This window comes from Mytilus trossulus, chromosome 14, assembly GCF_036588685.1.
Source record: "Mytilus trossulus isolate FHL-02 chromosome 14, PNRI_Mtr1.1.1.hap1, whole genome shotgun sequence".
Lineage (NCBI taxonomy): Eukaryota > Metazoa > Mollusca > Bivalvia > Mytilida > Mytilidae > Mytilus > Mytilus trossulus.
This window is the reverse complement of record NC_086386.1, coordinates 21866052-22010230: the sequence shown is the minus strand read 5'-3', so window position 1 is coordinate 22010230 and position 144179 is coordinate 21866052. Positions and strand designations below refer to the sequence as shown.

Sequence of the window (144179 nt, the reverse complement as noted above, 5' to 3'; positions counted from 1 at the left end):
GCCTGATCTCGCAATTTTATTTCTTCATAAAACTCGGAAGCAGTTAACAACTGGCCATTTGCAATCGTTTGGCCGTTTCCGGATTGCTGATTGTCCAACAGAAATCCGTGAATGAAAGGCACTAATATAAAATATATAAACAGCATTCTTGCTTAGCCCTAGATTTATTGCATGTTAAGTTAAATCAATCGAATAAAAACATCACATGTTAATCATATGTAATCATATCATGGTGTTATCTGCATTATTCATATATGTGTAGATAAATGATATAACTTGTATGGCAAAATAGGATTACTCAAAATAAGAGATTATTGTTTATCGTCCTACGCCTATAGTATCACCCTGCTCTGTCGCTCCGTAATTCTAGTATCAATGCTTCTAAACGAGACCAGGCCTTAAAGACATAAAACTTTGCTCAGTGCTCGGAGCACAAAAATCATGCATGAAACATGAAATCCAGCAATTTGATTGGTTGATTTTCGAGTCTGAGTACAAAAAACATGCTCCAAAATTTTATGACCGTGAGGCCAGGCATTATCACCGACGTCACAATGTGAGAGGAGAAGTTATCATATACTTAGACTAAATAACATATGAATTTTACTGTTCGATAATAGCATTAAATTAACGTAAATTACATATTTTTCGAATTGGTGCTTAGCGGGCTGATATGAAAAGTTTATCACCTGCTTCGATTGTTATCACATGCCTTTTCGTAACGTTATCGCATGGCATTCCGGTAATACTCGACAAAATCCGGAAAATACACCTCAATGCTACGTTTACAGTGAAAATCATTACGAAGTATTATACAAAACATTGTTTTGGATACCGAAAAGTATGGTTGTGTCAAATAATAGAAAACAAAAACAAATATTAATTATTAAAATGCATTTTTAAAAGTTTCAAACATAATTTACTTTACAAACAGTTGACTTTTCTTAACAGTGTTCAATATGTATATTGATGAATTGTTTACTTTGTTGATTCGTCCATATTGATTTTTTTTCTTGTCTGTTGAGGCATATGCTACAAAGATATCATATCGAATGTACTAAATCCGGGTTCCGACGTCCATAAACTTTTCATTATTTGAACTTCTATTTTGGAACCACGTAAAAGGATCAATACTAGTATATGAATCTGTTATTCATCTCCATTGTTGAAGCATATGATAAAAAGATCATAACATGTCATTTTGCATATCGCATGTATTATCAGCCCTCGGTCAATATCAGCCCTCGAGCCATGCTGCTCTTGGGGTGATATTGAATCTAGGGCTGATAATACATTCGATATGAAAAATGCCATGTCATAATCTGATATTATTATCGACGTCAAAATGCGAGAGGAGACGTTATCAAGCTTGCTTTTGTCAAGCGTAAAACTGTCTTAGGAAGAGGAGAAAAACGGTAATTCTAATAGTACGATACACAGATAATCAGATTTTCTTCGTATAGATATCGTAAAACATTAGCCGCTCGAGACAGTGTTAAACTTTTAAGCTCGCTCACTTGCAAGTGAATAATTCGACCTCATTGAATCCGAATTAAGATGAACTTCAGTTAACGCCTTAGCTAAAGATGTTCAGTTGTTTAAAGGACAAGAATGTCAACATTGAAAGTGAAACAAAGGCTAATCGTTTTAGATTGACTGGTTCGATCCACAAAAAAATCACACTTTTACAGGTTAAAACGATGATAAACGTTTATATTTTTTTTAAATCTATGATATGAAATTAAACTGACCCAGAAAAATTTGATTGCACGAGTTTGCTTTCTATCCATAGTTTATATGACCATCGGAGTTATTCTGAGGTCAACTCGATAGTTACTTAGATGATGTCAAGACTGAAATAATCGAAGCGACATATTATCGGGCCCATGCATTGTATTTTAAGCTCACCTGGCCCATAGGGCCAAGTGAGCTTTTCTCATCACTTTGCGTCCGGCGACCGTCGTCATCGTCCGTCGTCGTTAACTTTTACAAAAAAATCTTCTCCTCTGAAACTACTGGTCCAAATTAAACCAAACTTGGCCACAATCATGTTTGTGGTATCTAGTTTAAAAATGTGTCCGGTGATCTTGCCAACCAACCAAGATGGCCACCATGGCAAAAATAGAACATAGGGGTAAAATGCAGTTTTTGGCTTATAACTAAAAAACCAAAGCATTTAGAGCAAAATTGTCTCAGGTAAAATTGTTTATCAGGTCAGCCCGGAAATTTCAGATGAATCTGACAACCCGTTGTTGTGTTGCTACACCTACATTAGTAATTTTAATGAAATTTTGCTGTTCTTGGTTATTATCTTGAATATTATTATAGATAGAGATAAACTGTAAACAGCAATTATGTTCAGCAAAGTAAGATTTAAACATAAGTTAAACATAATCGAAATAGTCAGTTGACCCCTTAAGAAGCTATTGCCCTTTATAGTAATTTTTTAACCATTTTTCGTAAATCTTTTCTTTTCCAAAAATCTTCTCCTCTGAATCTACTAGGCCAAATTATTCCAAACTTGGCCACAATCATCTTTGGGGTATCTAGTTTAAAAAATGTGTCCGGTGAATTGGCCAACCAACCAAGAGGCTGCCATGGCTAAAAATAGAACATAAGGGTAAAATGCAGTTTTTGGCTTATAACTCAAAAAACCTAGGCATTAAGAGCAAATCTGACAGGAGGTAAAAGTGTTTATCAGGTCAAGATCTATCAGCCCGGAAAATTTCAGATGAATCGGACAACCCGTTGTTGGGTTGCTGTCCCTAGTGTGGTAATTTGAAGGAAATTTTGCTGTTTTTGATTATTATCTTGAATATTATTATAGATAGAGATAAACTGTAAACAGCAATAATGTTCAGCAAAGTAAGATTTACAAATAAGTCAACATGACCGAAATAGTCAGTTGACCCTTTTAAGAGTTATTGACCTTTATAGTAAATTTTAAACCATTTTTCGTAAATCTTAGTTATCTTTTACAAACATCTTCTTCTCTAAATCTACTGGGTCAAATTATTCCAAACTTGGCCACAATCATCTTTGGAGTATCTTGTTTAAAAAATGTGTCCGGTGACCTGGCAACCAACCAAGATGGCCACCATGGCTAAAAATAGAACATAGGGGTAAAATGCAGTTTTTGGCTTACAACTCAAAACCCACTGAATTGGTAATTTTATGGAAATTTTGATGTTCTTGGTTATTATCTTGAATATTATTATAGGGGAGGGTTCGTTCGTTGGACTCACAAACTCGACTTTAACAGTCACAATTCGAACACAACATTGACTTTAACAGTGCTTATTTGGTTTTTTTCAAGGGTTTCAGTGCTTAATTGTTTTCAAGGGTTTAATGTTTTCAACCCACGCCACCCCCCCCCCCATCCCCCACCCCCCTTGGCTACTAGTATGCTATATCAAGTGCTCAATAACAATGTTGACGGTCTTGTGCTATTTTAAAATATTAAAATGGTCACATGTGGAATGGTGATAAATAAGGTTGTAATCTGGTTAATCTGGAAAAATAAATATATTGCGTCTCTTTCAAATTATATATATGTATTCATATAATTATATTCTCTTTTTCAGTCAGTACGCAATATTTCTGGATTTCAACCAAGAGACCCTTTTCATCACTGCTCAGTATCAATCGAATTATATGTTTCAAAATTTAACACTATAAGGTATGGGGACTTCTGGATTCTGAAATTATTTGCTTGACCACAAGATTTGTTTTTTCAAATTAGGGATCATAATGTTTTTAGGGGGTAAAAATCATACTTTTTGAAGTTAAATGTTCGTTCCCTAATAATGGAAAAAATAAGGTATTGGACCTCTTTATTATAATAATTTGAAACTTTGGTACCAACCTGGTGATGATCATGCAAATGGAAGCTAATAATTTGGCAACTGCAAGGAGAAATGAAAACGTAGCTGATGTCAGTGCAATGCCGAATCATCTCAGTTGTAAATGTAGCACAGGATCATCATTTATCATGTACATGTATACCAGTCAGATTCAGATGTTGATGTTCCATCAAGCCAGGTCAATTTCATGTTAACCGATGACATGTCATCAGAGGAATCTCTAAACACATACTTTAATATGTCAACTGTTTCTAATACGGTCTATTGGTCATGACAAGATAGATGTTATATAGGTAGGTTCACGCCGTAAAATATCCAGTATGCCTTTGGAATATGCACATATTAATTGTCAGGCTTGTCAATAACTGCCGGGTATCAGTCTATATGTTCTACAAGCAGGCCATGTTCCACTGATAATTCAACTCCCGTTCTACACAAAATCAAAAGGAGTCAATTCGTTAACTAATTGTCAAATCAAACATTTATGAATATTATAAATAAACATATGTTTCTTTGTATTAGAATTTATAGAAAAAAATGAAAATAGGGTTTTTTTCTAAAGTGAACATTGATTGGCTAAATATTTCTCAGTGTGTTTGAATTTATTTGATAGCCTTTTGGTCATGACTGTTTGTCTCTAATATTTAATTAACTGTGCATTTGTATTCAGATATCGCAGATCAAATTTATTCGTTCTTTGTGTAATCATACGTTTTTTGATTGAGTTAAGTCTGCTAATTGATATTTTATCGTATGTTTTTATATGTTGTGATGTTATGCTATTGTTTCAGAAAAAGGGAGAAGGTTTGGGCCCATTAAAACGTTTAATCCCGCTGCAAATGTTTGCACCTGTCCTAAGTCAGGAATCTGATGTACAGTAGTTGTCGTTTGTTTATGTAATATATACGTGTTTCTCGTTTCTCGTTTTGTTTATATAGATTAGACCGTTGGTTTTCCCGTTTGAATGGTTTTACACTAGTAATTTTGGGGCCCTTTATAGCTTGTTGTTCGGTGTGAGCCAAGGCTCCGTGTTGAAGGCCGTACTTTAACCTATAATGGTTTAATTTTTAAATTGTTATTTGGATGGAGAGTTGTCTCATTGGCACTCACACCACATCTTCCTATATCTATTTTAGTAAAATTGAGAATGGAAATGGGGAATGTGTCAAAGAGACAACAACCCGGCCATAGAAAACAAGAGTGCACATGCTGAAATGTCTCGCCTTCTTTACCAATCATAGATATTATGTTGATAGACCAAATATAAAGCTTTATTACAACTGTCACATAAACTCAACATTAACCAAGAAAACAAAACATTGATCAATGAACCATGAAAATGAGGTCAAGGTCAGATAAACAATGCCAGACTGACATGTACAGCTAACAATTCTTCAAAACAACAAATATAGTTGACTTATTGCTTACAAATTCAGAAAAAACAGACCAAAACACAAGAACTTAACACTGAGCAATAAGCCGTGAAAATGAGGTCAAAGTCAAATAAAACCTGCGTAACAGACATATAGATCATAAAATATTTCCATACACCAAACATAGTTGACCTAATGCATAAGTATTAGAAAAATAGACCAAAACTCAAAAACTTAACTTTGACCACTGAACCATGAAAATGAGGTCAAGGTCAGATGACTGCTAGGAATCTGATGTACAGTAGTTGTCGTTTGTTTATGTAATCTATACGTGTTTCTCGTTTTGTTTATATAGATAAGACCGTTGGTTTTCCCGTTTGAATGGTTTTACACTAGTTATTTTGGGGCCCTTTATAGCTTGTTGTTCGATGTGAGCCAAGGCTCCGTGTTGAAGGCCATACTTTAACCTATAATGGTTTACTTTTTAAATTGTTATTTGGATTTTGGTTAGTTGTCTCATTGGCACTCACACCACATCTTCCTATATCTATGTACACCTTACAGTCCTTCCATACACCGAATATACTAGACCTATTGCTTATAGTATCTGAGATATGGACTTGACCAACAAAACTTAACCTTGTTCACTGATCCATGATTTGAGGTCGAGGTCAATTGAAAACTGTCTGACAGGCATGAGGACCTTGCAAGGTACGCACATACCAAATATAGTTATTCAATTTACTTATAATAAGAGAGAATTTAACATTACAAAAAAATCTTAACTTTTTTTTCAAGTAGTCACTGAACCATGAAAATGAGGTCAAGGACTTTGGACATGTGACTGACTGAAAGTTCGTAACATGAGGCATCTATATACAAAGTATGATGCATCCAGGTCTCCTACCTTCTAAAATATAAAGCTTTTAAGAAGTTAACTAACAGTTACACCGCCGCGGGAACACTATCCCTATGTCGAGATTTCTGCAACAAAAGTTGCAGGCTCGACAAAAAAACAGCAGAAGGTCACCAACAGGTCTTCAATGTAGCGTATATTCCCGCACCCGGAGGTGTCCTTCAGCTGGCCCCTAAACAAACATATACGACTAGTCAGTCAGTGATAATGAACGCCATACTAATTTCCAAATTTTACACAAGAAACTAAAATTAAAATAATACAAGACTAATAGCGAAGGCCAATGGCTCCTGACTTGGAACAGGCGCAAAAATGCGGCGGGGTTAAACATGTTTATGATATCTCAACCCTCCCCCTATACCTCTAGCCAATGTAGAAAAGTAAACGCATAACAATACGCACATTTAAAATTGAGTTCAAGAGAAGTCCGAGTCTGATGTCAGAAGATGTAACCAAAGAAAATTAACAAAATGACAATAATACATAAATAACAACAGACTACTAGCAGTTTATATTTATAATATTAACATATACTAACACTATTTATAACATTTGTTTTTATTAGTTTTGCATTCAATCTACGTACAACATATAGAGGGATATGTCAAACAGCAACAGTTGTAGTATACAAGTTTGATCTGTTTTGTTTCATTTCTTTGTCAAGAATTAATTTGAAATTCTAAAAGATTGACCAAATGACTTATTTCACCTTTTTTTAATATTTTTAATAATAGAACAAAATTATTGGAGCTGTCTTCCGGAACTTATTTCACGTTTTGTTTAAAAAAATAAGTTCTGGAATAAACAAAATACTGCTTTTTATACATGTAGGTACCAAAATTGTAAAGGAGTATGTTCAGTAAGACCCCTTTTTGGACCCAAAAAATAGCAGTTTTACGAAATTGTTAAAATGCAAACTTTTAATTATTTATTGGAAAGTAGAAGTAAAGACGGTTTCCGTATTAAATGAATGCAATAGTTCTTCTATATTTGGTTGTATGGAACGATTTAAATGTCTAAATATCCACTTGCCAGGTGTCATCTGACACTGACATCTTTTTCAGGGTTAAGGGGTCTGGCAAAGTAAAATGTTTGTGTTTTGGTGTATGTCTCTCTCGGATACTATAAGAATTTAGTTAGCTATATATTTGGGGTATGACATGTTTGTATGGTGAAATTGTCTATCTTGCAATTATATTAATTCGACTTTGATTTTATATTCATGGTTCATTGGTCCATGTTATTTGATTCTTGTTTGGTCTGTTTTAAAATACAATAAGGACTAAATTATATATATTTGTTTTATGGAATGATTGGAATGTATATATATTTGGCTGGTCGGTATCATCTCACCTTGACTTTGTTTTCATGATTTATTGGTTTATGTTGAATATCTCAGTATTGGTCTATTTTTCAGATACGATGATAAAGGTATAATTTAACTGTATCTAATGTACAAAATAATTATAAAGCGCGCATTACCGCCCGCCGAATGGGACTTGCACTTTTCGTAATCAAAATCAATTTTGTATATACAAAATTCAATTCTGTCATAACAAAATCATTTTTGTCTTACAAAACTATCTGCTACAGACTTGTTTTATAAGAACTTCGATTTGGTAATGACAAAATTATTTTTTGTAGACAAAATTCATTTTTGATAACAAAATTCATTTTTGTAGACAAGATGCATACCTGATATGGAAATTAAAACACAAAAGTTCATTGTGTGAGACAAGATTCAATTTTGTGACGACAAAATTCGCATGTCATATAAGGTTTGTTTCTCAGATACATTTGGTTCTTCAATGCAGCAAGAAAATCCCGCACCCAAAGCGTGCTTCAGCTGGCCTATTATACACAAAAATATTTACTAGTTCAGTGCTAATGAACGTCATACTAAAGTTAGGTCAGCAACCTATAAAAAAGTGTGGATGTACGTAGCTATAGTTTTGGGGGATTTACGAAGATAATGTTCATAATGCAAAAAAAAATGTGTTTTAAGGACCGTTTCGTGTTTTTGCACACTGATATTGTCACAAAGCCGGAAATGTAAAATTTTAGCGCAAATGGGATAAATAGGACACAATTGTATACGGTCTGTCAAACAGCACAGTTACAATATAAACTTTTGATCTTTTATGATTTGTTTCAATTTTTTGTCTCGTCTTATGCGAAACTAAAATGAGGGTTGGTCCAAAATAAAACATCAACACAGATAGAGCCGACTGAAATGTATCATTTAGTAAGTGAACAAAGCCAAATTATGTCACCATAGCAGAACAAGGTCTCGAGAATAGCATTTGCAAAACCGAAAATCCATGACATACCAGTGTAGATCTCTGTTATCTGGTCTTTGGTCGGGTTGTTATCTCTATATTCTCCATTTCCATTCTTAATTTTAGATAAATATATGTTCATATGACACTGCATGCATGTAAAAGTTAATCGAATCTGAAAAGACGACTTTACCGTCACTAGGTGTCTACCAAGAACGTCATAATACGTCTCTAAACGTTACCATGTTCGGAGGATAGATAATAAGTGTGCGTATGTGAAAATTAAATGTGAAATGTGGTAGAACGTCTACAATCAGTCAAAAACAAAATGTGAAGAGAAGACTATTATTAGCTGAAATGTTGGACTTCGGACTTTCAAAAAATGTCTAAAAGAAGAGGATCTATCAGTCTTAAGTATGCACGATTACACACAAAGGCCGCATTAATTTTCTCGATTTTTTTTACATTAATTTAGTAATTTTGGGCTTTTTAAAAGTTGACCACGCGTATATATGCGGTATGGGTTTTACTCATTGTTAAAGACCTAAAGTTGCAAGTTAAACTCTATGTCGTTTACTCTCTATAGGATCTTATTATCATTTTACTTAATTTTCATTTTTATCGGAAACCACGCGGTTTTCTCTTGATAAGTTATATGAAGAGGTGGAATTTTATGTATATAGAACTCATGCATTGATGACATGAGTTCTTCTAACTTGCTTTGATGTACGTATGACAAGTTTAAGGAGAACTCCTCGTAAGTAAATAGAAAAATGTAGATTTTATTAAGCGGGAAAATACCATTTTCGCAATGCTCATGAATGTGACTTGTCGGAAATAATAAAATTTCTTTTTCAATGCATTATGGCTTTTTTTAATTAAATGTTTATAGTCATAGTTAATATAGCCTGCTCATTGATCATAAACTGATCCAGCCACTAGCTCTAACTTTATAATAATGGGTCCAATTGTAGGCCAGTGAGCTATACATTTTTACAGGCGCGGATCCAGAAAAGAGGGGGGGTCCGGGGGTTGAAACCCCCCTTTTTTGGACGATCAATGGATATGTATTTGAATGGTAACATGTGATTGAACCCCTCTCCCCCTGGTCCTGGATTAGGAATTCCCCTTATTAAAATGGCTGGATCCGCCCCTATTTTCACCTCTTGTTATGCTGTCAAACATGTATATAAAAATTGTACATTAAGATAGATTCCCCCCCCCCCCCCCCGGCCAAAAAAAAAATGGTGTGTGGCTTCTGTGTCTTTATAACTTCGAATGATATAATTGTGCACGTCAGGTTTTCTAATAAATTAAAATGCTTTTAGTATTTTAGTACAATGAAATCATACTAAAGAAGATTTAAATTAAATTAGTTCATATTAAATCCCGACTCTCTTGATCGTGATAATTAAATACAGACACCCACCAAGCTACATTTTTAATTTAATGAATTTTTATATGTATCAGCGGCACAGTATGTTGATAATTAATCATTTCTTTGAAGGTAAATATGTCCATATTATAAGCTATTGCTCAATCAACATTATCGTTAAATCTTTTAAATTCGATCAAGCACTAAAGATCTTTTAAAATATATTTTGTTTACGTTGGGACAGGAACGAGGCCACCGTTACTGACCTTCACAGGAAGTTAGCAGGGCACAGAAGTCCGTGGTCGTCAGGTTTGTTGAAACGGAGTGATTTCTTTACACCTTTTGAGGAAATATTGTTGGAGGCTGTTGCCGGCCAGCCCCCGGGTGTCAATATGCCGACGACGAGACCACAAACCGCGACAATGAGAAAGAAAATACGTCCCAGTTCGGCTGGACCAAATCTGCAGTCTCATCCATGTTACTCAACAAGTTTATTCGATAGTAATAGACCGTCGACAGCTTCATCTTCGTCTTTACGGACACAAGAGAAAGGTGCGTTACCCGTCAGACCAGTGACACAGGCTGGCCCAAGGAGACAATATCGAGCCCCTCAAGCAGATGTACGTCTTCAAGAAATTCAAAAACAGCCTCGCCGACTCACGCTCGGCACTGTTGATGGGCTTCAGCCTGACTTGATTAAAAATAGACCAAGGTCTGGTAATGGACAGATATCAGATCAACTGAAAAATAAAGTAAGAAAATCTCTTTAAGTGTTTGAAACTTTGATATTTCATTTGTTATTGTTTGTTTACAAATTACAGGTAAGAAAAACACGTGCGTGTTGAAAACCTATAAAACATCCTATTATTTGGTCTCTTTTATCTTTATTGTTCTTAGATTAACTTGTAAGAGTAATAAATTTACAGAATCAAGATTTTTTTCATTTGGAAATCATTTATTTATGGTAGATTTAATCATTATCGACGTTTTATTTAGCATCGCTCGATATCAAAATGGAGTTTTGTTGTAGCAACATGTTTACTTCCGGTATAAAAGGGGGCGTGTCTCATCAGCTGTTTATTCATAAAAGTGTGAAATTTATCAAACTATTTGACAATGATGCATTCATAGCGATTAAATTGCATGTTATTTATAATTTTAACCATTTTTGTCCTGACAATAAAGTTGCATAAAACGGTGCTTATATTTGTCATGTTGGTATTTTGCATTATTTCAATACACCATGGTTTTTATTTAATTTTGAAGAAGATTCATTTTACTTTTATTTTAGAATTTAATTTTTACTCAAATAACATGTTTGGTACAATTAGATGTGATTCAAATAGAAAATGGGAAAAATTAACCCTTGCATGAAACAAAGTATGTCTCTTGATTTTCAACTTTTAACCGGATTTTTGTGACAAAAATGTCGGTTATTGATTTGGGGATGTACAGCGGGCGGTTGGTCGGGCGGCCGGTCGGGCGGGTGGCAATCAAATGTTGTCCTTGCATTTACTCATGAACCGTTCAACCAAAGCTTTTAAAATTTTAATATGTTGTTATGATAATTAAATGAAGGTCAAGTTCAATAATGGCGATTTTGACTTTTACCGTTCAGGAGTTATGGTTCTTGAAAGATTGAAAAATGGAGTTTCCAGTCGTGTCCGTGCATTTACTCATGAACTGTTCTACCAAAGCTTCCCAAATTTTAATATGATGTTACTGATAACAAAATGGAGGTCAAGTTCAATAATGACGATTTTGACTTTTACTGTTCAGGAGTTATGGTTCTTGAAAGATTGAAAAATGGTGTTTCCAGTCGTGTCCGTGCATTTTCTCATGAACCATTCAACCAAAGCTTTTGAAATTTTTATATGTTGTTACTGATGACAAAATAGAGGTCAAGTTCAATAATGACGATTTTGACTTTTACTGTTCAGGGCCCAGTTTCACGAAGCTGTCTTAGGACTAAGACATGTCTTAGGATGGTCTTACGACATATCTTAGTCCTAAGTGGGTTTCACAAAGTGGTCCTAAATAAGAACATATCTTTAAGTTGGTCATATTTTTTAAGATAGGACAACGCGAGAGGTGTCTTATGATGGTCTTAGGACAGTTATACGTTTATTTATATAAATTACACTCATTTTTTATATTAATTTTGAAAAAAAATATATTGTTATAACCTAATTATCTATTTTCCTGTTCCTGCTTATAAAGTTTTCTTTCTAGATTGACAGATTATCATGATTTGTCAACAATGAAAATTTGATGTCATGATATCAAGATTGCACGATTTTATCCCTTAACCTTTTATAACAAATAGTGTCGAAATTGAATTCAACTCACTTGTACCAGCAAAATAATGTCATCATTTTACTAGTATTCTTTTTTTCTTACTTTTGCATTTAAAATTCCATTTTAATATTGATTTATATTGTTTAAAGATAATTTATAAATTACTTTTATTTTTCTATTTTTAATTTGCAAATTATGTCATTATATTAATCAATACGTTTAGAATAATTTATGGTAAGACATATTACATTTGCATGATTTTTTCCCGTAAATCATATTCATATTTGAAAATTTAAAGAACTTGCGACAGGTTTATGATGTCTTAGCTAAGATTATCCTAAGATAGCTTCGAGACGAGGTCTGAGATATGTCCTAGGATAGTCATAAGAGGATCATAAGACATGTCCTAAGATATATCTTATGACATGTCTTAGGATAGCTTCGTGAAACCGGCCCCAGGAGTTTAATATGGTTCTTGAAAGATAGTAAAATGGCGTTTCCATTCAGGTTGTTAAATTTTCTCATGAACCATTCAATCTAAGCTTTTCAAATTTTAATATGTTGATACTGATGACAAAAAAGAGGTCAAATTTGATATTGACGATTTTCACTTTCACCATTCATCAGTAATGGTTCTTGTGATATTGCCAGAATACAAATAAATGTTAATAAATCCGGTTTGCTGTCGTGACAACTTGTGACAGCCTCTTGTTACATTATTTTATTGAAATTTATTCATAAGAGTAAACCAAAGTGAATTTTAAAATAAGTTAAAATTAAGAGACTTTTGAAATCAACAAACATGCCATATTTTTTAACAGGAAGATCGACTCACAGGTGTATGATTCCCTCAATTTAACTAGAATTGGCATAATAATCAATGAGAACAAAATGAAATCAAAAACAGACCATGCAAGGAATTAAAATTTACAACAAATTTGAAGAGAATTTAGATTCAAGAGTATTTTGATTTGTTTTTTTTTTTTAGATATTGTCCCTAAATATGTAGGTAATCAAATAAACAATACCTTAACATGATACATCTAGCATGTCTAGGATATGATTGTCTCTCCAGAAATTTTTATAATAACAAGTAAAACAACATACATGTAGTCAAATTTAACCTGCAATAAAGTAAGTCATCTCTATAACCTGTCTCCTTCCATGCCACTGTTTGGAATACAGATACATTTTGAGTCTCAATTTAAGAGCAAACTGGTCCTAAGGGTACAGTGTTCTCCTTTTTTCACTAAGGTAAGGTGGGTGTTTTGAAAAAAAAACACTTGCAACCGGTTGATGTTTTTAACGTTTTCAGCGGGGTTTATTTTTTTCAGTTTTACTGTGGGTTGGGGTCACAAATGGAAGGATAAGTATTGTATTCACATTTAATGGAATTGAACCATTCTTCTGCTATCACTACCAGCCTTTCATTAAATGAATTGACAAATTAGTTTTGTGCATATCGGATAGCAGTTCATAATTGCTGTTGCAGGACTCCCTCTTCCTACGAAGTCTGCTAATGCATGGCCTATCGAACAAAGTGTCTGTTCTGTTCCTCGCTATAGTGCTGTATTTTTGGCACACAGAACAGTAATATCCTTCTGTGACGATTATCCATTAAAAGTCCTGTTCATATTTATCACCCCCTCAAATGAGGGGGTAACCTCTCAATGTAATGACTATCCCTTTTATGAGGGGTGCATTTAAAAAGAAACAGATGAGGGGAAACCTTTTAATGAAATGACTATCCCTTTTATGCGGGGTACATTTAAAGAGAAACAAATTAGCACATATTTGTTTTTGGCCTTTTTATCATTATGGACACTCTTGTAGAAAAGTTGTACCAAATAAAACGATTTCCCCCCTTTTAAGATAATAAATCTAAGTTTTTCTTTTCTTCAACAGTAATATGACCCATTGCCTGATGGACAGTCCCTCATTTTGGGATTGTTCCCAACCTGTTTATCTTCGCGATCACCTGTGTGCCGTTTCTGTTGTTTTGATACTTTATTTTCAATTTCAACAATTTCAATTCAACTATCCGTTTAAGTTGACTTATATGGCTTAGAATTTTCCTTATCACCATCGTCATCTGCCTTTCCATTCACCCCATTAATATAAGAAAACATTGAAATTTGACGATCCGCCATTTTTTTTAATGAAAACAAACTGCGAGGCGCGATAAGTATTTAAACTTTTACGGTGCGGAACCGAAAAAAATCCGGAATTTTGAAAAAAAGCCGACCACCTCCTAAAATGGAAAGGTGGTCGGCTTTGAAAAGAAGGTGGTCGGCAAACCCGGCTTAAATGCCGAATGGAAAACACTGGGGTAACTGTACATGTATTCCTGGATAAATTTTATCGAGGGTTAATCTTATATCATGTATATTGGTAATTGCAAGTTTTGGTATAAACATAAACATGATAAGAATTCTGAATAATACTCTTGGGAAATTAATGCCTTCTGTCCCAAGGAACATTTCAATCAAATATTAAAGACAATTGCTCTTTTTTGGCCCTTAACACAGTAATTAGATTTAGAACAATTTTGATTTTCTTGTGGATATTTTGGTTTAAGTATGGCTGATAAGAAATTTAACAAACATCTAGATGAATTATTACAAACAAACCCATTTTCTGTGGAAATATTAAACTTGAGTGTTGGATTTAAGGAAATTACACAGCCCTTAAATTTTTCAACAAGAAATAAAAATGATGGTAAAAATCAAAATCAAAATGTAATGGTAAGTCTCTTTATTCTGCATTTTTAATTTTTTTGTGAACATGGTAAAGAAAATAATTACCAATGAATCCTGAGAAAAAATACAATGATGTTCAAAATCTAACATCTAATATTAGTATTAATTACTGACTATTGTCCTTTAGTTTTCTTCATGCACATGCAATGATAAAGTTAACATTAAGATGTCTTTAAGTATGAGTGAGTCTATTTAAGTTGAGGCTGGACGTTCAACGTTTATCATAATATAGGTAGTGAATTTAGAATTAACAGTTGAAAGTTCAGGTTCAGATTAACATTTAGACAAAAGGGCAATAACTCCCAAATTCTATGTTCAAGAATATTTGTGAAAATCATAACTGATATATATCAGACAAAGCTAAAATAACATTGAAATGTCTTATTTTCTTGTTCTAGTTGTATTGATTTTTATTAGATAATTATCAAGTTGAAGTATTTCATGAAGAGTATTTAATTCATCCTGACTATTTGAACCAAAGGTTCATAAACCTGTCTGGTTTGCTTCTTTATTTACATTGGGGACAGAAATCCTTCTGCATTTAAAGCATGATTGATTGACTGACAGTTGTTTATTTAGCTTCATTTGTCTTTAAAAAATATTTTGCATATTCAAGATAAGAACAAATTAACAAATTGTTAATATGTATACCAGGGATCAAGATCTTAAAATTTGGAACGCCTCTGAAAAAAGTGTATATTAAGGTCAAGTAACAGTAAATGGGCTATGTCACAGATTTCAGTAAAATTTGGCATACAACTCTGGCTCGATGAACTTCAACTGAAAATCGAAAAAATAATGTATTTATCTCAATTATCATTTGAAATATTACTGTTTGAATTCTTATAAAATGGGTGAACATTTGTAAAGAAAGCACATAAAATCGGCAAAAAAACTTTTAAAATTAGTCTTAAAATCGCCAAATCTCTAATTCTACTCCATAGATTTTTCTTAAAAAACTATATGTTGTTGATACATGAATTTCCGTTATAATGATGCAGAATAAAGATAGGGTCACCGACTTCGTTTTTACGGTATACAGCATTCAAAGTTGCATTCTTTGTGAAAAAATCCAACAAAACGTTGAAATAATCGTATCGTTATCGCGTTGCAGGCCGTAAAACGTTGATTTTTGACGTTTTTCACTACCAACAAGGTATCAAATTGAATTTTAGACAAAAAACAAAGTCGGTGACCCTATGATTATTTTATATCATTAAAACAGAAATTTTTGTGTCAACAATATATAGTTTTTTAAGGAAAATCTATGGAGCAGAATTAGAGATTTGGCGATTTTAAGACAAATTTTAGAAGGTTTTTCGCCGATTTTATGTGCTTTCCATACAAATGTTCACCCATATTAAAAGAAATCAATCTGCAATTTTTCAGATAATAAAAGAGATAAATGTATTATTTTTTCGATTTTCAGTTGTTGTTCAACGAGCCAAGGTTGTATGCAAATTTTTAGCTAAATCTGCGACATAGTCCATTTACTGTTCCTTGACCTTAAGTAAGGACAGAAATGCAGCCTTGTAATACTTTTAGACCCCTTGAAGAGTTGTTGCACTCTCCTTAAACTCTAGTCATCTGATTTAATGTCCCCATTTTGACTAGACAGGGCTTATGATTTATACCCTTTGTACAACAAAACAGAAGTCTATCTCTTGATTGCCTAACCTTTGATAGGTTTATTTCTATACTCAGTCAACCTTTGGGGTGCCATGCTTATGAGAAAGGTTAAGTTAAAAAAAAAACAACAATGCTTTGGCCTAATTGACTCTGACTATCAATCCATATTTGAATTATCTATAAATCTAAATTATAATGTTCTAATCTGAAGTAAATGAAAAGCTTAAGTTTAAGTATACATAATTTTGTTTCTGTAAAGAAAATTGAAAAGCAATTGAAAATAAGAAAACAATAAGTTATTGATTGGGTAGAACTTGAAGAAATTAATTATTCATCCATTTCTCCCGTATCATCAAAAGCATGTAGCACTTTCATGAGAATAAATCATCACTTTAAAATGAAGTGAAATTCAGAGAAAATCTTTTTAAATTTGCATGTTAACTTCACATCAAATTAAACAATAGTCATTTTATTTCATAGCTACATTATGATCGTTAAATTGTTGATGGCTTCCGCGATTACGGAACTTAACTTGCATGACTTTGTCACATAAAGTGGTCGATAATAGCAGTATCTACCGAAATGAGACATCATTTTCATTTTATAACTAGTCATTATACTTGTCAATTTATTAATAGTTATAATTTCATGGAGAAATGGACATCAGCCAGGAAATGTTTATTTTGAAGAGCGCTTAACAAATTGTTTTAGAGATTTCCACGATTATTTAATTATTTAAAGTTACGTAATGCTATCATTAATAACTTTTTGTTTTTCTTGCCGTGAAATTGTGAATGGAATTATTTTTAATTTCAGAAGTAATGTGGGCTATGATAATTTTATAATAAAATAAACATTTATTTGGAATTAATGTAATTGACTTTCCTGCTAGTTATTATCATTTGTACTTTGAATAAAGGAGAATAACTGACGCATGAAATTGATAACTCGACTATGAAAAATATATCATATTTTAATTATCATCTGGAATTGACAATTATAACAAATGCTGGAATTAAAACAAAATGTTTAAAATATTACTGAACATTTTTCAAATATAAAAACTATAGAATATGGAGCTTGAAGTTAATAAACTTTGAGTGGTGGACTATATTTTGGATTAAAAATGGACCGTGTTTCAATGACATTGTCTGAAGCGTTTTATATTATGATTAACGATGAAAGAGTGCCTGATGAGAGTCCAAGAGAATCTTTATTTTATGACTCTCTCAAGGTAGGTTTTGCCTTATATATTTGATCACCAGAATTGTCAGACCATTTCATTTTTGTTTTAGGTTCATCAAGGTTACAGTTTTGGAAAATTAAATTTCCGTTTTTTGTTATTCAAGTTAAATTTCTGTTTGCTTGTTGATTTTGTGTTTATATAACTTAAGATTGTGCTTCAAATTTAAGTATTTTATTTAATTTGATTTGAAAAGTTTTCCAACATCAACCCCATTACTGACCCTAATGAAGATCTGGAATTTATATTTTCTTTATAATTTTTCTCAATAAGGTTACTCAATATATCTGATTCGAATGATTCTGAGGCCTCATTTATTTACTATCTAATGAAAAACTGACATCTTTTAGCATAAGAGAAAACTCTTTCAAATTAAAGGAATGGGAGACAACTTTTTAAATTGCAAAAATAGAGATAATTCATGTTCCATTAAGTTGAACCCATTTATGACAGGTTTAGCAGTCATCAGTGTTAAAGAAAAAAAAAGAATATGTGTTTTCGCAAAAACATGATTTTTTCAGGTAGTTACATGGAATCAACCCATGTTAAAGACAAATAAGTCAGATTTTCTTGTTTCTTCAGGGGAGACAACACGTAATTACAGTAAATTATAAAAAGTGTTGAAAATTGCTGATCAGAACTCTGTAATTATTAAGTTTGCTTAGTTTTAATTTTATGATTATTGCTTATTGTTCATAATTGTTTATTACCATGCAGTGTTTTAGTCTGTAGGTCCTAATTTAAAACCAACAAAAAAATATTTATGTATATTTTAATTTGATTATTATTTTTCTACGTATACCTTATTAGAAAAGAGTAAGTAAACATTGCTTGTCTTTAGCTGTGTGTCTATTCTGTTTTGTCAATGTTATTGTTTAATGAACCATTTTGCTAGACGATTTATGCACCCTCTATTTTATTTTTTATTTTAAACTTTATAAAAATAAGAATGATGTATACCAAATCTTTATCAAAAGTGGATTTTATTTCACAACCTCCTCCAAGATTTGCCATTTTTGCTCCTCTGGCTGTCTTTAGATGGCAGCACCCTAGCCAGATATAAATTTTTAAAAATCCCCTTTCATCTGTGTTCCTTTTCAAATAGTTTTCTGATTAACCTTGCTTATATCGATCAGAATCAATACTGAGTCCAACAATTAGAAACCAAGTGTGGTGAACTGATAATTTCCTAAGATTGAAAATTAACTGAAATTCACTAGAATGAGACATTTTGATTTGCTTTTCATCTTTAATTATAAAGGCTTGTTAATTCTGAAATGCAATATGCTCTTTGGTATGATAAGGCCAGATTCTGCTTTCATCTTTAATTGTAATTGCCTGTTACTTCTGAAATGAACTGATGTTTGCAATGATAAGTTTTAAGCCAGATTATATTGAAGATGCAAAGGAGAAACTTTGATCTTATCGATATAATTTGTAACTATTCCAAACTAAAACAGAGAATATATCCTCAGATTTGGTATACAACTTTCTTATATATCACATTTTAAGTCATTTTACATTTTTTTTTTTTTTTAACACAATGATAATGAATTTTATATCAATCACTAAACTTTTTTTTTTTAAGAATTTAATTTAAGCACACTTTCATTTAGTTTAGATATCAAGTTTTAGTGTTGACAGATTTGAAGAGTTCCCATAGAACCTCATAATTCCTGAAGAGTGAAGAGCACATTTGTTTAGATTATAGCAAATTTTCTACACTCATTTGTCATATACACTGCAACTTAAAATACCATTGAAAGTGCAGTTTGGCATAGTTTCAATTTGATCCATTGTTATTGAATATTTTAAGATGTTTTACATTTCAATTGTCTGAAATAGAATCAACTTAGTTAATGTCATTATATACACACATTCTTTCAGTCCTAAAATCTTTCCAATATTAATAAATTATGTTAAAACTACACTGTGGTCAAGTGCACTATGGGTAATCTAGTTTAGGAGACTTTTAAATGATAATAAAATGTCAATGGTATTTTAAAACAAGGTAAACATAATAATTTCCTTTTACGACCAAACAAACATAATAAAACTTGTCTCAGCTTTTTGATATTATAACTATAAGAATGAAAATGTTAAATGACTTTTTTTTTAATTTGTTGAATAGCTTTGGTTAATAAATTACATGATAAATTGGGATAAGCATTTCTCAGATCACAATAAGTCATCTTCTATTTTTGTTGCTTAATCAACACTTAAATTTAAGATTTTACTTACAGCTGTTAACTGCCATCTCCTACATGTGCATGTAGTGTTGATAATGTTTCTGTCAATTGGAGGTTAAACCAAAGACATTTAATTTATCTTAACCTATTAACCATAAGCATGTACTACATTTGTATTTATGGTCATAACATACAAATTCTTTTCAAATACTGATGTTCTAGACTCGCATGCAGCTCTCAGTTTAGAAAATGTATATGCTGACTGGGGTTCATCAACTAGACCCAATTACTTCAGTTCTAACATCCTGGTCCTTAAAGTGGTCACATGGTTTATAAAAGTACTGAAGACCTCAGTTCTAACATCCTCAGGTCCTTAAAGTAGTCACATGGTTTATAAAAGTACAGATGACTACAGTTCTAACATCCTGGTCCTAAGCAGTCACATGGTTTATAAAAGTACAGATGACTTCAGTTCTAACATCCTGGTCCCTAAAGTAGTCACATGGTTTATAAAAGTACAGATGACTTCAGTTCTAACATCCTGGTCCTAAGCAGTCACATGGTTTATAAAAGTACTGAAGACCTCAGTTCTAACATCCTGGTCCTTAAAGTAGTCACATGGTTTATAAAAGTACAGATGACTTCAGTTCTAACATCCTGGTCCTAAGCAGTCACATGGTTGATAAAAGTACTGAAGACCTCAGTTCTAACATCCTGGTCCTTAAAGTAGTCACATGGTTTATAACAGTACAGATGACTTCAGTTCTAACATCCTGGTCCTTAAAGTAGTCACATATGGTTTATAAAAGTACAGATGACTTCATTTCTAACATCCTGGTCCTTAAAGTGGCCACATGGTTTATAAAAGTACAGATGACTTCAGTTCTAACATCCTGGTCCATAAAGCAGTCACATGGCTTATAAAAGTACAGATGACTTCAATTCTAACATCCTGGTCCTTAAAGTAGTCATAATGGTTTATAAAAGTACAGATGACTTCAATTCTAACATCCTAGTCCTTAAAGTAGTCTCATGGTTTACAAAAGTACAGATGACTTCAGTTCTAACATCCTGGTCCTTAAAGTAGTCACATGGTTTAAAAAAGTACAGATGACTTCAGTTCTAACATCCTGGTCCTAAGCAGTCACATGGTTTATAAAAGTACAGATGACTTCAGATCTAACATCCTGGTCCTTAAAGTAGTCACATGGTTTATAACAGTACAGATGACCTCAGTTCTAACATCCTGGTCCATAAAGTAGTCACATGGTTTAAAAAAGTACAGATGAATTCAGATCTAACATCCTGGTCCTTAAAGCAGTCACATGGTTTATAAAAGTACAGATGACTTCAAATCAAGTTTCAAGAATGAACTTCAGATATTTGTCCTAAAAGATTGTTAGAAATCCCCATTATACCATCCCAAACATAGTTTGTCTTTTGTTGACTCTTTGGTACAATGATAAATGACTACAATCTGTTTTCACTGAAATAACAATAAGGCATTTCTTTCAAACTGTTTCTCAATATTTATTTTGAATAGATTTTAGATTAACACTGATGCAAATAACAATAAAATGACATTTTATCCTGAAAAACAAACATTTAAATTGTTTTTCTCATACAAACTTTTGCTGTGAAAAATTGTTTGTTTCCGATTATTTGTTGTAATCCCCACCTTAAATCTGCATAAATCCATCAATTGTACCTTTTCAATGTATAGAACCTCATATGATGAAATTATCATTCACAAAAGATTAAGGGAGCAGTAGGCAGGTATACAGTCTGAACATGATATATTATTCCATATATTAAATTATGATGCAAATAAATCTAAATAAATCCACAAAGAAAATTGATTTGGTGACTTTATTAGACTTGTAACTTCTTATGGAATATTTACTCGGACACACCATTAAGATATTTATGATTAGTTTTATTGTATTAAGATATAATATATTCAAATGAGACTGAAATTTATTGACGGTATCCGATTTGACGCAAAGAAAATCCTTTATAACCATGATAAGAAAGATGGATTTTATAAAAAGTCTTTGAGATATTATTCTGTTTTGCCTTATTGCATAGGAATTATTGAATTTCTGTTTTCTATCTTGGATAGTTTTAATTAATTGCTGAAAAAGAGTACACAAATTAATTATTGGGATGTTTTTAAAGTGAATAAGAAAAAAAACATTGGAATAAGTGTCATGGCTCTTACTCACAGAGATTTGAAAAATATTGTTTCAAGCCAGAAAATTCGACCGCATTCTCACAAGAATAAAAAACAGATCAATAAACCTGATGAAGATTTCCGTCAAATTAGAAGTAGTACATTTGTAACACAAGACGGAGTAGGTCCAGTCACACCACTTAGTGGACGAAGTCTTATTTCACTTGGACGTAGCTTCAGTACTTCACCCCGGGACTGGACCTCTGAATTTTCAAATGCACATCTGTTATTTAGAACAAGTAGGTCCAGTTGTAGGGTTGACCATTCCATAGATTTGGCTCAATCATTTAGGCATCAAGTTTACGGTGATACTTCTGAGGTAGGAAAATTCATCAATTGTTATCAATTTCATAAAGTTATGTCTTTTTTTTTTTATGTTTAGATAAAAAAAAAAGTGTTCCTGCTTTTTAAAATCATTTATGTAATAATAAAAAGGGCCAATAACGAGTCACAACTGGAGATACATACTTTTTCAAACTTTTAAATGTGAGCTTAATTTGATATAAAAGCATATCATTGTTCATTTTGTTAGAAAACTTTTCATTAAGACTTTTTTTTATCAGGATGTAAGCAGCTTATATATCAAACCTTGCACATTGGTTGTAATTGTGATGCTCATACCTATTTAAAGAGCTTATTAAGTTGCTTTCCAAATTCCAGATCTCTGCCATTTTTGCACTGCAGCCTCAAATTGTGCAGCTGAGACACAGAAAGTAATTGTTTGTGCATACACTCACTGCATTATACTTTGATGAAGAGTACATTATAGGGCTTTGTCTAGATATCACTGCACTTTTCATTGGAAACATAAACTGGATTCATTTGTTTTGTTGGTACCAATTTTCATGGATTTGGGATTAATCTTAACATTTTCGTTTTTATTTGAATTTGTTGATCTGCCAATTTTAGTCTGCATACATTCTAATCGAAAAATTTTGATTCATTGTACAATAAGATTTGTGGTGCCCCGAATTACCACGAAATCCACGAAAATTGGTATCCAACAAATAATAATGATTACACAGTGCTTAATACTACTTGAATATTATGTCTATAAAAGAAAAAATATTATATCACTACAAAAAAGCTTTACAGCAAAGATAATTGGTGAGTTTAAAGTGAAACTTGACTCTTCAAATGGATATTTGCTTTAGAAAGATTTTTTAAAACAGTTTCAAAGTTGAATTGATTAATATTAAGGTCATGATATAGACTTTTTTTCCCGACAATTGAGTTATGCAATAAATCCCCTTGCAAGCTTATTCAAGAATCAGACATCTGGTCATTATATGGAACTTGGAAGGTCTGTTCCTGCATGAAAGGTTAGAAAGTAAGCACAATTTGGAACAACAACACTAATTAATGTTCTGTAAACTGCTATAAAATATTTAAAAAAAATCAATGTCACATAATCAATCATTTATAGATTAGGATGCAGACGTAACTGTGGTCAAACTTTTTTTTCCTTCAATCTATTTATTTTGTTCCCAAATTGTGCAATGTTGTGGTCATCAAAATGTGTCTGCAGCAAATAGACTTTGTCGCCATAATTCCTCTGTGAATTAGAGTGTAAATTTGAATTTAATTGTCCTCGTCATTATAGCCCACGAATTAATGTAAAATCTTGAAAATTGCAGATAACCCGATGTAACTATGTTTATGTCCTTTAATTGGTGGGTTGATGTCTCCTTGCCATGTCCAGTTTTTTAATATTCTCTTATTTTTCTGAACATATTGTCAACTTCAACAACCTAATTTTTTCCTCTAGTTTAAATCTTTTATGACCAGAAACAAACTGAAGTTGACTCAGACTTTAGAACAAACATGTTTTTTCACTTTTCAGAATGATAAATGTTTACTTTTTAGTATGATCTAGACATTTTGTATGGTTAAAAAACTTGAATATTTTAAAGTGTTTGCGGAAATCTATGGTTGCTATGAATTTAATAATAATCAAGAGTACAATTTATTGTTCAAGATAAGTGAAACTTAAAATATGAACAGTGGGTGTTTTAATGCTTCTATAATTTTTATGAACAGTTTTATTGTTGTAAAACAAACAATTTTATCCGTAAATCAAATTATGTTCAAGTGTTGAATAAACTCTTGTTTAATATTACTGTTTGATAAAATGTATGAATAGCTTTTTATGATTTGGTGTTTACCTAAAATGGTTACGTCCGATGCATACATCTACAAATGGAATATTGAAATGTAATGAAGCTGAATATGCTGCCCATAATTAAATTAACTATTTGCATGTATTAGTGAAAAAAATGCAATCATGTTATTTTAATAAGCCTTAATTCATCATCGGGAATATTGAAGGTGACTATGTTGTATTTGTTCAAAAGTTGGTGTCAACTCAGATTGTTGACTGGTCTTTTAAGATAAGAATTAGGTTGATCATGGTTTGGTCATGGCAATCATATTTCAGCAAACTACGAAATAAATTGATCAGGTCATAGGTCATTGTCTAAATGGACACAAATCTGACTAAATGTTTTCTTTTGATAATTTTTTAACCTGATTTCAATAAGAAAACTTGAAAGTTTTAAGATTTTTAGTTTAAAAAAAAATATTATATCAATGTATGGAAACATAACTCGATCTGCTACAAATCTGACTTAAACTTGATTGTTGCTAAATTTTTTAACCTAATCAAATCAGAAAACTGAAAACTCAATTTCAAGTAGATTTTTTTTTGCTTCTAATATTACTAAAAAACAAGTATATATAAATATAAATGAACCTTTAAAAATTAACAAAGAAACAAACATTCATAACTTGTTGCAACAAAATTATACAAAAGATTATCCTTAGGTCAAATTCTCGGTCCATGAATTGATGATCGAGAGTATACAGGCAATGACAGGTAGATTATCAAATGAAAATATTCAAAAAAAGTCATTGTGAATGTGAATTGTAAGAACTAAGGAATAGATTTTTTAAAATTCAAGGAGATAAAACAAATATTTCATTTGGTAAAAGAGGGTTTTTGTGGAAATATGAAGAAAAACATGTATATGCAAATTGTTTTTTGGAAAACATATTATAAACTTTTATATCTTCAAAATTGTTCTAAAAAGAACGCCAAAATAGTAACTGTAAATTGCAATAAAAGTCCATCTTATATAAATGTATATAGAAGAGTGATTATAGATCTAATTTCACTGGTGAGTAAACAATAATATAACTTGTATTTGATATATTTTAATTTTTTTTTGAGTGATGGGTTCTTTAATATTTTGCTGTGAATAATTTAACATTGAAAGTTATGATGAATTGATGGATTAACATATATTATATGTATGATAATTATTGCAGATTGAAGAACAGATTGATTTGAATACATTAGAAGAATTGAAGAAGGCTTTCTTGAGAGCAGACAGGGATGAGTCTGGACAGTTAGATCTAGAAGAATTTAAAGCTTTGCTGAAGGCAAGATTGAACCTTAGGGTCACTAAAGTAAGTACTATTTAGACTGTTCATTATAATGCTCTTTTTCATCAACTGTGCCGTGTTGCTGATTCCAAACATGGTTGTTTATAATTTAGTAATTGATCTTAATAGTTTGGCCAATTATCTGCATCTTGAAAAGGGAGCTTTCTTTGTCATCTCTAAATGTTAACCATTTTTTTTGACAAATTTATATGAATCTTTTCAAAATTTTAACTGTCACTGAATTGTAATACAAACATGAATACTTTTATTGAGAGATGTACAGCCAAATATTCCAACTGTTAACCACTTGAATGTCAATGAAAGTCAATATTTACTTTAAAATGATAGGGAGTGAAAATGGCCAATGTGTCAAATAGACAACTAACAACCTGAACAAAGAGCAGGAAACAGCATAAGGCAACCAATGGGTCTTCAACCCTGTTAAAAAAATGTTACACCCAAAGAGAGGCATCAACTGGCCTTATAACAATATTTATTGTCCTTCTCTACACCTATATCACCCTGCTCTGTTGCTCATTTATTCTTGTATCAAGACTTCAAATCGAGACCAGGCATTATCAGCAACGTCACAATGCGAGAGAAGGTATCAGCGACGTCACAATGCGAGAGGAGATGTTGTCAAGCTTGCTTTTGTCAAGCGTAAAACTGTCTTAGGGAGAGGAAAAAAGACCATTAATAAAACGATAAACAGATACGTATCAATATCGTAAAATATCAGCCACTGGACACAATGTGAAATTTTTTAGCTTGTTTGCTACGCTCACTCGCCAAAAAGGTTCACATTGTATTTCTCGGCTTATATTTTACGATATCAATTTGTAGAAAACCCTATAATCTATACGTATACTAGTTCATTGAAATGGACACTGCACTTATATATAAAACTCTGAAACATACAAATGAACCTAAATTAGAAGAAAGACACAATTAGTCACAACTATGATCGACTTGGGACAGGTGCAAAAAGTGGTGATTCTGGTTTGTGAAAATTAACTCCTAAGTCACCTTATATTTATTTAATCCTTATAGCTAATATGATTATGAAGATTAAATAGTGATAAGCTGTTGAATATGAACTTACACAAATAAGAATGATCTATGGGTTAAAATATTGATCTAAATTTTTGGTTATAATGAATGCCTACATTTAAAATAGTATGTACCAATACCAAATTGTTTATTTATATAGAGACATGTGTTTTATGACAATATACCATATTTCAATAAGCAGTTGTATTATACATGATCAACACCAAGCCCTTTGGACCTATAAGTCACTTTACACATTTATACATAAAAAATAATAATCATTTAACAGCGGACAAGTTATAATTCATGTTTGATTGTTCCTATACAAATAGTTTTTTCTCTATTGTTAAAAAAATAGCAGTTTTTCTAGTATATTTGCATATAAGCAGTTTAAATTGTTAATTTTTAGAAATGTCTTATATAATGGCTCATCATGCTCATTTAAGTTTCATAAAATTTTGACAATATTTACTATCCCTTGACAAAAATATAAAAGTTTCAAAAAAATTGAACCACATGTACACACTTTATGGGAAACATTTTATTAGATATATAGCAGTTTGACAAACACTTGTCTTGATCATTGAGAAGCTTGATATTTCCTTAACAGTAGATTGTGATTAAAAATGTTCAGCTGAATTTTACAGAGTTATCTCCCTAGCTGTAGTGTGATATAACACCTTAATCACTGCAGTGGTTTCATCATTGTAAAGTATCTTGAGCTGAGTAGCTTATATCTAAAGATCAAATGATTACTCTTTAATAATGGGAACCTGTTGCACACAATTAAGATAATGAATCCACAGATTTTATTTAACCGACATGATTCATGGAACAATGCACTACATAAAATTTGTATTTCTTTTGCAGGAAGCACAAATTGAAGCTCTATTTAAGAAGATTGACTGGTCCTACAATGGTGGTATTACCTGGGATGAGTTCTGTACTTACATGCAGTTGGAGTATGCCGAGAAAGAGGACTCTTACCTCAGATCAAAGGAGGTGGAGTTTCTGTTACCAGCCAAGATAGCGAGTCCTCCTCATAGAGATCCTATACTGAGGATGACAAGTAACACTGATGGATCATTCTTAGCCTGCAGTCAGGTAAATGTTATAATTAAGGTGGCTGTTAGGTACATGTAGTGATGCAATATATTCCAGACATTTTTTACATTGTATTAAGCAGATTTATGTGTGTATGGCATCTTCCCCGTGTTTTTGCAATCATCTCTGAAAGTTGATTTTATACTATCATGATTGTAATATAACTTCAAAATTTACTTCAATACTCAAACATTTAAAAACTGAAAAATCCCATTGTTAAACAATGGGATTTTGTTATATGCTCAACACATCTATTTCTGATATTTCAGTATGCTTATAAACACAATATTATTCCTACTCCAAGCTTTCAATATAAAAAAGATGTGGTATGATTGCCAATGAGACAACTGTCCACAAGAGACCAAAATGACACAGCAATTAACAACTATAGGTCACCATACAGCCTTCAACAATTAGCAAAGCCCATACTGCAAAGTCAGCTATAAAAGGCCCCAAAATGACAATGTAAATCAAATCAAAAGAGAAAACTAAACAGCTTTGTTTATATAAAAAAAATGAACTAAAAACAAATATATAACACATAAACAAACGACAACCACTGAATTACAGGCACCTGACTTGGGACAGGCACATTCATACATAATGTGGCAGGGTTAAACAGCCCTGACCTGACCTGGGACAGTGGTATAACAGTTCAAGGCCATCACACGCTTTATATGGATATGACTAACTGCATGTATAAAATGTGTTTGATAATTTCAGGATGGTACAGTAACATTCTGGGGAATGTCGGGTAATGAACTGAAATGGAAGAGAAAGAAAGAGATTGTTGTAAGTAATTTGAAAGTTCACACTTCAAAGAAAAACACAGCTCATATATTAATAGTTTTGCAAAGTAACTATTTCGCTATGAACACATCATAAGCTTCAGAAACCTTCTTTTTAATTGTTAGTTGTATTAGCCTGATCACTTTGAAATTTTTGAATGCTTTAGGTTGTAGATAAAAGACCTATGACATTTTGAGCTCTACAATACTTCTATATTATTCCAGAACACAGAAACAATGTCCAGAACCAAACCAAAATGGATCACAGATTTTGTCATCATGCCAGAATATAACAAATTTATAGTTGGAACAGGGTAGGTATTACATTATACACAGTGAATTGTAATTTTGTCTACATCAAATGTTTATGCTTGAAAGAAGTTTCTTTCTTATGGCAGCTAATATATCTAAGTTCTTTCATCCGTTCTTGTTAATTTTATGAATGTAATGTACTGTGGGTTCATTTTTTTGGTGGGTACCAATTTTTGTTGATAAAGGTAAACTTGTATATATAAAAAAGAAGATTTGGTAAAATTGCCAACTGGGACAATACCCTAATGCGCCTTGAAATGAGGAACACAAAAGTCACATGTAAACAAAAAATCTCTGTGTAGTGATATTTGACACATTTCTATGATAAACAAATGACTGAGCTGAACCATTAGTATTAATTCAGAAAGTAAGGGAACACAGAATAAATGTGTAAAAACCATGGAGCTATGAAATATGTTCAAAGTATTTTAATAAAAAATTTCAAAGAACTTATTGTGTTAAAATTGGGATTTTTTACCATGAGGAGCCACAACACAAAAGGATACTCGGGGTTTGCTAAATTACGGAAAAATGAATCACACTTCGTACCCCGAAAATTTAACCACATATGTAAAAATGTCTCAGCTTCGAAACAAGCCATCAAACATATACAAGTTTACGATATGGGCTGAGCAACAGAAGAAAACGTTACCATTATGGCCTATGGAGTAACAATTGCGCATAATGCCCCAACTATACAACTCTCCACAAGAGACCAAAATAACACAGAAATTTTAAACAACTATAGCTATAGGTCACGGTACGGCCTTCAACATTGAGCAAAGCTCATACCGCATAGTCAGCTATAAAAGGCCCCGAAATGACAATGTAAAACAATTTAAATGAGAAAAAAACTAACAGCCTTATTTATATAAAAATGAACTAAAAACAAATATGTAACACATGAACAAACAACAACCACTGAATTACAGGCTTCTGACTTGGGACAGACACATACATAGTATGTATGTTTGTGATTATTTAATTTTGTGGTTCTGCAACAAGCCTATTGAAAATTTGTTATTCACTGAACGTTTAATTTTGTGGTTAACCTGTACCCAAGAAATCCACAAAAATTGGTATCCAATGAATTATAATGAATCCACAGTATACATGATGGAATATTTACAGCAGTTCTATTAGTTGCTACAAAAAGGTTGATATTGCCAGCAATTCTTAATACTATATCAATAGAAATTAGTTTATAAGACCTGTAAATAGTCTTGAAAACAATTTAAGTGTCAATAGTTATCTAGTTAATAAAAGAAATAAAAACAGGAACATTTTAGTGAAGAAAACCTCATCGAAATTTATACATGTATGCTGAAATATCATCAGTTGATTGGTTTGATAATGAAAGGGAAATAAAGGCTATGGTTTGTAAGAATTAGACAGCATTCCAAAGAAGCAACCAGCAAAAAGACATTTTTAAAACCTTTTCATTTTGTAGCAAATAATTCTTCTAAATAACATGGAAAAAAATCTTATATAATAATTGATCTTTTTTTTCTTATTTGTTTTAAATAGTTTGGGCTAAAAAAGATAAAAAAAAAAGATATATATCAGGCCGATTGATTTTTAATTTTGATTATTACTTTACAGTGATAGAGAAATCCAGTTCTTTGAGTTATCTTCCTTTGACCCATATTGTCAAGTCAGTAGCCTAGAATCAGTACCTTTACAGTTAGACTATTGGTAAGTCAAGTAATCAAGTTAGGACACGTTTTGTGTGTCTGTTACTTTATCCCCCATTTATTATGTCAATTGGTATGTCATATGGTCCATTATATAAACTATGTGTAAGTCAATATACTAGGGATAAGCCTCTGAATTTATGCATCATTTTAGAAATTGTCACAAGATCTAAATAATTGGTCAATTCAATTTTATCAATTTAAGATACATTTTTTGAAAATTTCCAAAATTGCAAAATAAATCAATGTCAAATATGCTTCTTTGTCTTTAAAGAAAGAGTCTTGATGTAGTATATCTTGTATTTACAGTGCTACCAATACAGATGAATGTATAATTGTATTTGATAGTTATCGTTATGTATTATATTTACAGTGCTACCAATACAGATGAATGTATAATTGTATTTGGTGATAGTCAAGGATGTATTAATATTCTAGTCATAAAAAATCCTGGAGAATCTTTGAGGTTTGTAATAAAAAGTTTTTTCAATACAGCCAAACCTGCTTCAGAGACCCCCTGTATTAAACCTGTGTTATAAGACCAGTAATCTGAGATCCTTCTGTAGTGTATTTCATGTTAATAGATTGAACCTGTATTTAAAGACCACCTGTCTTATGAGACTACCTTTTTGTTCTCCCTTTAGAGGTCTCCAAATACAGGTTTCATTGTATTTGATTACATGTATTGAAAAAGTTTGAAGATTTTTGTAAGTATAAAATGTTGTATTATTTCTTAGCATTTTGATATGCTTTAAACGGTTTGACATAAAAAAAAAATGTGGATTTTTTTGTCGTTCTTCTTAAATATCCAAAGGGATTAGTTTCTTATATTTCAAAGTTGATATGGTAGGCTTATATAAAAAAAGAAGATGTGGTATGATTGCCAATGAGACAACTATCCACAAAAGACCAAAATGAGACAAACATTAACAACTATAGGTCACCGTACGGCCTTCAACAATGAGCAAAGCCCATACCAAATAGTCAGCTATAAAAGGCCCCAATAAGACAATGTAAAACAATTCAAACAAGAAAACTAACGTCCTAATTTATGTAAAAAAAATGAACTAATTAATTCATTTATAATTTTAAAGTAAAAAGTAAAGTAAAGCAAATGACAAATTGTATAAAAAGATTACAATATTTATATTCATTATGAAATTGTAACCATTTGTTATTGTTCTTTATGTCCAGTGTAGCATTAAATGTAGAAGTTGGCATCCTATGAATAATAAACTTTAGATAAGAGTGTGTCTTTCTGATGTTGGATTGCTGCCTTATTTATACATTATGTTTACCAAAAAACCCAATATTGAAGTAGTTTACTTTTCTGTTTTTAGCATTTTAGCAATATACTGTATGTAGTATAAAGTTAAGATCAAGAGTATATGAAATAATTCTTTTTATAGGTTGTGGAAGAAAGAGAAGCGACATCAAGGTTTTATACCAAGTATATCTTTAGATCAAATCATAGAAAAACACAGAGCTATGTTTATAAGATGGCAGGTTCATAAGGACTGGGTACAGCAGGTGAGTAAATTACTGAGATTTTGTAAATAACAAAGATAAACTCATTATAGATGCTTAAATGGAAAGAAAAATCATAGATGAAGTAACATCTTGTTTGTCTGTTCCAAAGGATAACCTATCTTTCCTCTTTTTGTGTGTCTGTCTGTCCAATGAATTTTTGTGTCACATTTTTTCTGAGCAATACAATCACGGCTTCAAAAATTTGGTGTAAAATATCTTTGTGAGAATGTTTATCCAATGCAATTGTGATGTGTTTTTAAGTCTGTTCTTTTTTAACTGTCTTTTTATCCAATACATTTATACTCTAACACACCTTCTGTAGCTAGAAATTATCTCACTTTATATATGTTACCTATTTATATTTCCAGTTGAAGTACTACCATGATATCAAAATGATAATCTCCTGTTCCAATGATAGAGACACAGCTCTTGTTAAAGGTAAAACAATTTTTACAGTGTACAAGTAATCAAGAACTATTATCCCTGCACAAATGTCAAAATCGCAGCTCAAATTCCAATGGGTGTGTTTTGGTGAAAGGAAGGTTATCTAAGACTTAAAATGATTCCATTTGCAACTCTGACATCAATATATATGCATGAAAATATATGGCTTAAGGTCAAGTTACAGTAAATGGGCTGTGTCTTAGATTTCAGTAAAATTTGGCATACAACTCTGGCTCGATGAACTTCAACTGAAAATCGAAATAATAATGCATTTATCTTAATTATCATTTGAAATATTACTGATTGAATTGTTACAAAATGAGTGAAAATTTGTATAGAAAGCACATAAAATCGGCGAAAACCCTTCTAAAATTTGTCTTAAAATCGCCAAATCTCTAATTCTACTCCATAGATTTTTCTTAAAAAACTATATGTTGTTGATACATAAAATTCCGTTATAATGATTCAAAATAAAGATAGGGTCACCGACTTCGTTTTTACGGTATACATCATTCAAAGTTGCGTTCTTTGTGAAAAAATCCAACAAAACGTCGAAATAATCGTAACGTTATCGCTTTGCAGGCCTTTAAACGTTGATTTTTGACGTTTTTCACTACCAACAAGGTTATAAACTGATTATTAGACAAAAAACGAAGTCGGTGACCCTATGATTATTTTATATCATTAAAACAGAAATTTATGTGTCAACAATATATAGTTTTTTAAGAAAAATCTATGAAGTAGAATTAGAGATTTGGCGATTTTCAGACAATTTTTAGAAGGTTTTTCTTCGTTTTTATGTGCTTTCTTTACAAATATTCACCCATGTTAAAGGGAAATCACACTATTGTTTATACGCATCGCTCTCGGCGCCGCCATAGTGTCGTAACTGTTTTATGACGTCGCCGTTTTCGATTCCGTCGTAAAGGTTGCTAATTTATGAAAAAGCAGGAGAAATGACAATGGACATATCATATTTTTACAACTGATATGTTGTACTAGCGAGTTTCTAGATTGTATTAGGGTTTACCTGCGGAATACAAAATAATTGGCAAATACTGCAGAATAAAAGTTAAAAAAAAAGATTGAATGATGAGTTGCTAAAATATAAAGAATAAAAAATATTGGAAACACAAATTAAACATTAATAAATGAATGACCCACTATCCAGACCATTATGATAAAAAGGATCTACCAATACAAAACACATAATCATCATGCATAATCAACACTAAGAACGTTGGGATTTCATAGCATATTCAATGTAACTACATGTAAGTACTCCCTCTGACCATTTTCTCGATAACGAAGTCGGTGACATATTTTTTTTTAATTTTCTGATGTATATGTTCAATATCTAATTTAATTCTAAATTTAAAAAAAATCTATTGACTAATCTTGACCTTTAGTGTAAAAATGAAAATGCTACCCGAAATGGACAAAATGTATGGCAAAAAAAATAGGTAATGAAATGGCACAACTTTGGCGGCGTATCGCCGCAATGCTGTATGTAGGGTTCAGCGTATATTTTCGGGGGGGGGGGGGGGGGGGGATTACAAGAAGAAAAGAGTATAAGCATGTTAGCGTATAGCTATCGGAATCTGTAGTTTTCTGTTCAAAAGAGGGTTGTAAATAAGAACAATGAGTTTCAACTTACAGTTTTCTCCAATTTAATTAAAATATTGATCTCTGATTACGTTATACTACATGTTTAAAATATTGACGCATGCAACTTTATAAATATAGTCTTCTATACTACATGTATAAATAATTCATCAAACATCTCATTTCATATAAGAATTTATCTGGCTCAACCTGTCGGGTTTTTACAAAGCAGAGTCAAAATTATATATTCATTTAACTTGCCACTGGACGTAAATGTGCGAAGTCCTATTTGATATCATTATTTATTTCAAATGTGACGACAGAAATGATATAAGTGTCGTCCATCTTTCCCAAATGTTCCTTTAATATCTAACGCCTCTGAACCTTGAACAGTTAGGATCAGTTAGTGCAAGTTTGGATTCAATATTCAAGCTTGATACGGTCTAAAAATCCCCCTTTTTAATGAATAAAACACTATAACTCGGAAACGTAAAATCAATATTCATAAAAGAAAAAAGGGAGCTCACGTCAATAGATATAAACAATTCACCAGATTTATGCCAATTGGTTAACGCGTTTTTGAGTTAATGTCCGACATGTTGACGACGGGACGGACGGACAGATGTATACCATAATACGTCCCGTAACCGGACGTATGTATATATATATATAATAATTCAACACGTACTATACATTTGGCTTTACCAGTCTCCAACAAGAATAATATTTAACACACACACAAATGCATTTATGTAGAGATATATTCATGTCTCACAGAGTACTGCTTAACTGTAACAAACACATTAATGGTCCGTCTGGTGAAAGAATATTCAACTCATATAGACAAATGTTTGTGAGGATGTTTATCTAATATTTGCCACTGAAAGTTTTGCAAAAATCAATAAAAAAAAATGGTAAAAAAATGAAATAAAAAAGAAATAAAAGTTCAGATGTAGGCTCGAGTTTATTAGGTCACTCAAGGTGATCACTGTCGACAGGATAAAGGGAGATTGTCGGATCCCTACACTGACTGAAAAAGACATCCAGTTTTTTATACAAAGGTAGTTGATTAACTCTTTATTCTTTAGTTCTATAAAAGAATAACCAACATGATATAGTAGAGAGTGTTTTAATATTGGCACACAAATTCAATCAATTATTTTCAAATTAACTATCATTAATGAGGGGGGCGGGGGTTCCCGAAATCCCGGGCTTAAAAACATGATATCCCGAGGTCCAGAATTAAAAAAAAATCCCGACATCCCGAACATCGAAAAAAGAAATCCCGGATCCCGAAAGGGTTAATCCCGAAATCCCGAGCTTAAAAACACTTGATCCCGACGTCCCGAAAAAAGGTCCTGCCCCCTCATTAATCAGTATTGGCAAAAATAGATGCATTTACCACAATTTGGTCGATTATGAAGCGTTGTGTAATAACAGGAATGTTAGCCAATTTTAAATTTCTGCCGAAAACGTTTTTTTTTTATATTGCCGAGTTTGTGGCTTTTTTTAAACATGGCATTTCGGGTTTTATATTCCCGGTGCAATGGACAAGTTAGTGAATTTATTCTGTTTGTAGTCTTAATGGAACGTGTTACATTTCAGCCAAGATACCCTCAATCTTCCAAAGTAGAAGATTCTAAATCTGCAAGCCGTAAATTAGTTCTTTAATACGGCACGAGGCACACATTAGTTTTTTCCTATACAACAAATGCAATTAAAAATTTAGATGACTCCAACTTTGACAATTACTTTTTCATAAACTGTTACTGCATGTTTTTAAAATAATGAATAATCAAAATACCTAAAATAATTATTACTGTAAAAAAAGATATTATAATTTTCTAGTAAAAAGGTTTAACCCAATAGTTCAAAGCATTGCAAGAAATGCTGCAATGCTAGCAACGTCGTTCTGTAACGTTAAGAGAAAAAGTTATAATTCCCGCCAAAAATCGGTAATAAGATTATTTCCATTGTAGCGAATTTTAAACATCGGTGACCCCCCTTTTTTGTTTATGCTATTAAAATCTGCCCTGAAGCTGCAAATAATGCAGAAGTTTGAAGGAAAAAACATTAGTAGATTTTTTTTATTTCAAGAAAAATCTATAATGAATGGCAATTAAAAATGGCGGGAAATGTAAAAGGGCCTTAAAAAATAAGGAAACTGAGACAAATAAATGTGTATAAGATAAAAGTTACATTTGACTGTTTTAGTTAAACCAGTTAAACATCGTTTTTCAATATGTTTGCCTTCTTTTAGCATTTTTGAGCGCTATTTCTATATTACAGTATAACGCAATTCTTTACTTTTTGATGACGTCATATCTCGAAAACAACATCGGTGACCCCAATTTTTTTTTCGCCTAAAATATTGTAATAAGTATGAGCTGTCTACATGCAAAATTTAAATGAATTATTATTAGTAGTTTAAATAGTGTGATTTCCCTTTAAAAGAAATCAATCAACTTTTCAGATAATAAAAGACACAAATGTATAATTTTTTCGATTTTCATGCAATTTGTATGCAATTTTTAAGCAAAATCTGCGACATAGCCCATTTACTGTTCCTTGACCTTAATTTCTATAGGGGAAATAGAAATTCAGAAAAACTTAAGTAGTCCTCAACAATTCACCTTTTCAGAATCTTAAGGACTATGCATGATTATTTGTACCCTGAACTAAAAAAATGTCACATCATTGGTTAATCCAATTAAGCCAATTGCAATGTTTTGGTGTATACTTTTGAAAATATTACTCAGAATGCATTAGACTCGGTAATGAAAAATTGCCAGATTTCCAAAATATTCTAAAAGGCTCTTTGAACTCTGTTAATAAACAGAAAAGATGACCAATAACCATGATAAATGAAAATCTTCTATTTTTTATTACGTTTTTTTTTTTTTTTGGTTTTACAGGATGTATTATGGGTAGTTCACACAGATCACAAGAAATTGCTGAATACCAACAATCAATGATCCGCCAACAAAATGCAGGTAAAAAATTAAGTCTTCCTTCTTTTGATTTGTTAGCTACCTATTTTAGTTTGGTCAACAAGATTGTTCCAAAGATTCAAAATGGGCTTTCATATGGATTCACAGAGTATGAATCGACAACAAGTCTACAATAATTTCAGTAGTATTCTGCTGAATAAAAAATGTAAAGGCATGGACTGACATTTTTATGCCCCACCTACGATAGTAGAGGGGCATTATGTTTTTTGGTCTGTGCGTCCGTCTGTCACCCTCAGGTTAAAGTTTTTGGTCATGGTAGTTTTTGATGAAGTTGAAGTCCAATCGACTTCAAACTTGGTACACATGTTCCCTGTGATATGATCTTTCTAATTTTTATGCCAAATTAGAAATTTTAGTACATAAAATGAAGAAATACACTCATTTTAGCATTTTTCAGAAATCATATGAGGGTCTATGAATAGGTCTAGAAATTTACAAAAAACATGAGATACCTGTCATTTTTGCATAGTATAGATTTTATATAATTTCTATTATCATTAAAGGAAAGAAAGATTCCAAAGATCCCCAGGACAAGGCCAAGCTAAGACAGATGTTAGCTGTACCTAAACCAAGACAATCATCAGACCAAGCAGTATTCCAGGTGTACAAAGGAGTCAAATGTTTTGATTTCTGTAAAGATAAAAATATTATTGTCACTGGTGGTATGGACAGAATTGTAAGATTATGGAATCCATATGTGAATTTGTAAGTATGCTCTATGGAAGGAAATAACTTTTTTGTACCGCTTTATAATATTCGCCAGTGACCAAGTGGTCTAAGGTCTAAGTTGTTCTTCTTCTGTAATCCCTTTTCAGTTAACACTATGGTTGTGTTCATTCGTACCCAACATCTTCGGATGCACTCAAATCCAATCTAAATTGACTAGGATTGTCAGTTTTCCTATCTAAGGGCAATGGTTTTCTATAAGCACTTCTGCTTTCTCAACCACCAAGAAATACCCCAAAAGATCGGTTAAAACAATCAATCAATTAATGAATCTCAATTATACTATCTATTACTATCTTCATTCTGTAACTTAGAAAAAATATACCATAACAAAAATGTCCATTATTGTATCAATTTCGTTTTTAAAGTGGCTCCATGAAAAAAAATCAAAAAGACATAATCTTGAAAGATGTCACCTTGAAACTTGACCTATCATTCAAAATGACATGTACCCTTTCAAATTATTCAAAACCAAGAATCAACTCAGTTAAGAATTGTGTAATTTGCTTTTAGGAGGCCTGGTGACCTGAGGTAATTGTTAAACATAACCTTTTGTTTATGGAATATTCTACTGGAGCCACTACTATGATACTGATTCTTATTTCTGCCAAGCTATAACTTCCTTTAATTTAGTCATACCTTTTGTAACGTGAATTTTATTTTACAAACTTACAAAGTATACCTATATTTTCATGACTTTGCATGCTCCTTAGTTTATTTCAAAACTACTATTTGCTATGTAAAAAATGTATATTAATTTGTTTCAACAGGAAGCCAACTGCCATGTTGAGGGGACATAATGCCCCAATATTTTACCTTATGATTGCCAAGGAGGAAAACAGAATCTTCAGTATTTCTACAGACAGATGTATAAAGGTAAAAAAATAATTGGGAGTTGGTGATACTTTTTATACAGTCTTCTTTGTCTGACAAACTTCAAATGCAGACAGATTTGGTTAATCTCAAACAATTAGGGAGAAATTTTATATATGTTTAGTCTTGTTTGGAATTGTGTTTTTTAGTTTGATATTTGAATAATTTATACATTTATATATATAGAAAACCTGCATAAGTTTTGAAGTTTGGTTGTACCTGTAGAAAACTTATTTCAAACGGGATAGCACATCCTCATTTTTACGGAAATGTTGTTAACCGTGCCCAGAAATTTAGAAATGATTCCTGTAAACTTGTTGCTCCTTTAAATAAACTTATTCTTAAAGGTTACCTATTCAACACTGTGATAAGATCATTGAATATTGTTTTTATTGGTATAGATATTGACTTTGTTATAAGTAGATTAAAAGCTAACTAAATATCACTAGTATATGTTATATACATATACATTTTTATGGATCTGCAATCTGTTGATACCTGTAACTTGGCATTGCACAAGGTCATGTTTTTCTCTGGCTGTTTATGATGTCTTTACACTAAATCCATTGTATGTTGGATGTGTACGGATTGATTGCTTAGTCTTAGAGGCATGATTTTTTTGATTAGTTGTAAATGGCTTTGAACTAGCTGTCAGATAATTGGGAGTACTCTCAGAAGCTCATTGTGTCTTATTGTGTCGGGATGTATAAGTACCCAGCCACGTCCACTTTTATTTTTTGTCTATCTGATGAGTTAAGCCTTTTTCAACTGATTTTTATAGTGCGTTCTTATGTTGTACTGTTAAACCACTGTTCCAGGTTAGGGGAGGGTTGGGATCCCGCTTCCATGTTTAACCCCACCACATTATTTATGTATGTGCCTGTCCCAAGTCAGGAGCCTGTAATTCAGTGGTTGTCGTATGTTTATGTGTTACATATTTGTTTTTTGTTCATTTTTTTTCATAAATAAGGCCGTTTGTTTTCTCGCTTGAATTGTTTTACATTGTCTTATTGGGGCCTTTTATAGCTGACTATATGCGGTATGGGCTTTGCTCATTGTTGAAGGCCGTACGGGGACCTATAATTGTTCATGTTTGTGTCATTTTGGTCTTTTGTGGATAGTTGTCTCATTGGCAATCATACCACATCTTCTTTTTTATATATAAGCCCTTAATTAAAACTGTTTGATTGCTTTCCATGTCTATATAGATACAAGGATCTCCTTACAGTCCGATATTATTTCTAGATTTGTAATCTTTCTCTTAGCCTAAATATGGTTCTTAAAAACAATGTTTCCATGATCATCTTAATTATCAGAAGGGGAGATAACTTATAATACATGTGTTCACTGTTTCAGATCTGGGATATTCAGGACCACAATTGTCTGATGACCGTGAGGGAAAAGGGTCATGCTATTAGAGGAGATATCCAAGCCTGCCATTACTCAATTATCTCAAAATCGTTGGCAATAGCAACCGATAATATGTGCTTATTACAGTTACGACAGAAGTAAGATTTTTATTGTATAAATTTCAGGATTAGCTAATGTATTATACATTAAATATGTATAGTTCTACCAATTTATTGAGTTGTTTTGATGATTAATTTAACAATCATTTCATTTGAAAATATCATTTAAATTTTATAGCTTTTCATATCTTTGTTTTAATTTATTTGTGATGAGATAAATTATATAATTCCAAAAAGTTTTTTTTTAAGTTAAAAAAATATTTTGAGAGCAGATGCATATAATAAGATATTTAGCTTGTAGTCAATAGATAATAAGTAATATATAATTAATTTGCTAATAGATCAGATCAAGATACAAAAAATGTCAGGTGAGTCGTACTAACCATCTAGAATGGACTTAAAATGGCTTCCTCTTTACTGCACTGCCATTGGCTATTGTGTGCAATCACATGATTTATTTTCAGCCAACCTATTATTGAATTGTACAACAATTTAGTAAAATGCTTAATTTCTCTGTTTCGGTTTCAAAATATTTAGAAATTTTTACAAAATCTTACTATAAGTCTTGATGTTTTTTTACAAGCAATACCTTGTACATATACTACATTTTTGGCCTTCAGAAAAGTCTAAATTTCTTTTTTATTGGATCTTTATTTTTCTTAAAAAAAAGAGTTGAAAAAGAATTTAGTAAAAATATAAATGATAATGAAAAAAGTATAGATGATCTATTCAGATATATACACAAGACCTCAGTCATATTCTGCTATTTATAATGACAAATCTTTGTGTCATTTATAATGCTTTATTGCTTACGAAATTCCTTTCAATACCAAAAAATCCATGGCTGCTTTTATCGGAAATTTACTTTTTAAACCCTTTGAAGTTTTCAAAGAATAAAATCAAGATAGACACCAAATTTTGTGTTTTCCTCTAAATCTAATGCAGAGTTGTCCCACCTTGTATTGCTGTTGTATTCTGCATTTTTTCACTATGTTGACCTATATTTCTTATAAGACGTGGATACTGGAAAAGATTATAAACTTGATCCAGAGTTTTTTTCTTCTATAGTTAATGTGGATTGATTATTGTTTTGGGGGGTTCAAATTTTCATAGATGCCATAGATACTGTGGATTCATTTACTTTGATGTACTCATGAAATCCACGAAAAATTAGTAACCAATGAATAATAATAAATCCACAGTATAGTGGTTAAACATCAACCCTTAATTAAAGTATTCATTTTAATTTAGAATTTGTTACACTAAAAGTTCAAGCATCTACAAAAAGACCAAGTTTTTCAATGAATAGAAATTATATTATATTTTTAACTAACAATTTGTATTTTACCCCCCCCCCCCCCCCCCCCCCCCCCTATAGAATTTCTATGTATAGAATATTGAATTTTCATCACCATGTTTCACCTAATTCACAATTTTTTCAATTAATTATTCCTTCACTTAAAATATTTTTTTTTAATAAAGTTGATTTAGTTAAGACACATCACTAACCAACAAAATTGAGTCATTAAGTGCTGGCTAGTTTAGACACAGATTATGTTTTTATGCCCCACCTATGATAGTAGAGGGGCATTATGTTTTCTGGTCTATGCGTCCGTCCGTCCATTCGTTCGTCTGTCCATCTGTCCCGCTTCAAAAGTTTGAACCCAGATTATGTTTTTTTTACCAAATAATTATTTCATATTTTGTCTGTAATCTACAAATATTCTGTTTTGATTTTACTATTCTAATTCTGAACAATATTAGTTCCCGTTTCCACTAAAAACAAAATATATGTGTAGAATATCTCGCAATTCTGTTTTTGTATATATACTAGTTGTTTCTTATTGTTGTAGACCAAAATTAAGGTATCTACTTGTTGTCTGCCAGCTTGCAAATTTTTCTTTAGTTTCTTGGTTTCTTCTAAAACATTTAAAATGGTTGATGATCTTGGATTGACCATTGTCAGACTTTGCTGTCTTTATATACAGTTCAAATTAGTCTTAAGATAGTACAAACAAATTGACTGAACTTCTATAACAACCATTGGCAATTATATGTTAGACTACTAAAACTAGAATAAATGGTATTTTTTAATAGCTGAATATACGAGAAATTACATACTTTACAACATACTACATGTAAAGTATGTGTAGAATTTTCTCACAATTATTTTCTTCTTTTCTGATGTAGTGATGAATTAGAAACTTCTGAAGGGTAAATATAATAAGTCAGATTTCTTTTAAACTTGGTTTATGGTATGTCTGCTGACCAACTATTAAGATATATTTACTAACCAAATTACTGGAAATGAGGGGAATGTTCTTTAATGTTAAACAATATAATACCATGAGGGGGATATTATTTTGATAATCAACAATATAATACTTCTACCAAATATAGAATCAATTACCAAACACATTTGCTAAAATTATTAATTTGAAATGTTGTGATACTTCTTATCTAATGTTATTTATGATGATATATAAACAATATTAGTCCCATTAACCTTTGACCTAGTCCCAAATTTATCTATTCTGCCCAATGTAACCGTAAATTTTATTTTGTATTTCTAAATTTCAATGTTTAATTGTTACCTCCCCTTTCTTTTGATCTTTAGGAGTTGTCCTTCTTGGAAGCAGATAATCTTTATATATGCTTACTTTCTATGTTTTGAGATTTTTCAACCAAGTAATTTTTAGATTAAGGAAAAACACATTAAATTTGGAACGGATTGATATTCAGTTAAATGATAATATAGTCAAGTTGTGTGTTTGACAAAGTTAGGGACTTGCATGAAATATTGGTATATTTTTTTCATTTAAACCAACTCTATGCTTATAATCCTCTTAGAACAACACATGATAGACCATGCTTATGATCCTCTTGTTTGATTACACATGATAAATCATATCTTCAAATTTTATATTAGATAATAGTCTCAGACCCTCAAAAAAGAATTATTGACACAGGAAAATGGACTGATTTTACTTTGAAACATCCATCAAATAAACAGTTACTTTTGCTGAGACAAATGAATAAACCTTTCTTCTCTTAGTGTCTTTTCAATGAAGTTCTTATAAAAGTTTGGCCAGGTTGCTTTTTTGACATATTAAAAACTGCATGATTTTGCTTTGGCCATTATTAAAATTGGACTTTGCCAGCAGAATTTGCAACATTGTGTTTTACATTGAATGCATGGTAAGATTTTAACTGGATGGAATAAGGCTTGATTCTAATACTGTTAAATAAGTAAATTGAATCATTTCTTAGTAATTATGAGATTTGACTCTTTTGATGATTATTTATCTTCTATAGCTTTTAGAGTATTTTAAGTTTCTTGTAAAAGATTGTGAAATCAGCAACTAGCTTGTAACCAAAATATTTTCAATCTTTTATAAAGTTTTCACAATCAAATTAGGTTGACACCATTTATCAATATAATTATCCTTGTGTTTTATGCTAGTAAAGCTTTGCCAAAATTGCAGTGACCGAACGATTTTAGGCTAAAAATACTGTTCAATGCTCAAAGAGTATGTTATAAGCAGATTAATCTCTTTTAAAACTTAAAATAAATTCTGCCAATTTGAAGGAAAATAACATATTCTGTCAAATTTATAGGGTGTTTGTCAATATTTTTTTAATAGGATATATTAATGTGATACTGTTGGACATTTTTATATATATTTTTTTATTGATTGTGTACTATTTACAGACCAACATTACATAGAGATATAACAGTAACTCACAAGGAACCAGTCACCTGCTGCAAATATAATGCCTGTTTTAATTATGTCATTACCTGCTCAGAGGGCTCAGTAAGTATATGAAATTGAGGCTGATTTCCAAAATTCACCAAATTTAAAAACCTATTAAAAGTTCACTTGATTAAGATTATGTGCACCAATGAAGCCATCCTTGAGCTCTGAATTAAGATCAAAATTGATTTTAAAATTGCAATTTACCTATCCAAATTACAATGTCATGAACAAGGGGAGACAATTGTCTTTAAAAGTATTGATAGGAATAGAATGTGTTTACCTAAAACTTATAGATTTAGTGTAGTGAACAAGTATTATGGCATTATGGTATAATATTTTAAGATCTCAGACTTGGAGTTAGGGGCAGCTACTATTAGTATTTTGTATCATTATTGGGTAAGTTTTTTTTATAGGCAATATATATCTGGGACTTTGAGATAAGGACTGCTATATTTAAGTATGCTGTATGATTTTTTGTATTTATGTTAATAGGTAATAAAGATCTGGGACTTTGAGACAGGGACAGCTATATTTGAGTATGGAGAAGCACATGGTGATTCTGCTATAACCTGTATGACTTTTGATAATACAGAAAGAAGGTAAAATAGGATACCAGAGTGATCTGTTATGATGATTTTATAAAACACTTTTTAATCAGTCTATTACGGTCAATGGGTAAGTCTAATTAATAGAATGGATCATTCCAAATTAGCTTAGTCCTTATTGAAACGGATTAATCTAGCATTGCATGGTATATCCCTATTAAGTCATGTCCATTCTTTATATGGGTTATTCAAGTTGGAAAAGGTTATGCCCCATATTGGTCAGGTCCATCTAAGAAACAATTATTATTGGTGAATTCTATTGTAAACACTTTACTTTTTAAATAATTATTGGTAGTTGGGATATATCAATGGTTTTGTAATCAGATATATTTTGTTCTTATATGTATATTAATAAATCAATGAAATCAATTAAAAAATATCCCTTAAGTTGACCAGCTTCAGTAGTAATTTTTATGCGCCATTTTTTGGCTTTATGTTTTCTGGTCTGTGGGTCTGTCAGTTAGTCTGTTCGTTTGTCCATTTGTCCTGCTTCAAGTTAAAGTTTTTGGTCAAGTTAGATTTTGATGAAGTTGAAGTCCAATCTACTTGAAACTTAGTACACATGTTCCTTATGAGATGATCTTTCTAATTTTAATGCCAAATCAGAGATTTCCTCCATTTTCATGGTCAATTGAACATAGAAAATGATAGTGCGGATGGGACTTCCATGTACTATGAACACATTCTTGTTTATTATCAGCTGGGTCTATTCATCTTGATCATAAGACTCTGTATGTTGTATTCATTGCTTCTCTATTTAGAATTTGACATAAAGAATAATGTTTCTATAAGACATTTCCTGTTACTTTCTGAGCTAGCATATATTCTGCATGCTGTGTGGGTTCTCATCAAAGCATTGTAATATTTTCAGAACATTGACATGCTAAAATTTTGCATATTTGTGTGTATCTTTTGCTCAATATAAATAAGCACTCAAGTGTTCTTTATGTATAACAGAGAGGACATAATATTTTTGGTTATTTTTGAAATGTCACATGACTGTATGAGACTTAAAATGAAGGAAATTAACACACACAAAAAATATAGATCAAAATTGGTGAAAATTATGATTCTGGAAAATTTAATCTCTGTAACAAAGATTGGCCAATGCCCATGGGTTACCAAAATGCAGAGTTAGATAAAGTCTTCTTTGAGTCTCTTTTCATTTGTTCACATCAAATTAAATTTTCTTTTATATTACAGGTTGATAACTGGAGCAAGAGATGGAGTATTAAATATATGGAATTACAATAACGGACACTGTCTCAGAAAACTACAAAAATGTAAGAACTATTTTAGTCTTATTATATGCGTTTGATTATGAATCACAGCAAAGCTATAGGATAACAAAGCTGCTTTATCAATGAAAACACAAGTAGTTGAAGTAGTGGGTATCAGGTTCAATGATAAAATGGATGTAACAAATTTAACAAGTCTTGCTCAATTATTTCAAACTATAATGTATGACTCATTTAAAAAACAAAAATTACGCCACTATTTCAAAAAATTTAGAAGAGATACTTCATAGAAATATGGTCCCATCAACATCATTCTGTGAAAATTTTGTCTTATACAATTCTTTTTCCCTTCATTCTCATGTCATTGTTGAATGATTTGCTTTGCCTAAACCAGAGAATAAATCTCAAAGATATTTTCACAAACAATAAGTATCTAAAATACGTCTTGTGCACCTCCAAATTTTCAAAGTGTAATTTATATGAATTAACCTCTATTTTCAGCCAAAGGTAATGATGAGATCTGTGATGTTGTGTACGTTGAGATGAACAAGAATCGGTATATAATATCTGTAGGATGGGACAAAAGAATCAACATTTACTCTGACTCTCAGACTGATTCCAATATACACCAAGTACAGCATCCTAATATAGTCTGGACAGATGATCTGGTAGGTACTTTGGTATATATAAGTGATATTGCAAATGTGTCAAAGAGACAACAACCTGACAAAAAAGCAGAAAATGGCCCACGGTCACCAATAAGTAATTGACAAAATATAGCACCAATAGGAAACTTTAAGCTGGCCCCTAAACACAATGTATACTTTCATTAACATGGATATGATGGGTCAAATTATCCAGTACTTAGTAGAAATGTTAATCAGATATAAAGATTATTGAATAACAGATATCAATTTTTCTCTTTAAGATTTTTTAGTGTAATTTTACATGCTTACATGCATGCATGAAAAGTCAAACAAACATGAAAAATCCTACATTTTAAAAATCATCACCTTGATGAATTGACCATGCATACACAGCATTTGCTAATATTATTTTTGACATTTTTATTTTATACTTTATACTATGCATTAAAAATATTACAGAAAAATGGTCATAAAGAAGATATATTGACCATAGCCCAGTGCCAGCCAAACTTACTAGCAACAGCAGGGTATGATGGGGAAATAGTTGTATGGAATATGGTATCTGGTCATATTTTCTGTAAATGTAAGTTTATCAATTATATATATTGTAACCTGTAAGTATGAGTCTATTTTATGAACTCTTTGTCTCCCCCAGGACCTCTTAGTCGCTTGGCAGCTATTTTAGTGACTGAGCTAAAGAAGTACTCCCCTAGCTCAACAGCTTATGGCTGGCTTAGTATCTACTACGTACTGAATAAAATAATATATTGTGGTCAAGCAGATGACAAAAAAATATTCTGAATCCAGATTTTCCCATACTTTATGGTGTTAAATTTTGAAAAAATATTAATTAGATTGATAGCGTCAAATTTAAAAAAAATCACACTTTGCACGAAAAATAAATCTGACTCTGATAAAAAGCATAACCCTCCTTGAAGTTAACAGGTTGCTCCCTAACCAGTAAGATTTTCTTTACAGTACATGGTAAGAGTAGTGTGAGTAAGTTAGTATTTATGTCAGAGAGAGCCTACAACAAAGGGGCAGCCTCGTTAATCTCTAACGGACCTGATGGACATATCCTGTTCTGGAAAGTGTTTGAGGGAGGATCTCTACTAGCAGACTTCCCTGGGGTAAGTTAAAAATTAAAATGTTTGGCTGATTCATGAAATTTGATTCAAAAACTTCCTTGCAAACGAGAAAAAAGCAAGACAGGGTTGAAAATTATTTATGCATATTTGAAAATAATAATAAGGAAATTTTAATTAGATATTAAGCACAAGAGACAAAGTGAAGAACCTAAACTAGAGCCTATATAAAGCCTTCAACAATGAGCTAATCTCATTCATTACTAGTGGTCCCATTGGGACAAATTGTTGATAATAAAAAAATAAAGAGAAAAACAACGGCCTGATATATGCTAGGGGATGATGATCACCGAATTATTTCCCTTTATTTTTTAGACCTCATAGTACAGATATAATCATAAAAGGCTCAATTAAATATTTATTGCATGGTTGTAAGAATTTATTTTCATCTATGATACTTTATCAGTTCGCTTATGTACAGTGTAATCTGTTTTTTATGCATCAACTTTGTTACATTTGTTATATTTTTTTCCCAGACTTCCACAGAGGGTGCTTTAATCAGTACTATGACAATCAATGAGGCCAATACTATGCTATGTGTGGCTGATAATTTAGGATTTGTATTTGTATATAATGTTGATGGCTATGCATTGTCAGGGTATGAAGAGGAACCTCCTGAATGTAAGTATTGTTAAAAAAAAATCTTTTTTTCAATTGATCAGAAAGGGAGAGAAGGAACCAAACTGGACAATAAAAAAAGGCAAAAGAAAAATAATACATTGAATCATAGAAAAAAGCTAACAGATAGTCCATAGAGCACTACACATAAGATAAGATAAAGCAACACAAACCCAACAAGAATTCAAATACTCGAGAATGGTAGCTGTTTCTGCTCCTCTGGTGGCACCCATCATTTTGCTCACAGCAAAAGTTTAACTGGGATTACTTGCTCTGAAATTTGTGTTTTATGAACATATGATAATGTTCTATGTTTGCACAATGCAGGTTTCTAAATATCATTCCAAAACTACGGGATAGTTGTTATGTTCAACAATATTTTCATACAAGATCTACTTTTCATTTCGTATAGGAAGGTATATAATGTCACAATTAAGTCAAGAGAACTGTTGGTGCTATATTTTGACTTGGAGATAAAAAATGGCTACCAGAAAGACTTAACACAGAGAAAAAGCACAGGTCATTTTTTAACAAAATTGTATTGTGTTAATCCGGATATCTAATTATAGCTTTATAAGTACCTTTTAATGTGAAATCAAGAGGAGATAACTGACCCAATAAAAGAAAGAAAAAAAAATGATAAGACTATAGCTAGTAATTTTAGAATATGAATTTTTATGATAACTAAGAAATTTGTACCATATATTTTTATGATTACAGTGGTGAACACATGGAGAGGACATGTAGATAGTATATCTTGTATAGAGTTAGTAGAGAAAAACAAAGTTATAATGACAGCTTCTATAGACTGTACAGTCAGGCTGTGGAACTATGAAGGCAATTATATAGGTAAGTTTTGATCGTATTGTTTAAATAAAAATGAAAAAAACAGATTTTAGACAAATTTGATTTACATAGTGAACTAACAAAAGGTGAAAAAATTGCTGTTTAAAGGTCATCTAATTGTTCTATTTCTCAGTGTGCTCTCATTTTCTAAATTATGTATTCAATTTTCTTTTACCCATCCAAAGTTTTGTTAAAAAAATCTATAGCATAATCTCGATTGAAAAATGAGAATCATATTTCAATAGCAAGAGTGGAAGTAAAAAGAAAATTGTTATGACTCACTTTACCATTACTACCCTTACATTAGTTTATATGCTTCTTATAGGTTGCATTTCTGTAAATATTGACAATGCAATTTCCCATAGGAACTCCTTTCACGGCAAAAAGTGTACCACTTTTACTATGAAGTTTTGGAAAAAATCTTATCCTAGAATATGCACCACAATTTTTTTCAAAGGTCAAAATATAGGGCTGTGTGGCATATTTTCAACTTTTATATGCCCTGAACTTCTCAGAGTTTAAACTTACACTAATTTTCTTAACTACCCCTACCTCGAATGAAAGGTTACCACAGATTTCAATGTAAACAATATGCACGTGTTTATTTACTGGTAACATTCCCAAGTTCTGTCTCTGGGATATAGAACACAGAGAGCATAACTGGGAACCAGTATGTAAACAAAATTAATATGTAGTATGACTGCCAATGATACAACTCTCAACAGGAAACCAAATGACACAGAAATTAATAGCTATTGTTCACTGTATGGCCTTCAACAATGAGCTAAGCCCATACTGCATATATAGTCAGTTATACATTAAAAGGCCCTGAAATTGTCTGTTTGAAATTTTTGCATTTTTCTGGTTAAAATTCAATGCATAATTTTCAGGTACATTTGGTCAGCCAGAACAGTGGGACCTATATAACACCTCTACTTTCTGTCATCCCATGGTGCCATATGATGTACTGATAGACCCCATGAGTTTACCGTCTCATCCAGTACTGAAAGAAGGAAGTAAGACAGACGATCTCCTGGAGGAAATTAAAAAGAAAGAAGATGAAACAGTTAGTATTATTTTTATGAGCTAGAGCACAAATTTTTTCATCAGGCGAAAAATAATAAAAATTTGACTCAGTGAATTATATGAGTTCAAAGTTTTTTTATTTGTGCCAAATACATTGAAATTCAGATTTAGTGTGATGATCAAGTACAAAGTAGGATAAAATTATATTCATATATTTATTAAAATGTTTTGTCTTCAACAAGCATGTGATATTTGCTACTGAATTCAGGCAGTCATCAGTAAGTCTATATATTCTTCATTTGACTAAATAAAGAAAAAAGCAACAAAAAAAATAAAGGAATGCTTTATATAGATTCCATTGAGAAGATTGCCATTAATACAACCCTCCACATGATGTAGAAGGTTAGCAGCTATATGTCTCTGTACAGCCGTCAACAATGAACAAAACCCATACCTCCAAACAAGCTATTAAAGGCATTTAAATTACAGAACAAAATTCAAATGAACTGATGAATGATGACAATAGAAGTTCTCTACCACTTTAATAAAAAGTCCATCTTGTTAGCTCACCTGGCCCGAAGGGCCAAGTGAGCTTTTCTCATCACTTGGTGTCCGTCGTCCGTCGTCGTCTGTCGTCGTTAACTTTTACAAAAATTTTCTCCTCTGAAACTACTGGGCCAAATCAAACCAAACTTGGCCCCAATCATCATTGGGGTATCTAGTTTAAAAAATGTGTGGCGTGACCCGGTCAACCAACCAAGATGGCCGCCACGGCTAAAAATAGAACATAGGGGTAAAATGCAGTTTTTGGCTTATAACTCAAAAACCAAAGCATTTAGAGCAAATCTGACATGGGGTAAAAATGTTTAGCAGGTCAAGAACTATCTGCCCTGAAATTTTCAGATGAATCGGTCAATCGGTTGTTGGGTTGCTGCCCCTGAATTGGTAATTTTGAGGAAATTTTGCTGTTTTTGGTTATTATCTTGAATATTATTATAGATAGAGATAAATTGTAAACAGCAATAATGTTCAGCAAAGTAAGATCTACAAATAAGTCAACATGACCAAAATGGTCAGTTGACCCCTTTAGGAGTTATTGCCCTTTATAGTCAATCTTTAACCATTTTTCATAAATCTAAGTAATCTTTTACAAAATCTCCACTGAAACTACTAGGCCACAATCATCTTTGGGGTATCTAGTTTGAAAAATGTGTCCGATGACCTGGCCATTCAACTTAGATGGCCGCCACGGCTAAAAATAGAACATAGGGGTAAAATGCAGTTTTTTGCTTATAACTATGAAACCAAAGCATCTAGAGCAAATCTGACAAGAAGTTAAATTGTTAATCAAGTCAATATCTATCTGCCCTGAATTTTTCAGATGAATTGGACAACTGGTTGTTGGGTTGCTGCCCTCCAATTGGTAATTTTTAAAGAAATTTTGCCGTTTTTGGTTATCTTGAATACTATTATAGATAGCGATAAACTGTAAACAGCAATAATGTTCAGCAAAGTAAGATCTACAAATAAGTCAACATGACCTAAATGGTCAATTGACCCCTTAAGGAGTTATTGCCCTTTATAGTCAATTTTTAACAATTTTCATTAATTTGGTAAATTTATGTAAATTTTTACCAAATATAGTTCTCTGTTACTAATGGGCAAAGTTCATGATAGATATAATTGTAAGAAGCAAAATCGTTCAGTAAAGTAAGAACTTCAAACACATCACCATCACCAAAATACAATTTTGTCATGAATCCATTTGTGTCCTTTGTTTAATATGCACATAGACCAAGGTGAGCGACACAGGCTCTTTAGAGCCTCTAGTTTTTATTTAACGCCTGCTTCAGAAGTCTGTCTTCTTTAAGCCTAAATGCATGAAATATATTTTTCATTTAGAGTGGTTCTTCTTGGCATAAATCTTCATTCTGTTTCTATGTAAGTTGACAAAAAAATGGGATGACAGTATATTACAATATATATGCACTTGTAAAGTAGACTTAGAAAGTTATGAGTTTCAGGGCATTAGATAAAACTGCACTTTCTAGGTGGAGAAAAAAATCTATGGTGTAGGGTTACAAAATTTTGGAATTTACAATAATCAAATGATCATCAGTTTTTATCAGAGTGTTGGATGTTCTGATTTCTTTATAATACTTCTCATATGTTTAATTCAGAAAGATAGTTTGAACAGGTTTCTTTGTGGAGAGTTGTCTCATTGACAATCATACCACATCTTCTTTTTTTTATAGAAAAGAATTGATTAACATATTTGCATTGCAGGAAAAAGAAAAAAAAGTGCCTTATGACTCCTCCCTCTATCCATTTCATGACATGATTATTATTCTTTAGAATAGAAACACATGGTGATAGTTTTTGTTTAATTTGATGGTGGCTGATTTGAAAGACTGTTGTAAGATATTATCACTTGATTGGTTGGGTTCAATTTTGACTATTAGTAGTTATGACTTCAAATATATTTTTTATTAAAACAGCTATGATAGATAACTGAAATATCAAAATTTACAAAATGGCAAAAACAAATCAATTTTTGCAAGGATGTGTGCATTTTATCTCCAATACAACATCATTTTAAATTTTTCAATATATTTTAGGCAAAGATACAGCCAGCATATACATCGTATGCCAAGCCACAGATCAACATAGATGATGAAACAATTGCTAGAGATATCAAAGATCTAAATGGCATCCTCAAAGATACAGGACTTGATGAAGAACAAGCCAAGAATTATCATGGGAAATGGTAGGTTTTCTTGAAAAAAAAGGAAAGTCCTGTAAACCAACTGGAAAAGGACATTTACACCTTACACAAATAATAAAGTCAGTGAAACCTAACTATAAATTGTTTTTCAAATGCTTTGAATTCAGAAAAACAAATTGCTATGTTTTCATTATTGTGATTACACCTTAATATTATTTTTAAACTAGCATTTTAAAATTTGCCTTCACCCTTAGTATGTGTATGCAGCATTTCTAGAAACCACTTATGCAACATATTTATCTTCTGATAAATGAGGGGGGGATTGGACCTTTATCTTGACTCTGGTATCAGGTGTTTTTAAGCTAGGAATTTTGGGATTGACCCTTTCAAAAGGGGGATTAATTTTTCCGTTGTTTTGGGATGTCAGAATTTCAATTTATTTGTGAAATCAAATGTCGTTTAAATAATATTCACCTATTTAAAGACTACCAACATTAATATATAAGGGAGCTTACTCTTGATCACATAAAACTATTGAATTATCCAATTTGGCAAAGTAGAATTGAGTAAAAAAACAATTGAAGGAATTTACATGCCAAAGACGGAAATTTGAAGAATTTGGAAATTCTCAAAATTCAAAATCCATTGATTGCTTTTTGATATAATGTTATATATATATACAAAATATAAATAAAACATGAAACTATACAAAATAAAAAAACTGTCAAAATATATACAAGTTGTCTCCCATAGATCATAACATTTTGAAGTTTTGATTTTTATCCTGCAGGAAATTACAAAGTTTATAAAGTTTTAATTTACTAATACTTTCTATATATCAACATTGTACAACCAAAAATCATTCAAAGTCCTTTAACAAATAATACAGCTTCTTTTCTACCTTGTAAAGAAAGATTTTGATAAATTTAGCGCTGGACATCATAGAAGATATATTTTTTTTCACTTTATAACCAAATTTCTAAGGTCATGTCAATACGAATTGATAGATTTGGAGAGCTAGGTTCTGAAACAATGCATTATTCTTTCAGCTACTTTGGTCATATTTCACTGAGCGTTGCTTTAATGACTGAAATACATTTTTACAAAATCAAAACATGACATTGGGTATTTAAACTAATGACAATAAAACATAAAAAATAAATTGAAAAATTAAATAAATATATAATTTAATAAGTGTTAAGTATAGATTTCACACAACTATAATCAAAAGGTAAACAGCATATTTTTTGGCCTTATAATATTACCAAGTAACATTTTCTCCAAGGGAGTTAACTCTTGTCAGCATAATTTAAAATGAATAAAATTCAGTACTACCAGAATGTATTTACATTAAAAGGAAGGAAAAAAACCCACCCTAATGAGAATCAACAGGATATGAAAAGGAAGAGAATCATTAAAAGAAGAAGAATAATAAATAGAAAAAGTCATTAAATGCAGTATTGAACAGTAAATTTATAAATATATTTTTTACATCAAATTAAAAAGGTTGAAAATATTCACCAGTTATCTCCCTTAGATTGTTGATTTTACTCTGTATAATTTAATTTGATCAGTTTTCCCAAATGAATTTGTGGAAAACTCACCATAAACAAACTTGGTAATGATTTTTATTTAAGAATTTCTACTCTTTCTTAGATTTAATGTCCAAAATAGATGGGTTGAAATATCTTCAGATAAAGGTTTTGTTTGCACATTTGAAGATTCAATAAATTAGTAACAATATTTCGGATCCAAATGTAAAAAAACTTTATAAGTTGCATGCATCACATAGATATTATATATTTATTTATCGTTTCTGTGTTTCAGGTTACGCCATGAGAAAACAAAGATTAAGAAAATAGACAAAGGAGGACCGTCAGATTATCAGACATTAAAATGGTCCCAAATTGTGGACCCACCTAACCCAGATTTTCCCAAAGTGAAATTTGACAAAGACGATCCTTTTGGGTCAGGCATGGACCCTGAAATGATGACCAATAGTCTTAAATCTTTTACAAATAAACAACAGGCTGTGTCATAATTATTGGTCTCTTATATTGAAGAAACAATATTTATATTGAAAAATTGTGTTTAGAATTGTTTTATTATAATGATATGTCTATTAAATGCATTTATTTTTGCAGAAGGAAAAAATGTAATGTATTGAAATATTTAAATGCAATTTCTTTGGATTTTTTTAATGAAGAGACAAACATTTTTAGAATAACTGTATTGAAGTTTTTGTAATGGGATTTTATAGCCAATTTGTGCACAAAATTTTATAGAAAGTAAAAACTAATGCTGAGTTTGTATTTCTTACTTATGTGTTTTTTTTCTTCAAAACTCACTCAAGAACTGCTGCTGCTTAGAATTTATCCACCATACTAGTATTCACAATTGTTTTTTTTTTCCATTGTCACTTTAAGACACTTTTTAGAATTATTTACCTCACTTTTATATTTGATAGAACTTTTTTTCATTTGTAATTTTGAAATGTGATAATTATGAATTATTTTTAGATTTTTAGAATGATACATTTTTTATTTGCTTTATGTCCATTTATCAGAGAAAGTAATCAATTATATTTTTTGTGGTAATAAAAATCTAATTAATGAAAATTCAATATTATATTTATACTATATACTGTTTATTTTAAGAACTTTAAATGTTCCTTATGCATTATAATTTTACACCCTGTTAAGTTGAATAAATTTCATTACTTCTTAAAATATTGATTAATGGTCATTATGATATAGATTTATAATATTTTGCTGCTTTTAAAGATAAATATTTAAAGAGATTTGTGAAGGCTTTTTATATTGCAAGTCTTGTTTCCGTCCATAATTATATTAATGAAATGAAAGGGAAAAATGTGATAACAATTATGAGGTTTATAATTTTGTACATGTGATATATACTCACTTTTAACTTATCTGTTTTGTATAGTGTTTGTATATATGTACATATTTAAGAGTCTATGTATACTATTGGTATATTTTATTTATATTTGACAATTTTTATGCAATATTTCCTCATGTGTGCCAATTCAAGCTGATATAAAAATATATGATACTGTGGATTCATTAATATTCATTGGATAACATTTTTGTGGTTATAGGTTAACCAAGAATTTATTCATTAAATGAATTGTAAATAATATAAATGATTTGTATGCAGAGATTGGCAAAACCAGGAAATCAAATTGCCACGAAAATGCAATTGTTAGTCAATCTTCAAAAACTGATACCCTTGAGAATAAATGAATCCACAGTAGACTGTCGTAAATATAAATTTTAATTGTAATTGTTACAATTAACAAAACTGCTTTTGTATGACATGAATAAAAGTGCTTTTGGTTAAGCCCTATGCACAAAGTGAAATATTTTCTTGCTTGGATTTGTTTTTTTTTATAAAGAAAATCGATGTACCTTTATTTCTAAGTGTTTACATTTAAATAAACTAATACATCAATTCTCAATACTGTTTCCAAGTGGGACAGTGGCATGATACTTTTTCCAAATAAAGGGAGGGGGCATATGGCCTATGCATTTTTACTGTATCCACCATCTTTCTGTAAAAATTTAACATTTGACTATTATCCAGCTTCTCTTTCTTCCAACACTACATTTAAGATGGTACCTAACACTACAGGGAGATAACTCTTTAAAATCAGCTAAATGTTTTAATTACGCTGTGTTGTTAAGAGAATATTAAGCTTCTCAATGATCAAAATAAGTATTTTTCAAACTGCTATATAACCAGTGTATTTTTTCTGAGAAAACGGTTGGTTCAAATTTTAAAAATTTTTGTTAAAGTGTCAAAGTAAATAATTTGACAAAATTTTATGAAAATTAAACGAGCCAAATTAATTTTAGTCAAAGTGTTGGGTACCACCTTAATTGTACTATGTGATGAGGACTTTTTGTCTGAAACTTTATGACAATCATTAATAAAAAGTATTATATACTGTTTTCCCTAATAAGTACAGTCTTGCTAACTATTTGTGTCTGATGAATGGATGATTTGAAACACTTGTATATTTTTACTCTTCCATGTACTCATTGTCCTCTTTCAGACATTGTAAGCTGAAAAAGATGCAGTACTATTTTCTACTGAATTTGAAATAAACAAGAATAATGTTTGATAAATTTAAAATTGTATCAAATCATTTCCCTGTGACCAATACAGGATTGTAGAATCATGTTTTATTTTCCCTTTTAACAATTTTTTTATATTCTGTTGTTAGATTTGCCAAGCACTGTTGCTTTTCATATTATTGTATTCATCCACAACAAGAATCTGTGATGCATTTCTATTTCAAAATAAAATTAAAAATATAATGTGTTTATTGTGTTACTAATTGACGTCCTTCAAATGTTAATACTTTAGATAAAATTGACCGTTACTTCTTTATCAAATAGCCAGTTTTATCGGTGTCTAACATGAGACAGAAAAATAGTTTCATGTGTTGTTATATTCCTATCAGTATTTTATCACAGGTTAGGTTCATTACTGTTTGTTTTTAGGTATCTTTGTATCCTCTTTCATGTGGCATGGCCAGAAACTGTCATTGGGGTCTTGGTGATCTAGTGGTCCTAGTAGTACATCTTATGTATCACTAGCATGTCAAGTTGTCAACACTTGAGGTTTTGAGTTCAATCCCTGCACATCGCAGGTGTATTCCTATTCTGATTCTTAAATTCATAGGATTGCCAGTTTTCCAGCCACATGTTAGTGGTTCTCTCTGCACTCAAGTTCCTCCACCAATTAAATCTGGACACCACAATATAGACAATGGTATTGAAAGTGGCATCAACAGACCAACAAGCATTCACAGTCAATTGACCAATTTGCACACATGAGGAATGAGAAAAGAAAGGAATTGATAATTTTATGTTCCATATTTAGGCCTGATCCAAGACAGGAACATCATCAGAGATTGTCTGTAATTAGGTTTATACATATTGTATATTGTATTGCCTTTGTCCTCTGCTTATGGTTGATGACTCAGCTTGATAGTCCTATATGGTTTTTTGTCGAGCCTGCAACTTTTGTTGCAGAAAGCTCGACATAGGGATAGTGATGCGGCGGCGGCGGCGGTGTTAGCTCACTTCTTTAAAGCTTTATATTTTAGAAGGTGAAAGACCTGGATGCTTCATACTTTGTATATAGATGCCTCATGTTACAAATTTTCCGACAGTCACATGTCCAATGTCCTTGACCTCATTTTCATGGTTCAGTGACCACTTGAAAAAAAAGTTCAGAATTTTTGTAATGTTGAATTCTCTTATTATAAGTAATAGGATAACTATATTTGGTATGTGCGTACCTTGCAAGGGCCTCATGTCCGTCAGACAGTTTTCACTTGACCTCGACCTCATTTCATGGATCAGTGAACAAGGTTAAGTTTTGGTGGTCAAGTCCATATCTCAGATACTATAAGCAATAGGGCTAGTATATTTGGTGTATGGAAGGACTGTAAGGTGTACATGTCCAACTGGCAGGTGTCACCTGACCTTGACCTCATTTTCATGGTTCAGTGGTTATAGTTAAGTTTTTGTGTTTTGGTCTGTTTTTCTCACACTTTATGCAATAGGACTACTATATGTGTTGTATGGAATGAATGTTAGGTGTACATGTCTAGCAGGTAGATGTCATCTGACCTTGACCTCATTTTCATGGTTCAGTGGCCAAAGTGATTTTTTTAAGTTTTGGTCTTTTTATCTAATATTATATGCCAAAGGTCAACTATATTTGGTGTACTGAAATATATTATGATCTAAATGTCAGTCCCGCAGGTTTTATTTGACCATGACCTCAATTTCACGTTTCATTGCACAGTGTTAAGTTTTTGTGTTTTGGTCTATTTTTCTTAAACTTTTAGTAAAAGGTCAACTATATTTGTTGTAGATAGATTTTTTTTATGATAGAGTCCACCGTTTATCCCTGGACGTTGGATCATTGTAAACACAGGGCCCCTTGTGTATTCTTCCCTGAGTTATACAAGGAAAATGTAATCAGGTGATTTTCAATAAATGTATTTCAAGTCTTAAAAAAAAAACCAACTATATTTGTTGTATGGAAGCATTGTTAGCTGTACATTTCTGCCTGGCATGGTTCATCTGACCATGACCTCATTTGTATGGTTCATTGGTCTTTGTTTAGCTATCTTGGTTAATGTTAAGTTTATGTGACAGTTGTCATGGTTGTAATAAAGCTTTATACTTAGGACTATCAACATAATATCAATGATTAGTAAAGAAGGCGAGACATTTCAGTGTGTGCACTCTTGTTTTATTTTCCAAGACTCAGAATAATAAGAATCTATACATTTCAAAGACTGCATGTTTACCTCTCAAAGTCTTTTTTGTTCCGCCTGTGCTATCAGTGGCGGCGAATGCAACAACAAAAGTTTTCTTCTTTAGCCAGTTTGATAGGAACTTCTTGTAATAGATCAATGATAATTTCCATAAAGTTGCATTATTATCAATATATATATATAATGAGGACGACAGCATAATAGAGAGGAATCAACAGGAGCAGGAGGGTTCAGACAACAACCGACAGCCACAAGAGCCAAAGAGAACATCAGACACAAGCAAGGACAACATAAGGAGAAAGAGAGTAAAATGCCCCAACAATAAAAGTAAAAGGGAATGGCAACATTTTAATGAGGATGTGGATGCAATTTTGAACACAGCATTAGCAGGTATCATAGACAGGAAGATGGAATCGATGACATCATTTACTTACAACATTGATATGGACAGATTTGGTGCAGATGAGAAAGAGGTGGTGAGGCGAGAGGGTCAAAAGAACAAACGAGAATCCAAGATAGCAAAGCTGAGAAAAGACCTTAGGCAACTTAAGAAAAGATATAATTAGGCATCAGTGGATGAAAAACCAGCATTATCTGAACTCGGGGACACCGTCAGGAAGAACATCAAGATCACACGGAAAGCAGAGAGAACTAGGAAAAGGAGAAAGCTAGAGCTCAATTTACATTAGATCTTTTCCAATTTACCTCAATATTGTTGGGGAAGAAAGGATCAGGGCAACTAAAAGCTAGTAAAGAGGAAGTTCAAGAATGTCTCAGAGAAATTCACAGTGATCCAAAAAGGGAAGAAGACCCACCGGAGATAGAAAAACAAATACGCCCGGAAGATCCAGAACAGGCTTTTGATGGATCACCACCAACGTTGAAAGAGTTATTAGATGTTGTCAAGACAGGAAGAGCAGGATCAGCACCAGGTCCAAATGGAGTACAATATAAAGTATACAAGAACTGTCAGAGAATTACAAGACGTTTATGGAAACTGATAAGGGTCATTTGGAGAAGAGTTCGACTTGTAGAAAGTTGGCACAAGGCAGAAGGGTGCTTTATACCAAAGGAACAGAAGTCTGAGACATTGAAACAGTTTAGAACAATCTCACTGTTAAATGTGGAAGGAAAGATATTTCTTGCTATTGTTGCCAAAAGGATGGCAAACTACATGCTGAGACAGGAGGCGTACCAGGTGTATCAGGCTGTATTGAACACACAAGCGTATTATCACAGATAATCCGAGAAGCGAAAGATTCAACGGGAGAGCTCTCAGTCGTCTGGTTGGATTTAGCGAATGCATATGGGACAGTACCACAGAAGTTAGTTGAGTTGATGCTGGAACGATACCATGTACCTGACGGGATACGAGAGCTGATAAAAGAATACTTCAGCCATTTAAAGTTGGAGATTATACAACATCATGGCAACGTTTAGAAGTGGGAATAGTGACAAAATGCACGATATCTGTCATCATTTTCTCAGCAGCAATGATTAGGATTGTGAAGTCAGTAGAGAAAAGAGCAGGGGGCCATGGATAAATTCAGCAGTACGGCAACCACCAGGAAGGGCATTAATGGATTGCATGACAATAAGCACAAAGACAGTGATTGAAGCCAGATTGACACTACAAGAGCTTGATAAGATAATTACCTAGGCAAGAATGAAAGTGAAGCCAAGCAAATCCAGAAGTGTGGTGGTAAAGAATGGTAAAGTTAAGGAGGAAAGGTCTAAAATAGGAGACGAGAACAGTCTCAGAGAAGCCAGTTAATTGCCTTGGCAAATGGTTAAACAACACTTTGTCAGATAAGTTCAATGTGGAAGATACACATAAGCAGTTGGATTACTGGTTTAAGGCAGTAGATAATAGCGGATTACCACGGAAATACAAGACATGGATTTACCAGCATGGGATAATGCCTCGGCTGCTGTGGCCACTTCTTGTGTATGCTGTACCAATAACAACGGTAGAGAGAATGGAAAGAATTTCAAACGGTTACTTACGTAGATGGCTTGAAGTACCACGTATTTTAAGCAGTGTGGAACTATACAGTTTAGGATGAGAAAGTACGGTCAGCAATAGTAGAAACAAGAACAGGAAGAAAGCGGTCGACAAAGAAGACAATAGAAGATGCTAAGTCACAATAAAAACAGTGATATAGTTGGCAGAGTTAGTTGGAAGACAGGGGCTGGATGTAACACCTACAGCTAAATGGAGATCAGCAACAGTGGAAGAAAGAAGACACCTTGTACAGAAAGAGGTACGATCAATGGAAGAATATAGTAGAATGGTAAAGGCAGTGAGTATGAAGAAACAAGAAAGCTGGTTCAACTGGGAAGGAGCAAGGCAGCTGAAGTCGGGATGGAATGAGATCTGGAAGATGGAGCCATATAGGTTGCAATTCAAGCTGAAGTCAGTATATGATGTATTGCCAAGCCCAACAATCTAACAACATGGGGATTGATAGATGACCCAAAGTGTGTCCTTTGCAGTAAGCCAGCCAACTTGGAGCATATACTATCTTCATGCTCGAGTGCTTTGAAAGACGGGAGGAACACATGGCGATACGACATGGTATTTGGGACATTAGCAGACACCCTAGAGAGAAACATCAGGAAGCCAAGAAAGAACAAGAAAGGCCTTACATTTGTCAATTTTGTTAAGGTAGGAGAGAAAGGACAGAAGAAGAGTGCGGAAGGAAGCGGTTTACTGGGAACAGTAACTGATTGGCAAATGTTGGTTGATCTGAAGCAGAAGTTACAATTCCCACCACAGATTGCAGTAACAAAACCAGAGACCTGACATCGTCATTTGGTCAGCTTTAACAAAACAGGCAATCCTATATATTGGAACTAACTGTGCAATGGAAGAACGTATAGAAGATGCCAACGAAAGAAAGAAATTTAAGTATCAAGACCTATTGCAGAATGCAGAGACAATGGATAGAAGGTTTGGTTATTTCCAGTGGAAGTGGGAAGCAGAGGGTTTGTTGGACAGTCTATGTGGAAGGCATTAAGAGCACTTGGTATTGTTTTTGGAGGGGAAGGAAGTAAGCTGATTGGTTACTTGTGCAAAGAAGCAGAGACATTATCAATGTGGTTCTGGAGGAAAAGGTCTGAGCAGTTGAAGCAGTAAAGTGAAGAGGCAGGGATGGACAGCCATGTGGTTTCTGGTTGGGACTTGATCATCCCAGTCGGCGCATCTTTGGAGGTTGTAGTGGACAGCGCGGAAACAGCCGAGGAAGGAGGATTCACTTGAAGACGGAATTACGCACCTTTTCAACAGGATGTATTAAGGTAATGATGACAAATTCGAGGCATACTTGTCAACCTCTGACAATGAGAAATCATGCCATGACATTACATTACATGTCAAATAGCGTGTGAAAACGTGTGACGTAAATGCGGACTTTTTAATATGAACATTTTTCATAATTTTACATTATACAAATTAGTATTTAAAAAATAATATTCTACATTAAACTGTTTTGTTGCTTTTAAAGCAACACCACTTGGCACATATAAAAAAAACTGCCAGTTTGGTTACATTTACTTGATAACAAGCAAAGGCACACACTATATCATTATCGAGTTCTGATCAGGATTCAGTGTAAATTTCTTTATAATTGAAAATGCGATCTCACAGTCAGAATTGATATTTGGCTGAACTAAAATACCTTATCAAGCTTTTGAAAGAGTGTCATCTAAAATGTCATCTATTATCGTTTCCGTTTCTCCCAACAAACTATATATGTTGCTAGTTCATCAGAAGACAGCTGTTACTATGAGAACTGATCCAACAGTTCCGTGATATTTCCATCTCCTATGTATGGCCTGTGGAAATCTGTTAGCTAGATTTGAAACAGAAAATGAAAAATATTTTATAATTTGATAACATTAAACATGTTGAATGCTTTATCAATTATCTACATTGTAGTTCTCCTCTCACTTATATTGTTATGATTGCAACATAGGGCGCACAATGCGTCACTCGTCCCTCGATCATTAAAACTCAAACTCCAAAATGTAATTTATGTATCTTGAAATTTTGCTACGTGCACATCGTTTTCGCTCAGCAATCGGGTCTTTAGACAATGGTACAGGTCCTGAAAGCGACCTCTTTCTGTGGACATTTCCCCTAAGAAAATTTGAGAGAAAGAAAGTCACAAAATCGATAAATCTAATCACAAACTACTTACACTTTTGCTGGTCGAATTTCGAGGCACTACCACCGAGGTCATGGTCAGGTGAGTTATGAATTTTATAAGCAATTTTGAATTTTTGATAAGCACTTCTTATTCTAATTAATCAGGAAGTATGTTGCTGATGATCAGATTGTTTTTTTATGCCCCAATTATGGGCATTATGTTTTCTGCTCTGTTCGTCCGTCCATTCGTTCGTTCGTCCGACAGTCTGTCCCGCTTCAGGTCAAAGTTTTCTGTCGAGGTAGTTCTGGATGAAATTAAACTCCAATCAACTTGAAACTTAGTACACATGAATTATCCTAGTTTTAATGCCAAATTAGAGATTTTACCCTATTTTCACGGTCCACTGAACATAGAAAATGATAATGCGGATAGGGCGTCTGTGTAGAATGAACATATTCTTGTTGTTTTTAAATTTGTCTGCCGACAGGTGCAATATATCTCAGTTTATTTTTTGTTGCTTTTTATCGAAATGTTCCACAAATTAAACTCTGTTCAAAAAGTTAAAAAATGTTGAGTGAAGTAAAGTTGTACATCAAACCTCATCAATATAAAAAAGAAGATGTGGTATGATTGCCAATGGGACAACTCTCCACAAGAGACCAAATGAAACAAAATTTAACAACTATAGGTCACCATACGGCCTTAAGCAATGCGCAAAGTCCATACCGCATAGTCTGCTACAAAAGGCCCCGAAATGACAAATGTAAAACAATTCAAGGGAGAAAAATAATGGCCTAAGTAATGTACAAAAGATGAACGAAAAACAAATATGTAACACAACAAACGACAACCACTGAACTACAGGCTCCTGACTTTGAACGGTGTTAAACAAGTATGCGGATCCCAACCCTCCCCTTACATGTGGCAGTAGTGTAACAGAACAACATAAGAACGAACTTTAAAAATCAGTTAAAAAAGGCTTAACCCATCAGATGGATACAAATAGAAATACATCTAACAAAACACATATAGTGGACGTAGCCGGCTACCTGTATATCCCAACAACAAATGACAGTACTCGCAGTCACTGACAGCTAGTTCAAAACCACTTACAACTAATAAAAGAAATCATGCATCTAAGACTGTCTTATCAATCAGTACACATGCAATGGAGTTAGAGTAAAGACTTCATAAACAGTCAGAGAAAAACACGACTTTGTGCAAAGCCAAGATACAGGTATCGAAAGATTGTAAATCCATGAATGTGAATATGTATATAACAATAATATTTAGTTTATTTTTAATTAACGGATAAAACAATATTGATACAAATAAAGCAATATTCAATGATAGTATTACAGTGTTGAATTGGTAACCTTTTATAATAAGTTTATTTTAAGGATTGATAAGTTTACAAGGAAACTTGAAGTTCTTTACATATAAGATGTAGATCATGTTAATTTGCATGCATATGAGTCATATTAGGACCCAAGTGAATGCAGCTGACTTGCCAACTTGATTCATTGGTTTAGATTTAAATTGATGTCACAATAAATATCTTTGATGCTGCAGCACATAAATCATCTGTAAGTGCATAAAAATGGCATACTATGTATATCTAGTTCTATGTAACACACATTTTACATTGTTAACCCTTTCGCGTTCAACTATTCATCGAATTTTATTTCCCACGACCTGTCAAATTCAAGTTAATATTAACAAGTACGAAGGTCCATTTTGAGTGATTGTGTCTGATCATTCAATGACGATTAAGATATTTTTAAAGAAATCAAGCGACAGACGATACCAAAGGACATTCAAAACTAAGATCGAAGAGAAATTTGAAAAACTAGCAAAAAAAACCAAAAACCGACGATAAGGCACCCGCCCCTAAAAAAAACCCGAACAAACCTGATCAACCCATTTAAAAAGTATCAACACAAGTTATTTCAAAGTGATTATGCTCTAAATATTATAGGTGAAGATCCGGAGTTTTTGCATGCCAACGTTTGGAGTGATATCTTTTAAATGCCTTTTTATCATCCATAGATGAAGCTTTCGTAAAGGAGGTGGCTCTTCTTTATTCTTCTTTTGAATATCAAGGTAACATAGAAATAAAGCCAAAACATTTCCGGTTAAACATAGACTAGAGCGCTAATGCGTGCACAAACACTGTAAATTTAGTATAAGTTTCATACCTAGTAATTTGTACAAAATTTAAAAAAAGGAACTATTAACTTCGACACTATCTAGGATTCATTACTTATACGTGTATTCGTCAGGTTTTAAAAGAGTATACCCAATGTTAATACATGGCTAACTCTATGTTCAACCAAATAAAGTCATACAATGTTTGAGACGATTGTTTTAAATTTATTATTTTAATGCGAAAAACCTCAGTATCTTTCTAATCTGAATAACTTTTGTCTCACTTTATATGATTTTATAAGAATTTTTTGAAAAACTAAGGATTTTCTAAGATTACCTAAGATGTATTTGGCACAACTTTTATGAATTTAGGATCCTCAATGCTCTTCAACTTTGTACTAGTTTGGCTTTATAAATATTTTGATATAAGCGTCACTGATGAGTCTTATGAAGACGAAACGCGCGTCTGGCGTACAAAATTATAATCCTAGTACCTTTGATAACTATTTTAAAAACTTTTAGTATATTCTAATATAAATCAATCCATTTAAAAAAAAAGTTAAAACATGTGTTTTTTTATTTTTTTTGAAAGAATATGCCCATGCTAGGTTGAGCATACTAATTGTGTAATATTGTCAAATTTTATTTTATATGTTAAAATTTATAATATATAGTTTAAATCGTTTAGTAAATATGACAGTATTTTTTTACCAGTTTTTTACCTTTTCTTTTTTCGTGGTAGATTATAAACCAGGTAAAACTACGGAAAGAAATATGTAATAGTTATACACCGAGGGAAAGGTATGTCTGGATAAGAAACCCCGTCGGCCGGAGGCCGTAGGGGTTTCTTATCCAGACATGCCGTATCCCGAGGTGTATAACTAACTTACACCCCATTCTAAACTCTATATTGTTAACATTAATTATAAAATGAAAAAAAAACGATAGCATATATTTTATTGACACTATCAAACCATTATTTATAAGATTTTTTTGTTATTACATGAAAACCCACTAGTAACCTTTTTTTGTTATCTTCGTTCACACTTTGACAAGTGAGTATGTTTTACCAATGTCAAGGTTGTTTTTCATATTCCAAATAAATCCTTGGGTTGATATGGATCAGCAGGTCAAGGTTGACCGTATCGTGCATTCATATTAAAAACAAAAAATACGTCATGCTCCTTGTATGCAAATGTCAATATGGAAGGGTATGAGACGGACGACATTTCTTAGTAAGCGTTGGATTTGGAAGATGAGACTAATTTTAAAGATAAAGGCAATATTATAACCCAAAGTACTTACCTGTATCAGTTTAATAAAGGTAATCATAACTATATTTTCTATCTTACTGTTTTATGGGGGAAAAAGCCCCCCTCTTCTCGAGAATGAATAAACATTCATATTCGGACCTTCAAAGGGATAAGTGTGTCTGCAATAGAAACCCGACTTCCAGGCATGCTCAGAATACAAAGATACAGATTTAATATTGCGTAACTCCCTTTTTTGCGGAAGAGGGGCTGATCCAGCTGGGGTTTCCAACTCAAAAGAAAGGTGCGGGGGTTCAAATAAGTTAAATACATTGATCTTTTAAATCTGGTCCAACCCGCGGAGCCCCTACCCCGGATCGGCCACTGGATAACGGGGGGGGGGGGGGGGGGTCGAGTGTTAGAATCACCCTTTTTTTTTTATAATAGAAACATACGACTGGGATAAATAAATATTACTTTCAGCAAAGGAGTAATTGAAGAATTTTTTTTAATTCAAAATAAATGCTGAATTTATTTTCGCTATTGGAATTTCCTTAAATGTTTTTTTTTTAATATCTTGACAAAATTTGTAGTTAACACTGTAGGTAATTTCTTGTGTTCATGCTATTTAAAGAATAATCAATTTCTATTGTTACGAATAACAATGGACTTTGTTTGCGGGATGTAGAAGCAGGGGTTTCCAGAAACCCCGCTTGTCACAGCCTGTGGTCAAAATCCATTGTTATTCTTAACAATAGATCTATTCAATTTACTCGTGTTTCAAAAATAGAAACTATGAAGTATAACAATAGAGCTGGGGTGTAATTAATGAGACAATTAACCTTATTTTTTAAACATAGATTAATCAATCAGAGGAAGTAATGTTATTTCAATGACAGGATATATGCTGTTAAAATTTTTTGCAACAACACTTAATTGTTGTAGATTTGTGTCTGAAACACAGTTTAGCAAACTGTAAAATTAATTTAGATTTAAATGAATATATACATAATTTTCTCCGTGTTTCATAATTTTATTTTAGTTTTACATTGAGTTGAATTTGGCTCTGAAGTTTTGTCTGAAACCCTATAACAGTTCTAAAAAAATGAATTTTATTTTATTCTCCAACAATTATTATCTTGCAACATATATTGTAAAAAGAGTCTTCTAATCGCGTTCTGTATATTACTTGGAATTGAGTTAGTATTTTAAGAAATCATTTAGTAAAGTAGGTATTTTTGACTTCTTTAATATTTAATCTTGAAGACAATTAGTACTTTAAATTTCACACATTAAGTATTGAATTTATATTCATTTAACAAATAATGTAAATCAAAGTGAAACTTTTAATAACTATGTATCTGTACAAGATTATATTAACATATAATTGTTAAATTGTCTGCATGATATGAAATTTTACATACATATTTCAAAGGTGATTGGAGAAAAGGTGAAATGAATAGAAGGAAAGGAGAAATGGATTTAGTATCTTTGTCAGAAAACTTAAAACTTTACATATTTATACACGGAAAGATGAGTTTGCAATACTTTATCAAATGAACAATGTTTGAATAGAATAGTTGTCATATTTTAGCAAGAAATATGTTAGAGTTAAGATAAAAAAAAACGAACAATGTTAGAGTGCAAAAGCGTGTACAATCAAGGTAAATTTCATATACGATTTCAAGTAATAATATTTCAACTTTCTAGTATTCATTGATTTTATATGAATTTGGTTAAATATACTTACCTTAAAATAAAATTTATATTATATAGTTTGCTTTCACAACATTTTCTCATCGCAATTAACTAGGTGATTAAAAATTACATCCATGAGAGGAACTCACCTACTTCATAATTTACCTGTGTAAGGTATAGTAAGATTAATTTTTGCGTTCAAGAGAACGCATGTTTCTTGTCGACAAGGATTTTTAACAGTTTATGTAGGATTAAATAGTGTCCCCCATGAAATTATGTCCCATGGACAAAATTTCACAGATATGACCTATAAAATTTGGTCCCGGACATACTTTTATTATAAAATATTGTCCACCTCTATGTAAAAGTGTCCCTTGACAAGAGATACTATTGTGACCTTCGTTGGACATTTTTTCATAGTGAAATCATGTATATATTGCATAAAAGTCTTGTCTAATACCAAAAAAAATATTTAACAAAAAATAATAAGACTTAATTGACATTTGTATTTAAATAAGCAATAGGAATCTGATATATATTTCTTTACAATGTCTGTGATTCTTGGGAAGTAATATTTCCCAGATATCTTATAACAGGTCTTGTTGACCCCAAGATGACATCCACTCTCATTATGACATAGATATAACACTTGTTTTAATTTGACCTTATGAATTACAAGTTTTAATATAAAAAAGAAGATGTGGTATGATTGCCAATGAGACAACTATCCACAAAATACCAAAATGATTTTGCTCTTGTGTTTTTTTGTCAACATGTATATAATACATTTCATTGTTTTTAATTTGAAACTGCTTTGTCTTCCTTCTAAATGATCTCCTATCATTATTTTCAAATTCTGGAGGGTATTGACCATCAGACACATAATTATACAGCTGTTTATATTCATCACTTTCCATTTTTGTTCACATCTGTGTTGTCTTTATTAAATTTTCAATTATGATTTAACTAATTGATTAAAACATTTAAATGATTTCTAAATTATGTCCCTTCTAAAGGGACAGAAAAAAAAAGCTTCACTATGAAATATTGTCCTTTGTGACATAATTTTATAAATCATCCATGAAATTATGTGCAAGTACTAGGGACAATTTTTCACTAAGGGAGACACTATTTTATGGTTTACAAATGTGATATTTTGTCCCATGAACAAAATTTCATAGCTGAACTGTGAAATAATGTTCTAGAGGACACAATTTCATGGGACACTTTTTTGGCTTACATTTACTGTTGAAAATCCTTATGTTTTATAAAAGACATTATTTGTTTTCGGAATATTGTTTACGATTAATTTAATGTGAATACAGCGCTTCTGTTAAGTTTCTGATATGCACGTCTCGTAATTTTTACAGCTTACGAGTCTGGAACTACGACCATGACGACGACCTAGAAATTGACCTCTGTTTAGCCGCCATTTTTCAAACATTAAGTCCGGTCCGAGGAAAGGCAGAACTTTTCTGTAAAAATCGGACATGTTACGTGAGTGCTACGTTTTTAAAAATAAACGCATGTTTTATTTCTTCTTCCACGATGACAGAAATTTTAGCTGTTTAGAGCAGTCTTCGAAATGGGTCAAGTGGACGGTTTTGATAAGTTATTGTTTACAAATTTGAAGAATGTACCGAGACTGTGTAAACACATCACTATATTAAAATCAGAATAGGTATTTTGACCAGATCTGATTATTTTAATTGGATAACGTCCTTATGGGAGCGTAGACCCCTATTGTCACTAGAACCTCAATTGGTTCAATAAATTTCACTCAGAAAAGGGATTTTGCCAATATCCGATTGTTTTATTTGGATAACGTTCCATACAGGGAGCGTAGACCAACATCAATACTGTTTAAAGTTGATGATAAATCACAATTAGAATAGGGAATTTACCCACAACTGATTATGTTTATATGGTTAACCTTTCATTCAGGGAACATAGACCATATTTGTTGAAAATAAAACGTTTTTAATGAATCACAAATAAAATTAAAAAAATGAGAATAGGGATTTTGCTGAAGTCTATCTGATTAATCAATGTTCACATCGTTTCATCCAGGAAACATAGGAACTAGAACAACATGCATGAATTTGTATCTGTAAGTTGCATTCATTCTACTATAATACAGATTTTATATCTTACATATAAATCATAGGTATTAACTGATTGCAATTGATATTCATGGGGCATAGATCATTATAGTAAAAATAAAAAACCTTCAGGTTTTGACATATTAAAATAAAATTAATTAGAACCAGAATAATGAATTTAAGTCCAGGTCTATCTGATTGTTGTGGACATCCTTCCATCCAGGGAACGTTAGGTCTACCTTCATTATATTTAAAAAAAATTGCAAGTGTAGCTCATTCGTTGGTTGCACATTGATTTATGTGATCAGAAAATTGCTGTAAATATTTTTTTTACTGATAAATTATTCTCTTACAGTCATGTTACGAAAATACTAATATGGTGAGCCAGTAAGAAGGGTACACCGTTCTAAAACCAGTTGATAGCTTGTGAAAACGGACAGTTTACCATTTTTTAATTTTCATGGTCAGTTTACAACTGACAAGACGAACATATATATTATCAGTATGTACTGCTTTGAAAATTTGATTGTTTTTGTCTGCAGTAACGAAACGAAAAAAAAAGACTTTGATATGTTTTAAGTTAACAGTAGATTGTCTCTTGGATTATGTGTTTATGGGATGCCCTGATGCATTTCACAAAGACTCATTCAGGGAAATTGCTGACATTTTGATTACATAATTCAGATTGTACATTGTCAATGCATATAACAGAATGTATACTTGTGCTATTTTGTGTTTAGTACACAAAACAAAGTGATAACATAAGACTATAAGGTCTATTTTACCCTCACTATATGAGAATCGCTGTCAAATAATACATGTATCTTCCAATCATGAAAGGGAAAGATTTTTGGAAGCTCTTTTAAAGATAGAAAATTATGCCTTTACATGATAAGTTCTCACAAGCAAAGCCAACAAGTTGAGCAAGATTCGAATTCTGCTTTAAGGGATTTATTCATTTGGTCTGTTTTCAATCTTAATGTGAGATTGGTAGTAAAAAAACAGCTAATCAATTTGCTACACATTTTTTCCCCTTGATTTTATATCGGATCAGACAGCTGAAAAATGAACTATCTAATACAGCTCTTTATATATAGCTTCTTTTTATCGAGTCTTTACAAGATACGGAAAAATGAAGAGGTCGTTTGGGTTACATATTGTACCAATGAATACATATATATTTTTCAATTGGTTCTCAAATTTTAGCACCAGTGTATAAGCAGTTAATCTAAAAACAAAATACAAGAAAAGCCATTTATTTAAAAGACTAATTAACAGTAGCGAATAACATTCAATAGTCTCTTAATACATGGAAGTACAATGGAATATGATAATGCCATGATTATGTTAAGTGCGAGACATTTGTTAATATCTAAATTTAAAATGTCACGGTTTTTTTTTTTTTGCTTATTATTAGCAAAGAGTACAAAAAAAATCTAGTCTTGTCGAAGTCAAGTTGTGACTTCTTTACATGCAGGTAAGTTTCCAAATGCGTGTAATTTAATTCCTAAATTGATGGTTTTCACTATTCAATATCCATAATGACAAGTCAATTATCAAACAGCATTTCTTAGTATTTTTTCTGCAGAACTTTGCAGAAATAATTTTAAATATATAGCATAGAGTTATCATCCTGTGCAAGAATATCCTAGACAAAATCGTTATGTGTTTATTAACAGTTACTTTGAATTTTGATTCAATACCATTTTGAAAGATGTTATTATATAAATGACATTGATTTTTTGTTTTGTCAAATCTGTGGACAAATGCAAAATTGTTCTGATTGACTTTTAGTTGACCAACTGACTGGGCTGAAGTCACAAAAAATACTACCAAAAATGTTTTGGTTGGTATATATGGAAGATTATCAGAATGTATAGAATTCATATATTTTATTAAGTTGAACCAAGACAAAAATAAAATGAGCATTTATGATGGTGAAACCATTTCTGAAACAATTAAGAACACTCAAGTCTGCAAGTTAGTACAGGTGTTTTCCATATGTCAAACGTGTGTTTTCTTTAAATACACCTATAGAACTATATTTGACAAGTTGCATGTTAGTATTTCTGATTGCTAAATATTTTCTGAAACAAATATATAGCAATTGTCAAGAGCAACAGTTCAAGAGTTGTTCAATATGTCAAACTTTTGTTTCTTTAAATTTGGAACTGTACATGGCATGTAATTTATAAAGGTTCTAATTTTAGACAGTATACAATTGTGAAATATTAATTAGAAATATCAAAACAACTTTGACAGACAGATTTTTTCATAATTGAAGAAAATCATCTGTCAGCATTCGTTTTGGATTATTAGGACAACAGTTATGGCTTGCTCAACATCCAAATGCTCTGTAGAAGCATTATGATACCATTGGAAAACATGTATACATTTCCACTGATTTGTCCATTTCTGTTTTTTTACACTTAAGTAGTCTAATACGAAACAAAAAGATTGTTCATTGTTTGCCTAGTAGACATTGTATTGATAAGTCCTATTTTCTGTTTGAGTTACACAATCGGGAAGGGTCGATGTTTACTGGCATTTTTGGCAGTTCCGTTCTAAATTCAAAAACGTTAACATTTCAGACATTGATTAAGTACTTTTTTACACCATCTTTGACCGGCTGCAACAACAAAACCTAAAATCATTTCAACACAACAGACATTGATTTCCATTCCCTAAACGCGCCTCCTATTTGGAGTGAAGTTTTTACACTTTTACTCATTTTTATAAAGTCCCTAATCACATGACAAAATCACATGACAAAACACAACAACTGTCATATTCCTGACTTGGTACAAGCATTTTCAAATGTAGAAAATGGTAGATTGAACCAGGTTTTGTAGCTCTAAACCGTCACTTTTACGACAGTTTCACCAAATTCCGATGAGATTTTTATTTTAATGTGCAGACATTATAGATGAAAGACGATGTTTACTTCCTGTTTGATTGTTTTTTTTTTTTTTTTATCGTTTACAATTAGTAAACTATTATCATCAGTATAGATACTATGCGCTTTAGATATGATAACATTAAGCTGGCTTCACAAAAACTAAATTCACTGTCCAAGGAAAAAGGAGGTTTGGGATCCTGCACACATGTTCAATCCATCCACATTATGTATGCACGTGCCTGTCACATTCAATTCAGTGGTTATCATTTGTTGTTGTGTTACATATTTGTTGTTGTTCATTTTTATGTACATTAACTAGGTCGTTAGTTTTCTTGTTTGAATTGTTTTACATTTGTCATTTGGGGGCCTTTTATAGCTGACTATGTGGTATTGGTTTTCTTCGTTGTTAAAGGCACTACATTGACCTATAATTGGAAATTTCTGTGTTATTTGGTCTCTTGTTATGGGTTGTCTTATTGGCAATCATACCAGATCTTCGTTTTTTATATCCCCCATCTATTTAAGAACAGAGTTCCGTTTTTAAGACATACTTACTTGTAATCTATAAACATTAGTGAGTGTAATTATTGTTAGGACAATATTATAAGTTGTAACAGCATACGCAGTATTTATATTTTGATTATAATTATAAAAGTAAAGAAAATTAGAAAAAAAACAAGAATGTGTCCAAAGTACACGGATGTCCTACTCGCACTATGTTTTTCCATGTTCTATGTTTAGTAAAGTTTGGTAAAAAATCTTATTTGGCATTTAAATTAGAAAGATCATACCATAGGGAACATGTGTACTAAGTTTCAAGCTGATTGGACTTAAACTTCATCAAAAACTACATTGCACATAACATTTAACCTAAACTCCCACTCTCATTTTCTATGTTCAGTGGACCTTGAAATTGGGATCAAAAGTCTAAGTTGGTTTCATCCAAAACTACCGTGACCAAAAACTTAAACCTGGAGCGGGACAGACAGACAGACGGACGGACGAACGAACGAACGAACGGACAGAGGGACGCACAGATCAGAAAACATAATACCCCTCTACTATCGTAGGTGGGGCATGAAAACAATGATATGAAAGTTAATTTTATTCAAATTTATGACTTTAATAAACAGCCAAAGTATGTAAAAACAAACGGAATACATCCTGTTTATTGAATATGCAATAAGAGCAGCTGGATTCTCATTTCCATGGTGCGAACCTGATGTTTAAATGTTAATTGTTATTATTTTGACTAATGGGTACTATATTATACTAATATGCCATATATGAAAAAGAAGATGTGGTATGATTGCCAATGAGACAACTGTCCACCATAGACCAAAATGACACAGACATTAACAAGTATAGGTCACCGTACAGCCTTCAAAAAAGTCAGCTATAAAAAGGCCCCGATATGAGCATGTAAAACAATTCAAACGAGAAAACTAACTGCCTTATTTAAATTTTAAAAAATGAACGAAAAACAAATATGTAACACATAAACAAACGACAACCACTGAATTACGAGCTCCTGACTTGGGACAGGCATATACATAAATAATGTGGCGGGGTTAAACATGTTAGCGGGACTTATTTTGTGAAGTATTCTGTTCTTCCACTAAGTCTCTTTGAAATTGTACTTGGTTTTAATTGAATACTAATGGACTTGTGTCTCCTATTATTTATTTTTGCCTTTAAATTTTCCGATGTATTGTTCATCTTTCGGTTTGTTACCGAATACACGGAAAAAAAACGTACAAAAGGATCTGGTATTTAAAATAAAACTAAATATACAAATTGTATCTGTTATAAAAGTATTTGGAAAAATAGAAAAACTTGAAGTAACACATGAAAGAGTAAATTCGATAAATGCCATGTGATAATGTTATATAGAATTAATTCTGTAAAAGAAATATTTTTACATTACAAATTGCAATTAGGTCAAACTAAGGAATACTAATCAAATTTGACAAAATAAGCCATATTTCAGCCGAAATTTAGGACCATGAAACATAAAGCGTAGACATCGACAAAATAAATATTTAAGTATATTAAAAACATCATTTTCAAAGTTCTTTTTTGTTGATGTATGCGCTATATGTTTCCTGTCCAATTACAATGATAATTTAGTGATTTTCGTTGATTTGTCATTGAAAATCAAAACGAGTACTATTTGTGACGTCATGAATAAAATACAGTAACATAAAAAAAAACTCATTTGGTATCTAGTCACTGTTTTAGCTATGAATCGATGTAATATTGGTAATAAGAACAATTTGAATTGAAGCTAGATAAGGAGTCATTGTAGGGCCTTATCGACCTACTATTATATATCAAAAGATCCAGTATGTTACTGGTTCTAATTGGTGATAGTCTTGTCCTGATATAATGACATTAACGTAATCAACATTACTGTGCCTTTATGTGCATTTTGACATAATATATCATTTCAATAAGCTCGAGGTCATTTGCTTGTATAATTCTACGTGGTGTTTATACTTAAAAATAACTCCTTAAAGTATGGCAAATCCGAAAATCTTACCAATAGAACGATGCTGTTCGTTGGTAAGTTGTAAGGGCCTTGATTACTTGGTACATGATATTTTCTAGTGTTTTAGTATCATGGGTCCGTAAATGGTGAAAATATCGACAACAATACAGAAATAGTGAGATGATACTAACAACAGACCATGCAATTAGTCTAAAAAAGAACAAAAATGTTTAAAAAAATTTAATATTAAATATTTTTCCTGAGACCTTCATAACATAGTTACTAAATATTGTATTAATCTTTCTGGTTTATTTAATTTTTAGTGTGACTCTGATTTATACATTTAATCATTATCTTGTTGTGGTATATGGTATTTTTTACTTTCAACTTTACTCATATGCTTTGTCTAAAGAGTATTTAATGCCATCTTTTCTTCAAATCCAGTTGAAAAGAATAGTCGGAAACAAAGTAATTTTTACAAAATAATTTGATGTTTAAAAATAAAAACCTAATTAAGAGTCAATTATTACTTATTCTAATTGCTTGCTATTTTCTTCAGAATTTCAAATCTGTGTCTGTATATCCAATATCCAATCGACTTGGTCGGTTTCTGAAACAAAGATAATTATATATAAATTTACAAATAATGTGTTTTGAAATTAAAAAAGGAAAATGTCCGTTATTAAACTACCTATATCGTTGTTTCTGAGGGATACCGTTGGTTGCATATAGATTTATCTCTTTTCGAATAAAACACGCCTTTAACTATTTCAGTATTTTGATAAGGTCTATCATGAATATGATATTTAGTTTGACTTGTATTGTGGGAATAATTGTTAATTTTTAAAATCCGGTTCAATATAATTGCATGTTACAGATTATCAGACATGCAGTGTGTGGTGTTCTGTGCTGTCATTATTTTTTGAAGATGTCCGTTGTTATTCTGCAGTTTTCATGTTGTCATTTACTATTATAGTATTTATTTATAAAATTCTTTGTTCTGAGTGTTCTTGTGTCGTGTTTATATTATTTCTGTCACCGTCTATGTTTTTAACATTGATATTTAACATGTATAAGTAGAAGTTTTGACTAGCCATAAACCAGGTTAAACCGACCATTGTTTATCAATGTCCTGTACGAAGTCAGTTGTTATCAAATAGCCCGTTTCTATGTATGTTGGTGTTTGTTTGTGTTTACAGTTGAGTGTTTTTATTGTTTTGTTATTTTCCAATTGTAGATGATTTGTTTCTTGGTTTTAATGTGTAACCCGGACTTGTTTTCTCTTAATCAATAAAAGACTTTTTAACATCTGTATACTACTATTGACTTTTAACTATAACTTTGGCTTCTAATGATTTATGCAACATCAATCAAACTCCTGTCCAAAAGCACATTGTTTTGGATATTAGGGTTAATAAATGCAACCTTATCATCAAAGTATGAACTAAGAATCATTTTTCACTGTTTATTTCAAAACAATGTTCTCTTGCTCAAAAATGAAGAAGTCTTGTAAACACCGGCTTCTTCCGTCAAAATTACTGACAGCCTCCAAATAGCACACTAGTGTTGGAAGTGGCTTAAACACCAATTGTTCAAATGAAATAGAGATCTTGTCCTGTTAACCATTAAAAGTCTCTATCTACAAATAATGTTTTATATGATAATAGATAAAAGCTTTAAGAGTTAGCTTTTATGTACAGAAACCCATCTAATGACTGTATCGACGATTTTTGAGATATTTATTTATTTGTTGATTTTGCGCTGTTGACTATGCTTGCCGTTTAAGGTTAAGTTTATCTATAAAAGATTTCAAAAATTGCGTACTAGTATTTACCATTGCAATAAAAGGTCCAAAACAACTATTCATAATGCATATGACAGCCTTAAACATAGAATAACATAAATATATAGATGTTGCATCGACAATTAAATGTTCGACTCCCTTTCAAGATTGTGAAATCAAATTACAAATGTTAACATAAAACAAATAATGAGACTACATTGATATTCGTTGCCTTTTAAACGGATTTAATTAATATAACAGGAATTTTATTTATAGGCATTCCATTTTGTTGTATACTGCAGCAAGAACATGTACAGTTCCTGTTATCACTATGGCCTTCATAAAATTGAATAAAAGTGTAAAAACTCCACTCCAAATAGGAGGCGCTTTAAGGGACTGGAAATCAATGTCTGTTGTGTTAAAAAGTTTTGTTGTTGTAGCCGGCCAAAGATGGTGTAAAATGTACTTAATCTATGTCTGAAATGTTAACGTTTTTGAATTTAGAACGGAACTGCCAAAATGCCAGTAAACATCGACCCTTCCCGATTGTGTACCTCATACAAAAAATAGTACTTATGCAGACATTGACCTAAAATTTAATTTATATAGTACTTGTGCAATAAGCCGGTATTTCGTTCATCTTGATAATTGAATCATTCATGACACTATTCATTCCTAGTTAAAATGAAAAAAAACTAACCATGTTAAAATCATTGTTTAGATTTTATGGTAGGTCGCGTACCTTTTTTTTAAATCTTTGTAAAAAGTATTCTCCTTTTGTTCTTGACCTTATTGTGTGGATGGATACATCCATTGTTTTTAGATAAACTATATGTACCTTTGGTGTTCCTCCTTATTGAAAAAAAAATCGATTTTTGCGAAATTAGTGGTCGCTTCGTAATTCGGTTATGACTTTTAAAATTTAAAATTTTATCAATTCAAAAAAATAAAATTTTAATTTATAATAGAACTCTTTAAATGATGGTCATGCTGAAGTAAAGAATAAAACAATGGAAAATATTCAAAATCCAGCAGAAATCGTATCCCCTCACAGTGATATTTTGTTTGTTTAGTTTACTAATCTTAAACGATAAAAAAACCAATCAAACAGTAAACATCGTCTTTCATCTATAATGTCTGCACATTAAAATAAAAATCTCATCGGAAGTTGGTGTAACTGTCGTAAAAGAGAGGGTTTAGAGCTACAAAACCTGGTTCAATCTACCATTTTCTACATTTGAAAATGCCTGTACCAAGTCAGGAATATGACAGTTGTTGTCCATTCGTTTGATGAGTTTTGTCATGTGATTAGTGACTTTGCAATTGAATTTTACTCGGAGTTCAGTATTTTTGTGATTTTACTTTTTTTAAACATTATACAACAATTTCTTATTTCCCTAAAACGACCCAAAATTTTTCTCTGTAGTGTTTAAGTGCAACACACCGATAATTCAAAAACTGTTAATAAAATCATTCATAATCGATTTCAAAGTTAAAATGTTAAACCAAACCCATGTTTAGATAACAACTTCTTTTAATTAAGTGGTTCGCATGTCATTTTAAAATAATGTGTTTTTGAAATCAATTTGTGTTTTTGCAAGATTTTGTGTGCGAAAATAATATGTATTGGATAAATTATATTAACATTCTAAACACCTGTATTTTAATCTAAACGATGTGTGCGAAGTTAGCACAAGATATTCAAAACTTTTCAGTCAATTGAAAAGCTTGATAGTAAAAAAAATAGTATATATAAAAAAAGACACGAAAGCAATAGAAATGTTTCTCTGACTCTAGCAGATAATGACACACTGACATTTTTCAAAAAGACGCCTAGCCCACCTAACATACGGTTATAATATATATCATACTTCCAAAAAATCATACAATTTAAATACATTCTAAATATATTCTGAAGTTTGAATATTTGGATGTAAAAAATTAAATAGATTTATCGTTTATAGGCCGAGGGTCTTTTTTACCATTTTAAACTGCTTCTCATGCGATATAGGTTAAAATGCAGCCTTATAATGAAAACATCGTCTGTAAATGGGGATCATTTTGCTTTTATTGGTTGGATAATATTTATGTTCAGCCATATTTACAAGAAAGTGTAATGAATAGAAAAGCTATAATTTGTAAAAAAAATAGTTTTCCGATGTGGAGAGACAAGAAACGAAGTTTATTCTCGTTCGATGTTCAAATGATAACTGTTTGTATCATGCGCTTTTGATATCAAATAAAGGCAACAGTAGTATATCTCTGTTTGAAACGTATAAATCGTTTGAGAAAAAAACAAATCCGGGTAACAAACTAAAACTGAAAGAAACGCATCAAATATAAGAAGAGAACAACGACACAACAGGAAAACAATAATAAATATTTGTAAAATGTAACACACAAAATAAACCGAACTATAATATAGCAATGGCCATTTTCCTGACTTGGTAAAGGTCATTTAAAGAAAAAAAATCTTAAAATGGTGGGTTGAATCTGGTTTTGTGGCATGCCGAACCTCCTGCATTTATGACAATGTTAAATATAACATCAAAATAACAAAATTACATGACGGGACTACAATTCAAATAAATGGGAAAACACATAGGCCTGAGAAATATACGAATAATAGCTAACAAAGGGTACCAGGTTTAAAATTTAATACGTCAGACGTGTGTTAAGTCCACACAACACATACTAGTGACGCTCGGATGAAAAAAGTTCGAAAGCTAAAACAAGTACAAAGTTGAACAGCACTGAGGACCAACAGTTCAAAAAAGTTGTGCCCAATACGGCTAGGGTCTTTTGCCTGGGATAAGAACATCCTCATTATTTAGAATAATTCATACTTTTGCAAACAGTAAATTTTATAAAATGACTGAATACGATAAAATTGAAGTGGTGACTAACTAAAGAATAAAAACGGATACATAACATACAAAAACATAATCCAGCACAAAAAATACTACGAGTTAGCCGAAGCCTCAACGCACAAAGTGACGTCACGTTTGAAATTCTAATCCGTCTTATTCCTTGTTATGTTAGAGCATTATTATATACTTTATAAGTTGTTTTATTAAATATTTTCAGAAAATTAATGATTCAGATTAATTAAGATTGAATACCATTCCTGGTCAACTGCAATCACATTACTTGTTTATGTAGTATTCGTACACTTCGGTATAGTATTTTAAGACGTTTTGTTTGTGTCCTAACTTTTCGCCTTGATCATGCTGTCATCTGTTTTTCTTCGACTATGGTTTGAGACTTCTTTCTTGTTATTTAATTTTTTTTTTAAACCAATGAAAACAAAACAATAAGGTTCAAAGCTGAGCGAAACAAAGACAACAGAACTAAAACTCAGATATTGATGCAAAATATTAAAAAAAAAAACAGGAATAGCATGAAGTATATTTTCAAAATATGTTGCAACAGACTACCGGTGACCTTAAGAATGACAAACACAATCATTATCTTTCAAAGTCAATAATATTTGATTGCAATCAATTTAAAGTATTAACGGAAATGGTAGTGATGGGTAAGATAGATCTGAATGATCTTCAAATTCTCATGGAATTTAGAACAAAGTAAGTTGGATTGTAAGTACGGATACTTATAAAAGGAATTTGAGCAAACCGTTTTTTTAATTTAGTATGATGGTCTCAAAGTGCCATTTTGATACTAAAGTATGTTGTAACAGACTTCTGCGGACCACTTGGCCACTTGAATAACATAGAACTTCCTGATCTATAGAGAGAATGTTAAAGTTAGGCTGGGCATATGTTATAACGATGATATATGCTAAAATGTTAATACGTTAACTATAAACAAGAATGTTTTATTTTTATTTTTGTTGAATATGTACATAAGGATAAAGTACCAGTTTGATATACAACATTTAACATGAAATACTACCAAGGACCGCTAACATGACAGTAAGACAATTATGATCTTTACAAATTGATAACAGAAGATATGCACATTTTCTAATAGTGACAAAAGACCGTCAACGCTTGATGACTTCTTGTGAATCATAAGCAACAGAAATGCATTTCTAGTAACCATACCTGTCCTGTATTGTCATTTTTCATAAAATAAAATATGTACTGGAAATATTTGAATTGAAAGTACTCATGATAGAACTAAGTAAAATAAGTTGAATAATTTGATTTATATTTCAGATAATCAAACGTAATTTTAACTTGTGAAACTGTAAACAAAAATCAAAAGTTAGATAGAGGTAGAGTTATTTGGATAATCAGCTTTCAGGTCTGCACATGTATGTTTGTAATCCAGTAAAAGGTTGTTTATATTCTAATTAATCAAATCATCATTTCTTTGATTGGCCGTTTTAGATCAAAGGATTGTTATTTTTAACGTCGAGTGGCAAATATTACTCGCTTAAATGCAACAAAAGCATTTTAACGAAAAATAAAAATGAAGGTTGCATTATTAAGACACATGTTTTGATTTTATCGTTATATCAGATCTTGGCCATGGCGTTGTTCAATGGTTGCTATTTATATTTTCACAATATGTTTCATGCTATTTTGCTAAAAAAAAAGGATGACAATATGTCTATTTCTGAAATATTATAAATGTAGATTAGTCCATTCATTAACCACAAACGCTGTACTTGTTTATGAATACTTGTGTGTTAATATCAGATAACATGTATTAACTTAGCTGTAGAGAATTACCGTTATGACAATATTATATTTAGTAGTTTATATATTTTGATTAATATAACTAGAGTACTAAAGAAAATTAGAAAAAATCAATTTATAATTTGAAAATTGATTGTATTAAAGTTAATGACTCAGACACAAAACTTGTGAAACTGTAAACAAAAATCAAAAGTTAGATAGAGGTAGAGTTATTTGGATAATCAGCTTTCAGGTCTGCACATGTATGTTTGTAATCCAGTAAAAGGTTGTTTATATTCTAATTAATCAAATCATCATTTCTTTGATTGGCCGTTTTAGATCAAAGGATTGTTATTTTTAACGTCGAGTGGCAAATATTACTCGCTTAAATGCAACAAAAGCATTTTAACGAAAAATAAAAATGAAGGTTGCATTATTAAGACACATGTTTTGATTTTATCGTTATATCAGATATTGGCCATGGCGTTGTTCAATGGTTGCTATTTATATTTTCACAATATGTTTCATGCTATTTTGCTAAAAAAAAAGGATGACAATATGTCTATTTCTGAAATATTATAAATGTAGATTAGTCCATTCATTAACCACAAACGCTGTACTTGTTTATGAATACTTGTGTGTTAATATCAGATAACATGTATTAACTTAGCTGTAGAGAATTACCGTTATGACAATATTATATTTAGTAGTTTATATATTTTGATTAATATAACTAGAGTACTAAAGAAAATTAGAAAAAAATCAATTTATAATTTGAAAATTGATTGTATTAAAGTTAATGACTCAGACACAAAACAAAATACGCACAAAAGTATGCCAAATCGTAAAGCAATACAAGTGCATACACATTATTCCTTTATAAGATAGCTGTATGCTGCTTGACTTTGGGTATAGATGCTGTAGTTACATAGTCGTTGCTTATGGTAGAATTGGCAAGCCCTTCTACGTCAACTGATCTGTGTGTCCTTGGATCAACGGAATCAATGGCAGCTACATTTCGGTTTATAATATCTTCGTATGCTGGTGGATTAACAGTGGGAGTATAGGTTGTATCGTCTTGTAAGTAATCTCCATTGTTGTTTTCTAAGGTGGAAGTGTCAAGCCTTTCCCCATCATTTAGACACCCACCCTGTGTCTCAGGATTTGCGATAATAGCAGCTGAATTCCCATTATCATGGTACAAATCTGATGTAAGAATAATTACTATTTAACTAAATTTGGCTACTCTATACTTTCTTATATGTATATGCATGAATGTATTTGTATCTTCTGTATATTCGTTTGTAATGGGTTTTTTTATTTTGTGATTTTAATTTCAGAAACGTTTATTTTGTTTGGTCTTGTTTCCTTTATTATGTTACTTTTCAATTAATAATGTCCTCATTCATGAATTGCTTTTACTTCGATGTATGATTTACGTAAGAACCGATAAAAGTATCTTCTTTTTTTAAATGATAATAAACATACAACTGTAATCTGTTATAAAAGTATTCGATAAAAAAAGGGATAAAATTACATGCAATTATTTTAAACATAGATGTATTTTGAAATTACCAGTGTACCTAAAATGATCAATAGTAGTATTGATTGTAATCGGTTGTAGTTCTGGTGCTATATGATAACATTAAAGGTATCAATTGTTCTGAAACCAGATGCACATGTCGACAGTGTATATCTCTAAAGTAAAGATTGCAGCAAAATGTTTTGTTAAAACAAAAACTTTTCCAACCTGTAAGTATAGAACAAATAACTCTTACCCAAAATACGGTACTGTGTTTGTTCGCTGATTGGTCTAACGGTCCTTGATTGTTGTAAACGTATGATTTTTCGTTTCTTGGCTTTTTTGTTCCACACGTAGTATCGGCAGAAAGACATACCACAGGAGATGATCAATACGAAAGGAATCACAATCGGGCTAAAACGAAAAAAAAGTTCATTGTTTTATCCAAATCCTTATTGTGTTTGAAAACTTCAAATTATAGTTTAGGTTTAAAAGACCGAAAATAGTCCAAGTATACATTATTTGACACTAATCAGATATAACAGATGTGACATTAATGAAAATGATATTAACATTTAAAATAGCATTCACCGTCAACGTCACATAAGATTGCGTCCGGAAAGCGTTATATTTTATTTTCCTTGGTGTTCAGTATTTTTCTAATTTAAAGAATTCTATTTTATGAGAGTATGTGTGTATTTCATTCACATACAGATACATGCAAAACCATATAAACACGGCTTGAATCAGATCGACACAAGTAGTTACTATATCAAAAAGCTTTGTTTAATAATTGTTTCGTAAATGTGACAGTTGTAACACAGTGAGTTGTAAATACACTGCAACATTAGAAACGATATGACAAAGGACAAGGGAGAACCAAAACGGAATAAAAACATCTTCTAAGGTTGACTTTACTTGGACAGTTTGAAAGCCTGGGATGCGTTAATGCGCTTATATCTGCATCGAGTTGTACTTATAAGTAGTGTAGCCTACGATATTTTTCACGTCATTTAAATTCTAGCTTAAAACCAATGTATTTCTAATTTGATTTGTGAACTCTTTCCTTACACAATAGTTCCAGAACTTGTCTTCTCATCAGAGTTATCTCTTGAATATGTGTTTATCGTCGAAGGGTCTATTGACCGCGTCGATTTTCTGAAATTATGAAATTTGAATTGCAGTTTTAAAAAGTGTGTTTTTCCAATTAGAAAGTTAAATAAATTAAACAAAAAATGAAATGCAACAATTGTCATTGATGGTCTTAAAATTGTATTACTATGACATGCGATGAACTTAAACGTAATCCAATTAAATCTAGATTAGAATAATATGTATGTAAAAGATGTAAATTGTCAAAATTAAAATTCAAATGAGTGTTAGAAAGATTTGATTGCTTCAATAATGCAAACTATTATTTCTCTTATGGCAAAATCATATTCATCCTTTTGAAATACCAAAACTGGATGGTAATTTCGTAATTTCATAATCCATTGCAAGATAGATAACAAAAAATAACGTTCGCTTTTAGACATGTTAAAATTTGTGATTCAAAAATTGGAGAAGTTGCCTGAAATTGTTTACCAACACAACCATTTTACTCCTGTCACAATCGCTCACGTAACCCCTCAAGTATAAAAAAATTTGTGTTGAGAGAAATAGCTAATATCAGAAAAGTATTGGATTACAAAGAATGAGTCTTGAGGATTCTACAATGCTATTTTAAAGGATGCTTCATATCTTATCACATACAAGCATGTTGCAGACCAGCACGATAAAATCAATTAACGAAAGAACAAAATAAGAGAGAACTAAATAAAAAGTTCGTTTCATGGTAAAATTTTTTTTTAGAAAGTATGATAATATTAAAAGATTTTTTTTATACTTTTCACATTTTGGTTGGTTTCCAGAATCGCCATGGAAAGCGCTGTTGAGTTGGTTTATGCATCTCCATTCACCATTGACGTAACAACATTCTTCTATTATTGAACAATAATATAATTCAGTCGACGATATGTACTCACATAATGTTATCCTACCCGGCGCCTGAGCTGCAAATAGCAAAAGGAAGTAGAAAGTTAGGTTGTTATGAAGTCCAGAATTCCTTGGTAATAAATATATGTAAGACGTGACCATTTTGCAAACCATATTTTCGATTTGTATTTGAAGTTTCTTTCGTATTGCAATTTCAAAAATACATTTTAGAAATTCCAAACACTGCTTCGAAACAGAATATAAAAAAGCTGCTCAATATTGTGAACCTCTGAAACAGAAGTCAGTGATAGTTTCGTTCCTGATAGCAATTTTAAGATGATCTCTTTCTGATGCTTACTTTGTAGCAGCACAAACATGTTGAAGGGTAAACGTACAGTAAATGTATTCTCTCCCTATTCAATTGTGATAAGATAGCGAGCCGTGGTTTAGAGGTTAGTGCATCGGACTACTAACACAAAGGTTCCTGGTTCGATTCCCGTTCGGGATGAAAATTTCATGAACTCAATTTTTGGCTCTCCTTTGACACCATCTGCAAGTATGGTCTTAAGGAAACGATGATAGTTCGTCGGAAGGGGACGACAAATGACTGACCCGTGTTAAGAGAGAGCCATATCTCTTGCACGTTAAAGACACCCTTGTAGATTTCGAAAATGAGCAGGCTGATGCCGCTATAAGGCAGCACTCGTACCTGCACAGTGGAAAGGGATTACTATACGTTGCAAAACTTGCTTCCCAATCAACTATAAATAAATATGTTTAAGCTAATTGCGATAAGATGACTACTGAAAGAACGCGAGAAATTAGCTTTCAGTTTACGGACTCTTGTATTTGCCACATTAGTAATATATGTTTTGAGATGTTTTTCATACGTGCAATTCTGTGTGGACAACTTCTAAATGTTTTCGAAAATAGTAATCATAATGAATAACTATTTGAGTGAACATGTTTTGTTTGGTGTGTGGCATAACTCAATACCCAATTTATCTATCTCAACTAATAAAAAATGGTTGTATATTATGCATAATGTGTTGCAATCAAATTATTTACACAGTCCAAACCTATGTTAACATCTTCTAGAAAGTGCAGTACATTACCGCTCGAATAAATGTCTATAAACGATTATCATTTACATTTGTTTTGAACACGACATGAATTAAATTGTAGTCTCACTTACCAGATGATAAAGAAATCAAATTACAAAAGTAAAAAAAAAAATATTGCCGAAAACATATTAGTCTCCATTGCTTTCACAAGTCGGATTTAATTACTGTAACAGGAAGTTTCTTATGAGGGATTTTGTTGTTGTGTCTTTAACAAAGAATAAGGAAGCTTTATTGAAAAAAAATCATTTTAAATAGGGAGATCTTTAAGGGACTTCACATACATGTAAGTTGTGTGTAGATCTCTTTAAAGATATCAGTTGTAGACTTATCTAAATGAAGTAAAGTAACATTACTTGATCAATGTCTGCAAGTATTAATTCTTTGTATTTTGAACGCAACAGATAATGAAAAAGTAAGTATCGCGACTTGGCCTCATACAAACCTGGCCTGACATTCAATTTAATTTTTATTCTGTTGAAAATTATTCACAATATTATTCAATCATAGCTTTTAACGTGCATATATTATACCAATTAGCTATTTCCAAAGTTAAAGGCAATGCTAGCGACCGTTAAATTTAGTTTTTATTTTGTAATACTCCAATTTATTCAGTACAAATTATGATTTACTTGCGTTATCCATTCAATTAACATTATATTTGATATAGGCTTACCGTGGGCAGTGTAGATTATGCAGAGTATTATACATTGTAGAAACATGGTTGATATTTGGGAATGTTTTATTTCTTTCAAATGCGCATATATATTTAAAAATAAAACATGATTATTCGGAAACAAACTAATTGTAATTTACATGGATTGGTACATTAAAATACCTTTGTGTGGTTATGCAGTTGTAAACTTGATTTCTACTGGTTGCCTTGCCATCTGCTAAATAACCATGTTCGGCGTACACAACCCAATCAAATTGTCCCAATAGAAGAAACCTTCTTACAAAACATGTGCCTGTAGCCAATCAGAAATCGCATTGTAATATGTTGACCTTTAACCAATGTGCTTAAACTATTGACCTGAAATCATGTGTGCTATAAAAGAACAAAGTAAGGTACACGCTGTCTTGTGATAACCTTCGTGTATTGCCCTACATAAGGCCAGTTGACTGATTAGCCTGTCCGCTTGTGGAATTTTCCACTGGTTGACATCTATGCATGCATGACACAATCAATGGCTCTATAAATCTAGAGAAATTCAAATAAAATATATTTATTATACATCTGTGTATTATATTATACAAACTAAACAGTAATAACAGATTTAAAAAAAAAGTTTTTCGTCCAGAAAACTCTGAAAAATATAAATAAGAAAAAAAATATACGATGGAATGACACAAAGTTAAATGCTCCCGATCACATTTAACAAAATGGTAAAAAAAAAATATGTTCTAAAACTATCAGATCTGTTCTTCTAAAAATGAAGTCATTCTTTTTTATAAACAATAGTTACGGAACAGTTTTTGAAAACGTGTGGACAAAGTGTAGTACGATTTATGTTTACGGCAGTTTCAGGAAAATCGTTAAACAGTTCATTTAGATTAACACCTTGCAGCGATTCATTAAATGACTGTGTGTTGTTTCCATGTTGGGTTGTACTTAAATGTTTTGGCTTAAACGTATTGCATGGCAACGGTCCACTAAATGGCAACGTCGGCGCTTTGTGTTCCTTAGCAGATGTATACAGGGTCTTTTGTCCAACGTTTTAAGTAAAGGAACTACGTTCTGTGCTCATAAGTGTGGTGCTGGCTGTTGTGATATTCGGTAGAGGAAGAACTGTAGAAGAAGGACCAATTGCTAAAGTTTTAGGAGGCACTGAGCTTGGTAAAGCACGAATATTTGATGATGTTTCACCAGCAATTAAAGCTAATGGTTTAGAAGGTTCAGTGATGCTTTCTGTTAACGTCTGTCCCATACGTATCTTATCATCATTATCAACCCGCTAATACAAAGAAAGGGATGCTACTGACTTATGTCCAGTTACGGCCATGATCTGTGTATTGCAATATGAGTTTTTAGCTAGAACAGTAGCCCCGATAGCACGGATTGAATGGTTAGTGTAAATTTCAGACAAGTTGCACTTCTTGCTCAGGTATGACATGAAATTGCCAAGCGTTTTTTCGCCCACAGGAATGTTATAATACGACAAAGGGTCCTCTTCCTCAAACTGATCTTTTGGTCTCTGCCATAGTTTGTCACACTCTGGATTTAATTTGTTTACATACTTTTCAAAGGAGGACACAGGGCAATATTCAGAACCGGAATTTTCTGGCATTATCCCTGACGTTTTTTCTTTGTCACTGCTGCGATGGTTTTTTGTCAACTCATCTAAAGTTTTAACCACATATTTAATCCCCGTCTTTGGATATTTTTTTTACAGAAAACGTGGATTTTGTCATTTATGGCATATTTTCCATTCCCCGTCTACAAAAATACAGGCGAATATCAAACTGAACTTTATTTTGAAGTCAAAATGGAGTATTTGGTGATAAATATATTGAGGTATACATTTTTCTTCTTTCAGCTTCGTCAATAGACGGATAATGCTCAACGTCTCCAAATCCCATGCGTTTAAGTTCTGCCATTGCCGCTTTAAAATTTTCTCTGGAAGCGCTAAAACTTTCATCATTCACGATGTCAATTTTTTTATTGTACGGTGGAGCCTTAAAATATCTATTCAATGAGTATCTCAAGCATTGCAGTGAATTTGTTTTATAAGGATTGCCATCAGCTTTACACACATCCATATAAAAATGACCCAACACTGCATCTAGTTTTAAGGTGTCATACTGTTCAAATCCAGGATCCATTTTCTTTACTTTTAAATACTCCCTGAAAATAGTGGCTGCTGCTATATTCTGCTTTATTGTTTTGTCAGCACTCATTTTCAAACGTTTTTGTTCAATTTCTTCATCACTAGTATCAACAAATCGTCTATTACCAGACTCCATCTTCAGTTGGCATAAAAACACATGAACTATGCACTACATGGAAAATCAATAGATCATTAGGTTACACGATACACATTAAGAGTGAGGTCAGTGGGCGGAGTTAACATGTTAATATTGAGTAGTGAAATCTAGGACACTTGTGTATTAAACGTTTCATTAATTATATACCTAGTACGGTTAGCATAATCACAGAAAAATGTTATCATGCTTTGACCCAACTAGCATGATTATTTAGACGGAGTCCTCACCGTTCAACAATTTTCGACACCGTCTAAATAACCATGTTAGTTGGGTCAAAGCATGATAACTTATAATCAACTGTTGATATTTAATAAATTAAGGAGAACAGTATGTCCTTGTTGTTCAAAAGCACTGAAAAGTCACGTGGAAAATTTGTATTTGTTTCCAGCTATCATAAATACAGTTTCCATGACAAGATAACAACGAGACAAGCAAACACCATTTCTTCAACAATAAAAAAACAATACCTGTGTATGACAAAAAAAAATGCTAGCTGACAAGCAGCAGTCATAAAAATTACATGACTATTGAGAATAGTAAATCCTATTAAACTCATTAAGTTTAAAAGCAAACTCAGTAAATTGTATTACCCTTAAACCGATAATATTTATAGTTTTATAGACGGTATGTATAGTTACTGAAAAAGAATGTCTTTTAAAAAAAAAAGTTATATGTTTATGTTTTGTTTGCAAAAACAATTAATTGTATTTTCCAAAGAATTTATTAAATATATGCTTCAACAATATAGACAAAAATGCCTACGGGCTCGACAAGTATGCACGTGAATGTATTTTTTGTATTTAACATAAATTAGAATTGCTATTTCCAATTACACTCTAGGATAGTATCATCAATCTATTTCTACAATGTATGGAAAAAGATCACTCTGCAAATGTTTCAATTACATTTTGCTTTGAAAAAATATATATGCTAGAACAAACATAAGAATTCAGTTGAATTACGACCTATATATAGAACAAATTGATTTTTTTATAACCATGCACAGACTATTTTTATGTTACAATTTCTATTCTCTCTTTGGAATGCTGCCGGTTTCAATTTTTAAGTGTAACTAATAAAGCTTTGTTAACGAGGGTTTTGATCCATGTTTTCAAAATACGTTCCGGTACATCCATAACGACAGTGTTTGTCAAAACGGAAATTCTTACTTGAACAATAATGTTATTCTATTGTCACACTATGCATTTGTTAACGAGGATACAATTGGAAAAATATAAAACGCTTCAAAATGTAGGAAAACCCAATACTATACGGGTATTGACGAATGAATACTCCAACGTTAAAAGGGTTTATGGCCGAAAGTTTTGTAATAAAGAAAAGCCAAATATACCTGAGGTCAATTTTGCTTTGGTAAATAGGAACATATGTTTCTTAATAATTGTTGGATTTAGCACACTATAAATCATGTTATCATGTCGGTCTTAAGCCCTTAAGCTAAATGTAATACGCGGGAAATTGATGTCCAATAGAAATCTTCCCAGTGTCAGAAATCAAAATAAACTTAATTAATATGGTGTGTTTTCCTAGAATAACCTTCACCGTTAACTCTCGTTCATTTGTACTAAACAATTGAAATCCAGAGAGGTATGGATACTTGAACAATAACAAACAAACATTTAAAGAAATACTTAATGCCTTATCCATCTAAGGTAAACTTTCTGGACCGAGTAAGAATCTTTTTTTTTAATTATCAACTAATCAACCCATCGGAACAATTTAAGAAAAGTGTCAAACTTAATGGTATTGCCACTAGTACTGCCTCTACCTTTGCTCTGTTTATTTTGAGTAAAAGGAGTTAATATAACTACTTTCAATTATGAATAATCGTAATCGTACCAGCTAGACAGACTTGATAAAGTGTATTTCATAAAAACAATATGAATGAGCAGAGACAAAAACGCAGTGTGGTAGATATAAGTACCGTAGAATTTTCTTGATATGCTGCTGACATTCACTAAGATGAACTTATCAATAACTGTTGTTATCTAGATTTAGATATTGCAAAATATTATCAGAAAATCTACACCATCGTTTTCCAAAATATGGATGATTTTTCTTTCCCTATTGTCAATATCCAACCGTAATGTTTATCCGGCATCTTAATTTGGTGTTGATGTTTCCTAAATGGTTCGGTATGCTCGTGTCTGTAGTGATGGTTTAGAATACAATGAGCGTAATATCTGCATTACTTGTAAATGTTAGGGATTTTCCTAACCACAATTTTCTTTAAATTTTTCTTATTTCTTCAATAGGTACAAAGATTTAATCTTCAAGTTGGATGTTTCTGAAAAAAAAACATGGAGATGTTGTTAACCTAGCCAGGAAATTTAGATACGATTGTTTTATAATATTGTCATAAATAATTATTTCTTTATCAGTAAATTAAAACCATTTCTAATATTACATATACTAGCATGCACTTCCACAGTACCACAATATCTTGAGACATATAGTTCGGTATTGCACACTGTTGTGTTTTTCTCTGACTTGTACTATTAATGACGTCTTTACACTAAATACATTGGATGTTGTGTGCTGATATTTTGACATATTTTGTTGTTATTTGCTTTGATATAGCTTTCAGTAATTGCGAGTACTCTGAGATATTTGCCTACTGTTGTGGAAATTTTAGATTGTTCATTTTTTTGTTACTGAGCACTACTGTCGTCCCAGGTTAATGTGTGATGGGGTCACAAAACATATTAAAGTCTGTAGTGACACCCACAGTGTTATTCAATGCGTCAACGAGTGTCACTTTGGGATGAGGCATCAGGAATTAGAAGATGTGTCTTTTGTAAACGTTAAATATTGCTTAACAAATAAATAATCAATCACTACATCTTAATCTAATACATAAGCAAACAAAATCTACATTACAACTTAAAGTCATAATTATTTTAAATCACAATCATCTACAAAATAAAAAAATACCAATGAAAACATTCCTTAGACCACGAGAAACTAAACAGCTATCAGATGTTTAACTCTTTGTTTAAAAAGTGGTTGAAATTATTTAGAATGTATATTTATAATAATCAAATTAAGAAAATCGTTTAAATAGCATTGAATTTCATAATTTTTTGTTTTGTAGATGAATATGATTTAAAAAATAGTAATGACCTTAAGTTGTAAAGTATATATTGTTTGCTTATGCATTAGAATAAATGTATTTATATGTACTGATTGATTATTCATTTGTTCAGCAATATTTTACACATCTTCTAATCCCTGATGTTAAATCCCCAAATTCAACTCATTGACACAATGAATAACACTGTGGGTGTAACAACAGACTTTTTTCTTTCTTCTTTTCTCATGTTCTTATGTCCCTATGCATTGTTCGAATTCATCCTTGGTAGGTTGTTTTACTGGCGGGGTAAATATGTTTGTACGATCTCATCACACCTTCACCTAGGACGACAGTAGTGTGCCAGAAACAAACAAAGAACAATAAAAAATTTCCACAACAAAAGACAGTAATCAAATATCTCAGTGTACTCGCAATAACTGAAAGATAAATCAAAGCAAATAACAACAAAATATGTCAAAATATCAGCTCACAACATCCAATGTATTTGGATTCGTCATTAATAGTACAAGTCACGATAGTGTGCAATATCGAACTATATGTGTCAAAGATATAACTGTGATACAGTGGAAGTGCATACTAGTATGCATATAAAAAAGAAGTTGTGGTATGTATGTAATATGTAAAATGGTTTTAATTTACTGATAATATCAGTAAAATTAGAACCATTTTACATATTACATACATACCACATCTTCTTTTTTTATAAATAAATGTCTATGACAATAAAACAATCGTATTTAAATTTTCTGGCTTGGTTTCCAAAATCAACATGAGATTAAGAATGTGTTAATCCGTTTGAAATAAGTTATTTTTTCGGAAACATCCAAACTTGAAGACAAAATCTTTTTAACTATTGAAGAATTATTAAAAAAATTTAAAAGTTATGGTGACGAAAATCCCCGATTTAAAATTTACAAGTAATGCAGAGATTTCGCTCATTGTAATCTAAAACATCACTACTAACACAATCATACCAAACCAGTAAGGAAATACTAAATACCGACTTAAGGAGGAAAATCACGGTCTGAACTTGACAATAGGGAAAGAAAAATCATCCATCTATTGGAAAACGTTTGTGAAGATTTTCTGATGTTATTTGAAATATCTTGAAACGACCGTTATTGCTTAGTTCCTTTTGGTTAATTTCAGCAGCATATCAAGAAAATTCTACGGTACTTATGTCTATACACTGAATGACCTGGATAAGTTTTGTCTCTACTTTCATATTTTTCGTATGGATACATTTTATCACTTCTGTCGAATATTGTACCTTGTACGATTATTTATAATTTAAAGTCAATATATTATATGGTTATCTCTATTGTAGTAAGCATGTATCGGTCGTAATCACTCTTGATATTCTTTAACTCATTTTATAAAAATATACATAAAGCGAAGCAAAGGCACAATGCGAGCCTAGCAATACCAATATTTATAACATTATTCTTAAATTATTCCTAAGGGAAGATGAGTTTATATTTGAAACTAAGATTCTCACTCGGTCCAGAAAGTTGACCTAAGATTGATTATGCATAAGGTTTTTCTCTAAATGTTTTTGTGTAATTGTTCAAGCAGCCATACATCTCTGAATTTCAATTGTTTAGTACAAATGAACGATAGTTAATGTTATTCTAAAAATATGCACTATATTCATTAAGTTTGTTTTGATTTCTAACACTGGGAAAAAAAGTTGGTTCAGTAAGACCCCCTTTTGGTCCAAAAATATAGCAGTTTTACAAAATTCTGAAAATGTAATCTTTTAGCTATTTACTGGAAAGTATAATGCTTCTGCTACAAAAATATGGGATGTTTTTAACAATACAATGTACATATATCGGATACTAGCATCATTATGTCATGCTAAAAAACTGATATCGTCATAATTTGAGAATTTCCGTCTTAAATGAAAGTGGCCACATTCGTGTTCATTTATAATATTGAAATGTTAGTTGTATTTGACGATAATACATGACATATATTAAGGTTGAGGATAAACACGAACGCGGCCACTTTCATTTTTAACAAAAACAATCTGACAAATGACGTATTTTGCATATTTGATAGATTTGTCATATTTGAGCTTGAATCGGAGCGTTTGTAATGACTAAATCAGTTAAAATCTTTCACATCAAGTAATTGAATCAATTGAAATAAACTCTTAAATGTTTTAAAAGTGTCCAAAATCTTTCGTTATATGAACCTGAAATATGACGCTAAAATCGGCCCTTACCGGACCTTCTCCTAATTATGATGTTGGACATCGATTGCCCGAGTCTTACAGTTAGGTTAAGGGCTTTAGACTGACATGATAACATATCTTTTCTGATTTAAATTGTACGTAATCCAACAATTATTATGAAATCTATGTTCCTGTTTACCAAAGCAAAATTGACCTCAGGTGTATGTGGTTCTTTCTTTATTACAAAACGTTCGATTATAAAGCCATTTGAATGTTGGAATATTTATTCGTCAATACCTGTCATAGTATTGGGTTTTCATACAATTTAAAATGATTCATATTTTTTCTAATTGTTTCCTCGTTTACAAGTGCATAGTATGACAATAAAATGACATTATTGTTCAAGTAAGAGTTTCCGTTTTGACGACCACTGTCGCTATGGATGTACCGGAACGTAGATTGAAATAATGAATCAAAACCCCCGTCAACAAAGCTTTATTAATTACACTTATAAATTTGAAATCGGCAGCATTCTTAAGAGAGATCAGAAATTGTAGCATAATATTAATCTGTAAATGGTAATAAAAAAAATCAAATTGGCCTAAATTGTTCTAGCATATATATTTTAAAAGCAAAATGTAATTGAAACATTTGCAAAGTGATCTGTTTCCATACATTGTAGAAATAGATTGATGACAATATCCTAGAGTGTAATTGGAAATGGCGATCCTAATTTAATGTTAAATACAAAAAAACATTCACGTACATACTTGTCGAGACCTTAGGCATATTTGTGTACATTGTTGAAGCATACATTTGATAAATTCTTTGGAATATACAGTTTATTGTTTATGCAAAAAAAAACATAAACAAATAACTTTTTTTAAAAAGACATTCTTTTCAGTGACTGTACATAGCGTCTATAAAACTGCAAATCTTAACAACAAATAAGCATTAACAAATTGATTGATGTATTTTATAACATCTTTGACTAACTTATATAAATGTTATCGGTTCAAGGGTAATACCATTTATATTAATGTGTTGGGTTTTGAACTAAATGAGTTTAATAGGATTTACTATTCTCAATAGTCCAGTTTTTTATGACTGCTGTTTGTCAACTAGCTTTTGTTTTTGTCATACACAGGTATTGGTCTGTTTCTATTCGAGTAATGGTGTTTGAATGTCTCGTTGTTATCTTCTCATGGAGACTGTATTTATGATAACTGTAAACAAATACAAATTATCCACGTGACTTTATAGTGCTTTTGAACAACAAGGACATCCTGTTCTCCTTAATATATATAATAGCAACAGTTGATAGGTATTTTAATGTACCAATCCATATTAATTACAATTAGTATGTTTCCGAATAATCATGTTTTATGTTTAAATATATATGTGTATTTGAACAAAATAAAACATTTCTAAATCAACCATGTTTCTACAATGTGTAATTCTCTGCATAATCTTCACTGCCAACGGTAAGCATTAACTTTTATTGAATGAATACATATGCAAGTAAATTATAAGTTGTACTGTATAAATAGGAGTGTTACAACATAAAAATAAATTTAACGGTAGCTAACATTGCCTTTAACTTTGGAATAGCTAATTGGTATACTATATACTACATGCACGTACATATGTTTGTCCTCTGAACTGTTAATTGCAATGTTGAAAATAAATAACACTTAGGATTCACAGATACGAGATCTACTAAATGTTAAATCGCTACTATGCAGGACATAGCCTTATGTTTTTGTTCTTCCTTAGAATGGTAATTCTGGTATTCAATATTTACTATTCATCTCGTTTCAAGGAAGTATATCAATGGTTTGAAACAAGTTATCACATTATATTAAATTATCATTACCATGAATAGTTTAGGTAGTTATATATATACGTAAGATAATCAAATAATAATTATAATCAAACGATCAAAGCAAGTTTAATTTTTGTTTAAAATTTTAGAAAATTCATGTTACGCAGATATTTTTTTCTGTATAATATTATACACTTATTGTGTGGGTAATAGCAACTTTGTTGTCTTAAGATACCTGGTATGATAAGGGACAAACAACTTGCTATTACCCACACAACCAGTCATTAGATGTTTTATTATATTGAACAAATCAGTTTTAAGAAAAGGTTTACATAACTCGTCTGAAAGAAAAGAAAAATGTCACATAAACATTCCGCACATGATGAACAATATTTTGTTTTTATAGTTTTGGTTGTTTTATTTATAGATATTTCATTTCCTTTAATCAAGAGTCAAGACTAGAAAAAACTCCCATGTAAGAAAATGAATTCTTCTAGACTAGCTAAAGTACTGAACACAGACCCCTAAATGATATAATACAGTTTACTATATATTTAGATCTTTAAAGAATTCGTCATGAAGATTTTTCTTATTCTTTTTTTTTACTGCCTATGGTAAGTGATATTTAATTTTAAACTAGAACGGACACAGAAGAATTAAAAAAACAAACGATATCATATTGACGTTGCCAAGTGCAAAATTTCAAGTGAAAAAGTTTGTGACGTCATTACTGTCCAATGAAAAATAAGTATGAAAAAGTACGGGAAATATGTTGATGAAACTATTAACCGGGGTATTGTCTTTGAAACTATTGGCTTGCAAATAGTATACACCTATTGACTGGGTGTGAGGGTAATATCAAGTTCGTTGTCCCTCAGATACCAAATATTGCTCTTACCAGCACAAACAGTCATTAGGTGTTTTATTATACTGAACATCACATTATAGTTATTATTGTATTTGAAAATATTTCATTAATTGCAATTAACAAAAGAAAAAGTAAAGCACACCAAACACAAAATCACTTTTAGAATATTACGACCGAATCCATATTATGATTAAGGTTCTATATTTTAGATATTTAAAAATGCGCGAGAAGATTTTTCTCTTTTATAGATGTAATTGCTTATTGTAGTAAAATCGACACAAACAGATTATACTGTTTACAATATTAGGGTTTGACGTTGCAGAGCAAAATAGTGAAAATAGTGAAATTGTCCAATGAAAAATAAGTATGAAAAAGTACGGGAAAGATGATTATGAAACTATTAACCGGGGTTATAGTCTTTGAAACTTTTGAATGGCAAATAGTCTGTGGAATGCTGTGGAATGAAATAGCACAACTATTTCATTATTTTCTTATAAAGAAAAAACATACTGAGGTATAATAATCTGTGGAATGAAATAACACAATAATTTCATTATTTTTTGTATAGAAAAAACAACTATTTTTCAAACTAAACAATATTTGTGTCAGGCTTCTGTCAATGGTTATTTTTGTTAGTATTGCACGAGTTTGAATCCCAGTCAGGGATTTATTTTGTTTGTAGATTTAAGGATAAACACCTCTGAGGAGCCAAACATTTCTAGAATTTAACAATTTTTCTTAACCTGATTTTTGTGTTTATAAGACTATAACAAAGTAATTGGAGAAGAAAACATCATATGGTGGTGCACTTTGTTTTATTACAGCCCTTTGAAAATGGTCCTAAGCGGGAGACCCGTCTATGACTTAAAAGTCAGTCCGATGACGGAAACAATATATGTACGCCTTTTTTTCGCTTTTCTCCCCCTAAAAAAACCAAACTGAATAATCCTTAGAATGGATGACAAATGCGACTACGCTTGGTACCTACATGACACAGAGATATAATGAATAATTTATTGTGGAGGTGATAGAAGCGATACACAAAATGAGGTCTTCTCAAAATGAGGTCTTCTCATTTAAAAGTAAAGATATCTCTTTTGTATATCATTCTAGTAACATGTTCAGTTTACTAAAATTTACAGTAAATAATTACGGAAATAAATTCACATCGTTTTCGTAATATGACTTTTTTCATCCACAATTTTATGAGTATGTGAGTATTAAGATAGGAAAGTCTGTCAATGCAGATTGAGTCACATGCCAATATCTATTTATTTATTTTTGTAATGAAATTGATGAAATTTGCGAAAGACACGTGGTGACAGTACTTCTGTCCGTCAGCAATAGTTTGTTTTTCTTAACCAATCTTCGAGTCACATTCAATTGTGGAAGGGGTAAAAGGGTATTGATTCAAATGTCATAAAAGGCCATTACGATTATATAGTTACAAGGGACTACTCTGTTGTAAGATACCATGTTAAAGAGTAGGTGTTTCCATAATGAACTGCAAACATAAACAGTACTATTTGATGATGTGCTTTATTAGTATTTTAACAATTATTGTCTCTCAAGGGATGCATATTTTAGAAACATTTCATTAGAGTGTTTTTTGGAACAGCAAAATCACAAAATACTAAATTCCTAGTAAAAGTCAATACGAAAAGTCAATACTGTTTGGGTGTTATAGAGAATACATTGGGTGTTATAGAGAATCCGTTACCAAAAAAAAAAACCAATATACTTGTCTCTTTGTCGTTGATTTCTTGATCTTTTTCTGTCTTATAAGGAGTTAGATATGCTGACCTGTCCCTTTATAACACATGATTTTCAACTAATTTGTTTATTCATAATGGTCTTTAAATTTTATCTCTTACCATACAAAGGTGTTCTATTTTCTTCTTTCTTTAATTTGGGGTTGAAGATTGGGAATCTTTAACCGTTATGCAGACCATGTGGCAACACTAAAATTGGAAAAATATGCTTCGCAAAATGTATCGTTTGTTCCATATGTTTCTTTTTCTATACGTAACTTATTTAATATCTCCTTATAATATAACCTATATGTGTTAAATAACTATTATTTACAATATTTAGCCAATAAATCAAGTCAAACAGAGTGCAAGCACAGTTTTGGACCTTTGGCATCTTATTATTCGTTTTGCGGGATAAAGAAAGCGTGTTGTCTCATCGATAGTGGATGGAAATGCACAGAAACAATTGGTGAACATGACGCTTGGTACATTTCACACAGATGCAAATTTTATGGAAGGTTCGTTTATTGCTATTACATCATATTTTTATTGCTTTTACTGTCATTCTCATCGGATACCGGAGGAACGTTTTATTATGTTCTTTGTATTATTTTGTTAGTTACCATCTGTCTGTTTATTGAAAATTGCTGTACTTTTCAATAGTTTCACAAAATAAGATATTTGTTTGCGTTTTTAAATGTTTACTACACTTTCATAACAAACTGTTTAACCGATAACGTTTGTGTTATCTTTTAATGTGTATGTCACTCAATTTAGGAGTATGTAATTTATTGTCAATACTTGCTCTCTGTTTCACATCTACGCATTCCTGTTATATCTTACTCTGGTTTTATCACTATCCAATGCAGTAATGTAACCTTTAAGTTGTTGATTATTCGTTTGTTGGTTTTTGGATCTATGTTATTGAAATTGAGAATGGAAATTGGGAATGTGTCAAAGAGACAACAAACTGACCATAGAAAAAACAACAGCAGAAGGTCACCAACAGGTCTTGCATGTAGTATCTGTTTCTTACTACTCACAATATTGATCATGTCAATATTCAAAACTCTGCTATTAAAACTGAGGTAACAAAAGGGGTTTTAATGAGTGGTAGGAAAAATACTTTCTTTTATTTAAGTCCAAACTTTGACAAGGAAAAAATCCCTATACTACAAAACTATCCACCAGAGATTAATTGAGTTGATGTAATATAAGTAACGAAAACAGGTCACTGTACTGACAAAAACGTATGTAAAACAATTCATACAAAAATAGTAAGGTAACTGAAGTGAACAGATTCTTGACTTTTCTAGGTTCTGACAAGAGCTGTCATACTTTTGAGTTTTGAGCAGCTTTTTCATAGAAATGTTTTATTTTTTAGTTTATACATATTTTATTAATTATCCTCTATTGCATTAAGCGTGAGTTTCGCAGAAAAACAAACAAGGGATCATAACGATTTTAACATCGTACCGTCTAATTTGTCACAGAAAAAGCAAATGTAGAAAAAAAAAATCAATTATCAACAATCAACATTTATTTTACAACTACAGTACTTGCAACCTTAGGCGTTACTATTTCAGCGATCAATCAGCGGTCATCGATCAGTCACCGATCAGTCAAATTCGCGTCAAACTCACGCCAGCAATCCGTCAGATCATAGTAAAAGTAATTGACTGATCGGACGGATAGAACCGATCGACCTTGGTGACGGATTGACCTGTAATACGTCACATGATAAACTAATACAAATTAGAGAATCTAAGTTTCGTTTAGTTTAATTAAAATGGCGACTAGAGATAATCGAACGTTCAATGATCATGATGATACATTTTGCCTTATTAGTAATTATTTAGCAAAGTTTTATTGAAAAGAAATGTACAGATAAAACCTAACATAAATATTATTATAAAAGAATGGTCTTTTTGTTTTATTTAGGTTATATATTTTCAAACCCGTCGGGTTCTAAAACGGTGTCTACATCGCGATTTTGATTTTATTATTTGACAAACATACTCGGGGAAAAGTAAAATGAAAAGATCAGTTAATGAAAGATGTTTAGTTTTTTTCAATATTTAAAATTTTTGTATCCTTATCATCATAAATTCTTATCATAATCACAGACTTTCTATATTCCTGTCACAATCGAAGTTTTAAAAAAATTTATAATAAGAAGACTAATTTTGGATATTTCAAACAATGCAAATAAAATTAAAGTAAGATTATCTGACACTCTTTTAATTTCATGAAAAAAAAACCTATTCTAATCTATAAAAAGTACAAAAATCCAATGGCGGTCAATAATTTTTTGTAATATGAAGGAATATTTGCATTTTAGGCAACGCATACAAAACTTTAATATTTTTTTCCTTAAAGTAGGCATATTTTTTTAATAACAGCCAATCCTGATGTACAAAAAGTACTGAAATTATATGACGGTTAATAATTTGTATCAAAATAAATCAATAACTGCATTCTAATTCCCCAAAAATAAAAGTTTTATGTATTTTAATTCTCAAAAAATTTCAAATAAAATAGCATCATTTTTAACAAAAAAAGACTAATTTTGGTTATTTTAAACAATGCGAATAAAATTTAGTATGATTTCTCTGACACTCTTAAAATATCATGAAAACAACTACTGTATTCTAAACTATAAAAAGTACAAAAAATTCAATGCCGGTCAATAATTTTTAGTCAAATCATGGAAGTATTATATTGACAGGAAGTACTACGACCCGTCTTCAAACGTTTAGTCTGCGATGCCGCGCGCAATTTAATGACATGTTAATTAGCTTGAAACATGGCACGTTATTTACATACCAGCGTGCGGTGCCTTACAATATTGTCATTCTCGGTTGCTTTCGGGATTACGGAAATAAACGAAGAAATCGAAAGTTGTGATAAATTCTTAGGAAACAGCAATCGGCAAACCTCGGCGGATTCCGTTACCTTACATCTGCATATGTGTGCCTAGCCTGGGGTCCTTGCTAATCTTGTCAGTATACGACGCGCAGCTAGATTGGGTCGGATCCCAGGCTAATGTGTGCCGATTGAGTGATTGATGGATTAACGCGAGTTATCATTAATTATATACGCAAAAACATTGAAGATGGAAATTTGAACCAAATTTAATGAATAAATGCCCCATTTTTATAGATTTTTGCACTAGATGTAATATATATATCGCAAGTTGTGATTATATTTTAACAACTGTTTACTCCACTGAGTGGCACACATTTCCTGCATATTTAAGACTATTGTAAATTATCGTTCTGATAAAATCAAAAGATCAAAGAGATTTTAGATAAATGTAGGAATTATTAAGCTTCGTTCTAAATCCAGGGTAAGATCATTGGTTGGTATATTATACGAATGTTCAGCTGAACCCCGCCGAAGCGTTGATTTTTTTTAGTACTGCGACTCGATGATTTGTATAGTGACATTATACAAATTCTTGTGCGACTGTTCAATAATATTTACCAGTATTATTTAAACGGTTTCTTTTTGTCGGATAGTGATAAATTTTAGGGGACAGAAATGTATTATATAAATAGCTATACAGCGTTGTTAGATCTCTGTTTTCTTATGCTGTATTTTGTTGATTGGTACTTGCTCGATTAATTTTCGTATTGTAAACTCGAAATTTCTACTTTTCAAGATTATCCAGTAACTTAACTATATATATTACTATCAACTTCACAGTTTTAATATTTATCAAATATATTTATTTTTAACCGGCGGTACCCGGAACACACCTTAATCGAGATTTAAACTTCACCCACAAACTAATAAAATAATGTCGCTCACTATTTCAAATCGTTGTAGAATAATTAATTCTGGGCCGATTTTCATTTTTTATGCATCAGTCGATTTGTTTGAATAAATTGTTCACGAATAAAGGTCTACCGACGCGATTGAGATATGTAAAGGTGTTTTCCGACAGGTAATATTGTTAAGTTGTCTCGATTAAAACCACGTGATTGATAAGAAGCATCTCTGGTCAATTGATGACCGCGGCATCGCAGATAATCACAAAAGAAATTAACGACAGCGTGCTAATTAGACAGTTTCCATATCTTTTCTACAGGGCAACCCGGGTTATAAATAAATGCTAATTAATCGTTGTAGTTCCTGTCAATATAATACTTCCATGGTCAAATGAAGAAATACTTGCATTTTAGGCAACATATATCTATGTAAAATGTAATTAACTATAATCCATCAATATATTTATACATAACACCATATATATCTTATCTTTTTCTCACACGAGCTATCTGTATAGATTGAGCAGTTTCAATTTCTTAGCACTTTATCCCGTTCTTTTCATTTGTTATGTTAATTTCGTTTACATTAAATTTCTGGTGGAGTGATCTTTTGCCACGTGCTACTCGTTAAAAATTATACGAAAGCAAATTCATTCATAAAAATTGGATTTAAGAAACTGTGATATTTGATACACATGACTTCAATGATTGCAAAATATTACAAGTTAATCCTCTTATGTATGCGAGCATTACACTCATGCAACATAATTGTATTTGAAGGTCCAACTCTTATAAAAAGATCAAGAGAACACGACATCAGACGTATACAACTACTTTACCAGCCTATATCAAGACAACTTATAACCGACGACAAAGAAATAGAAACATGAATAGGATGAACATTGGTAAAAACTCTTACAAAACTCTAAGGTACATATAAATATGTATGGAAATCAGTGTAGAAATTTTATAATTAACGTATTATATTCGAAACCGATAGTAATAGAAAATATCATTTCCGTTTGGGAAAAGACAAATATTTTTCTTCACCAAAAGTATATATTTTGATTACGGATATGTATACGTAGTCATCATAATTAAATTGGAAAAACACTATTTTAGTACATTTTTTATCTAGAATTCGCCCTTTTAAATCAATATTTTATTTTAGCAACATTTAGATTATATCATACTTTATAAAGAAGCCTTGATTATATGAAATCACAGTTTTCTTTGTTATTTATTTTTATTTTTAAAAAATCTTGTAAAATGTATTTTTTTGTAAAATGTAATTTTTTTGTAAAATTTTAAATGTACTTATACACATTGTTATAAATATGATAGAATTTGATGCGGCTGTCATACAAGTGAGAGGTTTAGCGCTATTAAACTAGGTTCAATGCACAATTTTCTTCATTTAAAAATGCCTGTACCAAGTTAGGAATATGACTGCTGCTGTCCATTCGTTTAATGTGTTTTATCATTTGATCATGCTATTTTATTAGGGACTTACCGTTTTAAATTTTCCTTGGAGCTCACTATTTTTGTGATTTTACTTTTTATCGTCCTTCTTACCTATATCACTCTGCTCTGTCGCTCCGTAATTCTCGTATCAAGACCTAAAAACGAGACCAAGCATTTTCAGCGACAACACAATGTGAGAGGATAAGACGTTATCAAGCTGACTTTCGTCAAGCGTAAAAATATCTTAGGAAGTGGGGAAAGACTAGTGATAGAACGATAAACAGATAATCGGGTTTTCTTCGTATAGATATTGTGAAATATCAGCCGCTCCACACAATGTGAAACCTTTTAGCTCGTTTGCTGTCCTCACTCTCAAAACAGATTCTCATTGTGGCTCTCGGCTGATATTTTACGATATCAATGTGTAGAAAACCCGATATTTATACTTATAAACATCAATTTAAATCATAAATAGTTTAAGTTCCTAACTAGACCTTTTATATATGCATTACCATATTCAGAACGAAACAAATGGATGCGGTATTAAAATTAACACTGAAAAATTGAAAAAAACGGATACTCTAACGTTCTGAATTTTAACAGAGAAGTTTACACGGAAGTTTTAAATGGAGACTTGCATTTATACCTAGTCACATCAGATTTACCATCAATCACTTGTTTGTCTACTTACAATAACTAGAAAACCAGAGTGTAAAACATGGATGGAACTGAAAATGCGTCACTTGGTATTGCACAATCAGACAAAAACAATACGTGTGTAAACGAGTAGCAAAAGATACCAACAGGGATATTCATTAGTTAAAAATAACGTCATGGCTCAAAAACATTGAGATAAACAATAGAAGACAGAACAATATGAACCACGTCAAACACCGCTGAGATTCTGATGTGCTCCAGAAGAGAAAGTAGGTCCTGTCCCTCATGTGGGACCCGTTGGTTTGCGTACATAACAACAAACCCAGTAATCATTCTAGTTGTTATACCACCATCAATTCTCCCCTTTAACTCTTATATAAAATGAAAAAAAAATGGTACACAAAGTATCTTGTTTTCAAATAAAGAAATATATTGCATGAGTATTGAAGTTTTGAAATTTTCAGTACTATAGACAAAATGTCATATAATAATTTATTGCATGTACGAAACAAAAACATCACTGGAAGTTAACCAATCAAATGTCCACCTTTTTTCTGTTTACAAGCTTCAGTAACCATGCAAAGACGAGTGTTCAATATATTCTATAGAAACACTAAATGGAAGAATAATGGTCCTTCAATCCACCCAAGCTATATATTTATGATTTTTTCTTCTTTCTGCAATGATATGAAAGATTAACTGCCAATTTCAAGGGAATGTTGTGTCTGACAATTTCACGTATGCAATCGGATGTGACGTACTATAAAATATTGGTATTACATCTCTAACTCGGTAGGTCGCGTTCGGGGAACGGCGGACTGGACGGTAATTACAACAATTAGATAAAAACAACATCTATTATCTTTTCAATGGATATTCCATAACTGTTAACCAAATCTGAATGTTGACTGTAAAGGAAATAAGTTCAACGGCACCACTAGAAACTCTTAGTTTTATAGTTTCCTTGTGATCAGAAGCCATCCTTCGTGGAAATCATTGTAGGAAATAAAACACCTGCGATATCGTTTCAACTGTAAAAGATTCGTATGCAAAGAAACAGTAACTCGTTACACTAGTTGCCTATAAAAATATAAAACTGACAAACGAATGAACAGAACACTCATTCCGCATAAGATGAGCATCGAACTATCAATTCTGTGTTGACATGAATTATCATTGATATGATAATAAATATAAATCCACTCTTTGTTTGGGCGTCAAGGCTTTTCGAATTCGGGTTATTCGTTTGGCGTGTTTTTAACCATGACAATAAAGTTGAAACTTTCACATTACGTAAGCCTTTGATCTGGCAAGAATATAAAATGAGAGCTTCTGCCTCACCATGATTTTAAGATGGACAACAATACAAGTAGTAGTCACTTGCTTTTGGTGTCATAAATAGAAACAGCATATTTTTTTCTTGAATTATACTTGTCGTTGTAAACATCTGTTTTAAAACAAACCGTCATATGCATATTTCAGATGTGGCTTAAGGTCTTTGGTTACTACACAGCTAAAAGCACGTTTTAATTCATAAATTATTTTTTTTTGCTAAATATATTTCCTTCATTTGTAACGAAATTGTACATAAGTTTGTTCTGCTTTTTAATCTTATTTTAAACAAAATATTGTTACTTTCATCTATATTTGATGAAAGATTTTTATAAGATGTCACTTGGAAAATAAGAACAAAAATGTTAGCAGTTATATGATATTTATTTTAGAACTAATATACTGTCCAGAAGATTTCCAAGATATATAAGAAGCACAACAGAGTACAGATATTCAGAATACGAACCTACTTCAGAGGTCAACCTGTTCCGAATTCTTCCAGCGTAAGAAAATCGTATACTTAATACTTAAAACGTGTAAATAAATACCCAAAACATATTAATTGAAATACAAACCTACATCCTTCATTCTGAAGATAAGTACATATCGGTTTGAAATAAAAGCAACTCCAATATAGTAAACACAAGACAACTCATTTCAATCACCACTTTTCTCTACTCTGTACGGTTTGATGTTAAACACATTATGGCAAAGCCTATTTTTACCTCAAGGTGTCTTGATGTTAGTGTTGTAAATTACTGTAACATACATGTAAGCGTATTTTTTTTTTACTTTTAATTTTTTTATTTCAAACAATTACAAGATATACATTTGTTCATGACATTCTATTAAAAAGATCAAGAAAAATAAAATTTAAATATTTACAATAGGGAAGAAAAAAACAAACAAAAAAAAAACAAAAAAGAAAACAAAATAAAAAAAACCGCAATGGTTACATCCCTATCTCTATTGTAAATAATCACATATTCGTTTCAAAAACATTCCATACTTGGTCAAATTCAGTTAAGAAATAACTGATGCAAGATAAACTTTATAGTAGTTTTAACATGGGTAGGCATTATATTCGTGATTATTTATGCCCGAACGATGGTGAGATAAACCTATGAAATCTTTGTGCGGCTAAAAATTCTATTTCAATTAATTTAGAGTAATAGTAGTGGCAATGATAATCTTCGTCTGTGTATGTTGCTGTTTAAACAACGACAGGAAACAACGTAGGATGAGACTTAAAAATAGAAGACGTCTTCAACAATCAAGGGCCTTACAACAGACAAATGAACAACAACAGTTTAGCGTTATAGGTAAGATTTTAAAAATCAACCTGAAACAAAATCTCCCAAAAAAACAATACAAAAAAAACGTTACTTAAAAATAAATATGTTTGTCTTCTTACCTTGGAAATGCTGAAACCTCAAAAAATATCGAAAAACACATTCAACAATCAAAAGTATAATAAAAGGACAAACAAGACCGTTATTGAAATATCAAAATTCAAAATAAAGAATGTTAATAAGAAAACATTAAATAAGAATAACACACTATCGGGATACGAAATAATCTTTGTGCTTTTAATTCATTAATGTAAATATCTTGTATAACAGATGTGTATTTATTAACACTAGGTTTGTACTATGACAATGGAAATGCTGTTGCCGGTGTTACTTATCCAAGGACACAGCTGAGCTATGGAGCCGATTTGGAAAGGCTCATCAATTCTACATCTGACTGTTCAGCATCTCTTCCCACAGTTAACCCACCAGCATATGAAGCTATCATCAATAATGGCAATAAAACCGCTATTGATTTATATAATCCAAGGACATACACAGGAGACGTTGAGAAAAGACACACCCAGCATATACCAAATAACGGCACAGTATTTACATTCATTGACGATACAAAATATATGCCCACAGTTAGTCCACCAGCATACGAGGATATCATGAAAGAAAATGCAGCCGCAATTGTTTCATATAATCCAGGAACACACACACAAGACAACGAGGAAAGGCTTGCCAATTATATTGCGAATGACGGTACTGTTACTCATTTATAAGACGATCCAACATCGACATCTACGTGCACAACAAATCCCCATAATACGAACATTATATGTATAAACATATCGAGATCGAGTGCACGTTTTAATCTTTGCATTTAGACATCATTTTTTTTTGTCATCTTTTTTTGTTGGACATTGACTTAAATGAATTTACCTTTGGACTTTTCTATTTTCTCTTTTATTGTAGTATTATCATTGTAATTAAAACACAAAGAATGTTACGCTGCCAATATGAATAGTGTAAAAATAAAGATAAATTTTAAATATGTTAGACTCAGATTTACTTACGGCCTTTAATCGACGTCTGTTCCTCAAATCGACATCTTAATATGACATCACAATCTCAAATCGACGTCCAATATAGTGATACTATAATCCGACGTCCTGTATTGCAAAAACCACATCCGATTGATTTTAGTCGTCTTTAATTCATGTTCAATATCGATAAATAATAAATGACTTGGCTTAATTAACACTTATACATGCATATGTTTTGTAGGGTTTTTATAACAACTAAAGTTTCCAACATTTATACATAGTTTCCATAAAATATGCTAATAAATGTTTATTTTTTTATTTTATTTTTTTTTAATTTATCATATTTATTAAAATCTGTACATTTGTTAGTTTAATGTTTATCTTAATGAAAAGTTAATCCAACAGATCTACAAACTAGTGTATCTTTCCTATTCATAATAATAAATGATACTAGTATGCATGTATGTGTATGTCAATGAGAAAGCAACCCAACGACAAAGAAAACCAAACGACATCTAGAAGCATTATTTAATCTCCCACAATAGATAAAATAAAGAAATACACCTAATTGATTTGACATTATTATAATTTGAACTCTCTGTTATAAATTCGTATCAAATTTCTGAGTTTTACACTTGAAATTGAATACGCAAAAATTGTTATTATGTTTATATGTTGTGCTGCTGTCCTGGGTGTTTGATGGCTTCTGTTTGTCATATGGTGTATTCGAAATTGTTTGGGTGTTTCTTTTTATAAATAAGACCGTTAATATTTTAATTTGAATTGTTTACATTATTCATGTCATAACCTTTTAAAGCCTTTGTGGTATGATCTTTTTATTGTCGAAAGCCGTACGGTTGCCTTAAAGTGCTCACATCCACTTTATTTGAACTCTGGTGGTTAGCTTGTGGAAATCAGACCACTTTGACATCTGCCTATTATTTTTATTTAATTTCTAATATTCAAAATTTGATATTACGTCCTATTAACATACTTAGTCTAGTTTTTTTTTTTTTTTTTTTTTATATAAATTATTGTTTTTTTTAAACAGATCTTATTTGTAACACATAACATGCTTAAAGCTCTAATGTTTCAGCTGCTATCGGTTTAGTTCGATTTTGTATTCTGTGTCCAAAATGGACGTTAATTGAGCAGCTGAAAACTGGACGTCGATTAGAGGACCAAAGATTGGACGTTGATTAGAGAGACATAACATTGGCTATCGATTTGGAATCTTATTTTACTGTGACGTGAGATTTTGGACTTGATTTGAGGAACGAATGTCGTTAAAGACTCTAACATATACACATTCAATATTTATATCGACTTTATCGTGCATACTTGCAGATTCAATTAGGGTTCATCACACATTTATTTGTGTTGATTGATTATTCGGCGTTTCTAAATGCAACGGACGTTCAGTTCATTTTGATATCTTTAAATAATGATAGCTGGTAAATTCTCAAATGTACGATGCCTATTTCACGAGAGCAAAGGTTTTTGTTCATAATTAATTTCTTGATTTTTTTAATGCATGAACTTAATAGAGGTTATATGCATTTTTTATACAATAGATAAAAAATTAAAAAAAATAAACAGACAATTTACAACATATCATTAACACAGCTGAATTAATTTCGATTGGTTAATTGAAGATAAAGGGGCTTCGGTGGCCGAGTGTCTTAGTATTTACTACTGTAATCACTAGCCAGTAAACACTGAAGTTGTGAGTTCGAACCCCGCTCGTGTGGGTGCACTCGACTACAATATTAATTGAATAGGATTGTCAGATTTCCTATCAAAGGTCGGTGCATTTTCTCCGGGCACTCCGTCTTCCTCCACCAATAAAAAATAACCGCCACGAAATAGCTTTATGCGGTGCTTAAAAGTGGCGATAAAACACAAAATATCGAAAATCAAATATATTGAAGATAGTGATTGTAGACAAATGTTGCTAGGATATAGATTTCAAACAATTTATAAAGTGTCTCTGTTTTTATCTCTTTTTTTAATGAAAATAAAGAAGTCTAGTGGTAACCAAAGTTCATCTCAGATGAATTCGGCTGTTCCTTTATATGACAAATCCTTCTATTGGATCAACATTGGAGGTAGCACACGGATGAAAACACATTTTATATTCAAAAATACCCTAAATACTGATCCCATGCCTAATATTCCATATTCTGTGTTACAAATCTAGGCTCTACTAACATGGAAAGGTAACACTAGACAAACGGAAATGGAAATTTTAGTTCATTTGCTTCCAACATTTGGGTTTTAGATGACGGTTTATCAAAATGAGTACGTCATACAAATCGAATGTAAAATGTGGTTTTCAGGCTTTCTGGCACTTGGTCAGCATCGCTGCTAGAAAACTTCTCGCTTTTATTCTGTGGTTAGCAAGTCGAAATGTACTTTTGCATTGTTTATTTGTGTATTTCTCTGTCCTGAATGGTTTTGTATCTATTATTGTATTCCTGTCATGTAATGTGTCATTTTAGTATGATATTTAGCATTGCTATAAAAACGCGATGTTTTGTTAGCCAAAAAAATCAGGTTCAACCCAACATTGTTTCTTAAAATATTATGTACCAAGTCAGGAAAATGGCAATTGTAACCGTATTGTTCGTTTCTGTGTGTGTTGCATTGTCTTTTTTTTTGTTGTTGCACATCAGTGTTTCTGCTATTTCGTTGTTTCCCTCTTATAGATTATGTGTTTCACTCGGTTTCAGTTTGTGTTCCTGGTTTGTTTTCACCCAATCAATTTATGACTTGCGAACAACGGTATACTACTGTTGCCTTTATTGAGGATATCATCAGTTCAGCAGTCCTGGCGTACTAAATTATAATCCTGGTACCTTTGATAGCTTTTTTTCAATCTTGACACTTTTGTCCGCTTGTAAGTTATATTTTATTACTTGAAATCACTATCACCATTATTATTTGTAATTGTTTGACTTGTTGTTGAAAAAGACTTCGAATATTTGTTTAATTCAAGTAGAATTTGACAACCAGTGAATGAAGCATTTACAAGGGAAATTAATCCTGCCTTATTCGGATGAAACAACAGGAACTGGAATATAATTTGATATGCCAGAAGCGCGTTTCGTCTACAAAAGACTCATCAGTGACGCCAAAATCAAAATGGTTAGAAAACCAAGTACAAAGCTGAAGAGCATCAATGACAAACTGAATTTATATACATTTACCTACTTCTAAGTCTGTGATTCGTAATGAAATATCCTATGTACATTTTTAGCTCAACTGGCCCGAAGGGCCAAGTGAGCTTATGCCATCACTTGGCGTCCGTCGTCGTCCGTCGTACGTCGTCTGTCGTCTGTCGTACTCGTCGTCTGTCGTCGTAAACTATTTCAAGAATCTTCTCCTCTGAAACTACTAGGCCAAATACTTCCAAAATTTAACTGAATGTTCCTTAGGGTATTTAGTTTATAAATTGTATCCGAAGTTTTGATTTATCAACAAACATGGTCGCCATTGCTAAAAATAGAACATAGGGGTCAAATGCAGTTTTTGGCTTATATCTCAAAAACGAAAGCTTTTAGAGCAAATCTGACGTGAAGTTAAAATGTCCATTAGGTAAAGATCTATCAGCCCTGAAATTTTCAGATGAATCAAACAACCAATTGTTGGATTGCTGCCACTTTAAAATTGGTAATTTTAAGAAAATTTTGCAGTTTTTGGTCATGATCTTGAATATTATTAAAGATAAAGATAAACTGTAAACAACAAAAATGATCAGCAAAGTAAGATCTACAAATAAGTTAATATGACCAACATTATCAATTGACCCCTTAAGGGGCTTTTGTCCTTTAATGACAATTTTTCACAATTTGTAAAAATCTTCTCTAAAACTACTCAACCAAATACAACCAAACTTCAACTGAATGATCAGTAGTGTGTATAAAATAAAGTTTGTGCTTTATTTGCTATTTCGTAAAAAAAACATGGCCGTCATGGCTAAAAATAAAACACAGGGTAAAATGCAGTTTTTGGCTTATATCTCAAAAACTCCAGCATTTAGAGCAAATAAGACACGAAGTTAAAGTATGTATTAGGTCAAGGTCTACCTGTCCTGAAATTTTCAGCCCAATTGGGTAACTGGTTTTTCAGGTATAATCAGACAATATACGTATAGTGTCTTGAAATATGAAATTTATTTGTATGAGGCTTAGAAACGGGAAAATGCGAGGTTCTACCGAGCATTTTCCCGTTTCGTGCCAAATACAAATAAATTTCATATTTCAAGATACTGTACGTATATTGTTTTTATACTGAAATCCAAAAAAAAAAAAGAAAAATGAAAAAAAACATGTAACAAAAATTGTTAAAAAAAGTGTTTGGAATTTCCCTCTTGAGGTACCATTTTGGGGTATTTCCCTATGAGCGTAGTCCAGGTGGTAAGACATTGGCGTATTAAGGAATTAGAAAGGGAAAATGAACTTAATTAATAACATTTGATAAACATGAGATATGAATAACCAATTTGAAGACATAAAAGTTTAAATTGAAAAAAAGTTTGACCATTGTTACTTTACGTTGTCATGGTCGTGACGTGATGTTGTTGATGAAATACAATAAGGAGGCGGGGCTTATACGTCAGTTGGGGTCATTGACGTATAAAGCTAACGTTTATACGTATACCTTTATCTGTACAGTAAACTAGCTGATTGCAGTATAATGCCCCTGAAATGATGATTTTAAAGAAATTTTGAAGTTTTTGGTTATTATCTTGAATATTATTATAGATACAGATAAACTGTTTATAGCAAAAATGTTAAGCAAAGTAAGATCTACAAATAAGTTGATTTAACCAAAATTGTCAATTGACCCCTTAAGGAGTTATTGCCCTTAAAAGACTTTTTTTTACAATTTGTTCATCATGTTGACTTACTTTAAAAAAATCTTCTCCTTTGAAACTGTTGTATCAGTTTCGGCCAAACTTAGGCTAAATGAGTTTCAGAGTATCTAGTATAAATTTTATTTCCCTGTATGTAAAGAAACATAGCTCCAATTGCTAAAATAGAACATAGGAGAAAATGATTTTTGTTTTGCTTTTGAAGAAAAAAGAGCCTCTTGTTTTATATGAAAGATGCATTAGATATACCTATTAACTCTTAAAAGATAACGCACACTATGACACTCTAAGTTCCTTCGAATCATTCAAAAATATATAAGGTGTTTTTCCTTTATATTCAGTTGTTACTATTAAGAAATAACTTTGTTGACTTCTTATAAAAGAGTAGTGATTTTTTGGTGTGTTTTGTTTCTGTTTCATAAAGGTTGGTTTCTTAATTAAAAGTATTTCTAATTACATTCATAATGATACCAATACAAATTTTAAGTTTAAACCTTATTACTATAACTACTGTTTACAGTCGATGCATCTTAATTTATATCTTTCATGACATACTATCTTAGATATTCTTGTGAAAGCTTCGATGTGCATACTGAGATATGGGGCAACTCAGTCCAAAGAGTATCACCATTCACTCCTAATATTGGTCGTATGGCATGCTACTGTCCTCTATAGATAAACACTATTTATTTCTTTTCATACATGTACGATCTCTGTAGACATTAATTTACCTGTTTCTTTACGAGCGTTTCCAAAAACACTAGAAAAATACAAGTTTTTTTAAATTTCTCTTATCCCCCCTTTACATACGATATCAACTTATGAATATATTAAAACTTGGAAGACAATTTAAACAGAATTCGTCGCTCAAGAATATTTTCATTGAATGTTGTGTATGTTGAAGACAAAACAAAAATCTTGAATTTCACTTATTGCCTGCAATAATGTCATACCTTCATTTATCGTATTGCCTAGGTTTTAACCTTAATGTCTTACTTCACTTATTGCGCTAATTCATATATTGTACATATTATAACATCCACATACATTGTATGAATACATACAAAATAAGGCAAAAGCATAAGGAGATGACTATTTTTAAAAACATTCGAAAGCAAACTATTGAAAAATAAACACATTTAAGTTTTTATGAAAATATGGGTTCGGTTATAGTTTTAACTTTGATTTAATGTTATCGTTAACGATGTTATGGTATGTCTTTCAATATATCGGTTTATTGCACAAGTACAATTAAACTGAAATTTTAGGTCAATATCGCCGTATTTTTGTATTTTTGGATGAGGACTAGAAACTGGGAAGAGAAATATTTACTTACTGCTTTGAATTTGGGGTTCGTCACGTAATATTTTTTTTCTTCATTTCTATCGTTTAAGATTGAAAAACTGATATCTGTATTTAACTAAGAGTAATGTCACGGGGGGGGGGGGGGGGGGGGTCTCTTCCTATATAAAGGTATATACATATGTGCCGCTGGAATGGGTCCCTTTTTTGATCCGTCAAATATATCAATGGGGTGCAATTTTACCGAGGAAATATATCAATAGGTAGTAATTGACCGATTGTGATATATCAATGGGTCATAAATATATGAATGGGTTATGATTTCGCTGTGAAATATATGTATAGGTAGGGATTTCACAATTATTCAATATATGAATGGGGGGTGTTTTTAAAATCCCAGCTGCACACCTGTACCCAAAATCCCATGTTGAGACCCCCCCCCCCCCCCGTGAGTAATGTATGAGGTTATGCGATTGTCTATTGAAGCCAAATATATCAATATGTTGTAATTATTTATATAAACTTTCTGAATATAGTCAATATTTAAATTAATGTTTTGAATTATTCATGGTTTTTAAAATTTTCATTTGATATTGAAATTATCGGACGACGAATAAGCAGCCAGCTCCTAACTTCACAAACATCGTATAGTTTAATCAAGGTACATAAAAGGTGCATATGATATGTAAAAGACATTGTTTGGACATACATACAAAATAAGGTCAAGACAAAATAGAATTCCTTTGAAAAAAAAAGGAAAAAGCAAGCGAACTACCTTAAAATAAACATTGTTTTGATTTAATAATAGTTCGGGTTTTTCCGTTTTAGCTATGGATGACTGATATCACTAACGATTTAATTTGAGGTCTTTAGAATACAGGTTTATTGTACAAGCACCACAGAAGAAAAGAAATCTAAGGTCAATATCAGGAAAAACCTAAATTGTGTATGAGGCCTAGACTGGTGTGGGCGTCGTTAACTTTAATTTTTTATCAATTCCTTTTAAAAAGAAAGAAGCTGATACTATCAGACAAATCATCATTTCTATACGTCATCTATGAAAGGCTACAATAATATCTATGCAAATATTTACACATAATCTACATGCATTCCCTTTATAAGCTCCCTATTCAGAATGAAGTTTTTTTTTATAAATATGATATTGTTTACGTATTACACCTTTCTTTAGAATATGATAACAGGAACTGTTCCTGGTGCAGTAAAAATAAAATGGAATCCCTCCTAAGAAACTTCCTGTAATTATCAGACTTGTTAAAGGCGATGGAGCGTTATATAGTTTCAACACTTTCTTTACATTTGTTGGTGATTTATTCATCATCTGGTAAGTGAGACTTGCATTTATTAGTGTATTTATTAATGTATAAGGCTTATATATGCATCTCGAATAGTTGTTAATTAATCAATAGATGTAATCCTAATATAACGCAATGTATCACAAGATACCAATCTCGGTCGGCTGTGGGTAAAGAATGTTGTTCCAACATATTCTGTAACCATAATCAACCATTTCTTCGATTGTGAGGGATATAACATGTATAGGCGTATAACCCATCTACAGGGAATATTTTAATTAAATAATTAATGTCAGTACTATATTGGATTATAAAGCAATATGTTTTCTTACTAGGTATTTTTCATTGAAAAGCGAAATCCAATTGGCGTAATTTTATTTTAGGCATAGTTCATCAAACGCATTTAAAAGAGCTTTGTTGATTAACAGTAGATAACATAAAACAAATTGTTCTAGCTAACATTATCTGTTTTTTTTTTCAATCAGTTATTGCTTGCTTGAATAATATTCATCTTTACCCAAAAAAAAACTAAAAGCTTTTCCCTCCTTTCTCGAAATACTTGAAGTATTGGTATCAAATACTTGTAGACGACTATTTAGATTTTAAACGTATTTATGATCATCAAGTATGAAATACACTTTAAAAAAATCTTATACGTAAACGCCAAATACATAATTTCAAGAAGGAAAGATCTGTCATTGTAACCCAATAATAAAATGCCCGTTGAAATTATTTACCATTATACTGAATAAACATATTAAATGGGTTACATGAAATGTATGAAGTAGCTGCTACTGGAAGCAACATGTTAAAAAGCTACTGGCACGACATTTTACTTTCTCTCTTTGCATGTGTGTATGTATTACGTTCAAACAAGAAAATAACAGGCATTGAAATTCTCGAAAAAAGGGGGGCCAGAAACGGCCCTTATCATACCTTTTCCTTTCAGTTATCGTCTTTTATTTCTTTAATGTTAGATAAATAACAAAATAATAACCCTAAGATTACATTTTATCGACTTTTGGTCACCATACGAACATTTACAACGAGCAAACTATATATCCCGTTTAAAACAACACATGGCCTCGACATGACAAAACGTGAAAAACGAAGTTCGATTGATGTCAAAGAAATTTAAACAAAAAGGAAAAAAACGAGAAAAAAAACAGTACAGCAAAAAAACAAAAACAATGATTACAAAACTAAATTACATGTTCTGATTTGGATTAGACAGAGATGAGCATGATTTAGAAACACACGTCTGCAATTTGGACGACCAATTGATATTCCGGAGGAGGGAGGAGGAATTTGAAAACAAATAACTCAGCCTTGATAATCACAACAATGAATGGTTTGTTCTGTGGTAATTTGAAAATAAATAACCTGACTTACACTGTATCAAAAATAAATAACTCGGCAGGTCTTTTAAGCTATTTCATAAATATTTTCCAAAAGTATGGGATGAACTAGATTCGTCATAAAATTCATATTTTTTCAACAAAAAAGAGTCACTTCCCAAATCTTTTACTAATAAATTTATAAATGTTTTTTAGATATACTTGAACTTGAAATGTCTGAAATTTGGTTTCATTCAACTTGAGGTCTATTGTCTAAGGAACACTAACCTGACTTTTATTCAACAGGGCCGTAACTACATTGAGGCGAATGCCTCATGTATAAAATTTAAATAAAATTGATTTCAAGAAGCAAGTTCTGTTCTCCCACGAGCACTGCCCCTGTTTTTTTTAGAATATATGTTTCTTATTTATTTTGAGTTTTTTAATGTTACATGTATATCATGTATATGTCTTATTGTATGTCGCTTTTGTGTGTTATCTGTTCATCGGTTTGCCTTTTGTTCATTGATTGCCCTTCTGTTTTCGTTTAGTGTTGCATTCCTTTTGTATTTCAGTTATTTTGTTTTATACTGATTTAATTATTGTTGACTTGTTGGTTTTATTGTCATGACGGTTTATAGATTTTTGGTAGATTCGGGTCTCACGATAAACCTCTCCAAACGATCATGTGCTTTGAACGTTATTCAGTATTATAATGTTTTACTATTACGTTGTGGTGTAATGATGTCCTCAAATTCAACCAACCTTCCAATGATCAATTATTAAGTGTAATCAATAAACTGTCGTATCAACTACACCATTGTTCTTTTTGTTTTGTTTTAAGGAATGTCCTGCTGAATAATGCAGTTTAAAATCATTGCGCTTCCATCACCTTTTTGCCTTTAATAATATTTTAGGTTGCACTTTGTAAATACAGCTGATTTAAACTACGCCTCTGTTGGGGAGATATATGATATTCACAGATATATTATTTTTTTAACTGTACTCTTGGGATGTATACAATTCTTGGACCACGTCGATGATTTCAATAACAATCATTACACATACGTCAGGTGTTTGGCAATTATGTATTTACTAATACATATAGGAAAATTTTGGTAGTGACTTATCAAAACTCTAAACAGTCATTGTTTATTTATGTATATTTTGAATTTTGTTTTTTTCTGACAGTTAACATGTTGTTTATACATATCAACTATACTTACTTTAAATGTATCTCATTTCTTAGAACTTATGTTATAAGGCTAACAAAGGTCATTTTTATTTCCGCCTATGTTTTTTTTGTGTGGAAGATATCAATTGAAAAACGCATTTTGTTTGTAAATTCACATGTGAAACGCATGATTTACCTTGCGTTTATCTCATGTCGTAGTATTTGAACTTCAATACCACCAATGGCTTTTATTTCACCTTCGTTGTCGTTGTTGAATTTATTTTTGTGAAAGATATCGATTGAAAAACGCCATACATTTGTAAACTGAAATATGAAATTCTTGATTTCAGAAAACCGACACTGTCAAGAGATTTTTCAAGATATACTAGAGGGAAAACAGGAAATTGGATACACGCATATTTAATGGATAACTCTAATGAGACGGAAACAAATTCTGGAGCTATTGCGTAAGGAACGAGTAAAACATTAAAATTGATTAAATATGTTTTTTGGTATCAAGCTAGAATTTTATTAGATAGAAAAACCAACTCCGTTTATTACTATTAATTAGTAAAACTAGATAAAAAGAGGCTGGTATTGTATTTACGCATTACAGGCACCCAAACCTCATTGAGCTAAGCTGACCGAGTTTGATGTTTGCTGTGAGCAGGGGCTCCGTGTTTAAGACCGTACTTTGACCTATTTTGGTTTATTTTTATAAATCGTGACTTGGATAGAGAGTTGTCTAATAGGCACTCATAATCAGCTTCTTATATCTACTTACATACATTTGCCGTTTTTGATTTTTGGTTAGACGTATAGCTTTTGAAGTTGCAGCGAATTAACAAATTCGTTGGTTTCTAATGCTTAGATTTTTGTAAATCCCAAAAGCGTTTCGGACACACCATATGTATTAAATATTTAATTCGATTAACGCAAAAGATTTTAATAAAAAAACCAGTTGTTTTGAACTGGATTGTACTACTTTTTTTCACTGCGAAGCACCAGCTTTTGTTAACGTGTGTCTGCATGTGAGTAATTGACAAACATATTCTCATAAAATAGTTTTGATGCATTGTATCATGGAATAAAAGGCTATAATTTTCGGAAAAAGATATATGAGACAGTGAATACTATTTAGACGCTATAGAAGAAATGAAATAATGTCACATCTTTTGTATCTGATTATTTTCACAGAGAGGTACATTTGAACTACGGTAGTCCTATTAAAACTATAAATAAATGTTTCAGAAACATTATTTTTATTTTGATATTAAGTTTGTTGTATACAAATAATATACTTCATTTTTTTACAAAAATAAGGCCGTTAGTTTTCTCGCTTGAATTGTTTTACATTGTCTTATCGGGGCCTTTTTTATCTGACTATATGCGATATGGGCTTTGCTCAGTGTTGAAGGCCGTACAGTGACCTATAATTGTTAATGTTTGCGTTATTTTGGTCTTTTGTGGATAGTTGTCTCATGGCAATCATACCACATCTTCTTTTTATATTGTATTTCGTTTCAGGGCAATTGTTTTGCCTTTTGCAGTTACCATTTCATGTTGCCTGTCTTGCTGTCGATACTATATGAGAAACAAAAATGCAAAGAAACTAAAAAATATCAGACGCTTTCAACAATCAAGGACCTCACAATTAACCAATGAACAGCTACAATATCGTATTATTGGTAAGATGTTCGTATTTGGATATACTTTAAGGTTATTTTGTGGCTTAAACACCAAGTAAAATATTGCTCAAGGTTTGATTTTACCAACAACAAAAATGGTCTCAAGCTGCATTGATGACATGCTTATTTTCAAAATGCACTTCTGGTGTAGCTAAATAGATAACATTTATAGTATAATATATTACGCGACCAAACGATAATCGTTTATAATCAGTAATTCAAGATCTGAATATTTCAAATTGCATGTATGTGTAAGTGAATTTCATATAAAGTGTGTCCCCCTAGGCCTATTTCCCCCGAAAATTATAATAACAGATACTGTTTGCGCTACAAGCGTCAATTATTTTACTGATTGCAGTTTAACACTTAATTGGGAAATTACGATGTGAAAGAAGAAAAACAAGTCGAAACAAGGCAATCATTCAAACCAAGCCAAAAACAGTTTCGAGGAAAACAATTTCGAAAAAGTAAATACTATGCAAACGTTGATGCAAACATACAAATTACGATCTGTATTGGATTATTTACTGTGAGAGGCATATAATGTTTAACAACCGTATTCACTGCCATTATCCTATAGAATAACAACTGTTGTTTAAATTGATAAAGTAGAATCTGCATTGCAATTGAAGCACGAAAGTTTCGTTAATTAATTTGTTTATTGTGTCATTTGTAAGCACGGGTGACATCTATTTGTACTACGTTTCAATACCATAAAGTCCATCAAATAATGCGTGTATTGTCTGCCTTGAACAGGGTCTTAATTTTGAATTTATGTATAGTCATTTTATTTAATCTTAAACCATCACAAAATTTATGAACTTAATAGATCTTAGTTTTTGTCAGTGGTTTTCAAATATAAAGACTTACTTCGCCAAATCTACTCATTTGATATTTTGAATGTGTATACCAACAAATAATCATGCTAAACAATTCTTACATCAGGTTTGTACCATGACAATGGGAATTCACCTGCTATTATCTCAAATCCTGAGACACAGACTGGATGTCGAAATGGTTGGAAAAGTCTTGCCAATGCTACCTCCGGTAATGACAGTGAGACTAATTTTCCAAACGATACAGCATATACTCCCACTTTGAATCCACCAGCATACGAAGATATTATAAATCGAAATACAGCTGCCAAACTGAATGTTTCCTCTGATCCAAGAACACACACAGTAGTTGACGTACATAACGGCGCTGTAACTAATTTAGCAGACGATACAACATCTATACCCAAAGAAAATCCGCCAGCATACAAAGACATCATATAGGAATAACGTGTGTATACAGTTGTAGTTACTAGCGTTTTTAAATTTGTACTCTGCGCATTTGTTTTCTGTTTTAATTATAAACTTGAATAAAATCAACTTTTAAATTTAATGTTTTTTTTCTGATTTGTGATTAAAGCATAATAACTGCGTATACTGCCACTACAAATAAAGATATCATAAAAACAATTATGTATGACAATGTCTATAGTTTACAATAAAGTTTTCAACGGAAGCGTAAATATTAGATGAATGGATGAACTCAGTAAAGACCCGTCGAAATTGCATTTAATTGATCATGATAAATTCAACAACATTTACTGTAATCTTGATGATATTTTTTCGTTAAATAATCAAGAATTTTTTCAATATACTGCTGAAATTTATCTCAATGAACTTACTTTAAATAAATCAAATGTATTCGGTAATAACTGTCCTTTCCTAGATTTAGATATTTCGATTGTAAACGGAAAACTCCACACAAAAATGTACGACAAAAGAGACGACTTCTCGTTCCCTGTTGTTAATTTTCCATTTTTAGATGGTGATGTTCCTTTGGCACCATCTTACGGTGTTTATATTTCACAGCTTGTTCGCTATGCACGTGTCTGTTGTGCCGTTTTTGAGTTTAATGAACGCAATCTATGTATTACTGGTAAATTATCAAACCAGGGATATCGTTACCATGAATTACTTAAAATCTTTACCAAAATTTTCCATCGATATAAAGATTCGGTTTTGAAGTTTGGCTGTAGCTGTAGAAAACTTATTTCAAACGCGATAGCACATCCTCATTTTTACGGAAATGTTGTTAATCGTGTCCGTTTAGAAATGATCCATGTAAACTTGTCGCTCCATTAAATAAACTTCTAAAAGGTTACCTATTAAACACTGTAATAAGATCATTGAATATATATTTTTTTTTTTATAAATATTGATTTTGATATCAGTAAATTAAAAGCTAACTAAATATAACTAGTATGTTATATACATATACATACTCATGGATCTTCAATCTGTCGATACCTGTAACTTGGCATTGCACATCACGTTTTCCCTGGCTGTTTATGACGTCTTTACACTGAACCCATAAAAAAAACATCGTAATAAAGTCATTATATAACATTTATACGTTATAGTAGGTGTTTATAGACACTGAAAATACCTTTTGGGGGAACGGTGAATTCAGCACACATATGACCGCCATTCAGCAAGTTTTTAATCACAATATATTGTTGCAAAACTTGGAACTTTTCGAAAAACTAAAGATTACATTTTTCTTATCCACAGAATGGATTACCATAGCCGTATTTGACACAGCTGTTTTGGAATTATGAGTCTAGTGTAGACGAAACGCGCGTCTGGCGTATTGAGCTAGACTAAAATCCTGGTACCTTTGATTATGAACTATATGAACTTTATCTATTATTGATTAAATGGTACAGTAGTGTCAAATCACAATATAAGACCAAACTATAGAATAACTCGACAGATCGATACAAAGAAGAAAACTAACTTACAAAAACACAGAGTGTACATGGCAATATCCTCACAAATAATAAGTACAGATCCGAAAATACTCACAGTTACGGAGAGCAAGTTCAAAGCAAATAACAACTTATTCAAAATTCATCTATTAAAGACTAAAATATCAATCAGTGTTCATCCAATAGTTCTCAAATGTACCAGGATTATAATTTAGTATGCCAGAAGCGCGTTTTGTCGACATAAGACTAATCAGTGACGTGCACATCAAAATATTTATAAAGCCAAACAAGTACGAAATTGAATTGCATTTGGGATCCAAAATGCCAAAAAAATTGTGCCAAATACGGCTAAGGTAATTTATGCCTGGGATAAAAAAAAAATCCTTAGTTTTTCGACAAATTCAATGTTTTGTAAACAGGAAATTTATAAAAATGACCACGTTATTGATATTCATGTCAACAACACCAAAGTGTTGACTACTTGGCTGGTGATACCCTCGGAAACGAAATGTCCACCAACAGTGGCATCAACCCAGTGGTATAAATAGTTGTATGAAGACCTGTTGGTGACCTTCTGCTGTAGTTTTTTTTCTACGGTTGGGTTGTTGTCTCTTTGACACATTCCCTATTTCCATTCTCAAATTTATAACATATATAACATATAAATAATTTAGTGTAAAGATATCATTAACAGTCAAATGAAAACCGCTAACTTATGCAATGACAATATATAGGAATCTACATATTGTAGTGTCAAGAAATCGCATATTATGTGTAAAAGTTAGTATGGTTTTGATTTACTGATAACAAAATCAAAAGGCATACCAATAAAACAATATTCAACAATTTAATTAAATAAGATGAATAAGTAGTTTTTTCTGATATTATATCTAATGAATCGATAAGTTTACCCGGCTCGTATCGACAATTCCAGGCTTAGCTAACAACATCATCATGCAATTGCGACATGCCGGTTGGAATTCTTTTTCAGCTACAGTTAAACGTCACTACAGACAATATTGTGCTAGAGGAACATCACCTAACGAAAGAGGAAAATAAGAAATATGAAAAAAAAATCCTCCCGGTGTAAAACTGTTTTTTTTTTCTTAATTTAGAGAAGAACATGCATTGCTGTAAGAAATTGGTTTATATAAAGAATGTTATTTTGGGTAATCTACACCAGTATATTAAGAGGCTTCTTGATCATTAAACATTGTTAAACGAACAAATGGGCCATTCCAGTTAATTTCTAACAGGTGGGGATGGATGGGGAGATTTTTTTTCATACCTATCAAAAAAAAAAAACATCATGAAAAACTACCTATCGGATCTATAAATTAAGACCTATAAGATTTGGAGATTCTGTTCATATTTGGTGGGTCGGCTTTCATGGGAAAAATTGACCAACATAAATTTTTATTGCAAGGATTGTACCCATCAGAATTTTAAATACAATACCAGATAATGCATGATACGAAACTGTCTACATTCCAAAACACCCCTAAGATCTGAAATAGGTATTTTTTGTAACCCTTAAGATGTAATTATTTTAAATTATTTACTGCTACAAGACCCTCAGAAATTTTGCGAATAAGTGTAAGTGTCAGATGAAAAACCTAAAATTTCACCCCTAAGATGTATAAATTTTACACCCCTCAGAAAGGACCATCCATCTCCCTTTAGCAGATATTAACTGGAATGGCCCAATATCATCAAAATAACAGTAAGTGTTGTTAAATTTATCAATTTAATGAAATTAAGGTGGTTTGGGTGTCTTCCTCCATCTTTAATTGTAAAAAAACAGACAACCAAAGGTCCAGATTTTCTATCAAGTTAGCAAAATTTGATGCAGGAATGCAGATGTATAATGTGAATTTTCATTTAAAAGAACCAATTTATAAGAATTTATATACCTATATGAAGTTATTTTCTTTCAGAACGTCAGGTCATTCTTTTTCAGAATCAACCCGGACGATACCATCTTTCAATGGTATATGCTCCAAGGCATAAAATAATGACCTGTGTAAGGTCATTATTTTCCTTGATAAACATGCAATCTATGATTTACTTCAAAATTTTATTCGTCTAAGAGTTTTTTGTTGCCGTTTTGGAAATTTATTTTCTAAAGTTCAACCGATGATAGATGTAAAAGAAACCGTCATTGAAGACCCGCAATTTAATTTTAGAAACAAATAACGTGAAGTTTTGTTGATTTATCGCTATAATAAAGAAACATTATCATATAGGTCCGATGAATTTTAATGTAGACTTTCATAAAATCAATCCAGATTTAACATATTCGTGTGTAAGATTTTGAGGATCTTGTTGAGTCAAACTGAATAGGTTGATTGTTTAACGTCCAGTGGCAAATATTTCATGCATGTTCAGAACGATACACACTGAATAGGAAATCATACTGTGACCTACATGTATTTATATTCGTCTTTGTGTAAGTTCGTAACTTTTAAAAATTTATGTATACCTTTTACTCTATCAAATGATCAACTAATAAAATAATCTTATATTCTATTGAATAACATAAACGTAACTCACGAAAGGGTCGGGTGCGGAGGGGATATAATTTTATCCTGATTATCTTTTAATAAAATGTATTGCTATTCGAAAGACAATCTTTCTGAATTTTTCATTCGATTCAAGTAAACTGGTTAAATAAATAACAACTTTTCCGCGATAGAAATAACATAACAAAAACATACTCCCTCCCCCTTTTCCATAAGCTAAGTGATACAATAAATAACTTACAATGTGTCTTGTATTTGTCATACACCGTTATCGGATGGTAACAATACATTTGTGTCTTACTTCATGCAGTTACAGTAATATTTGTATTGTGTATGGATAACAATTTTTAAAAGGTTTATATCTAAATTATTTAGTGAGTTTTATTTCACATTTTGAATGAGCCGCAGGGCGTATTAAAGCCTGAACGCATTAGAAAGGAATATCCCACTTTTGTGTTGTCGGTAAACAAGGATACTAAATTTTACAAATCTTTATAAAATAGTATTTTTTGACGGTATATAAGTCAGATAATACATATTTTAAGGTTTTTCTTGTCGTAGAACACACCTCGGGTTGTCAGGATTGTTCAAAGAAAGACCTCCCTCCGGTCGGTCTTTCATTTGATCAATCCTGACACCCCTCGGTGTGTTCTACGACAAGAAAAACCTTAAAATATGCATTATCTATAACATAATTTATAAATATTAATATTTTTGAAAATGTTGATTTTTTTTGGTTGCTTTTAATTTTTTTTTAAACTTTAAATTTTGCTATTTTGAATATTAGCCGGAAAAGAACTACGGCGACCCTATCTTTTCTTTTGATATAATCAAAGCATTGTCTGAAAGCTATCTCTTCCTTAGGCATTTAACGATTCTATCATTCTGTTTTGTTATCAAGAATAACATTTATCGTTTAAATCATCTCGTCAAACCAGCAGTCAAATATCTAGCATATTTAGCTTTCTCATGGTAAATATAGTAATGTGTAAACATTATAACTATCTGCATGTATTTCTAAAGAAGTTGAAAGACCTGGAAGTGTACTGTAATCCAAGCGGTCCCAGATAATCTTTTACAATATTTTGAATATCAATCAGACCTTCATACATAGGATTTTGTCACATTCCTCTTATAATTTTCACTCACTCTGTGCATTCCATGACAACAGGATCCGAGAAGACCATTCTACCCACCAATTAAGACATTTTTCGTTGAAAATTTGAAAAACATTGAAAGATTCGAATTGCCTTTATGTCATTTAAAAGCTCCAGGTAGTCTTTTGCAATATATTTTGAAAAATTGTTTATAGCATAAAAATGTCACACTTGATTTACCGTGATTCATTAAAAAAAAATCTTAGGTAGCTATTATCAAGTTTTACATTATTTTCTGTTATCTATTTCTATTATTTAAGATTAATAAATTTTAAAAATAAATAATGTAAAGGGTTAAACGATTATCTACTGGAGTCGGATTTTTCAATCGGTATGGTTTTGTTCTTTATATCTTCTTTTAAAACATGATCATTTTTATAAGAATTCTTTTAAATATCCCACACACAAAAAAGAACACTGTCTCGTAAGATTGGAACAAGTCATGCGTTTAAATATTCTTTGGGTTTTCCGTTTTAACTATGACTCAATAATATCGTGAAGTATTTATGTATAAGTCGTATGAAATACAGGTATTTTTGTTGAACACAATAAAAATAAAATTGAAGGTTATAGGCCAAAATTTAATTTTGTATGAGGCCTAGACACTGTGAAAGGGCGAGGCGTTCTGTTCTTTTGTTATCAGTTGCGTTCCAAATATAAAGAAATAATACTTGCAGACATTGATAAAGTAATGTGTATTTACTTCATCTATATAAGACTACAATGATAACTATGAAGATATTCACACACAACTTACATTTAATTAAAGTCCCTTAAAGGTCTCCCTATCAAAATCAAATTTTCTGAATGAAGCTTCCTTATTCTATATTTAGGACACACCAACACAATAAAATCTTCATGTTGAATTATACAGTTGAATGAAAGTCCTCATCAGAAACTTCCTGTTACAGCAATACGATCCGACCAGTGAAAGCAATGGAGACCTATATGATTTCAGCACTAGTTTTTCTTTACTTTTGTAATTTGATTTTTTCATCATCTGGTAAGTCTATGAAATAATTTATGTCGTGTTCACAACAAATATAAATGGCATTGTATATGAACAATTTGCAAGGCTTCTATATGCATCACGAATAATCGTTTATGAACCTTTATAGTGACGGTAATGTACTGCAATTTCTCGAAGATGATATCCTTGGTTTGGATTTTTGTAAATAATTTGATTGCAACAATATACAACAATATTTTTGTAGTTGAGAAAGATAGAAAAGGCATTGAGTTGTGCCACACAACAAGACAAACAGTTATTTATTATGATTACAATTTTCAAATACATTTGGCAGTTGTTCACACATAAATTGATAATCTAAATACATATTGTTTTACGTATGAAAAAATGTTAAAAAATATAATACAAATGTGGCAAACACAAGATTCCAAAAAAACGGAAAGCTAATGCTTGCGTTCTTTAAGTAGTTCTCCTAGCGCAATTGCAAGGGGAGAGAATACATCTACAAAACAGCACGTTTACCCTTGGAAGGTGTAAACTTCCCAAATAAACGTGTATGATGTAATGGTGTATGGTACAATGGTGTAAGGTGTATGGTGCGTTGGTGTATGGTGCTATGGTGTATGGTTCTATGGTGTATGGTGTAAGGGTAAAAGTGTAATGGTGTATAAGGAATGGTGTGATTTTGTAACGTGCGATCTGGAATGGTGTGAATGAAAGGTGTAAAACAAAGTTCTTTTTATTTTAATTTTTCGGATAGTAAACATAAAAAATAATAATAATCTTAATATTTGAAATTTAATTGCGTTTTGGGTAATTTCGGATCGTATAGATAGAATTTGGAATGGTGTATGGGGTAATGTGTAACGTGTATGGTGCAAAGGTGTAACGTGTATGGTAAAATGGTACAAGGTGTATGGTGTGATGGTGTATGATGTATGGTGTAATGGTGTATGGTGTTAGTGGGAAGTTCACACCATCCAAGGACTGTATGTTATTGTTGCTGATTCTACAAACTAAGCATTAGATAGAAATCATCTTAAAATTGCTATCAGGAACGAAACTATCACTGTTTAAGAGGTTCACAATATAAAGCAGCTTTTCAGATTCTTTTTCGAAGCAGTTTGTTGAATTTAAAAAATTTTTTTTTTTACTTTTTTACGACAAAGCATCGCGAGTAAAATCACAAAAATACTGAACTTAGAGCAAAATCTATTCGGAAAGTCAATAATCACATGGCAAAATGAAATAACAAAACGTATCAAAAACGAATGGATAAGAACTGTCATATTCCTCACTTGGTACAGGCATTTTCAAATGTAGAAAATTGTGGATTAAACATATCCATGGTTCTATAGCGCTAACCCTCTCACTTTAATGACAGTCTCCTCAAATTCCGTTATATTTACATTGATGCGTTCAATACACAGAGACAATAAATAAAATAGCCAAACTATGGGTACATCAGTCATCATCGAATATCAATTTTAAGAGGAACAATTTAACAGAACACAAAAACATCTACTATCTACGAACACATTCATTGATTTGAGTGTCTGACGTCCGAAAATTGTATACGTCACATACATTTGTCGTTCAATGTGCATACTTACAATTTAACAAATTTACATAATCAGATAATTAAAAGTTAGTGTTTTTATTCTGAGATGTAAATATGATTCGTGTGTGTGCCTAAACCTGTCATTTAATTTTAAAAAGACGTAGAAATTTTATATATTGTACATAGTATTTTATTTCATATTATGTATTATTATTATCTATGCATTTTAATAGTCTCTTATAATTCTGTATAGAATGGCTCTCATTTTTTTTAGTGTTATTTTACAATGTTACTTTTGTATAAAGATTGATTGTACTTGTTGAGAGATGAGACTTTAATAAAACATTGAATTGAATTGAATAGGCAATGTTACCATACAGGGTTTAAAAATCAAAAGTATGTAAGAATAAATTTCAGAAATAAACCGAGATTTAAACTAGTCCAAAAGTTATATATAGAATGTATAAGAATCCACAAAAAGTTAATTCCACTACGCGATTGAATGATTTTGACGTTTGTGGTTCAACGTATGTTGTAATTCATGATAGATAATATATCATAATGACATATAACAGAACAATATCATACTGACAGGATCTTTTAAAGTATAGAGTCACGTGATAAGAACAAAAGAAATACAAAAAGTTGCATATACAAAACAAACCACCAAAAAAATGAAAGCCAATACAAACACATTGACGAGATGTATAAGTACCGAGCTACGTCAAACGGATATCACATAAAACCATTCAACAGCAAAAGTAATATTATTAATAGAACAAAGACAAATGAAAGAACCATAAAACACATTGCTAAAATGATAAACAACGTCAGGACGGAGAATCTATACATCAAGACCATCGTGTATTATTTGAGAAGTTGATACGGAATATTTATCAACACGGTCTTGGTACCTTTCGATAAACTGTTTTTAGAAAAAGGACGAGACGTTCTTTGACATACTCCTGATTCATCAACTTTCTACTCAAACTTACAAAGTATGAATAGGAGCTGCAAGCTCTTGAATATCGAACAAGTTGGGGAAATATATATCCCATATGCAGGTGAATTTGGTATATTGCTACTAAGGTGGGGGGAAATTATAATTTCAAAATTAAAATCGTTTGTCATAGATTCTGGTACTGAGATGACTGTGTAAGTCAAATTCGAGATAGAAGCCTTAAAATGAAACGGAGGACGCCGTGTCTGTTTTTCTTTAATCTTTAGTTCTGGGGGATATATTAATGGAACCTAATCGACAGAAACTTCAAACAGAAATCGAAAATATGTTTTGCCAAATGGCCAACGTATTGTATACATTTCTTACTCTGTTATTTTTTACTTTATTTCAACCTAACTTTTATATTTCTTTTGCTATTTTTAGCCCAGGAGCCGTACATGCATACAGTGTGTGAGTACATAACGTCGACTAGATACTATTATTGTCCATTACTGAACAAATGTTGTTACCTCAATGGTAAATGGAAATGCATAGACCAAATTGACAGCATAATCAATGGCGATTATGGAAACCAACCGAGTTGTGAAAATTATAAAAGGTTCTTTTGATTTTATCATTATCTTTCTTATTTTGTCTTACCAAGAAACGAACTTCTCATTTAGTTCTGACTTATTTTTGTTTTCCCGTTAATTTGTTGTCTTGTGCTATTCTGCAACATGTAAGTATATGATAAAATATGAAGCATTAGCTAAATAGAGTTATGGAATCTTCAAGACTTATTCTTTTTAATCCAATACTGTTTTTGATAAAAGTTATCTTTCTCAACACACACTTTTGATACCTGAAGGGTCAAGTGAGCTCTTGTGAGCACTTGACATTCGAAAAATGTTTTCTTTATTATTTTGGAAACCTTCCAAGTTAGAAATTCTGAGAGGAGCAAAATGATTGTGTTGATAAATTTGTCAGATAACGTTTAATTGAAGTAGTTGTCTTTGAATCACAATTTTATATTCTATAAACAAACTTTAATTTGCTTAAAATATCCTGCAAGGGATTATGAAATAACGAAATTACAATCGACTTCTAGTTTTCCCCCTGAGCAATAAAGATTATGACTTTTTAATAATATACAAAACATTCACATGATTCATCTTTATATATTCTTTTTTTATCAATTATTTATTTATTCGTAAGCGTTAAAACTAACTGATTTTATTCTGAGTTCCTGAGATAATATTGTCATACTGTACGCGTTATTATTACAGAAGAGAAGCTTTTGAAATTGATAATATTTCACCATTAGAGAAATGATAGTATGCAATCAAATCTTTATAACACTTATTTGAATTTTCAATTTTTCTCTCTCAAATGTTAAAAATTCATATTTATTACATACATATTATTCCAGTCTATATTTTATTTGATTACGTTAAATTCATCGCATGTCCTAGTAATACAATTTTTCATTGACAATCATTACATCTTCATTTGTGTTTAATTTTTTTAAGTGTAAGCTATTAATTAGAGAATGCACTTTTTTTTAAACAGGAATACAAATTTCGTAATTTCAGAAAACCGACGTCAAAAGGCCCTTCTAGTTCTATAAATAAGAGAACGGGATATACCATAAACACTTATTCAACGGATGACTCTGATGAGACGATAAGTTCTGGAACTATTGGGTAAGTAAACAGTTTATAATTGAAATAAGTAATACTTTGGTCTCTAAATATAATTTAAATGAGGTGAACAAAAATTCGTATACGACAACTTATTACAACAACTCGATATATATACGTTACAAGCGTATTAACGCAACCCTGGATTTCAAACTACTAAAAGCAAAGCCAACCTTATATGCATGTTTCTATTCCATTTTGGTTCTCCTTTGTCATATAACTTCGAATCTTGCAGTGTATTTACGACTTACTGGATTAAAAATGTCTAGGTCTAAGCGTTCCTGGGGTAGTTAAATCAAGGAAAGTGTTCAAGACTGTCAAATTAATGTGGTAGTTAATAATCAAATCTTTTTTCGTTGATTTGATATTTTGTTGATTTGATGTTTGTCTGTTTTTGCACATGTCTTGTGAAAATAATTTAATATCTGTTATTTTTATTATTGTCAGAATGGTGTATATTTGAACTAGTGGAGGTCTTTTTAACCTAGACTATGATTTTGATAAATAATATTTTGATCAAAAATGAATTTTTAATTCGTTTTAGTGCGATTGTGATCTTTTTGGTATTTACCGTGCCCAGCTGTATGTTTTGCTGCATATTCTACGTGAGGAAAGCAAATGCCAAGAAACGAAAAATCATACGTATCCAACAATCGAGGACCGTGAGACCAATTAGCGAACAATCACAGTACCGTATTATGGGTAAGAGTTATTTTTCTGGCCAAACTTTAGGTCCTTTCTCGTTTGGACACCTTTTAAAACTTTGTAAAAGATTTTGTTTTAACAACAAATGTTGGCTTCAAACTTCAATGTACAAATGTGCATTTGTGCAATACAATTTGAACCTTTAATGGTATAATGTCGCGATAAAACCATAATCGATTAAAGTAACATGAACAAGTACTACTGACGATTATTTAAGGTGCATATACAATTTCAAAATATATCTACACGTATGTGTAATTTTTGCATATAACTGGTTTTGTTTCTATTTTATCGAATACTTTTATAACACATAGCATTTGTATGTTTATTGTCAATTTAAAAAAAAAATAGACACTTTCTAACATCATTTATGCAAAAATTGGAATAAGAACAATACATTGGGACATTAAAAGGTGAAAAGCAACATACTAGATGAAACATATTTAAACAAAGAACATTTCGAAAATAATAATTTCCAGTCAAATGTCAATACAAAACGAACAAACGAAAGATGCATGTATATATAAGATAGTATAGAGTAGTCAAGTTTAGTTAAATAGTAATAATTCTTTCATAAGGTTTGTACCATGATAATGGGAATTCATCTACTATTATCACACATCCTCAGACAGAGGGTAGATGTCTAGATGGTGGGGAAAGGCGTGACACTTCCACCTTAGAAAACGACAATGGATCTTATTTACATGACGATACAACCTATACTTCCACTGTTCATCCACCATCATACGAAGATATTATAAACCGAAATGCAGCTGCCATTGATTCCGTTGATCCAAGGACACACACATCAGTTGACGTGGAAGGGCTTGCCAATTCTACCATAAACAACAGCTATGTAACTAATGTGTCAGACCATACAGCATCTGTACCCAAAGTCAATCAGCATACACCTATGGTATAAAGGAATAATGTGTGCATGTACTTGCAATGATTTATGTTTTATTTTAAGTTTGCGTATTTGTGTCCGAGTCATTAATTTTAATACTATTAACTTTCAAATTATTAATTTTATTTTTCTGATTTTCTTTAATGTTATAATCATATTAATCAAAATATAAATACTAACTAAACCATTGTTATAACGATAATTCTCTACAAATATGTGTATACATGTAATAAAATAGTTACACGCAAGTACTCATTAACAAACAAAGCTTCTGAGGGTAAATATATCGACTAATCTATATTTGTATTATTTCAGAAATAAACATAATGTTATCAAAAAAAAGTTGGCAAAATAGCATAAAGCATTCAATGATAATAATAGCAGTAACCAATGAACAACACCCAATATCTGGTATACGGTTGAAAGGCCAAACAAGTCTCTTTACAATGCAACCTTTATTTTTATTATCGTTCAAATGCTTTTGTTGCCTTTCGGCGAGAGATATTTGCCACTCGACGTTAAAAAAATCAATCCTTTGATCTAAAACGACCAAAGGAAGTGATGATTTGATTGATTGGAGTATAAACAATCTTTTTCTTGATTACAAACATACATGTGCAGACCTGAAAGCTGATTGTCAGAATACCTACACCACTAACTTACTTTTGATTTTTGTTAACAGTTGAATCATGTTAAAATTACGTTTAATTATCTGAAATATTAACCAAATTATTCAATTTATTTCACTTAGTTCTATCATAAGTACTTTCATTTCAAATATTATCAGAACATTTAGCTGAAATTGTTGATCTATTTTATTAAAAATGACAATACAGGGCTGGTATGGTTACTAGGAAGGCATTTCTGTTGCCCATGATTCACAAGAGTGATAAGTCATCAAGCGTTGACAGTCTTTTGCCTCTATAAATATAAAAAAGAAAATATGCATATATTTTTTGTATTTAACTTGAAATAGATATTGAAAGATCATCATTAAATGTGTTACTGTCATGTAAGTGGTCCTTGGTAGTATTTCATGTTATATGTTGTAAATCAAACTGGTACTTTAGCCTTATGTACATATTCAACAAAAATAAAAATAAAACATTCTTTTTTATAGTTAACTTATTTACCTATTAGCATATACCATTGTTATAACATATGCCCAGTCTAACTGAAACATACTTTCTATAGATCAGGAATTTCAATGTTATTCAAGTGGTCAAGTGGTCCGCAGAAGTCTGTTACAACATATTTTTAGTATCAAAATGGCACTTTGAGACCATCATACTAAATAAAGAAAAACGGTTTCCTCAAATTCCTTTTATAAGTATCCGTACTTACAATCCAACTTAACTTGTGCTAAATTCCATGAGGATTTGAAGATAATGCAGATTTATCTTACCCATCACTACCGCTTCCGTTAATACTTTAAATTGTTTGCATTCAAATGTAATTGACTTTGAAAGATCATGATTGTCTTTTGTCATTCTAAAGGTCACCAGTAGTCTTTTGCAACATATTTTGAAAATATACTTCATGGTTTTCCATAGTTTTTTAATATTTTGCATCAATATCTGAGTTTTAGTTCTTTTAATTTGTCCTTGTTTCGCTCAGCTTTGAACCTTATTGTTTTATTTTCATTGGTTTAAAAAAAATTAATTAAATAACAAGAAGGCAGTCTCAAACCATAGTCGAAGAAAAACAGATGACAGCATGATCAAGGCGAAAAATTAGGACACACAAAACGTCTTAAAATACTATACCGAAGTGTGCGAATACTACATAAACACGTAATGTGATTGCAGTTGACCAGGAAGGATATTCAATCTGAATTAATCTGAATAATTAATTTTCGGAAATATTTAATTAAACAAGGATATAATAATGCTCTAACATAACAAGAAATTCGACGGATTAGAATTTCAAATGAGAAGTTACTTTGTGCGTTGAGTCTTCGGCTAACTCGTTTTTTTTGTGCTGGATTAGGTTTTTATATGTTATGTATTCGTTTTTGTTATGTAGTTAGTCACCACTTTAATTTTATCATATTTAGTCATTTTATAAAATTTACTGTTTGCAAAAGTATGAATTATTCTAAATAATAAGGATGTTCTTATCCCAGGCAGAAAACCCTAGCCGTATTGGGCACAACTTTTTGGAACTTTTGGTCCTCAGTGCTCTTCAACTTTGTACTTGTTTAAGCTTTCGAACTTTTTTCATCCGAGCGTCACTGGTTAGTGTTGTTTGGACTAAACGCACGTCTGACGTTTTAAATTTTAAACCTGGAACTTTTTGTTAGCTATTATTTGTATGTGTCTCTGTCCTATGTGTTTCCCAAATTGTAGTCCTGTCATGTAATGTTGTCATTTTAATGTTATATTTAACGTTGCTATAAATGCAGGAGGTTTGGCATGCCACAAAACCAGGTTCAACCCACCATTTTAAGATATATTTCTTTAAATGACATTTACCAAGTCAGGCCATTTTTATATTAGAGTTCGGTTTATTTTGTGTGTTACGTTTTACAAATATTTATTATTGTTTATGTGTTGTGTCTTTGTTCTCTCTTTATATTTGATGCGTTTCTTTCAGTGTTAGTTTGTAACCCGGATTTGTTTTTTCTCAAACGATTTATACGTTTCAAACACTGGTTTACTACTGTTGCCTTTATTTGATAAAAAAAACCCGCATGATACAAACAGTTATCCTTTGAACATTGAACGGGAATAAACTTCGTTACTTGTCTTACCCCATCGGATAACTATTTTGTTTTACAAAATATAGCTTATGTGTTCATTAAAGTTCTTTCATTACACTTTCTTGTAAATATGGTTGAACATTATCTGCCGATAGGCAATATTATCCAACCAATAAAAGCAAAATAATCCCCATTTATAGACGGTGTTTTCATTATAAGGCTGCATTTTAACCTATATCGCATGAGTAGCAGTTTCAAATGATGAAAAAGACCCTCAGCCTATAAACGATAAATCTATTTCTTTTTTTACATCCAAATATTCAAACTTCAGAAACTATTTCTGATTGTTTTGAAATTTTATGATTTTTGGAAGTATGATTTATAATATAACCGTATGTGAAGTGGGTGTATTAAAGTCGTTAACTAGACGTCTTTTTGAAAAATGTCAGTGTGCCATCATCTGCTAGAGTCAGAGAAACATTTCTATCTATGATTTTTATTAAAAGTTTTTGAATTATCGGTGTGTTACACTAGCACTACAGAATAAAATTCTGGGTCGTTTTAGGGAAATTAGAAATTGTTGTATTATGTTTGAAAAAAGTAAAATCACAAAAATACTGAACTCCGAGTAAAATTCAATCGGAAAGTCCCTAATCACATGGCAAAATCACATGAAAAAAACACATCAAACGAATGGACAACAACTGTCATATTCTTGACTTGGTACAAGCCTTTTCAAATGTAGAAAATGGTAGATTGAACAAGGTTTTGTAGCGCTAAACCGTCACTTTTACGACAGTTTCACCAAATTACGATGATATTTTTATTTTAATGTGCAGACATAACAGATGAGAGACGATGTTTACGTCCTGTTTGATTGTTGTTTTATCGTTTAAGATTAGTAAACTAAACAAACAAAAAATCACTGTGAGGGGATACGATTTTCTGCTGGATTTGGAATATTTTCCATTGTTTTATTATTTACTTCAGCATGACCATCATTTAAAGAGTTCTTTTATATATCAAGTTTTAATTTTTTTGAATTGATAAATTTTAAAAAGTGATTACCGAATTACGAAGCGACCACAAATTTCACAAAAATCGATTTTTTCAATAAGGAGGAACACCTATGGTACATATAGTTTATCTAAAAACAATGTTTGTATCTATCATTCTATTATCCACACAATAAGACCAAGAACAAAAGGAGAATACTTTTTAAAAAGATTTTAAAAAAGGTACGCGACCTCCCATAAAATCTAAACAATGATTTTAACATGGTAAGTTTTTTTTCATTTTAACTAGGAATGAATAGTGTCATGAATGATTCAATTATCAAGATGGACGAAATACCGGCTTATTGCACAAGCACAATTGAAATGAAATTTTAGGTCAATGTCTGGATAAGTCCTATTTTTTGTATGAGGTACACAATCGGGAAGGGTCGATGTTTAGTAGCATTTTTGGCAGTTCCGTTCTTAATTCAAAAACGTTAACATTCAGACATTGATTAAGTATTTTTTTACACTATCTTTGACAGACTATAAATTTACACCATCTTTGACAGGCTACAACAACAAAACCTAAAAACATTTTAACACAACAGACATCGATTTGCAGTCCCTTAATGCGCCTCCTATTTGGAGTGAAGTTTTAACACTTTTATTCAATTTTATGAAGGCCATAGTGATAACAGGAACTGTTCTTGTTGCAGTATACAACAAAATGGAATCCCTAAAAAAAACTTCCATTTATAGTATTTAAAACCGTTTAAAAGGCATTGAATATCAATGTAGTCTCTATATTTGTTTTATGTTTACATTTATAATTTGATTTTCCAATCTCGAGAGAGAGACGAACATTTAAATGTCGATGCAACATCTATATATTTATTTTATTCTACGTTTAAAACTGTCATATGCATTATGAATAGTTGTTTTTGACCTTTTATTGCAATGGTAAATACTAGTACGCAATTTTTGAAATCTTTTATCAATAAACTTAACCTAAAACGGCAAGCGTAGTCCACAGCGCAAAATCAACAAATAAATAAATATTTCAAAAATCGTCGATACCGTCATTAAATGAGTTTCTATACATAAAAGCTAACTCGTACAGCTTTTATCTATTATCATATAAAAACATTATTTGTAGACTTTTAATGGTTAACAGAACAAGATCTCTATTTCATTTGGTTAATTGGTGTTTAAGCCACCTCCAACACCAGTGTGCTATTTTGGGGCTATCAGTTATTTTGAAAGAAGAAGCCGGTGTTTACAAGACTACAAATATGTCACGTAGGCGAAATTATGAGTCACATTCTTGTAGGTGTTCTGCTCTTCCATAATAAATGTACCTAGTTTTATTCTATCTTTGCAATTTGTAGCTGAACTGTAAACGATATGGCTTATAAAATATATGATAAGCAAAACAATTTCTACAATAAGCCGACGATATATATTAGTTTCCAACGATGGCATCAAAAACTACATTTTTAAGCAAAAGGACATTGTTTTGAAATAAACAGTGAAAAATGATTCTTAGTTTATACTTTGATGATAACGTTGCAATTATTAACCCTAATATCCTAAACAATTTGCTTTTGGACAGGAGTTTGATTGAGGTTACATAAATCATTAGAAACCAAAGTAATAATAAAAAGTCTATAGCAGTATACAGATGTTAAAAGGTCTTTAATTGATTAAGAGAAAACAAGTTCGGGTTACACATTAAAACCAAGGAGACACAACATCTACAATAGGCAAACAACGGAACAATAAAATCACTCAACTGCAAACACAAATAAACACCAACATACATAGAAACGGACTATTTGATAACAACTGACTTCGTACAGGACATTGACAAACAATGGTCGGTTGAACCTGGTTTAAGGATAGTCGAAACTCCCGCTCATACATATTATAAGTTAATGTTAAAAACATAGACAGAAATAATATACACACGACACAAGAACACTTTAGTCTTTGAACAGAGAAATTTATAAATAAATACTATAATAGTAAATGACAACATGAAAACTGCAGAATAACAACGGACATCTTCAAAAAATTAGCGACAGCACAGAACACCACAAACTGCATGTCACATGAATGGCTCTACGACGCCAAATAGTGACGTAAGATTTTAAAAATTAACAATTTTTCACACAATACAAGTCAAACTAAACATCATAATCATGCTGGACCTTATTAAAATACTAAAATAGGTAATGGCGTGTTTTATTCGAAAAGAGATAAATCTATATACAACCAAACAGTCTCGCTCAGAAACAACAATATAGGTATTTAAATAACGGACATTTTCCTTTTTTAATTTCACAAAACACATTATTTGTAAATTTATATATAATTATCTTGGTTTCAGAAACCGACCAAGTCGATTAGAAATTGGATATACAGATACAGATTTGAAATTGCGTAAGAAAATAGCAAACAATTAGAACAAGTAATAATTGCCTACTTAGGTTTTTATTTTTAAACATTAAATTATTTTGTAAAAGTTACTTTGGACTTAAGACTACTATTTTCAACTGGATTTTGAAGAAACGATGGCATTACATACTCTTTAGACAAAGCATATGAGTAAAATTGAAAAAAAATACCATATAGCACAACAAGACAATGATTAAACGTATAAATACAGTGTCACACTAAAAATGAAATAAACCAGAAAGATTAATACAATATTAGGTAACTATGGTATGAAGGTCTCAGGAAAATAATTCAATATTAATTTGTTTTAAACATTTTTGTTCTTTTTTAGACAAATTGCATGGTCTGTTGTATGTATCATCTCACTATTTCTGTATTGTTGTCGATATTTCACCACTTACGGACCCATAATACTAAAACACTAGAAAATATCTGATGTACCCAACAATCAAGGCCCTTACAACTTACCAACGAACAGCGTCGTTTTATTGGTCAGATTTTCGGATTTGGCCATACTTTAAGGAGTTTTTTTTAAAGTATAAACGCCACGTAGAATTATACAAACAAATGACCTCGAGCTTATTGAAATGATATATAATGTCAAAATGCACATAAAAGCACAGTAATATTGATTACGTTAATGTCATTATATCATGACAAGACTATCACCAATTAGAACCAGTAACATACTGGATCTTTTAATATATATTAGTAGGTTCGATAAGGCCCTAAAATGACTCCTTATCTAGCCTCAATTCAAGTTTTTCTTTTTACCAATATTACATCGGATCATAGCTAATATAGTGACTAGATACCAAATGAGTCTTTTTGTTGACAATTCATGTTCCTGTATTTTATTCATGACGTCACAAATAGTACTCGTTTTGATTTTCAATGACGGATCAACGAAAATCACTAAATTATCATTGTTAATGGACAGGAAACATAAAGCGCATACATCAACAAAAAAGAACTTTGAAAATGATGTTTTTAATATACTTGAATATTTATTTTGTCGATGTCTGCGCTTTATGTTTCATGGTCCTAAATTTTGGCTGAAATATGGCTAATTTTGTCAAATTTTGTTAATATTCCTTTGTTTGACCTTATTGCAATTCGGGATGTAAAAATGAGCGCTACATATTTCTTTTACAGAAATAGTTCTATATAATATCCTCACATGGCCCTTATCGAACTTACTCCTTTATGTGTTACTTCAAGTTTTTCTATTTTTCCGAATACTTTTATAACAGATACAATTTGTAAATTTAGTTTTATTTTAAATACCAGATCCTTTTGTACGTTTTTTTACGTGAATTCGGTAACAAACTGGAAGATGAACAATACATCTGAAAATTTAAAGGCAAAAATAAATAATAGGAGACACAAGTCTATCAGTATTCAATTAAACCCAAGTACAGTTTCAAAGGCCTACTTCGATTCGCCAAACTCGGGTTAACTCTAGTTGAAATGTCAGTGTTAATGCGCATGTGCGCAACCGTTCCGAATCGAAGTCAAAACTCTTCCATCGAGTTGACTATTATAATCTATAATGGAGGTGAAAATTTTGTTTTTTTGCTGAGCATTAAAATAAAAATATATAACACAGTGTTTCACAAAGAAGAGTTCTGATCCTGTTTGCTTTTGAAAAATAGTTTGTTTGTGAGTTAAAAAAATTGAAAACAAATCGATCAAAGAAAAACAATTAATTTCTATTTTATTTCTAACCACCACCGACAGCTGATAATAATCACGTCAAAGATACCAGGAATAAAATTTAATATTTACGCCAGACTCGCGTTTCGTCTACAAAATATTCATCAGTGACGCTCGAATCATTTTTTTGTTATAAAAGGTCAAATAAAGTACGAAGTTGAAGAGATTTGAGGACCAAATCTACACATGAACAATATTGGCTGTTTCCGAAATACAGGCAATAATAAATTCCCCTTGCCAGCTTTTTTCTTCGGCTGTATTTTGTCAAATACCAGTTTATTTGTATCACTTTTATTTGTTGCAACTACTTGACGCCATCTTGAAACTCGACAAAACCTGCCCCGACCCAGGGTTGATGCCGAGTTAACTCGGGTAGGTTCAAAAGGTCAAACTCGGGGGGTTCGGTTGTCAGTCGAGTAAACTCGACAGACTCTACTAACCCGAGTTGGACGAATCGAAGTAGGCCAAAGAGACTTAGTGGAAGAACGAAATACTTCATAAAATAAGTCCAACTAACATTTTTAACCCCGCCACATTATTTATGTATGTGCCTGACCCAAGTCAGGAGCCTGTAATTCAGTGATTGTCGTTTGTTCATGTGTTACATATTTGTTTTTCGTTCTTTTTTAAAAATTTAAATAAGGCAGTTAGTTTTCTCGTTTGAATTGTTTTACATTGTCATATCTGGGCCTTTTATAGCTGACTATGCGGTATGGGCTTTGCTAATTTTTGAAGGCCGTATGGTTACCTTTACTTGTTAATGTCTGTGTCATTCTGGTCTCTTGTGGACAGTTGTCTCATTGGCAATCATACCCCATCTTCTTTTTTATATATGGCATGTTAGTATAATATAGTACCCAGTAGTCTAAATAATAACAATTAACATTGTAATATCAGGTTCGCACCACGGAAATGAGAATCCCGCTGCTCTTATTGCATATTCAAAACAACAGGATATATTCCGTTTGTTTTTACATACGTTGGCTGTTTATTAAAGTCATTAACTTAAATAAAATTAACTTTCTTATCATTGTTTTCATGCCCCACCTACGATAGAAGAGGGGCATCATGTTTTCTGATCTGTGCGTCCGTTTGTTCGCTCGTTCGTTCGTTCGTCCGTCTGTCTGTTTATCCGTCTGTCCCGCTCCAGGTTTAAGTTTTTGGTCAAGGTAGTTTTGGATGAAGCCAACTTAGACTTTTGATCCCAATTTCAAGGTCATCTGAACATAGAAAACGAGAGTGGGAGGTTAGGTTAAAGGTTAAAGGTTATATGCAATGTAGTTTTTGATGAAGTTGAAGTCCAATCAACTTGAAACTTAGTACACATGTTCCCTATGGTATGATCTTTCTAATTTAAATGCCAAATAAGATTTTTTTTACTAAATTTCACTGAACATGGAACATGGAAAACATAGTGCGAGTGGGATATCCGTGTACTTTGGACACATTCTTGTATTTTTCTAATTTTCTTTACTTTTATAATTATAATCAAAATATAAATACTGCGTATGCTGCTACTACTTATAATATTGTCCTAACAGTAGTTACACTCACTAATGGTTATATATTACAAGTAAGTATGTCTTAAAAACGGAACTCTGTTCTTAAATAGATGGGGGATATACAAAAAGAAGATCTTGTATGATTGGCAATAAGACAACTCACAACAAGAGACAAAATAACACAGTAATTACAAATTATAGGTCACGGTAGTGACTTTAACAACGAAAAAAACCAATACCACATAGTCAGCTATAAAAGGCCCGCAAAATGACAAATGTAAAACAATTCAAACAAGAAAACTAACGGCCTAGTTAATGTACATAAAAATTAACAAAATCAAATATATAACACATAAAAATGATAACCACTGAATTGAATGTGACAGGCACATGCATACATAATGTGGATGGGTTGAACATGTTTGCAGGATCCCAAACCTCCCCTTTCCTCGGACAGTGAATTTATTTTTTGTGAAGCAAGCTAAATGTTATCATATCAAAAACGCATAGTATCAATACTGATGATAATAAGAGTATACAAGATAAAGAAGATATATAGTACATGAACTACAATTAATAATTAGATTAACATAAAACATGTGTTGTCCTATTGATACACTCAATGTTTTAAACCTAAACTGTATAGTAAATTGCGCACACACAAATCACTCTTTTCCAACTTCATACAT

At 31.6% G+C, this 144179-nt stretch overlaps 5 protein-coding genes across 7 annotated transcripts; 4 read left to right on the top strand and 1 right to left on the bottom strand.

Moving 5' to 3' along the window:
* The first annotated feature begins 8710 nt into the window (after positions 1-8710).
* Positions 8711-57155, top strand: LOC134696677 (WD repeat-containing protein 64-like). Of its 3 annotated transcripts, XM_063558598.1 has the most exons (26): positions 8711-8845; positions 10051-10558; positions 25485-25625; positions 27522-27755; positions 28479-28547; positions 28769-28857; positions 30458-30550; positions 30923-31015; positions 31959-32079; positions 32448-32517; positions 37044-37121; positions 37643-37844; positions 38636-38741; positions 40095-40246; positions 40549-40575; positions 43920-44022; positions 44458-44564; positions 45774-45853; positions 46310-46476; positions 46915-47038; positions 47434-47585; positions 48077-48221; positions 48939-49067; positions 49955-50130; positions 52709-52857; positions 54643-57155. In XM_063558598.1, the coding sequence occupies exons 1-26, from the start codon at positions 8814-8816 to the stop codon at positions 54854-54856; spliced, it is 3561 nt and encodes a 1186-aa protein (XP_063414668.1). In that variant the 5' UTR covers positions 8711-8813; the 3' UTR covers positions 54857-57155. The 3 variants fall into 3 exon arrangements, with proteins under 3 accessions (XP_063414668.1, XP_063414669.1, XP_063414671.1); XM_063558599.1 differs by lacking the exon at positions 40549-40575; XM_063558601.1 differs by lacking the exons at positions 8711-8845; positions 10051-10558 and adding an exon at positions 25090-25333.
* Positions 57156-82496: 25341 nt separating this feature from the next.
* Positions 82497-85867, bottom strand: LOC134696205 (uncharacterized). Its single transcript, XM_063557873.1, has 4 exons — positions 85707-85867; positions 84893-84979; positions 84078-84235; positions 82497-83505 (listed from the first exon to the last, which is right to left on the bottom strand). Exons 3-4 carry the CDS (start codon positions 84193-84195, stop codon positions 83177-83179), a joined length of 447 nt encoding a protein of 148 aa, XP_063413943.1. The 5' UTR covers positions 84196-84235; positions 84893-84979; positions 85707-85867; the 3' UTR covers positions 82497-83176.
* Positions 85868-96525: 10658 nt separating this feature from the next.
* LOC134696123 (uncharacterized) lies at positions 96526-109161 on the top strand. Its single transcript, XM_063557741.1, has 6 exons — positions 96526-96676; positions 99980-100154; positions 104190-104339; positions 107255-107365; positions 108030-108184; positions 108506-109161. Exons 1-6 carry the CDS (start codon positions 96631-96633, stop codon positions 108937-108939), a joined length of 1071 nt encoding a protein of 356 aa, XP_063413811.1. The 5' UTR covers positions 96526-96630; the 3' UTR covers positions 108940-109161.
* An 8772-nt stretch (positions 109162-117933) lies between these two features.
* Positions 117934-122279, top strand: LOC134696623 (uncharacterized). The gene is made up of 4 exons (XM_063558493.1): positions 117934-118045; positions 119556-119672; positions 120733-120893; positions 121839-122279. Exons 2-4 carry the CDS (start codon positions 119629-119631, stop codon positions 122168-122170), a joined length of 537 nt encoding a protein of 178 aa, XP_063414563.1. The 5' UTR covers positions 117934-118045; positions 119556-119628; the 3' UTR covers positions 122171-122279.
* Positions 122280-128158: 5879 nt separating this feature from the next.
* Positions 128159-135235, top strand: LOC134696298 (uncharacterized). Its single transcript, XM_063558012.1, has 5 exons — positions 128159-128336; positions 131249-131423; positions 132397-132507; positions 133049-133206; positions 133788-135235. The coding sequence occupies exons 1-5, from the start codon at positions 128270-128272 to the stop codon at positions 134129-134131; spliced, it is 855 nt and encodes a 284-aa protein (XP_063414082.1). The 5' UTR covers positions 128159-128269; the 3' UTR covers positions 134132-135235.
* Positions 135236-144179: the final 8944 nt, after the last annotated feature.

Excerpts from the sequence above, each read along its gene's own strand:
- LOC134696298 (XM_063558012.1), top strand. The coding sequence starts at position 128,270 with ATGGAGACCTATATGATTTCAGCACTAGTTTTTCTTTACTTTTGTAAT. Across the intron at positions 132,508-133,048 it reads ATAAGTTCTGGAACTATTGG|TGCGATTGTGATCTTTTTGG; the intron begins GTAAGTAAACAG and ends AATTCGTTTTAG. Across the intron at positions 133,207-133,787 it reads ATCACAGTACCGTATTATGG|GTTTGTACCATGATAATGGG; the intron begins GTAAGAGTTATT and ends TTCTTTCATAAG.
- LOC134696623 (XM_063558493.1), top strand. The coding sequence starts at position 119,629 with ATGGATAACTCTAATGAGACGGAAACAAATTCTGGAGCTATTGC. Across the intron at positions 119,673-120,732 it reads ACAAATTCTGGAGCTATTGC|GGCAATTGTTTTGCCTTTTG; the intron begins GTAAGGAACGAG and ends ATTTCGTTTCAG. Across the intron at positions 120,894-121,838 it reads GCTACAATATCGTATTATTG|GTTTGTACCATGACAATGGG; the intron begins GTAAGATGTTCG and ends TTCTTACATCAG.
- LOC134696677 (XM_063558598.1), top strand. The coding sequence starts at position 8,814 with ATGTCTAAAAGAAGAGGATCTATCAGTCTTAA. Across the intron at positions 10,559-25,484 it reads CAGATCAACTGAAAAATAAA|ATTGAAGAACAGATTGATTT; the intron begins GTAAGAAAATCT and ends TAATTATTGCAG. Across the intron at positions 32,518-37,043 it reads AGACACAGCTCTTGTTAAAG|GATGTATTATGGGTAGTTCA; the intron begins GTAAAACAATTT and ends TTGGTTTTACAG.
- LOC134696205 (XM_063557873.1), bottom strand. The coding sequence starts at position 84,195 with ATGTCTTTCTGCCGATACTACGTGTGGAACAAAAAAGCCAAGAAACGA. Across the intron at positions 83,506-84,077 it reads AACACAGTACCGTATTTTGG|ATTTGTACCATGATAATGGG; the intron begins GTAAGAGTTATT and ends TTCTTACATCAG.
- LOC134696123 (XM_063557741.1), top strand. The coding sequence starts at position 96,631 with ATGTTTCTACAATGTGTAATTCTCTGCATAATCTTCACTGCCAACG. Across the intron at positions 96,677-99,979 it reads CATAATCTTCACTGCCAACG|CCAATAAATCAAGTCAAACA; the intron begins GTAAGCATTAAC and ends TACAATATTTAG. Across the intron at positions 104,340-107,254 it reads AACTCTTACAAAACTCTAAG|AACTAATATACTGTCCAGAA; the intron begins GTACATATAAAT and ends TATTTATTTTAG.